The sequence below is a fragment of the Pithys albifrons genome, chromosome 12, assembly GCF_047495875.1.
Source record: "Pithys albifrons albifrons isolate INPA30051 chromosome 12, PitAlb_v1, whole genome shotgun sequence".
NCBI lineage: Eukaryota > Metazoa > Chordata > Aves > Passeriformes > Thamnophilidae > Pithys > Pithys albifrons.
In genome coordinates, this window is record NC_092469.1 from 9214559 (window position 1) to 9317500 (window position 102942).

Sequence of the window (102942 nt, forward strand, 5' to 3'; positions counted from 1 at the left end):
GTCTGTATGCAACAGATTGTTGCATCAGGCATAAAAAATGTTTTTCTTACAAAAATAACTTGTGGTTCAGGTGGAATATGCATTAATGGTTGCTGTTTGTATTTCCTTCCTTCTGTGACCTATTTCCAAACAGGCTTGTTGTTCCTTCTTACCATAAGTAAGGGACTGATAAAGGGTGGGTTGGGGGTTTTCCCCTCTTCACTATAGTGGATCTTGAATCAAGCTCCTTTATGGTTGCCTGGTAATAAGTAACTATGAAAACACTATTCTCAGTTAGAAAAATCAATGGCTAACCCAACAGCAGGTAAAAATCTTTCATATTGTCTTCCTTCAATGCATGTTTCCTTTTCAAAATTTTTCACAGTGCACGGGTGGTATAATTTATAAAATAATGTAATTATTTCTATAAGACCTTTTTCATTTCAAACTGTGTTTTATTAAATCAATGTTATGATATAAACTTGCACATCAAGATAACATCAAAAAGCCATATAATTGCTGAAAACTTCAAGTATGTCTTAGCTGTGATCTGTGACATCCAGTGCATCAGTTCTGTGCAATGTGTAAGCCACAAACTCCAGCTATGAGAGGCAGTTTGAATGCTCCTGGTTTACAGCATTGTTGTAGGAGACAGTAACACCTTCAGGTAGCAGTAACTTACCTGGTATTGCTGAGCTACTGCACCCTAAATCCCACAGAATCCCATTACTCTAAGGGGATAGCTGAGAAAACTGAATTACATTCCCCCAAACCCCACCTTTATGCAATATTAGTAGGGTCAAAAGCCAAGAAGGTGAGAGCAGTACCAGCTCCAAGAAAAAGCAGGCAGTGCCACAGGCTGTCCTGGCACCTCTGGCTGTGCCCACAGGCAGCTCCTGCTCCTTTGCAGCATGGGCAGAGACCACATTGGCCCCCTCACACTGCCCTGGACCTGCTCTCCTACACAAAGTGCTTTATGCTGATACACGTAACGAGTAAGTGCTTCTAAATTCTTCAGAACAAAGTCACCTGATGGTGTGTCAAAAGGAGAACAAACTTCTTGGAGAGTACAGGCAAATAGAGACGCTGGGAATCTGGAAGCTGAAGCATTAATGTGAAAAGGAAGGGATCCAGCTTTTGCAGTTACAGGGAGTGCTGGTAACTTTACTTTCCATGAAGTCTGATTTTAAAAAACCAAACAAACCAAAACAACAGCTAAATCTTCAATGGAATTACTGCACTTTATTGAGTAAAGCAATATTTGAGATTACAATTTGAGAGGATTATTTTTGAAGTAAAAGCAACAGAAAACAATAAGTCGTGAAATAATGCTAGTTCTTTACTTTCTGTATTATCTAGGGTTTTTTCCTCATTATCACACTTGGACATAAAAATCTGTCTACAAAAAACAATAGTCATGAAATCTAATTACTGTATTTGTATATTTGGGAGAGTCTGAATGTTCTGGTGCTACTTACTAAGGGGGAAAAACCCTATAATAAACAATTGTGATGAGCTGGTGCAATACTAAAAGAACATAAGTTAGAACTGATGTTCACTTTTTGGATATCATCATTGTGAAGTTACTTATTTCTTGTTGAGTGTCCTCATCAGAGTCTCAATTTTTGTACACTTTTCCTACCCTTGTGCCTCATCTGGCCTGCACAGCAAATCACAGCTCTCCCGTATCCCAGACTGGCTGCTGGCCTCGCTTGAGATTAAATTTTATGAGCTGGATGGATCAGTCGCAAAGAACAGAGAATCCATTTTTTATACAATCCTGTTGGAGATAGCACAGTTTCTCCTCAGTTCCATAGTCTATCCACATGGAAAAATTTTTTCCTAGCAGTACCAGTACAGGCCAGTATCATGTGGACATGCTAAAGCACTGGACAATCCTCAACTCATGAAATAATCACTGGCCAGCTGATTTCAGTTAATAATGTGTTGCAATGGAATAGTGAAGATGCGGCATGACCACAATTTTAATGTTACTATATCAATAAATTCTTGGATTTTATTGCAAAGAAGAGAAACCTTTGGTGTTGCACATTTGAGGTTACTAATTTGCTTTACTCTAATTACTGCTAAAAGCCTGTTTCTGTTGAATTTAAGGTGTTTTTTTCCACTGATTTCAGTGAAAGCAATTTAAAAAGTTATGTCCTCAGGTAAAAATACCATTTTTACTTCATTGGTTTCAATATATACAGCTATGTTGATTTAACTGGATAGTTTGTCCACACACTTTTAAAATTGCTTTCTAGCAGTTTTTGTTTGTTTGCTTGTTTGTTTTTTAATACATCTATGTTTCCTAGTAGATTCTCTCAGAACTTTCTGTTCTAGAATTGTATTCCAATTTATGTAAGAATGTTTTTCCCTAATAATATACATGCTCCACTTGTTCCTTACTGATTTTTCCAAAGTATTCTTCTTTTTTTTTCCAATATACACTCCTGGCTGCTAATGCAAAGATACTGAAGGTGCAAATTGGAAACAGTTAGCTAAATGGTTTCATCATTTACTGTGAACATAAAATGATCTGTTCTTTTCTGTGTTTTTAAATCAATAACATCTTCCATTTGGTGTCAAACTCCAACTGCAGTGTTGGGAGATCTAACAGGGAAATGGCCTTCCTTTCACTTATTTTCTTTTCTTGTGTAACTTGCCAATTAACAAAAGAAAGAGTGACTCCTCAATAAAGACCATCTAACAGTTTTCTAGGAAGTCACAAATCAGACCTTCTGTCATTGTTGAGAGTAATTCAGTTTCTAAAAGAAAATGTTCCATTTAATACTGATCTACTTGAGGATACAGAAAGATTTAAAACCAAGTCTGTTCTATAGGCTTTAGTGCAGTCCAAATCACACCAACAGGTACAGGTAAAAGGTTCAACCAAATAGCCAGGCACTGATTTTTCAAGACAGTAATTAATTTTCTTGTTTTGAAGAATGAACAGGAGAGGAGATAGAAATGTTTTTCTGAATCTTAATCCGAGAAGTCAAACAGAACCTCCTCACCCAGGCCCTGGAGCTGCAGCCAGTGGGGCTTGAAATGGTAAGTCCTTCAGTTCCTCTAGAAAACTGTATACTCAGTCACATACGTTTTTGGACCTTTCCTAATTTCTTCTATCATTTCACAGTGCTGTGAATTTGCATTGGGCTTGAGGTTTTCTTTGAAGAAATTACAGTTGTAGTATTCAGTGCCACTGACTTTTCATGAAATCTGGAATGCTAGAAAACATGATCATCACTTCAAGTCAGTTAAGAGTCTTGGACTCTTAAAAAAAGAAATAACAAATAGAACAAGAGACCTGAATAGCTTTTCATTTCCCTAAAGAAACATGTATGGCATTTATTCCTTTATTTACTATAAATAAAACAGGAAGTCATTCCCAAACAATTGTGCAATTGATCCAAGGGGCGAAAATTACAAGCCACATAACAAGAGGGAAACTCTTGCCTTCTCTTTAGCCAGACTGATTCAGTAAGAGATTCCTGCATTTAACAGCATAAACCTAATGGTTTTCAGCAATTGATTCTAATATTGTCCTACAAAAGAGGGTGATGGCAATGTAGCAGCTCAAAATAACATCTTACTGCATCCTTCCTAAGCATGTCGTGCCTTGCACGTTGGCATTGTTCTATTATTAGATATCTTTACAGGAAATAGCAAATAATTTACTCAAGTTATTTGTCTCATTCTCTAAATTGATCAGCTGGCTAAGAGAGACTGGAGTGTGTGTGGATGCACACTGGTAAACAGATGCTAAATTGCATCCAAAACAAACAAAAAATATTCTAATAAACACTTCCTACTGTAGTGTTCATTAAAGACAACATTTTATTGCTGGCTTTCTGAATCAGAATCATGAAATTAGTGAAGAAAAACAGAAGTTAAGGTTGTCTTGGTCATTGTTTCTGGATATTTGAGGAACTAGAAAAAGGCAGCATGGTAAAGCATTCTTTCCTAAATGCTGCCTGCTGTGGTGTTGCAGGATATCAAAGGAATATTTAAAAGGAGTGAATATATTAAAAGTCTACCTGCTAATTTTAAAAGTACAACTTAACATCTTGTGCTACTTTATATTATGTCGAACCCACAAAACAATCTATATTAATTTTCAAATTATTCCTAAGGGTTTAAAAGAATATCTTCTGAGCCTATAACTATATTTCTGATTTGCTTTTGTCTCATTTATTTCGTCAGCAGCCTCGAGTCCTCACTGACTCATTTATGGGAGCGACTGAGAATCTGAATATTGAAACATTGTGCCAATTAAATTATTTAGATGTAACTTGCTGGGACCAAGTGCTGTCACCCACTTTACTACTGTGAATAGTACAAATATGCACATACTAAAGGCACATTCAACCCACAATGACTTACAAAGGAAAAAATGTAACTTCCCACATGAGAATTACACTTGAAATTTACTATGTTTTTCTACTTCTTTAAGAAATAGTGATCTTTCTCTGTTTCATAATGTTTCATAGCCCTGGCTACGATGGCCGTTTACATCAAAGCACACATCTGAATTGTACAAACCAGACTTCTGTAATGGTCTATAACTCATTTGTAAATGACATTGCAAGTACATTTGGTATAAACATCCTATCTGCCAATAATTTAAATAGAAAATTGAAAATGTTATTTTATTAGATTTTAATCAGCTAATGTGTTGCACTTTATTTCTACTAAAACTCTAAAATTATTTATGATATATTGTAGTTATCCAGTTCAATCTTCAGAAAGATTAGATTTGTTTCTTTAATGCTTTGGTTTTGTACATTCAGTATGTACATATCATTGTGGAGCTGCTGGACATTTTCCTAAGCAAGAGCTTCAAAATAATAATGCTTGCTTGTCTATGAAGAACACTCACAGAAACACAACCCTAGGGATTGCTGTATTCAAATTCAGACATCATTTCAGATGGAACTTCAATTAAGGGCTACACCTTAACAATATTGGACATTTGCAGCTACTACATATGCATAGGAAATTTATTTTAGATCAGTTTTTCTCACCAGGGACAGAACCTTGCACTTGGGAAGTAGCATTGGCCAGGGCTGCCAGCAGTGCCAGGTGCTCTCCAGTAAGGGGTGGTATCATCTGCCTTGTGGAAACCAGCCCTGGCTGTACTGCAGCTGTGCCTGAGAGAAACAGCAGCAGCAGAAAAAAAGAACAGGGGATGTGCATATGTAACATATACAGAAGCCAGTTAACTGGATATTAATTTCCATATTTTTATTTTTTTCTTTTATATCCATTTTGCTGAAAGTGTTATAATCTGCACAACAGTGTACATACAGCACTTGGAGTGCTTTGGAACTGTTGCCATTAAAAAAACCCCTACAATGTCAGTCGTGTTGAGCCATGCAGGAGTTTTAGATCATAGTATGGGATAGCAAATATTTGTTGTGGGTATACAGAAGTGATGTTAAGCAATCTGTGTACTCGGAAGGTCCACAAAATTTTGATGAAGTGATAAATTGAGTCCATCTGTTCTGAAATGACTCCATTTATGATCTCAGCAAAACAATGTATTTTCCATTTCCTGCAGTTTTTAAATCTTGTTATCTAATCCAAATTTCTATGAAGACAAAGAATTCTTTTTAACAATCATTTTACTGAAAGATCCTTCTCCTCTTTCCTAGGAAACAGTCTGAATAGCCTGTATACTGCTTACATCTGAATGCTCCAGTAATTTCCTAGTGCTTTTCAGATACATGATGTCCAAATCAGGAACGGGAAGACCTAGATATGGTATGTCCTTTGCTCAAGACTGCACATGAAAGTGTCACAGGGAGGGAGCAGAGGAGCAGAGTCCAGCTTGCTTGCCCAGTCCTGTGCCTCAAGTACATAACCACTCCTCCAGCTCTATTCCTTATATATTGTGCCACATTGATGAAACTGGATTTAAATTCCTTTCCAAGATCCCCAGCCCTAACTGCCCAAAACCATCCTAATGACTGGGAAGTCTCAGACAGCAGAGCTTTTCCTATTTGCCCACCAACACTGAAAGGGGATCTTTGAGAGTCACATAAAACTGTGGTGCTTGTGGTGCGTGCACGAACTGCTGCTCCCTCCGGGAGAGACAGTTCAAGCTCATCGCTCAGGCCTGCCGAGTGTGGAAAGCAACAGCTGGCTGGCAGGACAAAAGTAACAACTGTATTTAGTTACTAAGGTCTAATTGCAGTCATGGTACTTCCGTGGATGACTAACACGTGGTTGCAGCTGCAGGTAGCTGGGCACACACCTGCCTGGCATGGGCTGTGTGCAGTCGCTGGTGACTAACAAACAGCTCCCCAGATAAACTTAATCCAAAAATCCATGGAAATCGGCGATTCTTTCTGTTGCCTCTAGTGAGCTTAGCATCGGACTTAACATGTGGAAGAGCCAGGCTTGGTCTGAATTAGTGGCTGTGTGTTCGAGGCTTGATGTGCTGGGGAATCTTTGGCAGCCCAATGAAACTCACACCAACAGTATGAGAGAACTCAAGTCACTGGAGCAGTGGGATGTTTGCCATGGGACGGCGGCAGTGACAGTCGGGTCGGGTCCCTTGTCCCCGGGCACAGCCTGACTGCGGGGAAGTTGGGAGTCCTGCCAGGAGCACCCCAATCGAGGCCAGATTTTAAACAGCTGGCTATAACCCTTCATATTTTTTAGAGTCCAGGGCAGAAACTTGTTTCCACTCCTGTACAGCGCAGATGCTGATGGGGGGACACCCGGACAGCCCCCAGGCTGAGCGGGACGCGGTGCTGCAGAGCCGAGCGGCTCCCCCTGACGGGGCCGGGAGCCCCTCGCCCTCTCAGGCTGGGGCGATCCCTCCCGCAGGTCCCGCCCGCGTCCCTCTTGCAGGAGGCACAGGCAGGAGGGGGCGATGCCGCGGCGCGTCCCGCCCTCGCCGCGCCGGGGAGGCTCCGCGGGCCCCAGAGACACCTCGGGCGGCGGCAGGAGGAGGAGGAAGGGAAGGAGGAGCAGCAGCAGCAACAGGAGCTGCAGCGCCCGGTCCCAGCCCCGACCCGCTGCCTGCTGCTCTTCCGCCGCCGCAGGTGAGAGACCGCCCGGGCGGGGAGATGCCCCGGGAGGGAGAGAGCGCGGGGGTTGCGCTCCGCAGAGCACGAAGTTCAAAGCGTCGAAGGTTTCCCTGTATAAGGTTATTTACCACCTCTTATGACACCACTTGGTGCACTTGGGAACAGCGAACAAATGTTCAGGCCCGTAAACCTTTTCTGCTAAGTTTATCTGGCTTAGAAAAGGCGGATTTGGTAAAGCTGTGAGGCCTGAAAATTGGTGTATGCAATTCTGCCCGCCTCATGAATGGAGAAGTTTGGGTTTGTCTTTTGCTTTGAAAAGCCAAAAGCTGACTGCTCTGGTATGGAGTATTTTGGATCCTTTTAGGTTTGAATTTTTTTAGCACAATGGGGCTTTAAATTGCTGAAGGAGGTATGTAAAGACCAGGAACACTTGCAATATCAGCAGAAGTTTGGTTTGTGTCTTTTTTACTTTTCTACTCTTTGCTGAAGAGGTAAATTCTAATCTTGCTAGGATGTGTTATGGTATTTTTATTACAAGATAACAAAGGGATTTAAGTGCTTCAATACTTACAGCACAGCACTGGGACATTATTGCAAGGATCTTACATTTGCCAGTGGCAGATGAAGGAAATCCTAGAGCAGGGGAATATTGTCACCAACAACCTAGGACCACACTGAAGGCAGAGCCTGAGATTTCTTTCGTGACCAGAGGATGTGGTCAGCACAAGTGCTGAGAACTGGCAGAGGCACTTTGAAAGCATTTTTGGACATGTAAAGTAAATATACAGTGTAATGTTTGAATTTGGTTCAGTGTAGAAGTCTGTTTTTCTCCTGTCAGATGTGTTATATTTTATTTGTACTGCTGAGAGCCTGACACGCTTGGTTGTGGCCCAAGACCATGCTGTGATAAGTGCTGTGCAAATATAAGGAAGGCAGGGGAAATCCGCACAAACCTACCTAAAAACTGTGGTTTGGATCCTGAAGTGTTTGTGATTTATTATAGGAAATAAAGTGTCATGTCTGGGCACTGCAATATGAAAATTTCTTCATAGTGAGAAATAAGATGCAAATGTACCTTTATTAGAGACTTACTGCTTTCTGCTAAGATTCCTGATGGGGGATTGTATCTTTTTTTTTTCTTTTTAATAAATAAAAGAACCTGGAAACTTCTAAAGGAAATCACCTGGAAAAAAAAAAAGGAAAAAATTAATATTTTTGCTTTATGTCTAAAAAGAAAAAGTACCATACAGAAATTCTGTAGCTATTATATATTTTGAGGATTAATAAGAATAATTTTCAATACTATTTTTATGCAAGCAGGATTCTAGGAGAGAAAGAGAAAGTTTCTAGGAGGGCTTAATGCTTGTGTCTATGTCAGAAGTAAATAAATAGTGGAGTATGGTGGTTGTGTGTGTGTGCTGGAGGGGTTTGTTTGTTTGTTTAGTGTCCTGACCTTTCAAGTGTTAAAGTCCTGACCTGGACCAGTTTTTATGGTCCCTTATAGGTGGAAGAAGTATGTGCTGAGGTCTGTGTTAAGACAGTGCACACATGGTATGTTTGTGTCTATAGTGAGCTAAGTACTCTGAAAAAAGTCTTCATTGCAGTGATTGACATTAAAACCAGTATATGGCAAAGTCACTACACCTTGACAGTTTTCCCCTAAATGTGTAAGGGAAGACAGGACTGTGTGAAATACCACTCTGAAAACAGTAAGCCAATACAGATTTCTAATGGCCATTATAGCATGTTATTTGTGCTTCCAGAAGCCATTACTAACAGCAATTAGGGTCATTGGGGGTTCTTGTAAAGCGGCCATTAAACTTCTTAAATTTTTCTTAATGAAGCTAATGTCAATACCATTAAGAGTAAACAAAGAAGAGATTTCATTCCCTAATGTATGTGGGTATTTATGTTCTCCTGGCTTGTGCTAAGTGAAAGAGCAGGTGCTGGTTGAGAGCTGATTAGCTTAAGGTGTAATCCTAGAGGTAATGATCATTGTTTTGTGTTGAGGTGGGTGTTTGTGTAATTGCCAGTTACTCTGATTAAAAAAAGAGAGATAGTATCCCCCATGGAGTTACAATAAAGTCTCTAAATTGAAATCTTGGACTTATGTTTGTGTTATGACTTTGAGTGGGGTTTAACATTACAGAATTTATCAAAATTATTTCTTCTAATTTTAACTTATTATGAAGGCTGTAAGACATGGGGTGAAATACTTCACCCAGCGATTGCTCCCTCAGTCTCAGCGTTCATGTTGAGGCTACATTTTATCTATCTGGAAAAGGATTCCATCTACCTGGATTTGTTCAGTGTTTTAGATTATTAAAATGGAATAGCCAAACTGCACTAAGTATCTGCAGGGCTTCTGTATCCCAAGTGTCATTGGGACTTTTTCTGTATAGAAATAGTCTTTTGTGTAAAACAAAGAATATTTTATAATCCTACAAAATCCACCTGGTACTTGAGGTGTGTAAGAGCAGCTGCTGCAATGGGTGTTGTCCCCCGGTTGGAGTTGTGTGCTGCTGTGCAGGGCCGAGGTGTAAGGTTTGTGCTCGCTGGCACAGAGGGAGCCTTGGCCCCTGCGCTGCCACTCACTGCTTTCTGCTGCTCTTTTGCTCTCTGAGCAACAGCTCTGTTCACAAGTGGTTCCAAAGACGCAGACATGCTGTTACAGTGCAGTTACAGACCCTACTGAAACCAAAAGGGATTTTCAGATGAAAACTGGAGCCTGGTTGAGCCAGAGATGGCTCTTTTCTTCTGTAATTAGAGCCCAGTCAATATTCAAAGAAGTGCAGTCTGTCTAAGGTGCCATTTGAGGAGCTGGCTGGTTCTTTCAAAGGCTGAATGCTGCATAAGTGGGGAGAGACTCTATTACGGTATCATCTGCAAAGTTTACAGATGATTATTTGCTAAGCCGACAGGATGTTACCGTGTGAAATAGTTTGTAACCACTGTGCAGTTAGATCATCTTGTATTACAATAAGGAAGTGCAACTTCTTCCTTGGGTCTTTACTGCAGACTCCATGAAGAGGCTGTCTTGTGTTTGCTGAAAAAACCGAATTTCATCTTTTATATTTTGAAAACAGTAAAGACATTGATCTGGGATTTTTTTCCCTACTCATATTTAAACAACCACAACATTTTCACCTGGAAAAAAGTGCTGTGTTATAAAATTAGGAGTTTTATAACGCTCTTATCTCATAATAAAAATCATTGTCATTGTTATCTCCAGGAACTTGCAAATCACTTTAAATAACTGTTGTTACTTGTCTTCTGGCTCTTACACCATCCTACCTTCTTCAGCCTCTTTGAATAGGATCCAGGCCCTGTCTTGTGGTGCCAAGCAGCAGGATATTCCATATATGCAGACAGAGGGTCTGTCCTTTGGAAGTGTTCTTTGCTTAGCAAGTATAACATACAATAGGATAAATATGCTGTAATGATATTTCCTGCACACCACATGCAGTTTGCTACTGCTGAGTGTTACCTCTTCAGAGTTAGTAAAATTCAGGTGTAAAATGTCAAACAATTTTGTTTGGGTTGAGCAAAACTGAAATAGAACATGGGGCTGCTGATCCTTTTCTAACTAAGGTGTTGCTTTACCTCAGTACCTGAGGTACAACCTGGGTTTGTGTCAAAATGTGTCCCTCAAACCTCTGTTTTGTGTAAGCTGTTTTCAGTAGCATTTTTATAAAAATTAGATAAACCTTCTCCTCTGTAGCACCAGGCTGCTGTTTTGAATTTTACAGCAGTTCAGAGGCTTCATGTCTGTTGGTGCTTTTAAAGAAGAAACAAAATCAAAGCTGGCTCTCATGTGATATGGGGCCACAATACCACTTTTCCTAAGAGCCTCCTTCACAGCTAATGGCCAAAATGTTCCTCTCTTAACAGCTGTTCTGTAATCCTTATTTCAGCATTAAAAGAAGCTTCTGGTCTGTAGCTACAAAGAAGGAACAAACGGGGTGTATTTAACTTCTGTTTCTGGGCATAAACCTAAGTGAATAAACAATGCATTCTAGTTAAAAAGCAGAAATAACAAAGATTACCAAGACTGCAACTGGCATAAGTCAGAGAAAGGTGAGAAGTTTGGATACAGGTGGCTGTTTCTGGCAACTTCTCCCTGCAATGCCCCAGTGCTACACGTGTGCTGTAGTACGTGTGTGCTTGTTTGCTCTGCTCAGGTAGCTTGTGGAGCCTTCTGGTAAAGGTAATTAAGGAGACAATTATCAGGCTCATTCTCCTGTGCCCTGCATCACAGTTTGTTTAAGGGTAGTGACAGGGCTTTGTCCCATCTTCTGTTTTGTGTGATGTGGAAATAAGTACTGTTTGAAATCTGAGTTGTGTTTCAACCTCCAACAAAAAGAATGAGTTTTTCTGAGATGCTCAGTAAGAATAGCAATAAATTCTTATTCTTTTTAAATAATGCTGCTGGTTATAAAGCTACAAGCACAGTCTTGTAATCAATACAAAAATGTTTTAAAGGTCTTTGAAAAGATTTTTAGATATTAAGACTGTACGCTTAGTTTCAAGGAAGGAGAGAACATAATAAGGGTTTTATGGGTAGATAAATGTAGAAATAATTTACCTCTGACTACATAATTTTGGTTTTAGTTTGTTACTTTTTATTCAATGAATTTTTGTTATGACTAATAATTATTAGTTAGCATTTCTGTGAGTTGATCAAAATATTTTAGTAAGAAGCTTTTCATTTGCAATATAGCCTGGGTTTTAGTCATTATTGCCTTAAATACTTAATGTCCAATCTGTGACTCTTTTTGCTTTATTTATTTATGTAAAGATATGCATTCATACTGGAGGTTCTTTTGAAGAACTAGTTGATGATCAAACCACCTAGCAGTGACTAATTCTTACTTAGATACCATTTTCCATCCAAGTAACCAAAATGGTGAGGAAACAAGCATTCCAATAGAATGACAGTGCACATGGAAGGGCTGGGCAAGGAGTGCAACTGGGAAGGAGCTCCAAAGGTGGATTCAGGCAGACTGAGCTCACTGAGGTTTATTCAAACTGAGCTGAAATTAATGGAAATGGGCGATAAAACCCTGATCATTTAAATGCCAGATATTCTTAGCATCTGGCTCCTGTCAACCTGAGCCCATCTGTTATGGTATTTCAGGCGGGACCTGCTTGCTTAAACAAGCTGAGACTTAGTCAGGCTATGGGGAAAAACCAGATTGGGTCAAGTTGAGAGAGAATGTACTTTGTACTGGAGCTTTTCTGTGTGTCTGTGTCTTTTTCTCTGTTATTGCTGCTGAACCTATGTGGAACTGAATCAAAAAAATAAGTTGCAGTAGTAGAACAGAATTTTGGTTTCAATTTCCTCCTTCGAAAGGAAGTTGGGGTTCTGCTATCAAACCTTTCTCACTTCCTGACGCTCTGCCTTTTCTTCTCCTCATCCTTTGCCAGGATTATCAGCCTGCTGCCATGAAGACAACAGTCATTTCAATGCCAAAGAAACAAATATATATTTGTGAGATACACATTTATTGGAATAAACTAAAATAAACTAAGATATGAGAAATGTATGTAGGCATTACTAGTACATATTAATAAGTACCTGGGATTTGAGGTTAAAATATTTTAAAAGTTCTTGTCACAGATAAAGACAATGAATCAATTTTGATACTTGAATTGTGCAAGTTCTTCCTGTCCTGCTTATTCTATGTGTAGTACCTATTCTACTGTATGGAGGCCCTGTGCAGTTTGTTAGACGACAGAAATAAAATAGAGGCAAAGTATACTTCTGTGGATTTATAATTTCTAGGTCCTGGAAACTTTAAATTCCTTTCTGCTCACTAGTTATGTAAAAATGACTAATGATGTCTGCATAAAAAAGATTTTTTTTTTTGCTAGAAATATTCCTATATCCCTTTGATTATGAACACAGGAGTAAATGCAATGAAGGCTGTGATTTTTCTGCTGTAACTAAGTTGGTTCATGGAGAGCTGTCACTAAAAGTGGGCAGCAATGCTTTCTTCCTGCCCCTGTGCTTCTACCCCTCCCTGAAGTCTGCATAGTGCTCATCTGCCCTGCTGCTGGGATGAATCATAGAATAAAATGGGCAAAGAGCCCATTACAAAATTTTTTTGAATAGTATAAGCATTTTTCAAGTATAATATTTTTTTCCTCTGTAGGAACAGAACAACTAGGCTAGAGGAAGTGGCAAGAACTTATTGTTGAACTTTTAAGAGAGACAGGCGGGGACAGTTCTCTCCTCTTTGGCGGTGGCTGTACTGTAAAACTGGGCTCCTGGTTATTCAAGTGGTAAGTTATACTTCTGCAAACATGTTGGAAAAGTGACCTGAACTGTGTTTTGGTTGGAGGTATTGCCAGTTGAATTGTTATCCCAGTTTCAGTATTTTTTAAGAGCGAGCTCTTTTCCTCTGTTTTACTTTTCAGCAGGAAATGAATATAAAAATATTTCACTGTAGTACTTTTTAAAAATCACCTATATTTTTTTGCAAGTTCCTGAGGAGTATCCTGTTTTGAATTTAGTAATTTTTACTTCTTATTTTTAAATAGCAAGTTGTAACAGTCACAAGCTCCCCACTCCCTTTTCCCTCAGGATGCTGTACTTTTAAAATAAGGCAGAAGGTGCTGTGCAGTGCTACAGCAACAGTTGAGTTGACATATATTGTGGTTTGCTTAAGAACATGCAGTATTATTGTATATAAGATAATAACACAAAACTCACGGCTGTTGGAAGGTAGTCAGAGCTTGGAGTTACTCCGAGAAAGTGAGAATTTGATTTGATAACAGTATAAACACCAAGTTTAGCTTTCAAAGAAACAGGAAAAAAGCAGTATAGTTACTTTGTAAAAACAATCTGATGCAGTTTTTGCAATGCCACAGTAGGCAAAATTCCACACAGGTAGTTTTATTTTACCAAGTGAGCTGATGTGTTGATTGCTTGCCTGTTCAGAGCTCTCTTGCAGAGTTGTAGAACATGATTTAGTGACACAGGTTGTCAGTGTGAGCAGAACTGCATGTGGGTGTTAATTGCTTCATGGTGAGGTGCAGACCAATTAATTAACGATGTTAGATAAAGGAGATTAAATTGCACTTCATGAATAGTACATTGGAATAGTAAAGGAGAAAGTTGTGTTTTTCAAAAATCTGTGCAGATTTTTAGGCAAGAAATAAGAGTTGCTCTTTTCTTATATTAGCTGTGTGTTCCATAACCACTTATCAAGCATGTTAATGCAGAGAATTTGGATGTAGTTGTAGCTAAACTGGTTTATCAGAGTAGCATTAAGCACTTGTTTTACAAGTTGCATTAAGTTTTGTCCTACTTTTCCAGACAGTTGTATTTGGAAATACATTCTGCTGTACTTGTTTTGAACTGAGTTCACTGATTGTTAGGCTTTCCTTCGAGTTGTCTCTGCTGCCAATAAAATATGTGTGTATATATAAGGATGCATAAACACCTATTAGTATAAATAAATAAAAATAACTAAAGTGTCCCTTCTGAAGGCAATAGAATCTAAAAGACCTGTGCTTTTTTCTTTTTATCTTTCTGAACGGCTTCTTCATCACATTCTATGTATCAGTATTCCAGCCATCGTTCTTTGGGCTTGAGCATATACAAATAGCTGATTTTTTTAGAAGCACTTGTGAGAAAAGCCCCAAACAACTAAACTTACTACTTGGTGATAAGTCTTAGGAGTGTTGGTTGTTGAAATGTGGGAAATCTGGGAGCTGGAAAGCTGGGAATGAGTTGTTGCAGTTTTTACATTTATAGCATTCTCACTAGAAACCGAGAGGAAGAAAGTGAGGTGGATGGGGAGGAGGAAGGATTTCTTCAACTGTGCACTGTCCTCACAGAAATGGGATAACTACAGATTGCAGGCAGAGGAGACCTAATTATATTGTATAGTATTATGGGAAAAACTTGCCCTGATCCAGAGTCAGGCTTAGGTTACTACCAACGTTGAGATGGGGACTCTGGAGAAGATGTGAGAACAGGGAAGGAAATTTGGTGAGTTTTAAAAGCACTTTTGAAGGCAGCTGCCTAACACATTGGAGACCAAGTTTTCCAGAATTATTGTTTAATTGCTTTGACCTGAACCCTGCTCTCAGAGCAGTGGTCTAGCAGTGGGCAGGGGAAGTGTGCAGGCTTCAAGTGGGGAACAACTCCATCCCTTTTTTCAGCCTCATGGTTGAATTTTCAGTAAGTTCTCTTTTTGTATGGTAGTCAGTAGTGATTTGTGCCTTCTCTGCAAGATACCAGTCAGCTGGACTTGTGTCCACACTGTATGTGAGTGCTTTAAGCATCTTGGGGTTCTGGTTGCTGACTCTCTGCACCCTCTCTCTTAGCCTGCACCTTGGCAACAAATGCCCTGGACATTAAAATCAGTTTTGAGTCTGTTTGAAGTAAACAAACTCCTCTGGAGTCCCAAATGTGAGGAACACAAGACATATAGCTAGTTGGGGGGGGGACTTTTTAAAGCTGCTTTCCACGTCATGCTAGAGATTGCAGGTCAATGCAAAACAAGCCATACAGCGTGCTGTTCCCTGAATCTTCCTTCTTGGAAGTGCTCTTCAGGATTTGCTCAATGCTCTCCAGTGTTCCCACATCCCTGTAATCAACACCTGCAGTGCTGACCTTTCTTTGCTCCATGAGAAGAATCCAAGCAGACTTTGATTCTCTTGCTGTTTCCTCTGCTGCCGAGTGACCCTCTGGTCAGTCACAAACCCTTGGGTGGTCTGTTGCGTGGTTACCACACAATTTGAGTTCAGACCTGAAAAACTGGTTTTTATATGCACTAACCACCTGTTCTGCTGGGGAACAGCCCAGGTAATTGTGGATGGTCTTTATTGGTGTCTTACTCAGCAGAGGAAGCTGAGCACTGCTCCATCCAACCAGCCCTTCCTAACTGTCCCCCCTGTTGAACAAAGGACTGTTACGTTTAAAGACTGTTAGTGATGTCCAGCTGAACTTCAGAATACATATGTAGGCTCCTGTGACAGTCCTAAGGAATTTGTGATTACTGAACAGAGCTGCTTATGACAGCACTGTTTCCTCACCTTCCCCCGCAGTTGCCACACTCGGGCTGTGTATCTTGTAACATAAATATATGTTCTTACATCAGGGGAGCAACTTGGTAGTTATGGCCACACTAGTTTTTAGACAATAACCAGGCAGGTAACAGGTCTGATTTCTAACCTAAGAGGCTGACTGCACAAAATGTTGCCAGGGAGCAAGTTAAAATGGCTTAGTTATTACCTGTGTATAATGTTATCCTGCATAAGGTAAACGTGAGACAGGTAATTCTACTTTGCTTTACAGCAGACTATGAGTTGGTACATTGGCAGTTACTATGGGAAATTTTACATTCTATTAAACCTCATGTTTTAATTGATCTGCTAATAATTTGTTTATGTAACTAGGTAGGTAGTTTTCTTTGCCATGGTAGCCTTTAAAAAAAGTCCTTAAAATCTGGATAATTTGATAATTTGGAAAGATCATTTGTAGAAAACAAACTGCACTGTGTGCCTTTTGATTGGAACTAATACTTGGGTCAGAAGGATCTCAAGGTTTTCCCTAGTTCTAAGCTGCTAAGGGTGATTGCCTGAATTCCTGTAAGATATTCATCATTGTTAATTCTTTTCTATGTTGCTATATAGCTAACAGCATGGGTTATATAGCTATAAAGCTAACAGCAGGTTTTACTCACCTGCCCTTTCTGTTTAAAGAAGCCAAACCTTTTTTTTTTTTTTAATGCAGTAGTAACCTGGGGGTTTGTTGCACCCTCCTTGAAGTATTGCCAAATATAGCTTTTGGTTATGAATTTTTACACAAAATTAAAAAAATAAAAGCATTTCAGAACTGTAAGGTTTCACTTCCCTTATGAGTTTTTGTCTACTTTTGGCCAAAGATGAGTTTTTCTCTGCATCCAAGTGCTAAAAGCTTTGTTTAAACACAGTTTTGTGATTTAGGGTCCACTAAAAATGTCTGCTATCACTAATATTCTGATAAAACACTAACATTTTAAGTCATTCTTATAACTTCCTTCCTGTCTCAATGGAGAGGTCAGAAAACTTTTAAGATCTTTCTTTGGGCCTATGGCTTAAGTTTTTACATATATTTCCCTATAATGAAATATTAACCTCAGATTTCAAATGCACTAAGTGAAGGACTATGTGGCAAAGATTATATGCTGTACTTAGAACATGCCATACAGTTTTGGGTTGGGGCGGTTACCTTGGGTTTGTACTTTGCTTGTTTGTGCAAGAGACTAATTTCTAACCAAGAAGGAGGAGTACTGACACAAACATCTGCTTTTATTGATGAGCTTCCTGGCATTTCTTTTGTTTGACTTGTGCCAGAATGAGAATATGCCTTTTCTTCTTGGGAATGTCTGGAGCTGCAGTCTGAGTTCCTTGATGCGTCATTCACTGATTCATCCCCGTTCCTTAGACTGACCTCCTCCTGATCCTTTCTGTAGGGTCATAAAACAAGGTCAGACTGGGGAAGTCACTCATGCTCCTGGAGGAGGAGCCAAGAGCTGCTCCCTGTCTGCACGGGGGGAGCATCAAACCTCTCACCTGTCTGTGTCGGCCCTGGGGAGGTCACTCACACATGGCTGGGATCAGAATCCCTTGGGAAACCTGTTTTTTATGCTAACTTCTAGGCTTCACCTCAGCCAAAGGAGGAAGCTTTAAGGGAAATTGATAAAATCTGACACCACTTAAAATAATTGATGTATAAATTATCACGTTTGCTGTCATGAATATAATTTTCTGTAAATCTTAATTTTTGTTTATTCTAGGGGACTTGAGTCTTTCCTTGTCCACAGTACAGATTTATTTCAGCTGTGATGATGATAAAATTAACATCTAGTGTTCCCAGTACATGTAAAATCTCTGATATTTGGGATGCTTGATTTACAACTTTGATTTTACTTTATTTTACTTCTTTTGTGTGTCATTCTGTGAAATAAATCAGAATTTCATAAATCAGTGGTTTTGGAGAGTTCAGCGAATGTTGGTTTCTATGTCCATCGTACTTGTCTAATGTCTAAATATAAAAACTTGTTCTTAATGCTTTCTTTATCTGTGCTTGATAGCTACTACTGACCGTGTACAGTATGTTTCCCAGTGGGACAACTTTTTCACCTCACTAATTTTGTTTTTAACATCACTTGAACTTTTGCACATTTCTCACAAATCTTGTGTCTCCCCCACGCACCATTTTTGAACTCCATCTAAGGCTGAGGGTGTGTGAAAGATGTAGAGAGTCTTTTTCTGTCCTTGTCACTGAACACATTCAAGCAGTTGTGTCTTTTTGTAAAAATGCTGTGGAATGACTAGAATGTGTTGAGACCTAACTTTTGGCTGTTTCCTTGTATTTAATTTCAACTTATTTTGTCACCTGTTTTTTTTTTTTGTACTTGCATATGCTTATATTAATATCTACCAAAGAGACAGTGATGAAATTATTGGTATAGTCCAACATAGATGGGCCTGAATACAGTAACTGCTTACAGTCATTTTAAGCAGTGGATTAGAACTTTTTAACAAAAATACATACCAGACATTTTTGCTTACATTTGATTCCTTCCCTTCCTCATTTCTGACTTGTTGTGGTGTTTGTGTGCCTAGGCATAGCATGGTGATAAAGTAGTAAAAGTCTGGGTGTAAACCAGTGTTTTATGATCTAAATAAATGTTACAACATTTTTATGTCTGTGTGTAATATATAGAGTACCTAAAAATGTAGATTTGCTTGTTTTATGCATGGTTAATGTCATTGAAGGGTTGCATATGGCTCATGTTTTTCCTTGCCCTGAAACATTTGGATGTTAGCTTCTGGATAAAGTGGGCTGACTTAGTGAGAGATATGAATACAGGAGTTGTCATATTGTGCAATATATTGTATTTCAGTGGTTTCTACTTAATTTGTTAAAATTTGGCTTTTGAGATACTTTATTTTCAAGCACCATGGTGTTTCATGGTGCAAGTTGGTGAAAGTCAGTTAATTTAAAACCAACAAAAATGAATGAAGTGTTAGTGTGTGGGGTTTGGATTTGTAAATATTTGCAGATTGTGTTACTTTAGAAATACTACACACACGTAAATGTTTGGCTTTTTCTTTTATTTCTCACTGGGAATCCATAAGTCTTTCGAGACTGGTAATCAAATGCAAAAATACTTGGGTCTGAGATTAATCTGTGGAAGGTGTGTAAGATACCAAACATATATTACAAGCTGCAAACTGGTCGCAAAGTGATTGATCTTTTTTCAGTTTGTGTGCTTAACTCCCTTTTGCCTAAAAGTGTGAGCTATGCTTTTCAAATAGTTCTTTTTATCTGCAAACTCCCTTAATTATTCTTCCCGTTTCCTGCCCTTGAATACAGATCCTTGTGGTGCGCATCTTACCATGCAACAGTTGTAAGCTGGAAGAAAAGAGCACTTTTTTTCCTCCATATGAAATTACTGGATTTTTAGGCAGCAAACTTGAAGTGTGATTTCATGGTGAAAGCATAAACTTGGCAGTCAAAAGATGTGAGTAGTGCTCACAGGGTGATTCTAGCAAGTCTGATTTATTTCTGCCTTGTCCTTTCTGTGAAATGTTGATAGAAATAATAGTACATGAGGTTTTATTTACTCATCTTGGAGGCTCCCAGACAAAAGTGGAAAGCGTTCTGGACACTAACTGTAATTTGGCTGCTGGAAGTTGCCCAAAGTACTGGCAGTATGTTCTTGCTTTTACTGAAAAATAAAGTAGCAGTTCTCCTTTCTTTAATAAGTGCAAGTCTGCTTGGATCCTGCTCAGCAGCCTGTTGTGAAAGTCATCACTTCTAATAGCACAGGGCCCCCGGGACCACCGCAGGGCATTGACTGGCTCAGTACTGACTCAGAGCCTAAATCGTTGACACTGCTCATCCAGAAAAATGATGCAATTACGGCTCTCCTCCCTAGCCTGGGAAAGCATCTTGGATCTGCTCATTCACAGCTTCAGTTTTCAGAGATGGGCTGAGCCAGTCTGACTGGGGTGAGTCTTCCCTGCTTGCATATAATTATTATCCCTGTTCTTTACAGTCTTGATTATTTCCTGCAGGTTGTGGACTTTGTATAACTAAACTGTTAGTGGCTTTTGTCGGATGTTAAATAGAGAATTACAGACCACCCTTACTACTTCCTTAGCAAAGGTCTGTTTTCCCCGAGAAGCTGATCTCTCCTGTTGCTGGCTCTTGCCTGGCATCTCGCTGGGCTGTCCCTCATCTCAGGGCACATGTGGGAGCACAGTTCCTTCCCACGACAGCTGCTCAGGTTCAAGAGCACATTCCAGCTGTCACTTCCTTGTCCAGCCTCTGCTCGCAGCCAAATGCTCTCAGCTGTGCCGGCTGTGCTGCCCACAAAGCTGCTGCACAGTCGCTGACCATGTCTGCCTCTTGGGCAAAAAGAAACAAAACCTAGGAGAGACAAATGGTTGTTTTTGGGTTGATCTGACTGCACGTAGATCTAGAAACAATGACATGCACATACTGAAAGAATGGTGTGGTGTGGTGTGGTGACAAGATAGGAGCAGTGGTGGGGAGAAAGGAAAAAGAAAGAGAAACTTGTAGAGCAAATATTACTGCAGAGCCATAGCCCAGACCTGTGGGTTTAGTTCTTTAAAATCAGCAGCAAAACTTTCCTCTCTAGATTTCTCTTTGTTAAACCGATTTAAACTCTATGTGTAGGAAGGATGGTGATTTATGAATAAACATGCATTTGCTGTAGCAGATATTTGTACTTGAACACATTCCTCACTTCACACGTGGGCCCTTTCCCGTTACATCAGGGTTTGCTGCTCGAGCAGGGAGTTGTACTTCAGCAATAAGGAAGTGGTGGTGGTGATGCATGTGTCAGCTTGAACAGGGCCTAAAAAAGTAGTGTTGGTGTTGCAACTACATGAAAGAAATGAAAGGAACTTAATGATTTCATCCACTGTTCTATCCTGCCATTGCTTAGAGATTCTGATTTCATTTGCTGCTGGAAAACTGGTGTTAAATGAAAGATTCCCCCCGTCCCCATTGCTGTAACTGAATTTGCAGCACTGACTGGCTGTGCTGTTTTTGTAACCACCATGTCTGTCAGTGGGAGCTGAAGGATGGACATTCTGCTGTCCTTAATATCATGCATTCTTATTTGATTAGATATTTATTTTTAAAAATATAATGTGATTACACAATAACTTAATTATTATTTTATGGGATATTTAAAACCCAGCATTGTGCTTCCTGCCACAGCTGAGCAGGCATTCTCCTCCAGGAATTATTTCAGTTTCTGGAAGTATGAGAATAAAGTCCAGCAAAATATTTAAGTGCCAACAAAGGTGTTTACTGTAGTGAACTGTTACAGTCCAAAATTATTTGTGTCTTTTAAGCTTGAGACTACTGTATTCCTAAAATGTTTTGTGAGTATTTATTTATTTTGTTGGCATCTTTGGTGGATGGATGTTGGTATTAGGTCGGTTCCTTGGGGAGAGAAAAAGGGGATACCACACGCTTGGAGCCAGCCAGCAGAAAATCCATAGGAAGGCTAAAAGCTAAGAAGATGGATTTGAGTTCCTTGCTTTAATCACAGGAGTTGTCCTTCTCATACAGGCACTTAGGCCTTCAGAAGGTTTGGAGAATTTGTATGTGCAGAGGATGGAAATATGGGATAACAGGTGAGAAATAACTTTGGAATTTATTATGCTTTAGTCACAGAATGTGGTTACTGAAATAATGCTTTTTGCAAAACCCCTGTCGTTGCATGTGCGTTTATAAGACAGTGATAGCCAAGTTCAAATGGAGCAAGAGGTAAGAGGAAGATGGGAAGTGAAGGCAGTTCAGAGAGTTGTAACATGTAACATGCTCCTTCAGGTTGTCGGTTAGGAATTTAAAATCCTTCTTAATTGGAGAAATTGACACACTCTTGACTCTTCTTGTGGTTTTCAATGTAATTTTGATGGTAGTTTGGGAGAGGAAGTAGTGCCAGTTTTATCTAATATTGTTTGCTTTGTTCTGATTTCTTTTTTGTTCCTGAGCATTTATATTGTTTCTACAATAGACCGTATTGGATGATTCTGAGTAAAATAAACTTTAAGCTAGTGATCAGTTCCATTTCTATGTATGTTGAAAAAATTAAGTTACTGATGGGAATACAAAACATATCTCATAACTGCATCAAAAGAAAAAAGTGAAGGAGGCTTTTTTGAAAAAGGAGTGAAAGAAAATCAATGGGTTTTTTTTTAAGCTTCTGTGTAATTTCTCTAGCCACAGTGAATTCTGGATTTTCAGTTTATTCCATATGCTGTTAACTGTCTTAAAACTGGGAAGAATCAAATTGCAAATCTGCTCTGAACAAGTGTTAAGTTTGGGATTTTATACTACAGAAGCAATCTGTCCTTCCATTATGGAGTTTGTTATGTGAAATTTGTGTTTCTTGGAGCTAATTAAGTCTCCCTGAAATTAATCAGGAACTGTTGTCATGTCCTCCTCTTCTGTGTGATCTAATACTCCAAACTTAAAGGAAACATGGAAAATAGTAATAGACAGGGGTGTTACTAAGGATGAAGACCTTTTTTAATACTGTAGGGGTTTTTCTTTCTCCTTTTGACCAGTTTTAACTTGATAAAGTTCAGATAGTTAAAAAAAAAAACCAAACAAAAAGCAAGCAACCCCCAAAACACAGTAAAGCAAATCTGTGCTGCAGGTGCAGCATTGATCCACCAGCTCAATACCATACAAATAACAATTTGGTAGGTGTGAAAGGCAACTGCTGCTGTAGCAGCAAGGTGCAGGGCTCATAATGTAAGTGGTTATATGTTCTTCAGTCAAAATGAAAGTGCCCCACAAGCTGTTGCTAGGGAAATAGGTGCCTGTGGTTAGTGTTGAATGCAGACAGGCGTGTCTGTCTTGCAGATCAAAAAATGGCTCAAAGTACTTTGTGTATCACTTTACTGCCGGAAACTTGCTGGTTATCAGCAGAGTGGTCTTTGTGCCTCTGAGGATCTTCAGTTACATATACAGAGAGAATCTTTCTTTTTTAACTCCCTTCCCTTTACATTTTGATGTGGAGTATTTCTCCCAGGTGTTATCTTTGTTTGTGTATGATAGGAAGGATACTGTCCCCAGGGCCTGATCCTGAGAACAATTCTAGGGGAGCAACACCCTGATCCCTCTGTAACTAAAGCGAATCTTGCATACAACTGTTTATGGGTCTCTGGCAAAATTCTTGTTGCAATAAAATACTTTGCATCCACTGATTTTGTGTCAGATTATTTGGCAGTGTCCCTTGTGTTCTGATTTCCAAAGTGGTCTCTACTGACAGAGCTTTGTGGTGAACAATTAAGTAGATGTTGATATTGTCTCTTCCCAGCACAGCTATTTAACTTGTATCAGGTTTCCCACTTTCCAAATCTTAATTCTGATTTCCTGCTCTGGGCCTCTTTTTGTGTCGTTGTTTCAACACTGCTGTATAACCATTTACTCCTCCTCTTCGTGGTTCCTGCCCCCAGTGAGTGCATGCTGGATTCCAGCAATGAATAGTGAACATCCAGGGCTCCTGCTGGGGCCTGGTACTGTGGTGATGTATGGAACTTCTTTGGCATCTTGTCACATCTAACCAGTTGTTCCCATAATGCATGTGAAGATGACAAAGTAGGAAGAGAGGAAGACAAAGCCAAGAGCTGTTATGTGTGATATGAATTCCCCTACTAGATGTAGCTGGTGCGCTGGGTTCAAGGATGATACCTGACCATGTCTTCTGATCATCTGACTACCTGGAGATACAATTTTCTGTTCTTGACATCCTAGGAATATGCATTTCTGCCCTTTTTGTGCTCCAGCAAGCAAATGTATTGGCAGAATCTCTTCATTTCTATACTAGGAGGAGAGAAGTCTTTACCCAGACTTGCAAGGTGCAGGGAGGTGTTTTGTTGGGCTTTCTTTTAGCTGGTTTCCCTCCCGAATTGTCATGTTTGCTGGTCGGCAATATTTTATGCTGTTTTGAATCATACATTGTTTTACTTCAATTCTCTTCTTAGGCTGCTTTTTTAAATTGCTGATATTTGATGTTGTGTGTAATAAACTTACTTAAGAACTTAGGGCTTTCATTATCCATAATGCTGTGGGATTTAATGAATCATTTTTATCCCGTTTTTAGTAATGTCCTTTGCTGTCACAGAGGCTTTGCTTGAAAAGCATTCGGATCAGTTAACATAAAGATGATGCCTCTCCTCAGGCTTCAGACTTCTCAGACATTTCCATCTATCGTTAAGTATTTCAATCAAGTTACATTCATGCTGCAGTGTGCCACAGTGGAATTAAGTACTTTTTCTTCTATTGATTGCCTGGGTAAAGGTTCATAGTATGCAGAGATGGAGATTGAGTAGCTTTTTTTTCTGTGAACTATGAGGGGAATAAATAAAAGCGTTGTTAATACTTGCAGTGATCCTTGGAGTAAAGGTTCCCTGTCTTGTTGCAGGTTCCTGTGTGTGATACATCAAAAGATTTAGTGTCAAGCATTACACCTGAGTGGGCTGCTCTCACTCTACTGAGCATTACACCTGAGTGGGCTGGACTCACTCTACTGCAGGAATTTCAAAATGACTGTGCAGACCACAGTGGAGTAGAGAAATACAACTTTTGCCAGTGAATCCTGTGGCCTGTAATGGTAAGCAAACATACACTTCTTATCCATAGTCTCTGTAAGATTTAGGTCCACAAAAGCCTGGAGTAGTATGCTGTGACAGCTCAGCATTACAGCCCAGTTAAAAAGTGTTTTCTCAATGGCTACTATCATGGTTGAACACACTGTCCTGTGAATTGGTTGGGTGCTCACCAGTGGTAACCTCCACTAGGCTTTTTGTGCATACTTCACTGTTTTGGAAGGTGATTTTGTGGACTTCATGTGCTCTGAGGCAGTAAAAGCATAGCTTTCTAGGAAAGTGACTTCTGTCATATTCTAAAGATTTGGTTTGTCTATTGTCTTACTACAGGTTTGGATTTAACTAGCTCTGTTTTAATACTAGTTAACAGGATTTAATATCAGCAAATCCAGAGGATAAAATTGCTTAAGGAGAATTTAGTTTAAAAGTGTCTGCTTCATTTTGACTGTGCCAGGTGAGATAGCCATGTTTTCCCTGGTGAGTCAGCACTTTACATGGTGCAGGTTTCCAGTAGCCTGCTGGAGTTGGGAATAGTTTGCCAGGGCTGGCTGTGAGACAAAAAATGGCAAGTTGAAAGATAAGATGAAACAAGAAGATAGTGATTAAATCTATGTTCAGACATTCCTTTATCTTAGTAGATAATCAAAACTTAGCATGGAAAAAAACATCCCATGAGGTATTTTGGTTGTCACTGGAAAGCTCTTGCTGCTTCTGCATGGTTCCCTCTTTGTGTGATCCAAGGCAGCTTAGCCAGGCACTGACTGAATGTGTGGCTCATGTGGCATGGTGTCTGGATCAGTGAAAAATATGTATGCAGCTCCTAACAATTTTTGAGTGTGTGTTGCTATCTAGTGAGGCTGAAAATACAAGATTTCAGAGGTTTGGTTTGCAGTCCATTATCATTCTTTTATTTCAGAATGAGACCTTTCCTAAACCAAATATTACATTTTAAAAAACTGTTAAAAAGAGAATCGTGTGTGTTTGACTGCTATTGTGTAGGGTACAAATGTAGGAACAATGCTTCTACTAGAAATGTCTGTCTCCTTGTCAGTGTTTTTAATATTTAACCTCCAAGGGAGGGAACTTCCTCATTGCAAGCGTTAGTTTTAGGTTTTTTGGCTGTGAAGTGCGGATGTGGTGGTGTAACAAATGTTGTGCAGTTCAGTTAGGGGAACATTAAAATTCCCCTGTAATAAATAGCATATAGAAATAAGACTTCTAAAACATGTACTTGATAAGACTTACTCTTGAAATGCCAGTCATTTAAGGGGTGATTGGATTTAATCTGTCTTCTTGCCTTCATACAAGGGCATTTTATACATTAACAAAAATATTTGTACTGTAATACCACCCTACAGTGCACTTCTCCAGGTTCTGATGCACAATCATGTTCTTTCTGATGCCCATCTCTTGGCCGTGTGCTAAGATTTATTTCCAAACTGAGATTGCCAGTGGGTCTGATTGCTTTGGGAAGAGCTGAGTAAACAGAAATTGAGATTGAAGCAATGATTTTGGCCTTTGGCAGTAGACACAAGTGATGCTGTTTTTGTTATCACGTTTGGCAAAATAGTTTTAAAAGTATACTTAGCTCTGTAAAAATTAGAGACCGGGACAAAAAGAAGTCAAAGAAACCAAAGTTGTTGTTGATGCACTGATTGAGTTTCAGGTGACTGTATGTATTTCTATTCACTTCAGTAATGTGGAAGTATTATAGGTAGGAGAGAGAGGAGTCTCTTTCTCTGTTGTCCTGGTTTTAGCTGGACTTAACCAAAGTAGCAAGTGACTCCTTATCTTACAGGTTTTATCTTCTTCCCTCCCATGGCGTGGCCCTTGTTCTGTGCCATATTATGGCTGCACCTGTTCTGTGCAAATACATTATTTACCCTGGAGGTGGGAAAGACTCATTTCTATGTTGAACTGTAACAATCTCCTTAAATAACTATGTGAGACAGGAAAAAATGAGAGTAATATGTGATGTTTCTTACACTCCTGTTCACAGTGATTTAATTTTTTTTATTATTATTTTTTTACATCTCTTGGCATATGTCAGAGTTAGAAGAGTCCAGTTACATCCTCATACTCCAGCTCTGACATATGAGCAGTCTGTGCTTCTTGACTGCTTTACTGAAATAGAATACCTGAGGAATACTCAAAATACTGCAATATAAATGAGAGAGATTTCATGGTAGGTGTAATTAATTATATTGAGCTAAGAAAATTTGTCATCTGAGCACATTTGTTTGCTATATGTTGTAATTCTGTAACCTAAATGAGATAATGCCTGAAAACATCCCAACTTTACAGTACAAACATGTCTTTCTTGATTATTTTTTTCCCCTCACTGCTAATTTCAATAAAGGCTGAGTGCTACCTAGTGCAATACATTTTTTCCTTAAAAAATAGATCTTCTGAAATTATCAGGCATTTTAATTTCTGTGAAAATCAGGGATATTCTAGTAGAAATTATTGAAGTTTACACACAGAGAGACTCTGTCCCTATTCCTGCCTTAGCTGAGAACTCTATTTTCCCCCATAGCACTCAAATTTAATGTTCTGGTTTTTTTCTGCAGCTTATGTAGCTTAACGTTGTGAGTTTTATTCCTTTAAATAACTGTGCAAGCAGTCTGCTTTTGATACAATTAAACTGAAATTACACAATGAAAAGCTATCCTGGCTTCTGAGGACACTGTGTGCAAAGACATGAATTTTAAATAGGCCACTGAAAACTGAAAGTGTAAGTGGAATATTGACTTTTGTAGTGGTAAATTCAATTTTAAAGAAGCCAAAGTCAGAAAATCTATCTGTAAGATGTGACAGGGGGTCAGAGAGTCAAGAAATAATCACACCCCTTAGATTTTGAATGATGCAAAAGCACAGCTCAATTCCCTTCAGGTGTGATGTATCTCTTTACACCCACCCCAGAGTTTGCCACTTCTGAAAACCAGGATTATAAAAGGACTGCTTCCTCCCCTGCCCCACTGAGCTAGACCCAGCTGTTAATTATAAAGCTTAGTAGATTCATTGATTGAACCATCATGTGTTTTCATAATAAAAACTACCTTAGAACAGTAGTAAATCCTCCCATGTATTTCAGTAGCATCAATCTGGTTATAGGGATTCTTTCTTTTTTTACTAACTTAGTTTGTCAGCTAGTCTAAAATTACCAGTCAGTTTGCTGAGCTGTCTTCTCTAACAATTTCTCTGTCTTACCTGCATCAGTAGTACAGAGATTTCTTTCTGTGACTGTGATCTCTTTTCTCGAAGCACATCCTGTAATAATAGTGGTATTTAAAAATGAGCAACAAATGCTCCCTGCTCCAGTCCCCAGCTTTAGAAGTGGTGTTCTTGATACTCTTTTTCTGAGGCTGTGGACCTGTGAGAGGCGATGAGTCAGATCAACAGCTCATTGCTGCCCTTGCTTTCCTTCTTGTGGTTCACTTTTCCTTTCCAAAGTGTGGAACAGCTCCAGAGCTCATTGATACCTCTGGTGTTGCACACCAGCACCCTGACAGGGGTGTATTGTAGGATAGGCACCTTGAGAAGAAGCAATCTACTGAAATAAAAATGTGAATAAAAAAAGTTCGGTTTCAATACTCTCTTTGCAGTATATTTAGCACTATTGTTGCTGTGGCTCTCAAGGTTCAAGGGCAAAGTTTAGGTGATGTAGTGTTGCTCACTGCTGAGACATGTGGGATTTCTCCTGTGCTATTTTTTTGGTGGTGACATTTTTTTGATTCTTCTCCAAATTACAGATGACTTTTTGTATTCATTGGGCTTTTTTACATTCTGACTGATCATGGGTTGAAATAGCCATGCTCACTTTTTGTAAGAAAATAGTATGTAAATGCAAGGAGGATTTTACTTTGTTGCAGAAGGAGGTCTTCAGAAATTAAATGCCATTAAGGTATGTGAAAACCTTCAAAATGTATATAAGAAAAGGTTCACTTTTGTAAAGAAACTTACCACTCCTAGCAGATCATTAAAAACACACCTGTTCTCCATTGAATATTTTTGTATGAGTAGAAGAAGTTAAGGTGACTGCAGGATAGTGTTTGAAAGCAAAGTCTAAAAGGAAGAAGTGTTGTCTTTAACATGAATGGTATTTCCTGTGGTGTATGTTTGGATTGCTAGAGTTCATTTCCTAGACTGAATTACTTGTGGAGTCCACTAGACTGGAGATTATTTTTGCCTGAGATTCATAATTAATCTACTAATCTCCTTCAATTATTCTACTGGATGTTTATAGATTCCTGATTCCCTTTTAATATCTGCTAATGGGTAATTATGGTCAGTAATCATTCTTGTCATGGAAATTGCTAAAGTAATTTCAGAAACACTGTTGTTATTTGTGTGAAACAAAAGATGGAATGAAAATCAAAACTGTGCTGTCTGGTGCTACAGTAGGTAAAGATGGAAAAACTGGTTCTGTTGCTTTTGTGCAGCAGTTATTGAGAGGAATAAGGCAGTTTATATCATACACTTGGTTCTTGCTGTTCTAATATTTTGGGGTGAGACTGCTGTTTGGTAACCAGACACCTGTAGGTGATCAAGATTTGAGTTCTTGACAAATGAACAACTAAGTGGAAAAATACTTTAAAAATTATCCAGGTGGTTACTGTGGATGTGTTAATTTGTGTCTACATCAGTAGCTTTGAAATTAAAAACAGAACAACTTTCTTGGATTCTCTTTGGAAAGGCATTAACTTGATCAGTAGCTGCTGTGAATAATTCTATCAAGAGAGGGGAAAAGTACAGGATCATTGGCTGTCTGTACATCTTGGGCAACAGGGTGCAGGTTTGCCAGATTCACTCCCCAGCCTGTGACTGAGTTACCACCTGAAAACTGTTCCTGCTCTGCAAATACAGACAATAAAGGAGGGCCATCCCAAGAGCTGTCTTTTTATCAGACTGAGTTTTGTATCAGGTATCACATCATTCTTTCTGCTCACCTTGCATTGCCCTGGGGGAGGAAGGCTGCTCTTTGTGCCTGAGCTCCAGAGAGAAGTCCCTGGGATGAGCAGCTCTCTGCTCTGCTCCCTCGATGCCTTCAGTGTTCTCCCCTTTCTCCCTCCACCGTCTGCCCTCGCACTGCTCCATGCAGAAAACTGCTGGGGAGGAATGTGCTGAAATTACCCCATGTATCAACACCCTTGGGCTGATGTGTGACCTGCAGTACTTTAAAAAGAGAAAATGTAAAAAAAAGGCCCAGTGCAGTGTGTCTGAATGTTGTGGGGGAAAACCGATGGGCCTCTGCTGCTTACTTGAGCAGTAGGTGAAACTTGGAAGACCAAGAAATAATTGGGATGGATGTGTATAGGAAAGCAGCTCCTAGCTTTGGCTCCAAGCAAGCAGTGGGGACTAGGGACCTTTGGAGGCAAGGCAGTTGTCCAGGCAGCAAGAAATGTTGCTGAACTGAAACAAAGATTTGCTGGATAGTGATCATGAACTACTGCTGGTCCAAAGAGCTGAGGCCTTGTGCCAAGACCCTTTAGTTGTTTCCAGGACAAGAACTCAAGCCAAACTTCTAGTTTCAATATAAAGAAGCCTGGAGCTTCACTACGTTTGCCCAGTCAGTATTGTCTCAGAGAAACAACACCTCAGCAGCCAGAAGCTTCAAGGAGCTTATGAAATGTGAGAATTTGATGTGATTCTGTTTCAAATTGCTAAAAAGATTTACTTAGTATTCCTGGCTGTTCAGTGCTTGCTTCTTCTGTGCTGGTTGGAGTATGCCCAGGTAGGGCTGAATGAATCAATGGGAGGCAGAGATTCTGTCTTGCAAATATTTACATTATGTTAGAGGTGATCACAGAATAAAATTTGAGGAGATAACAAAATTATTTTGGTGAGAGTTGCCTATTACAATGGAAAATACAGTGCTGGTGCCCCTTGGAAAGTAGCAACGGACTATAAGATGGGAGGAAGAACACTCTATTTAGTAACTAGCTGTATTATGAAAATATGCCTGCAATGCAAATGTGTATGTGGAAGTCTGTTACCTAGTGATACATTGCATATTGTTTATGATAAGGCCAGAGATGGGAAATGAGGGAAATCGTTGCTGCTTTGGAGGCACAAGGAATTCTCACCATATCAGCTGATTGGCCTCATCTTCCCTGACCTTTCTACATCGTCTCAGCAAAGGGTCTGTGTGATTCATGTTCCCAGGTTAGTTTTCCTTTTGAAGAGATTTGCTTTTTTCTAGCTACTTATGTTTAAAAAAAATGAAAAAGAAAGAACCTTTTATGAATTGTGTAATGACTTGTTAGTGCAGCCTGTGGTATCATGTTTCAGTTCGTTTTCTTTAAAACACTTGGGCTCCATAGGCTCTGCATATGGTCATGCCTGTTCTGCAGCTGCGTCACTTTATTCTGGGTGTACTGAGTAAAAGTGGTAAAATATGGTCTTTGCTCTTTTTGTGATTTATCCAAGTTTGTGATATACTCTGGGCAAGAAGTTTGCAAAAGTTCATGGTTTTTTGGTTTGGTTTGGTTCCCCCCCCCCTCGTCTCACTATTGATATGTCTGGTTTTGGCTGCCTGACCATTAATAATTAGGTAACATGCTAGTGTTTGGCTCTATGTACAGAGGTGAAATCACTCAGTGTGGTTTCTAAAACTTTTTGCTGGTTGTCATGTGAATGCAACATAAATGTGTGTGCAGTTAAGCATTTTGCCTTTTGAAAATAACTGGCGAAGATTTGGCTTAAAAAAATATAGTGGGCTTATTGGGCTTTTTCTCCTCAGAGCACTGGCCTTGGGCACCATGAGGATAGCAGTCAAGGGGCAGAGAAGCTGTGGTCCTGTTACCAAGTTTAATATGACTTTTGAAATTCTGTTTTTTATGCTTCCATCCACCTTATCTGACTGCTTTTTTTTATGGCTCTTGGCATTAGGTGAACTATATTCATGAATCTATTTGAAGAACAGTGGTCATTAGTGATTAAAAATACAGTTCACTCTTTAATGTTCATTGTTAACAGAATACATGTATTGCCTTGGAAACATGATTACTCAAAGTGAGATAAAATATTTGGAACTAGATGTTAAGTGTCTTTTTAAAAATTAATGAATTTTGGCTTGGACAGCTGTATTCTTTTCTCATGTTCTATGCCTTAATTAAAGTGTGAAAGGAATGAAAAAAAGGATTTCTTAATTTTTAAGATGCATGTTTTGTAAAAGTACGCAAAGTATATTGTCATTAAGATTATATATATATACAAACACACATAGAGGCGTGCACAGCTTCAGAAGACTTGTGAGCATTCAGTTACACAGCACACTCGTGGAAAGTGTCATTTGCTTAAAGGAAAAAAACCCCATGTAGTATGAAAATGTACATATGAAAATGTTTCAGTTGCCAGGGGAAGGTGTGGTTGGGGTGGTCAGAGCAGCCATTGGCGAGCGCTGCCCCTGTGGCTGCTGGGCACCACTGCCCACGCACCAGGCTCTTGGGCTCCCCCCCCCCCCAGAACAAACAGCTTTTGCTCACTGGCTAGAGCATGCAGGTAAAAAGTTTGAAGGCATGAACTGTTTTTATTTCCCCCCTTCCCACCTTGGGGAACATTGTGTGTGTTTAACTGAACACTTTAGTGTACTGTCTCTCTGCAGAGTTCATCCCAGGAAGTGGGATTCAACCTTATGGAAAGGAGTTAGAGACTTGCAAAATAATAACTAAGAAATCCCTCATGCTGGAATTTCCTAGAAGTTGATCTGGAGATTCATGCACAGAGAGGATAATGAATTGCCTGTTGTTTTGGGGAGGATAATTCTTGCTTTCAATTGCATTGGAAATCTGAACTTAATGCTCATGAGAAGTAAAACCAGAGAATGTGGGTTACACGGTGTGCCTGAAGATCACAGAGGCAGCAGTGAGAAGAGAAGACTTCTTTTTGAAGCAGTAGCTTCAGCTGTAACTTACTGTGTGCACTGGGAACTGAGAGAAATAGTGACCAACCTGGGAGAAAATGCCAGCTAAAGGTAAATACTTCTTCAATGAAAATGAGGACTGCAGGATATCAGATCCACTCTATGAGAAGTACCGCTACACAAGCCAGCAGCATCCCCTCCTGCTGCTGCTGCTCTTCATTGCAATCATCTTCTGGACTACCCTAATTATCATCTTCTTTGTTACTGATGTGAGTACACTTTTTTTCTTTGTGTTCAATGTTTTCAAAGATGATGAGGAGTCACTGTAAGACATTTTAGGCTAAATAATGTTCTGAGCCACATAGTACCAAAGCTGCATCGCTAAAAGAAATCAAATAATTGTGAATGTGATGCTCTGTGTGTTTTTGAAGGCACAGGAAGGAGACAGCTTTGTCAGGCATATGCACAGTTACTGTAGGGATTGTTTTTTCCTTTTTATATGTTATGAAAAAATAATAAACTATGTTAAATGTTAGCTATGATAATAAGTAGTAAAAGAGCCAAGGAAGGAATAAGAACATAAGTTAAAATGTCCTGCATTTCTCATATATTTTTAGAGTCATCAAATAAATGTAAAATATTATAGCAATTTGTTGTTATGAATTCCTGAGGTGATGGCTTTTTTTAAAGATTTGTTGACACAGAACAGGAGTCTCCCAATACAACATTTGATCTGTTAGCAAGGAGTAGGGACCTTGTGGGCATAGGAGAGATGTGGCTTAAAGAATTTTTTATTGCATAGTGTAATACGATTTTCTGTAAAGAAATTCAGTGTTCTTCAAGCCAATCTGTCGACAGCTGGTAAAAAGGGGAGTTTATTTAAAGTTAGTGTTATAAAAAGGTAGTAAGGTAGCTGTTAAAATCTTTCATAGCCTTCTGACACTGCTTTCCAAACACTGTGCTTCACAATAAAGTGTCTTTAAGTCTCTTTTTAGCAACAACTTTAATCTTGCCACTTGCATTTGTATCCCTTCTAGCTTTTATTTCTTAGGAAAGGAAAGAAGTAGCAATGCTATTTGTAACAAGTCATCTCCTGTAACCCTTGAAAAATTTTTTAGTTAAAACTTTTTTTGAGCAAAGTTTTTAGCAAAGCTTGAAATCCTTAAATACATTTATTTGGGTACATCTACATTACAGATATAGTATAGTTAGAATTTCGCATAAAAACCAAATACCAAACCACTAAAGACTGCTGGATCTTGAGTGGAATGAGTATCTATAATATTATTTATTATATAGTATCTAGATGGATGAATATCAGAAAGTGTTAATGCTGCCACAACTGGTCTGCTTAGGAACCCAGGTTAGCATATTTTAAAGGTATCCAAACTTTTTCCAGGACAGTATAGATGCATTTTTCATTTTTCTAAAGGGGACATTTGGACCATATAACACGTTGTTTTGCTTTTGCAGGAAGCACATTCTCATCCTGCCTTCATTATTGCAGTGTGTGCTGCCCTGGTCATATTTGCAGTCATGTACTTACTGTTATGCATCGAGTCCCTGTTTCGAAGATGGCTAACATTCTTTGGAGTAATGATTTGGATCTGCTTCTTAACTGTAGGATATGTATCTCTTTTTGAAAAAGAAAATGATTATCAGCTGTGGGAACAGGTATGCATGTTCATTCAGGTACTTAAATAGAACTGGTAGTCAGTATATAGGAATGTGTTTTTGTGCTTTATTTTTTTAGAATGTTAAAACGCAGTAATTTTTTTGGTGAAATTTAGGTTCATTTTTCTAAATTTTTTTTACTGATTTATTACAGTAAATCTTAGTTTGTGTTCTTTATTATAGTGAGAACATGGCTCAGCTAAGAAAATTGAATAGCTGCATAAATCTACATGGGAATTAAATCTTTAAGTTTTAAAATAGTTGTATTTTTATTTCAGGTTTTTACTAAATCTTGATTACTATGTATATGGGTCAAAGGAGTATTCGAGAAACATAGGAAGGACTCCAGAGCTGGGCGTGCCTTAGAGAGCACGTTTTTAAGTCAGTGGGAGAGGTGAAGTGAACAATAAGAATTAATGACACATCCTGGCATAGCTGGGTGTGGCTAAAGTTCATTGCTTACTATCTCTGATCAGAAGATGGGTGATTTCATGGTGCCAAAAATATCATAATCTGTAGGAAACTCCTCCTAAGTTCTCATAATGCAAGCAGAAGAATTTTTAATTAAATAAAAATTACTTTTTATCTTGTTTTACTGACTCTTCCCCTTCCCCTCTTTATTTCAATAAAGAAAGATATAAATTACCAGTTAAACAACCAAAATCTGATTTGCACTGTGGCCTGGATCCAGCACTGTGCATTTAGAGTTGCTGTGCAGTATTTTTTAACTTTCAGAAGTAGCTGTTACCTTAGGAAAAAACTCCAAAGTTACTGTACTTAACTACAAATACAAATATGTAATGAAGCAAGATTTGGTTTTGCTGCTTTTGGGGCTGCAAAACAATGTGGTGTTGTCACATGGTAATAATTCATTCATATCGATTTTATGACTAAAATGTAAGGACATCTTAGTCTGGAAAGTAGAAGTGAATAGATTAATTTCAGACTTTCACCTTGTTATGAATCACTAATTAAAGCTACTGTTTAAATGGAGATTTGGCCTTTGCTTGTCCATGCTTATAAAACTTTCACACAGCATTCAGAACATTGTGTGACAGGGCTTGTAAATATGGCAGAAAAAAATGCTTTTAAATAGATTAAACCAAGTAAAGATGAACACGGAAAAATTACTCTTGCCAAATGAAAAGTTTTATTTTCCTGTTTGTTTGTTTGTTGCTGTCCCAATCAAACTATCTATTCTGGCAAAACATTTAAGGGCAGACTGGGCCTTGAGACTTCCTCGAAGGAAGCTCCTGTCTGGAATGGCACAAGTTGAGTTGCTGTGATGAGATGGAGCTCAGCCAGGAAAGCTGCAATATTTTCCTCTGCAGGGTTGTCAGTTTCCATATATGTAAACTAACAATTGTAAAAAATCTATAAATATGGATTTAAATATTATAGGCCTTCCTACTGAATCCTTGAAGTTTAGTGGCCCTTTGTGCGTTTTAAAATCTGTGCAGCTAAAAATGTAGCCAGTGGCAATAAAGGTTATTCTCTTGTGTCAGGACCAGGAAGTATTGGTTGGATTTTTGGTTTTTATCAAACAGAAGGTAAACATACACATATGATTGGGTGATGTTAAAATTAGAATAGTAACTTGGAAAAGGTGAGAAATCCAATTCTATTCAGTATTGCTCTCCTTGCAACACACTGTTCCTGACGTGTGAGTACAAAGTGCATGTGCAGCTGTAATGGATACATTCAGGATAAAGGGTGAGGAGAGCTGGAAAAATGATAGGTGCTATATTATATTTGACAATATTGTCTATGAATCTGTACCAGCCAATTCCCTCAAAACTCTTAAAATTACCACTGTTCTTATGGTTTTAACTGTGCTTTTTGACACATCAATATTTAATTGTTCAGCCTGAAAATAAGCAAGAATCTTGCTACTTTGCTTCTTTTTCTGTAGTGATTTTTTGAGACACACCTAATAATGTGTATGTGTGATATTTTTTTCCCAAGGTGCCATTCTTTCTATTCATAATCTTCACAGTTTACACCATGCTACCCTTCGGAATGAGAGGTGCTGTCACAATTAGCATTCTTTCTGCTCTCTCCCATATTATCGTTCTAAGCACTGTGATAAGCATGACTTCTCAGGAAAATAATGAACCTGATCCATTTCAGGTAAGGAAATATCACTTGGCTAAGTAATTAAATACCATAGTCATATCAACTTTTTGCTACTGGCATAAATATTCTGTTTATAAACAAGTTCCAAACTTCCACATGGATGTTTCAAGTTCATGGATTTGGAGCTTGGGCCCAAAAATCTTGGGCTTTTCATAAAATTGTAAAGTTTTAAATCTATAGTACATTTTTTTTTCTGACTTAAGTGGAAAAAGCAGGATTGTTACATTTTTAAACTAAGTTATTAAAACTATGACTAACTTTGTCCCAGTCATTCTTCCCAATCTCTGCTGTTTCAGGTGGGTCTAAGTAACTTCATCAGGCACTGCCCACAGGGTGGATCAAAAGGGGCCGTTGCTGCCCTGGGGTGTCAGCAGGGCCTGTGAGTGCTGCTGAGTGCTTTCAGGGTTCCCAACACTTATTAATAGGGTGTGTTCAAAGTATCACCCCAGCTCGTTTGATGCAGGTGTGTGCCAGACTTCACACAGCACGCTGATGCACGAGTTTGTAGTTGGGTTTCTCCATAAATCAAACGCTGGGACCTGAAAATAAATGTTAATGATATAACAGAATTTTCTGTTTCATTATTCTACTGTGTAGTCATACAGGAATACCTGTGACTGTGAAAGTTAACTTATATTTTCCAGGTACATTCTGGCTAATTGCAACACTGATTTGTTATGTGACAGGGTAGGAGGAAATGGAAGGCAGTCTGGGATTGATTGTTTTTATGGGACTAGTATGTGTATTAGTGAAGTGTCAATGTCTGCTCTGCAGTAGGTAAATATTTTTCTTCTTGTGCAGCTCCTTGCCAATGCTGTCATTTTCCTTTGTGGTAACTTGATGGGTGCATTTCACAAACGCCAAATGCAGGTTGCTTCGTGGGATTTGTACAGATACACATTAAAGTGCATTCAGGTCCGAATGAAATTGAAGATTGAAAAGAGGCAACAAGTGAGTGAGCTAATTCATGTTATGAATAGCTTGTTTTTATTTCCAAAGTTGGTATAATTTCATGAAGTTGGTGACTAATGCATGTTGAAAGGCTTGGTCCAATTTTTCTGATACCCACATAGTGTAAAAAATAAAAGTTGTGCCATTTGTAACAAAAGAAGGAAGTTAGAGGGAAGAAGCTGTTCTCTGGGACTTGTCTGTATGAAAATCACAGTATTTCATAACAGGAATGTAATTGCCAGTCATTTTAGTTACTTTTTTCCTACTATAAACTGTTCCTGTGACAGGCCCGAGATAACTAAAAGAACACATCCTTAATGCCCTGAAATTGCTTGTAAGGTAATTTCAGCAGTTAGTTTTATGCTTCCCTTGGTCACCTTTTTTTGGTCTGAATTCTAAAGTATTATTTGTTCTTATATTTTGTTGTCTCACAAATTATTTTTCTTTTGCTAGAAGGAGAAAATTGGACTCTAAGGGAGAAAACAATCATATAATATAGTACTTGAGTATAAATATTTCCATGAACTCCATTGGTATTTAAAGAATAAGCAAGAAACATTAATTTCTTACTGAGGAAGGAATGTAATTAGGCACCTTTCCTCTTTTATCCTGGAATAAGTAGGGTTAAGAACAGAGGTCTAGAAGGCTGATGTGTACGTGTTTTCTGCCCTCCAGTTATTAGATAAAAGGAAGGGGCTCTAAAGTGACTGACCTGATGAAATTGAAAAGAAGAAAATGCCACACTGCTAGTGCAGTCTGTTCCTGATGCTAATCTTGTGAGATGAGATGACAAATCTGCATGACAGTCCTGGCAGAATTTCCCCCCACAGCCGCCAGGGAAGCGTCTATCTGATCACCTTACACAGGCTCTCTCATTTCTTGGGCAATGTGGTAACTTCCACAAGTGCTTAGAGTTTTGGCTTTGGGTTTGTTCTTTTTTAATGGCTGCTTGTTTGAAGTGTAAATGCACCTAAGTTTATGGACGGCTTTCTTTTCATCTGTGTTGCAATTTGTAGCGCAATTTCGAGTATCCTTTTTGCCACCTACTTTTTCTCTGTGAAGAAGATAGAACTGAAGTTCAGGGTTCCTCATCGCTTCCTTGAAAACTGTGTAATGTGTCAGCCTCCAGTGGTCCTGTTATATTCACTCGGCATCTACTGACAATTTAAATTGTTCCCCAAGGTTGATTCTCTTTTTACTAAAATGGTGGATGAGGGGAAGGATGTGTTTCTATTTCTGAGGGCAGTCTCAAACCAAACTGCTGTCTGTAGCTTGTGTGGGCCAGTACTTGATGCTCAAGGACTACTTCCCACTGCGATCCCAAGGTATTTCTTTTTGGTGGCAGGCACTTTGGGTGGTGAAATAACCCAGGCTTACTGCTCGGTGGTGAAGTAACCCAGCTTACTGCCCTGTGCACACTGCTGCATAAGGTATTGAGAAAAACGGGACAAAGATTTGGTCCAAAGGGACAGAGTTTTACTCAGTTACACAATGTGTTGACCTTGATGTCGATGTCGTCTGAAAAAGTTCCTGCTTGTAGCTGCTCCATGCAACATCCTCTTCTGTGGTGACTCTGTGTCTGGGATGGTAGAGCCCTTCCTGGGTTAAAGGGTTCTCTTTTTGTCTTCCTCTTCTGCCCAGCAGCTCACCAGGGTCTTCTTTGAAGAACCGGCTTTTAAGTCAAAGCCAGTGTAAAACAGTGCCCCGAATAGCCAACAATGGAAGTGGGTTTTCAGGAATTTGTGTTCTTGCTCAGTTCAAAGGACTTCATTTCAGTGGCATTGCTTCCTGCTTCAATTATGCTGTAGCAGCATGTTATTGACACTTCTGTATCTGGTACTGATTTTGCAGCATTTGAGAATTTACAAGGGTTTTTAATACTGGATAGATTGTTAGTTACAGAATATAAACATTTACAGCAGCTCTATCAGACAATGGCAACATAACACTGAGATTAGTGGTCAAAACAAAATGTAATTTATGCAGAAATTGTAGAACTGAATACTTTTTTTTGTGTGTTTCATGATTACAAAAAGATGTCACACCTAGATCACAAGGAACAAAAGAAAAATATGCAACATCTTTGCATAACTGTAATATCAATAATTTTGAGAACAGAAATGTGTAAGTGTCTTATTATCTGTGTCTTCTGGAAAATCTGACATGAATTACTCGAAAGCTATTTGAATAAAGCCTTTTGTTGGTGGTGGTGGTTGGTTGTTTTTTGATAATGTTTATTTCAGTCAGTAAAATTCTACCATTTCAAATTTACTGTGCTAATAATTTTGCGTAACGATTTTGTCACCCTCTCCTTTTAGGAAAATTTGCTTTTATCCATCCTGCCAGCTCATATCTCTATGGAAATGAAACTGGCAATCATTGAGCGGCTAAAAGAAACTAATGACAATAGGCAAATGCATGACAACAACTTCCACAGTCTGTATGTAAAAAGACACCAAAATGTTAGGTAAGTGGGAATTCTAGAAGTAATCGTATTAATATAAGCTGATGATTCTTAACAGTGCATATGGTCCAGTGAAATTAAAATTTGAGGCAGATTTTCAGGCTGAAGTGAGCTTCTTTGCTGTTATGATGGGAAGATGATGTGACTTGAACTGGTGTGCTATCTTATAAAACAGTGGAGATACTTGAACCCTTTATTTTGCAGTTGTTTTCCAAAGTGAGAGATGCTTTCTATTAAATGTATTTTAATATTTATGCAGACTGTGGAATTGACATATCTTCTTATTTCACTTATCCTGCTTTTACCTTTTGTTCTTGTCTAGCATTCTTTATGCAGATATTGTAGGATTTACTCGCCTTGCCAGTGACTGCTCTCCTAAGGAGCTTGTAGTGATGTTGAATGAACTTTTTGGAAAGTTTGATCAGATTGCAAAGGTAGGTTTACAGTTTGTGCTGCAGGAATAAAGGCCACTATTGCAAAAAGAAGTCTTTCTTTCAGGAGAGGCAGGTGAGTGTTAATGCTTCTGAAATCAAGAAGGCTGCTTTGCCTTTAAAGCCAACTAGCAAAATCACATTAAAACAGAATTTAAAACAGAAATTATTGCATCCCATATGGCTTCAAAAAATTAAATACCAACTCAGATACTGGTTTTAGAAATTCAGCATTGGTAAAGCATTAGTCAAGATCAATCACTGCCTATGAAATCTTCCCATTGTTAAAAGATGTTGGTTTGATTTAATAATTGAACATATCTGGATATTTTGAATGCATATTAGAAAATCAGTGGGTTTGGGAAATTCTAAAAATTCTTTTAAATAGTGGAAAAACTCTAAAATCATGAATATAGTAGAGGAGTGAAATTACTTTAATTAGACCTTCATGGCTGTCATTGAATATTCTTAAATATACCACTGAGTAAAACCTGTCTTAAATTCTAGTTAACCTTTTTGACTAAATGACTTTGCTAATTTTTGCATTTCTGTGAATTCAGTTGCTGTTAAGTCTTCAGGTACTGATAAAAAAAGAGAGTTATGTTAGCTGTATTGCAATTGTACTGCTGCAAAGCAGCTATTAGGACAGAATAAGTCATGTCATCTTAGTTGCCAAATGCCAAATTCCTTTTAATGCCAAAGTAGAAATTGAAGTTAAAGATATTTGGTCAGATTTTTAACTGCTTTTCAGATGCAAAAATAGAAAAGGTTCTAAATTTTGGGTGATACATTTTAGTTTCTCACTGCTGTCTGCATATTGTCCTATTTAAAACATGTCTGGATGTAGTGAGTCAAGGTCTTTTGCAATTCTGTGGTTGAGCTGTGAGAAGATATTCCTGCTTTTTGTGCTATTTTTGTTCTGCCAGGGAGTATTTTGTCATCTTTTCCATAATATGCAAGTGTTGTGGGCTCCAATTTACCTAATAAAAATGGATGGCTAAGCTGGATGGACACTGAGCTGGATACTGATGTCCAACAGCTCTAATCTGGAGCTGATTTTCCCTGCTGATCCATCTAAGCTTGTCACTTGTGGCAACACTCAGAACCTACTGGAATGGCTTAAGATGGTGGAGAATGATGGATGTTCCCTTAAGGCTTTGACTGATGAGGGATATAAGGACAGATAAGTAATTTCATCCCTTAGATGGTAAAATCTATGACAATTTTATTTGCATTGACAGTTTTTCAATTGCACGCAGTTCCAAGAAAAAAGTGAGAAACTAGTAAGATAATTTATTTCAGAAATTCTTGAAGTGGTACTTGTTTCTGTTGCTCTCCAGTGAGCAACGTCCAAACATTCAGATGTGGGGGAAAAAGAAATAAGCTTTGGTACTACAAGGGTTGAACAAAACCTGACTTTGTCAAACCACTGGCTTTGGTGTTGCTAGTCTACTTGCAGTTCATTTCTTCGTGTGAAATATGTTTACTGTAATTTCACAGGAGAATGAATGCATGAGAATAAAAATCCTGGGAGACTGTTACTACTGTGTCTCTGGCCTACCTGTGTCCTTACCAGTTCATGCCAGGAACTGTGTTAAAATGGGACTCGACATGTGTGAAGCAATAAAGTAAGTATTACACAGAAGACTTTTTAATGTATTGGGACTGTGAAGCAAATAAAGTAATTCTTAGCTTTCTTGTCAGCATTCAAATTGTATTTATTACATTCAAATTGTATTTATTAGCTGTAGTTGGATAGTTAAGCATTAGGTTGTGAGTTTGTCTCTTGTCTTTGCATTAAGTGTATGAACCTTAAGACATCTCCAGAAGGAGAGAAGAAGATTCCAAGTGTATCTCCTGCTCTAACACCCTCATCCCTCCACAGGCAGGTGAGAGAAGCCACGGGAGTAGATATCAACATGAGGGTTGGAATTCACTCTGGGAACGTGCTGTGCGGGGTGATCGGCCTGCGGAAGTGGCAGTACGACGTCTGGTCGCATGACGTGTCCTTGGCCAACCGCATGGAATCTGCGGGTGTACCCGGGTGAGGATCTTCCCTGTTGGTGCTGATTCACTCTGTCATGGGCCTGGAATTTGTAACTGTGCCATGGCACAAATCCTCTTAATGGGATGATGACAATAGGACAAATGTGTACTCAGCAGAGCTGTAAAATTTGAATGTTTTCTGATTGTGTTTTCAATGAACTATAAAATTCCACTCTTAAGCAAGTGACTGCTTCTTGACCTTCCCTTCATAGGAGAAAGGTGTGTGTCTTCAGCAGTGCATTTTGTTGGCTTAGTTAATCCATGCTGTGCACAGGGATAATACTGTATTGAGTTTAGCTAAGGAATAGATGTGCTACTTAGGTCAACAAGGCCAAGCTGCTTATTTTTCCACTGTTTCTGTTAGTGTATTGATCAGCCCCACTTGTATCATATTAGCCAAACCCTACAAACAACTCAGAAATGAAAATGCAGCCTGGTGGAGAGTATCCAGGCAAGGAGAGTCTGGAGCTGTTGGTTGTTGCATGTTCTCCCTGTGCAGCCTTTGCCTCGGGCAGAACAGGAAGGGTCCTGGGTGGAAGAGCTGAGGCAAAGCATAATGTAACCTGCCACGTGCTGCTCAGCAGTGCAAGGATTGGGTGCAAGGCTGACACTCTTGCAGTCTTTTTAGGATGCTCATTGAAAAGGACAAATATAATTGTTTTTAAAAAACAGTAGCATTTTGCATTTTCCTAATTAAGGAAAGTATACTTTTTTCTATTTCCTACGTTGAATTCAGGGATTAGAATAAAAAGACTGTTATAAGACTTTCCCTTTTCAAATCCCAAATGAGACCATGACTTTTTGTTTCTTGGTATTCTAAGCAAATTAGTACTTTTTAATTAAATAGCACTTATGTGGGTGTATGTTTAAGCACTGAAGTATAGTTTCGTTTGGAAAGTGATTCTAACCAGTGACATTATAGGGTTTCTTATTTCTGTACCTCAGACAGTTTTTAGGTATATGCTCATAACTTAAAAAATATTTTCTGCCAAGTGATAAGGAGATTTGAATATCAAATTATTTTCTTACACTGATGACCAAAACAAAAAGAAAACTAGTTGGAGCTTGGTTAACAGTTGCAATACCAGCAGGGTTGAGTGTTTTAGTGTGTTTATTAAGCAAAAATACAGAGTTGTAAAGTTTCTTTTGTTTGTAAAGCAAACTACATTATTCTGACAGGAAAACATACTTTCTTAGTCACGTTTAGGACCATTGCCTAATCTTAACAACTTTGATTATTTCCTTATGGTCTTTATGTTTGGATTTGATAAGCTGGTAAAGAATTAAGCTAGTTTAGGTTGTCATGCTGATTCTGAAACATTACACTTAATACTTTCTGTATCTATACCTGTCTTGCACTTGCTTATCTTGTGTTTCAAAACTTGCCAGAGGAAACACCTTCCACTTGTGGAAGACTGAGCCTGACAGGGAGGAAGGGTTCTTATTCACTATGCAAATGTTACGTTATATTTGTTTCCTGCTTTGCAGGAAAATGATATGTCAGTGATTCCCCATTCCAATGGTATCCAGTCCTACTCCTTTGAGAGCAGAAGTTTTATCACTAGGATCCAGTTAGAAGATTTTATTTAAAATAGGAAGTATATGTATTTTGAGTTTCTATAAATGAAGGAAATTTGAAGAAAGGATGCAGGAAATCTTCTAGCTTTATGAATATTTTCTTTCCAGTGGCAGAGTATCCTTGTTCATCTTATTTCTGATTTTAAAAATTATTTGCATTCATAGCAATGTAATACATTACTAAAGCAGAAAGGAGTAGCATAAAGCCAAAATGAAAAATTCATTTATGACCAGTTCTCTCTGATAAGTGTATGCCTGAAAGATCTGCATATGCTATTCTCAGGCCTGTCAGCACAGGGCACTGGGTGCAGCGAGCTGGATGTTGTGTCCCAGCATGGTAAGGGCAGCAGTTTGTGTCCCAGTTTGCCTGAGAGAGGCAGCCTCAGAGAGGGCAGCTTTTGGTTACTGCTCATCCTGCAGTCCAGCAGGCAGTTAGTAACTGCTGAGAAATCATCGGCATGTAATTTGGGAAGAAGGACTGGAAATGTCCTGTGGCAGAGTGTGATTTGAGGAAGAGGGGAAAGGTGGGTAGTGAACAAACATACCACCTTTTGGGATATGTGGAGCAGCACAGAAAACTTGCTGCACTGCTTGGCTAAGTTTTGAGGCTCAGGTAATGCAGACATCACCCAGAATGCCCCAGTCTCTGGAAGAAAATTATGCTTTAGAGTAAACTGTAAAATTTCAGATTTGAAGGTTCACCTTGACTGCAAAACTGCATAACAGTTATGGTAACAACTTTTTTTTTTTTTCGAGACAATTGCCAGGAAACAAATAAAAGCATCCATCCTCTGTATTCCAAAACACTTACCTTTTGGTTTGAAAAGTATTGAGGAATTTTTTATTCTTCCTTGTTGGAATCCACAGCTTCCAACTGTCTTCAGGTCTTGGATAAATTATCTTCATGCAAACCTACATACAGCATTAAGAAGTAAAGGCAGATGGAATTGTGATTTCCTTTGCTCTCTGTAGTTAGGCAGGAGTGCTACACACCGTCAGTTTCCATTCTGGAAATGTTTTATTCCCAGCCCTGAGCTAATGGATTATAGGACTGGCAACTGAGTGTTTAACTCCTCTGTGCCAAAGAAAAGTACGAGATGAACAATGAGAAAGCAGAACATAAGAAATGCTATTTTATGAACACACTCAAATCTCTTGCTGAGAAATTATATGGAAAGATGTTACTTAAAATTTATATGGAAAGACATGATGTGGGATATTGGGTGAAATAATGGTTAAGGGAAAGTGTGAATTGGGAAAAGAACAATACTAGCTGCTCCTCGTAGAAGTGCGTTGGTGGTATTGCGGTGTCACTCTCTTCTCAGATTGTTTCAGTTAGACAAGACACTTCCACTGTCCTCCTCCTAGTTAACAAAAAACCTTTTCCAGCTTTTTTTTTCCACAGACTTTGCAACTGTGTCCTCCCTTTCTCATGCATTTTTAGCACAAGACAGTCCTCACTTTTGTTCTGTTTGTGAGTTTCCCCTGCAGCTCTCACCATCTGAAACAAGCTGCCTGCGAGTCTGTCTGTCTTCTCAGTCATCAGATCTCCTTTGATCACATTTCTTCTTGTTTCTTATGTCTCTGCTTATTTCAGTTTAATTTTATAGTGATACTATCTCATTATGGAAAGTGTTTTTCAGCATGCTTGCTATGAAAAATGTGCGAGGAAGAACTGCAGTAAAGGATTGCAAACATAATTTTAAGTACTGGCAGGATTTTGCAGTTGGCTGCCAAAGCAGGAGATGGCTGAAAAGCAGAAGTGTCAGCAGTGGCCATTGAAATGTAAATGAAATGCTTAATGTGACCTTTCTGTGAGTGTTTGGGTCTTCTGTTCTTTCTCCCCTTCTCAGCCGTGTGCACATCACTGAAGCAACATTAAATCACCTAGGCAAAGCTTATGAAGTAGAAGAAGGGAATGGACATCTGAGGGATCCTTACCTTGAATCCATGAATATCAAAACCTACTTAGTGGTTGATCCAAGGGTATGTGATGTGTGTTTTTAAATATATGTATTTATTCAAATATGTACATACATTTTTAGTGCATAGCTTTCTGTGGTGCATACACCTTTTTCATTCAGGAACAGAGTTAAAACATGGTGTGAGTCAACTGAATAACCTGGATTTGGGAGTTCAGATCTGAAAGCATGTCCTGCTGTTTCATGACAAGCCTTTTAGCTTGTTATGCTGAAACATCTTTATGTGCTGCACTTAGAATAAAAACATATATTTGACTAGGTATTTGTGAGAAGTGTGTCTCTCATAAATCCAGATCAAAGGTGGAATGAAGTAATGAAAGAACACCTGTACTGTGTGGCCAATTGCAGATAAAATATTACCTGTAAAATAGCTCCTGATATCATCTTCCTCACTATCTTAAAAGGAAAGTTCACCTTCTTTTCAGGGTGCAAAGTTAGCAACTGTCAGTTGCTCCTTTAAAGCCTGGTAAATGCAAACACCTGGAGTATTACTCTTTTGAATAGACTTGTGGTTGATGAGTAGAGTATTTCAAATGAAAAAAGGCTGTAAATGACAAACTTCTTCCAGAATAGAGCCACTTTTAATTAGCAAAACCCCAATCTTTGTTGCAGTTTTCAACACTGCAACCCCCTTCTAGATGTACACAGCACACGCTCTCAGAACGAGGGTCTAAGTCAATTAAAATGGTCTCTGTTCACTTGAAGATACCTATGAAATATTAGAGAATAACCAGTCATTGATGTGTTGGTTTATTCTGTAGTTTGAGCTTCCTCGTAGTCCTGCAAGGGTATTGCTGTAACCTCATCTACGCTGCCTGACTCAGCACCTGTGACATAGGGATAAAATCTAATGCAGAGTCTGTAATTTGTGGCATCTCCTCCTAATCACTGTTTTGATACACCCTAGCTCAGGAATTTGCAATCTTTTCCCCATGCTGTTGCGCTGACTGTGAGGAAATTGCCTGTCCATGAGATCCTGCGATCTCTTGCATCATCCGAAATAAACCTGGAAGTTTGAGTGCTGCAGTGTTGCAAGTGAAGGCTTGTAAAGGCAGCTGAAGCAAATCCATTGTGTATACTGTGATTTGCTTTAACTCACATTAATTAAATGAGATAAAGGAATTGAGGTTGGATGACATGTTGCTGATGTGTTTAGAATCCTACTGAATAAAGAGGTTGTATAGTCTTAAACTACTCTGTTTTCTAAATGAGTGTGTTGTTTGCATTTTTTCCCTGTTAGTCCAAACAATGCATATCAAATAATCATCTCCCTAAAACAAGAGTTAATGATGGGCTGAAGATGAGAGCATCTGTTCGGATGACGCGTTATTTAGAGTCCTGGGGAGCAGCCAGGCCCTTTGCCCACCTGAACCACAGAGAAAGTGTGAGCAGTGACACTTCAAGTTCACAGGGAAGGCGAAGAAAGGTGAGGTCTCAAGTAGCAGTTATCAACCTTCAATTGCAAACCTCCTGCTGTCTATGGGGTGAAACTCAAAATCTGACTTGATTTTTGTGGCTGAATGTCTCCTGTTCCTCGTGGTGTTAAATGTGTGCACAGAACTGAGAAGGTATCTGTGCAACACCTCCTGTCAGAACTTAACAATATTCAGACTGCCAGTTTCTAGCATGCTACAATCATAGTAAACCTTCAAAGTAAAACTGTTTGGTTTTCCTATTATTTTTCCGTCTTGGGGTTCTGCCCACTAGACATGGTTTTGGAAACAAGATAATTTACCAGCTTCCAGATGCACTTAACATTTACTTGAAATGTATAGATAATAAATAATCCCTCAACATGCTCTGCCTGCAACTGGATTTTATCAGTAAAGAATTTTTAAGATTAAGAATTCTTAAGATTTTTAGGGTTTTAAAATATAAGGAAACTAATTTTTCCTTCCAGCTGCACTTCCTGAAAACTGGAAGGAGGAAATGTGCATGATTTCAGTTGTGCTCCTGGAGGCACAGCTGCAGTAAACTTTAATTTAGGTACCTATCTAGTCAGGTTTGTGGGAGTGCTTTCCAATCTGCCTCTGCTGATGTTAGTTATTTTGGTGCGTAGAGAAAGGGAAGATCTATTTAATTATTTTCTATCAATTTATTTTTTTATCAGAACACCCTTCTCACTTGTTAGTGCAGAAAACATTGCTGGAAAGGGTTGATTTTTTTAATAAGCTTTTCTATTGCAGAATGATTTTTAAATTTTATATATTTTTTTATTTCTGAATAAAATTGTTTGGGGCAGTTTCTTGACATTTATTTTCAGTATTTGTTTGTTTGCCATTCATTGAGCATGTAACTTATTTTAACTTACCCTTATTTTATTTAGGAAATACCTTTGTGTTCCACTGGGCGCCAGAGATCTTCTGATAGGTTTGTCAAGTGCCTTCTTTACTTTTTAAAAATGTGCTCCTGTGCTGCTCTTGCAGTTCAGTGTGCTCTAAGCATGTGATCTTCTGGCTGATTAATCACTGTGTGTATGGTGCTCCTACGCAGAAAAATTAAGCTCAGTCTTTGGCCTTTAAAAGATTTCTCAGTTCATATTTGCTACAGCTAGCAGACTATAAAAGGAGCTTTCCCCCTCTGTGTCTTACTGGCTCCTCAGTCATTTGGATCCCATTTTGCTCCATGGGCTGCAGTAGGATGGAAGGGAGTTGGGAAGGCAGAGCCTAAAGAGCAGTGGAAAACCAAGGCAGCTCATACACTGTTCCCATGTGTACATCGTACCTGCCTGTGCTACCTCAGCTTTTAGTTTGCTTACTCACAGATACCAGATTTGTTTGTAACATTGTAGCACAAAATAGACCCAGTTTAACATAATGTTATCAGTAAACATATAAATAAGTAAATATATATTTTTCAAGATGTGATTTTGGTTAGTATTATTAATGTATGCCATTGTAGTGGAATAAAGGATTGGCATTATATGTATAAATGCTTACAGTGGTACCTGCAGCACTGAGTTAACTAAGGAGCTGATTTTCACTTGTGAAACGTTCCCTGTTTATCAAAACATTGTATTGAAAAATGCATGTTGTGAGTAACCAGAGAAATGCCTAGTAGAGTGCTCAGGGATGTATTTATTTATCAGTTTGGAGCATTCTTATTTGCTTTTCCCTGGAAGCTTATCCTGCTGGTGTCCCAGGGCAGTGTGCTCTCTACCCATGCATTGTTTCTGAATAGTATTTGTGACACAGACTTCATTTTGTTCTCAGAAATTCGTCTCAGAAGGGAAGGATAGAGGAAGATATTTATGATGAAATGATGTCAACCATTGAGGGCCTCAGTTCAACTAAGTATGAAGTATTTTAGTTTTTCTTCATCTTTTCTGTGAGATTAACCTGCACTCTCAATTTAAGTCTAGATATAAAATATACTTACTGAAGATAGAATGTTACCAGGATTTTTGTCTTATTTTCCTTTAGGTCTTTGTTTTTTACTTAGTTTCTTTTTGGTTATAAGTTGAATATGAGAGTTATTACTGCAGCAGGAACCTGATGGTTTGTCCAGCTGTTCAGTGTGGTGGAGAACTGCAAAATAGCAAAATCATTGCTTTGTTTCTTAGGATTGTCCAAAAGTAATAAGCTGAACTGCAGCATAGGATGGAACAGAAAGTTAATGTCTGTGGTCCCTTGATTAAAATAATAAGTGTCAGGAAATGGAGTGCTGTCCTGAACAAAAACTAGATGTAAAGTCAAAACACAGTTTTGGGCATAGTAATAAAGTTGCTTTAGTGTCTGGTTTGCTGAAGGCAAATGGTCTGTCAGTTGCAGGTGGTGCATTTGGCAGGACATTTGCATTTAAAAGCAGACAAACACAAACAATGATAGTGGGGTTTTTTCTTTTAATTCAAAAGACAGTATTTAAATTCCTAACAAATGTGAAGCATTGCATTTGAGAAGAAAAAAAAAATCTTTTTTTTTAATCTAAATTCTATCAAGGCTGTACCTCAGCTATTCCTCATAGAGGCCTGGTATTATTTAGGGGAAGTTTTTGGAGGCTGTGAGCCATCTCTAACATCTGCTATTATACTTTCCTATTTGTAAACCTTAGGGAAGGTTTGGAGTTACATTTTTCATGCAACTGGCAGATGCTGCTGTGTGAGTGTTCTGGATCTGCCTGTCAGCTACATAAAAACATAACCACTCACGTGTTCCACTGTGAAACATAAAACCCTTGCAGAATGTCAAATGTGTGTGAGAGAGTGTCACTCCCACCCTGTACACTCTGGAGTCTCAACCACAGTGATGCTTTTGCTTTCTGTCCTTGGCCTTCTGTGTGTGTAACACATGTCTCTCTGGATGCAGTCCCTGGTGTGGCAAATCTGATGACTTCTGTGGATTTTCACTGATTTTTGCAGAACCTGGTCTTGAAAAAGAGGTTGGTAAGAGCAAAATAATTCTTTTTAGTCTTTGATTTGCACTTCAGAGCAGCATAAACATATGTTTGAAACTGTTTTCCTTCTGAAACTGGGTTCTGGAGGTGACTGCACATCCAAAGAGGTTTTTGGTGACTAGTGGAAAGTAGATCCCGTGAATCCTTTCAGCTGGTCATTTCTCCTTGGGAATGCAAATTCTGTAGATTAAAGGAGATTGTCTCTAATCTTGCCATAAGGGAGTTAGTGGGAGTGTGGCAATTTTACTATATAAACTACTTCTCTCAAAAATAATGGGATTTAAAGAAGTACAAAAAGAATTTCTCTATCCAGAATGAAAATACTTTGCTTCATTGTAGATATAATGCTGGTATTTGTCAGGTGCAGTGTGCTTTTCCTGTTTGAGTAACTGCTCTTTAATTTACTGTGCTGTGGTGTGCTGTATGTAGTTACTGTTGTGGTGTGTACACACACTAAGTTTACATCTGGGTATGTCCTTTTCTGATAAGGATTTTGACTGTGGGTATCTGAAGTGCTGATTTACATACTTTCTGAATTTTCTTCTGGCCTAGAAATTATTCTTTGGACTGAGATGTTTTTCTTGACAGGTTTTCACGTGCTTTTCTTTTTTCCTCCTTTTCTTTTTTTGTGGTTTTCTTTTGTTCTATTTTAGTTCTAGGTATATTTTTAATAATACAGGATAAACATATATCTATGTGCCATCACAAAAATGTCATAGAATTAAAAAAAAGCCATCCTGGAATGATTCTGAACATTAATTCTACTCTGTGTTTCAGTATCGCACCATTCCTATTCTAAAACTGAAGAGTTACTTTGCATGTGCCAGTTTTGTGTTCTTCTGTATATTTGTGATACAGATGTTTATAATGCCAAAGTAAGTATTGGTGTTTTAATTATTTATACTTCAAACTAACCAATTGCTGTGGTGAAATTCATGTGCATTTAACTTTTTGGAGTTCCTGAGGGTTTATATTTAAGAAACAGAAACCTCTTAAGACTAATTTATCCCTTGATAAAGGAGCGCATTCATGTTGTTGGCATAAGAACCTTGATATCAGTATAAAAATAAAATGGAAATATTTTTTTAATATTTTATTTTCTTAGTACACATAGAGAGCTGGTCAGTTAGAGAAATATTAGGAGCACATTGAGCAGTAAGAAAATGGGATTTGATGGTTGAACTTTGCTCAGTTTGTCTGTAGAGCTACAAGGAGGGAACTCTGAGTTTCTTCTCATACCTCCAAGAAAGCAAGTGCTTGATAATTCTGAAATTTATGGCATCTTTGTTTCTCATGGCTGCTGCAGTGCAGCCATGTGGGTTATGCACAGGGCAGTGTTTTGGGACATCAGAAGAATCTCTTAAAGCAGTGATTGTGCAACAATAACCTGTGTGATGTTATAGTCATCCACTGTTATTAGAAGAAAAATTATATTTAAACTTGCTTTGTTTAATGTTTTCTCTTCTTCTAGAACTGTAAAACTGGGAATTTCCTTTGGAATTGTTGCAGTCATCATTGTGCTTATTTTATTTCTGTGCTTTGCTGAGAAATGTATGGTAAGTTTTGTTTTTTAAAAAAGATGCTAGCTTTCAAAAGTGGATGGATAAAATTCAGGAACTTGGTGTACCTTTTAGGATGATGTATTAAGGTGTTAATTTCAACAGGAGTTACGGGAGCCTTGAACCTCAGGTTACCAGAAGATTCCATGGCCAGAGACAGATATTCATGCCTGAAAATTTGCACTGTAATTCGGAATTATTTGAGTGTCAGAATAGAAGAGTAGAAGGGAGGAGCTGGTGGGGTTTTTTAAATTTATTTTTATGTTTGTCATTAATAGTTATTTTGGTTGTAAATACTGATATTTTCCGTACTGGAAACAGTAGTAAAATCAAAATAAGTTTGCATGCAAAATTAGTTATTATATAATTTATAAACTGTTGTGAATATTACAAACATATGAATAATTTATTGCCAGCAATTTCATAGCTGTTAGACTTCCAATTTCACCATTACATCAAGTAGGACACTTTACATTTGTAGTTCCTTTTTCTTTGCATTATTAAATATATGCAATTACTGTTTAAAAATATATAGTGACAGGCAGCCCATAGTGACATGGAGTTCAACAACACAAAGTAAAAAGGTCCTCTGCAATTCAAGAGGGGAAGGGAGTTTAGAGAGTTCCTTACACTCATCAAATCTATGCCGTACTAAACCAAGGATGAGAGGGGATTCTGAAGTGCTACTGAGAACATGCCACCACCATCACATGTCACCCTCCTACTGTGGTGATGGAGATCTCCCAGGGAAATGGCCATGGAAAGAAATGGTCTCTTACAGAGCCAGGTTCAACCTGTATAAAGGAGAAAGAAAACAAAGATAAAATTGGAATCTGTACAGGGGATAAAAATTGCTGATTCATTTAAAAGTATGCTTAGGTAGGTGTATGGATTTTGTGTATGTATAGTGGGGTTTTATTTGTATATGGATGGATTTTTGCATATATGTCTAAGTAGAGAGAGGTGTGTGTATGTGCATTCATGTATGGTTTCTACAGGTGTAAAAACACACAGAGAAAAAAAATATCCAAGATTGCAGTTGCATCACACTTGAGTTTTATTGCTGGGAGCATCCTTGAATGCTTGCAATCATTCCAAGCATTTGCTTTACTGGATATTTTTCTCTTTAGCAACAGTTGGATGGCAAGAATTGGGACTGTGGATGATTGGTTTTTGATTTAGTCATCTGAAAATGGAGTTCCAGATAAAACATCACAGCTCTGTAACTAAAAAAACACAACATAAATTGTCACTGCACTTTTATTAACTTTCCTCTAGAGGTTTCAGTCAGATCATAATTCTGTATTTTTAAAGCAAAAATTCAGAAAATTTTAGCACCCAACCTCTTTGAAGTAAGGAAGCGTTATCTCTGTTTTCAGTTGGAGAAGGATGTTAGACATTGACTCTGAATGACTAGATTCAAAGCTTTAAATTAGGATTCCAGTGAAGACTCCTGACATTCTCCTGCAGAGAAAAAAGTATTTAGAAATATTTCTTCCCATGTATCAAAGTGGTTTTCATGTTACTGAAACAAATTAATGTTGTTTACAGAAGTGCTGCTCAGATCAGTGGCCTCTCCTGCGCCATCTTTGTGCTGTCTCAGAAAAGGTGGAAACAATGCCTTTACTGAGGCTTCCTTTAGCTTTCATCACTATAGCTGCCTTGCTGATTATAGCCATTTTTAACTTGGTAAGTAATCACAGTATTTTTATGCTGTGAACTTACTGTAATATCCAGAGTTTGGGTAACTTCTTCTGTTCTTATATCAAGTACCAGCTTTTTGCTGCTTTTTCTAATGTCTAATTTGCAACATGAGTTGATTTACACATAATGCATTTAAAATGTAAAATCATGTAAAATCTCTCAATTTCTAGAACTGAAAGTATATGTGATAGACTAGTGTTCTAGTAAACACCACCTTTTCTTGCTTTCCAGATGGCATTTATAATAAGTCTTGATTGTAACCCTCGCCAATGTTAAGGACTGTCTTCCTTTTTTAAACAATGTTAAGGATAGTCTTCTTTTTTTTCTTTAACGTGCCTTTAAATGTTTGGCTGTGGCATGTGGCACTTTAAGCAGTTCACTGTGCTGTTTGCACTGTGGATGAGAGAGGGAAGAATGTATCTTGGCTGTATTTTAAAACCAAAGGTATTGTGGAGAGTTACAGCTGGAGTAAGAAAGAAATGCCATCTGTCTTCTAACTTTAGTTTGAGTATTGTATTTCACTTGTGGTACATTTGAAAAACAACCCTTTAATAACCTCATGCTCAAGACCACTCTGGGTTGTTTTTTTTTTTTGTTTTTTTTTTTTTTTTTTTAATTGGTTTTGATTTAGTTTGGTTTGGGTTTTTTTCAAACAAGCTTTATGTGTTAACAGTTCAGCCTTGCTGATAACTGGCTACTAGAAGTGATGTCCTCCTGATCCCATGTGTTCACTTTGCCATTCCTCTGATTGCCTGGGGAGTTCATTCTGAAAGCAATACTGCAGAAAATGCTTAATTGCCTTTTGTAGGGTGGATTTTCTGCTGGCTCAGGTCCTTGAATTGACTCACAGTGGTGTCATGTGAACACCAGCAGACAGCCCAAAAGAAAACAGGAACAGCAGCTGTGAAGCTGGGTGGGGGTGAGACAAAACCATGTTTGTGCCAGATAACTGTTAGCCATAATGTAAAACTTTACCCTGAATTAGTAAATTTTAGCTTTCTTGCTCCTTGTGTTTGCATATATGTTTAACACAACTCCATGTGATACCATTGTATTTCAACATTTATTCAGTGGCACTGAAAAGGCAACCAGATCAGGACTCTATAATATAGAGAAAAAACTCAGAATCAGTTACTACCTGCTAACAAGTTTGTTATGGTGGTTTTGTTGATGTGTCTTGTTTTTTTTCCCCTTATAAATCAAGACTACTGAAAAGAACAAACCTGCCAACTTTACTGTATCAAATGACCTGTGGGCTACCACCTATGTGAGTAGAGTACTGTCTTAATTTCTAAGATCAAAATGAAATGAGTCTTGGCTGGTGAGAGTAGAATCATAGAATATCCTGAGTTGAAAGAGACCCACAAAGATCATGGATTCCAACTCCTGTAATATAGATGAATGGCAACATTTTGATGTATTTTTTTTTATAAGGATAGATCATATTTGAAAGGTGTTCTCTAGCATTTCTGTCATGGTAAATTCAGCACTTGCTAGTGACAAAAAATTATTTCTGAGGGTTTCCCTTTTTATCTCTTTAATTCCAAAGTAGTATTCTGTTTTGAGATCATCCAAATGTTTGGGATATTTCTTTGTCACCTTGTCACCCCTTAGATGATGGGTATGTTTTTAAATGATGTGTAGCAGGTTGTGTGAGGACCCTTTTTGTTGTGCTCATGATAAGTGCATATAAAATGCATATTACGCTCATCTGGTAATTTTTTTTATTTTTGCATGTCTGTAAATCAGCCTTTTGGAAACACAACTCATTTCTGCATTGAGGAAACTGTAAGTAATGAATATATGTTACTTTGAAAGCCAGATTTTTGAATATTGTGTGTATTTTCTGAGAAGTGGCAAGGTCTGTTGCTGTATAAAAGGCAGCTTTTTTAGGTATCTGACAGCAGAAAACTTCTTCATGAAATCAGTATTATTCAGCTGCTATTGCTGTGCTGAATAAAGTATGGCTTTGCAGTTTTTTGAATTTTCAGACTTAAAAGTAGGTCTAAAACATTAAGGAAAAAGCAGAAGAACAGGATGTTGATGTTTGTGTCTGAAAGATGAGAGCTGTATTTGCAAGTGTCCCAGTAAAGTATTGATAGAGCAAAAGGGTTTAAATGGCTGACAGACCTGTGTTGGTGTTTTCTGCATAGCGGTCTCTTTTTCAGAGGTTTGGCTTCAAGGTGAGTGTTTGTTACCTTTTGGAGGTTGCACTCAGGGCCTTTAGGATGACAGAGTTGGTCTAATTAGTTTTATACAGGCTCTAATTAGGAGTTCTGGCTTCATTCACTTCAGTAGAAACTGTTTAGCCAAGAATCTCACAGTTCTGTGGTAGGTCTGTGCTATTACGGGTGGGAAAACTGCACCTTGTGGTTAAAGAGAAATGATTTCTTGAGGAGCAGCAGAGGAGGTAATTTTGGAGTAGTTTGCAGGCTCAGGAATGCCAGCTCAGCTCTCACACCTGTGCCTGTGGCTGCAGGGACCAGCCCTGTCTTATGTCTTGTGCTTTGTATCACCCGATGCATTCAGGGCTGCCAGCTGTGTCCTGACCTGGGACACCACACCTGAGCTGGCATTCCTCTGGGAAAGTGTTCACTAATTCCATTGGATAACGCCCTAGCTTCATAAAGCTTGTTAGCATCAAAGTTCTTATGAAAGAGTCGTGCCTAAGGTTGGGTAACAGGTCATGGTCTTCACATTTACAGGTGGGGGAGATGGGAATGTGGTATCTGCTCAAGGTTACAATGGGAGAGCACATTCAAAATAGGATTAGAATGCTGGAGTTCTTCATTCAGAGCTGGTTCACTGGACTATGAACCTACTTTAGATTAGTCTTGAACTTAAATTAAATGGACTTCAGAAGATAAATTCTCAACACTTTAGTTTTTTTCTGGGATTGCTTATGGTGTGATGTTTTTTGTTTAAATCCTTTTGTTTGCCCTTAAAAAATTTAAAAAAACCCTAAACTAAATAAAAAGGTATTAAGTTTAGCCTTTTTAGTGCCATTTAAAATTTAGCAAGCAATTGTAATTTCTTCTGTTTAAATTACAGTCACCATGAAATCAGAGCTTGTGCTGTGGTTTGAACATCTCTTAGGCATTAAGTTTGAATAATGCAACTGCTCTTTAAATTCTTCTTTCACAGTATTATGCTTACTGCTGTATATTGGGGTTCATCGCTTGCTCAGTATTTCTTCAAATGAGCTTTGAACTCAAAGTTCTCCTCCTGTCCATTGCTGTGACTGTCTACCTCATCATTTTTAATACTCTGCAGCATAGAAACTTGAGCTTCAATGACAACAGTACCAGGTGCAGTGTAAAGTTTCTTATCATTTAATGTTTCATTAAAGGAGGTGTTAGATTTCTGTACAGTTACTGGAATATTGCAGTATTAAAGTCATGTAAGTCAGACAATGCAAACTTTTCTGTAAAGTTAATGACACGGAAATCATATTAGACAATATCACCTTTTTTTCTTTTTAAACAAAGTGTGTGTTTCCTGAAAAAATCTGTGTCTTCTGAGATCCTTGGAAACCTTTGCTTACTTTAAAGATTAGGGGGTGGAATATTAACCTCATATAAGGCTGATCTTCTGTTAGGCTATGAAGAAAAGCCTTGGTAAAAGTCTGATGCTCAAGCTGTGCTTGTGAGACCTTGGTAGTCAATACCACAGATGGGATCTGTACCAGCCAGCCACTGGCACAAATGAACACTGACATGGTGGTTTATGTCTGAACAGACACCCTCTTCCCTTCCCCTTTCTCCCTACCCTTAATCATATGGAGTTTTTTAAAGGTTACAGATGACTTTGTATTGCTTTCTTGTTTTCAGGCTTTTCATCAAAGAGCCAAGGATAATGATTAATTTGTATCTGGTTCTGTTTTATATAACCCTAGTTTTACTTGCAAAACAGGTATGTATTTAAAATGCAGTCTCTTAGTTCTTTTACTTGCAGCAAGTTTATTTAAATAAAATGCAAAAGTGTTGTTCTATGAAATTGAGCTCTAAATGAGTATAATTTTAATCTTTTTTAATATTCTGGTCTTACTTGTAGATAATGTACTTGTAATTAGTTACAGGTAATGCAAATTTTTTTACTGTGAAAGGATAGGAACATTTTTATAATTTTCAATAGTGTTTGCATCATAGAAGTGAGAACTTCCCAATTCTTCCAATTTGAATCTATCTGTATTTACATGTCAATATTCATTCTAAATCAAGGCTGCAATTCAAGATAAAAGTAATCAGTTGAATATTAAAGTGTCATTTTGGTAAATACATCTGATGGTACCAAATGGCATTCAGTCTTACTGACTGCTTCATATGTTTCTGACCTTTGTTCTCAAAGCACATTGTTTGTAACTATGTGGGTGCAGAAGGCCTTGAATAAACTGTATTGCTACCACACTTTTTGAAAAAGTTGACATATTTTTCTGTGAAAGACTTTATGGAGTTAATTTTTCATATTTGGTCTCTTTGCAGATTGACTATTACTGTCGCCTGGATTGTCTGTGGAAGAATAAGTTTAAAAAAGAACATGAGCAATTTGAAACTATGGAGAATGTTAACAGGCTTTTACTGGAAAATGTACTTCCAGCACATGTTGCTGCATATTTTATTGGTGAAAAACGAAATGAGGTATGTTAAGCCTCCAATATGTGACAGACAGTAAATTGGACTCCTGTGATGTAACATGTGATGTGAACAAGCCCACAGAAAACTTTAATGTTCTGCATTCTTTATCCCTTGTTTGTATCTTGAGACCTTTGTAAACCCAAGAACCTGCTAACCAGATGGCCTCAAAAACCTGCAGACTTTTAGTGGCAGTCCCTGTAATCTGTTTTCAGAATCGGTAGTTTGGCTTCAGGGCACAGTTTTAGTTTGAGAAATATTTAAAAAGGATTTACTGCTTTACAAAGACCATATTTTACCAGGGAGGATACGTCACAGTTTTTGGAGAAGTTAGTTAAGGAACAGATTACAGTATCTCCTTGGCAGCAACCCCAGTGACAAGTTCATTGATAATGAGTTTTTTTAAAAGACATCTCATCTTATTCTGCCAGCATGTCAACAGAATGAATATTGCTGTGTGTCAGAAGGTTTGTGATGTCCAAATAGATGAGAATCTTTAAGATACCTTTAAGGTGTCTCACCTTTCCCTTAGGCAAATCCACTTTGTTATTGTTTCTGATAAAAACGAGATGCCTGCTGTCAAGTGCTGTGATTGACTTCATAGGAAAACTGTAATTTGATTACTGATTAGAAACAATTAGCATGGGTTTGAATACCTGTGGTGGAAGGTGACTGCTGACAATGTGGGGATATATTGTTTTCCTACAGGACTGGTACCATCAATCCTATGACTGTGTCTGTGTCATGTTTGCATCAGTACCAGATTTTAAGGTGTTTTACACGGAATGTGATGTCAATAAAGAAGGCCTCGAATGCTTGCGGCTGTTGAATGAAATCATTGCTGACTTTGATGAGGTAATTAAGCTTCTGTCAAAAATGTACTGGATTACATACTTGCTGCAAAAGTAATGCTTCACTAGATCTCTGAGCATTAGAGGGGGGAAAAACATTTTTATGCTGAACTAATATTCTGACTTCAGCCTTGCAATCTTCAGGGATATATTCCCATCTGGTAGGGATTTTCAAATACATCATCTAATCCATTATCAGTATGGTGTCAAAGTCCAGTATTTAAGGACTATATTTCAGTACTTCAGTGCTTCTATTTCTCCTGTGAGCAGGTAAAGCAAAACTGTGAAACTCATCTTCAGCACTTTATCTAACCCTCATGTGAGTGATAGTATTCCTAGAGATATTTAATGCTTATTGTAGGCAGTGTAAGATTTCTGGGTAAATACTACACTGAAATATGGTATTAAAGTCTCAAGTTTTTATTGTCTTTCCATTTAAACAGCTCTTGTTAAAACCTAAATTTAGTGGTGTTGAAAAAATAAAAACTATTGGAAGCACTTACATGGCAGCAGCTGGTCTCAGTGTTACACCAGGCCAGGAGAACAACCAGGTACGTTGTCTCTGAAATCTGCCTTCAGTATTCTGTGGGTACACAGGGGTGTTTCAAAGTAACAACATGTAATGTGATATGAAAGAGAAAGTAAATCACCAAGAATGACTTCCTGAAATGTGGAAAAAGTTGATAAAAGTCTATTGTCTCCTGCCAAATTCACCATTTATCTTCTAGTTCCATTTTTTTTCAAAAGGAGATGTTAAATTTGTAACCCCAGAATACTTTTTACACCTTTCATCTTTGATTCCAATCACTTAACATCTCTAGATGTGTAACAGAATAGCTCTAATAATAGGGCAGTCTAAGAATGGGAGCTAAAGAAAAGGCCATCAACTGGACAGTAAGCTTTTTTGTGATCCTTGAGAACTGGCACAAAAAGAGAATCCTCAAGTGCCACATTAGGTCTGAAACTGTTTGTTACCCAGAAGAATTAAAACCAATTTCTGTACTTGGGCTCACTTTCACTATAGAAGATTTGTGTATGAAATTAAAATGCATGTAGTCATATACCCAAACCATGTAAAATTAAAGCTGAAGCCTTAAAGGACAGAAATTCATTATAAAATTTAATTATACATGCTTGTTGCCTCATAGCCATTCCAGTTGAATTTAATGTAGTTTTAAAACCCCATTTTGAATGTTTGTTGCACTGTGCAATTCTGTAGTTGCAAGAATGAGTCGTCTCCTCCTTATAAATACATGGCCACTACTAGCACTAGTTTGAAATAGTAGCCTGACACAGCCTTCTGTGTTGTCATTTGATCATCAGTGTATGTTATGACTTGCACAGGATAGGGAAAGACAACATGCTCACATTGGCATTATGGTGGAATATGGAATTGCCTTGATGAGTAAACTGGATGGCATCAACCGACATTCCTTCAACAACTTCCGCCTACGCATTGGTAAGTTCTGTGTGAGGAATGTGAGCTTTGCAGCTCAGCATGGGGAGAGGATGGATCACTCAGGTCAAGGGCTGGGTGCTGTTGAGTCCTTTTTGTGCTGAACCCAGCATCTGGGTTACTGTCAAATTCTGAAGAGCCAATTGCCTGGTCAACTTTTCAAATATGCCAAGCTGCTCCATGGAGGGGCTTTTCTCATCATTGGAGGGAGCAGTAGGAACACTGGATGAGTTGGGAGGAACTGAAAGGTACCCCGTTAATGACTATTGACTAAAGACAGTATTGTCATTATACATATGTTTATTTCTATATAGGAGAAGTAGAAAAGGAAGAATAGTGCTTTGGCATGAATTGTGCCCCAGCACTTCCTTGGACTTCCCATTTTACAAGGAGTGAGTCACTTCACATCTCCTGAGGCTCAGTAGTAATATCTGGAGAACAGTGCTGATACTTATTGCTAGGAATGTGTCACAGAGCTAAGTTTTGTGAAGCTACAGCTGATAAAGAAGCTGGATGTCACATCACTTTCTGCTTTAGTAATGACATCACCTTTTGTTTGTACAGGGATCAATCATGGCCCTGTGATTGCTGGTGTGATCGGTGCCCGCAAACCTCAGTATGACATCTGGGGCAACACTGTTAATGTTGCCAGCCGAATGGAGAGTACAGGGGAACTTGGGAAAATCCAGGTAAACCTATGAGCCTTGGAATGATTTCTAATTAATTGTGGATATTTTTTAATGTGAATAATCAGAAGAATTTCACAGAAGTTTCTAATTCTTTTCACACAAAGGTCACAGAAGAAACAAGCAAAATACTACAGGAGCTGGGATACTCATGTGAATGTAGGGGACTCATTAATGTCAAAGGCAAGGGAGAATTGAGGACTTACTTTGTTTGCACTGAGACAGCCAAATCCCAAGGTATGGGACTGAACTGAGGCTACAATGAAGTTAATCAAGACAGACTTAGAACTGCCTCCCTTCTGTGAAGACTTAGAATTTCCCTCCTTATGTGAAGGACTTTATTCTAAAAACATATATATACTGTTCCTGTCTCTTCTACATCTCAAAATAAGAGATTTTTTTTTAATTAAAGAAGAGATCTGAAAAGTTCCTAGAAGACACACAACCATCAGTCTGAAATAGACTACATTTTCCTGAAATAATTTGAGGACTTACCTGAAACTGCCATGAAGCATTTTCAGTTAGTTCTTTTCCTTACCTGCACTGTGGGAGTCTTAACAGCTCCAGTAACAACTTGTGTGGATGCACTGTAGAACTCATTACCATGTTAAAACATTCCATTGCATCGTTCTTTGACACACACCTGCTTTACAGTATTGTGTTTGTCTGGACATGTGCAGTGATACTCTGGGCACTGCACATCCTGCTTTTAATGCTGAACAGGCTTCACAGCAGAAGACAGCTGAATAATGGGAAGAGGAACGTAAACAAACTCAAGTGGATCATATGACAACTCTGCTGATCCCCTTGGGGGAAAAACCCACACCACACGGTATCGGGTCACTTTCATCATCCACACCTCCTCCACAGCAGCACCTTGTGTTACACAAATGTTTTCATGACCAAGAGCTGTTCAGAAATAACGTTCCTCTAGTTCAGCGTGTTTACATTGTATTACATGTTCTTCTTTGTATTTTTGTGTCTCTGTATTTAGTATTTGCATGTGCATTTTATTCAGTCATGTAAGTCCTAAAATTTTTGACTTTAATTTCAAGAAGTCCATGGAATGGTGAGGAGCGTGGGGCACCTGTGGTTTATCTGGTAGACAGGCTCTGACAGGCCCTGGTGTTGCTGACACTGGCAGGAATTACGTGTGCTATGCTCTTGGCTAAGAAAAAGTAATCTGTTTGGAATTGCTGGGAAACTGAACAACAGAATTACTAAGTATTAGAAACAGTAGCAGATACTGTGTTAACAGAACTGTGTATGAGGTGCGGTTTGTTTGGTTTTTATCTCAAATTTGAGTAGCCACTGGCTGATTTCCACACCTTTTAAAGGCAATGGAGTTTATGAAACAAACTGGTTTTGAAGGTTACAAAAGGATGTATGGAAACAAAACAAATTCATGATGGAAATGTTTCAGCAGAGCCCCAATGCTGGAAGTATGAGTAGAGCACTCATAAGGTCATCATGGAAATTACTTGCTGTAAGTTAGTTTAGTTTGTAAAGCTTTTAAGCTGTTAGTGGCTTTTGCTAATTTCTGTATGGCCATTTTTCTACTTACTGCAATCTATTAATCTGTTTTCTGTTGGTGGAGATAGTATTTTGTAAGGCTAAAACCTTGTGCCCAATTATGTGTATTAAGGATGGATACTCCCCCCCTCCCACCACATACCACAGAGTAGGGTTGGACAGCACAGTGATTAGTGAGTACAACACCTGTTTGGTTAAGCCTTACTCTTCTACAAACAGAGTAGCATTTACTCATATTTCTGGGTTTAGTTCTGACCCATCCTGGACAAGTGTTTAAGAAGCAGTCCTATGCATCACTGCTGCTTTCTAATTACTGTGTAATTTCTTTAGAAGATGAAGTGACTACGTTTCAAGACAGGAACAAATTTAAATATTGTCCAACTGTGGATTAAAAATTGTGCTTGTAGCCTTTGTCAATTTTGTAGGTCAAACTATGTGTGCAGTAGGTCTCCAACAGAAAACAGCACATTAGAAAACCTTAGCCTGAGGTTGTTTAGTTCACACATGGGCTCTGCTGAAGAAGGAAGCATTGTAAGTGGTGTCTTGTTAGTGCAAGTCAGTGTTGTAGTTGAATAAAGTTTCAAACAGCTTTTGCTACTCTTGTATGTTATTTGTAGTTACAGGTGCTCAGCAAGCATTTGTTTTGAGATATTTATTTATTGTTTTATATGGACCATGTGTCAAAGACTCCTTTCAGCAGTCTCTGATGTTGTGTTGGGTAAAGTGACCAGTTGTCTCATCAATCTATTTTGAAAAGTGCATTATGCCTATAAATAGAGCTGGCTCTGAAGTGCTTCAGTTCACAGGACTAGTAGAATGTAGATGTATGTTATCTATGAAAGGAAATTCCCTGTAACAGCATTTTGAAATTACTTTGTTTACATGTTGCCTGTCAGGCTGGAAAGTTTCCTGGGCGTAACTTCAACTCCACCTCATTTGCAGAAGTGGCAGAAGAGCTGCAGCTTTCAAAGGGGAAGGAGTTGGGTTTTGTTGCAGGTTTAAAAGGACTGTTGGATTGGTGTGCTGCGCACGGCCTTCCTGCGGAAGTTAGAAACTGTGTAATGAAAGATGATAGTTCCATCAGAACTGGAGCTATGAGAGCTATATTCAACCACAGAAAAAGTTCAATTTAAGAAGCAAATGTATTTAAGTAATTGTTTTCAGCAGTCCTTCTAAGAGTGAACTGTGAAACTTAACACTGAGGAAAAAATCTTGGTAGAAAAATCTTCCTTACAGCATTACTTTTTTCTTAAATGAAAAAAAATGGCACTGTATCTAATTTGAAGAGCTAATAACATTTGGAATTAGGAATTTGTTTTGAAGAACAAATATTTGTTTTTACAGTGAAATAAAAAAATTCCTGAAATGTGTTTTGTTTTGCAATTATTTTGAAAAAAAGACACATTCCTTTCCTTGTAGCCCTATAGAATAAATGGGATTGTTTTTACTTATAAACTAAAGTCAGTATTTATCTTTTTAAAAAAATGTCAGTAGAAAATGCATAGAGTGACATTCATGTGTTAAAGAGCTGAAGAAAAATTTGAGTGCTTGGCACAGCTGCTCTGCATGTTGTCTTTTTCTTGTAGCATGCAAATGACTTGTATAGTAATGGAAAAATTAATTCCTTGGAATAGTATTTCAGCTACAATTACCTTGAGCTGCAAAAATTCCTGTGGCAACTATTAAGAATTCTTGTGGGACAACTGAAACTACTGGAGAAAAATACAGGTTGACAGTTAAAAGAATTCTCAAAGTTTAGAAACAATTAAGTAAATGTTTCAGCAGCCATTTTTAGAGAGGAGAAAGGAAGGAAGGGCAAGGATGATGTTGGACATGGCTGGGATAAAGGATGGGATTCATGATGCTGTTTTGCCTTTTGGTTACCTCAGTTCATTTCCCTGCCTCTGCACACATCAGTGATGGCTGATCAGATGGAAGTGGAACACTATATGACATTCCTCTTCAAGATTCCACTGGAATCACAGGATAAAAAGAAGCAACATTCAGAAATAAGTAAGGATGCCTGTGGTAAAAGCCTTGTGTAGCACTGTGTGATGGGATAGAGTAAGTGATGAGCACAGGGAAAAGCCTTCTTGGATGAGTCACAGCCTCCACCTGTAACACTGCACCAGTGCTCCAGTTCTCTGTGCAGGAGCTGTGCTGTTGGGCTGCTTTGACAGCATCTTCAGTCAACAGGGAAGTGACTTTTAATGTGAGGAGGCTTCTAAATAGATGCTCCTTTCTGATAAGCAAGCCTAAACTCATTATCCAGTGTCTAATACCTCAAAGTAAGGTGAAGAATTGTCTACCTCAGTGTCTCGAAGTTGACTGTACTACAATCACGAGGATCTTGCTGACAGCAGGTGGGTGCTGCTCATGTGTCTAAGCTTTGCCCTCAGGTTTCTTAAGAGAAGACTGATGTACATTTAAAGTCTCACAAGGCTGACCTTTTGTTAATTCATCACACTACTTCAGTTTTATACAAAAAGTTTATTCTCTTCCTCATGTTCATGAGAGTTGCACAGTAATTTTTAAAAGGGGAAGTTGCATGTTCAGATACTACTGACTCAGGGACAGAGTCTATACATTGCTTTTAGAAACTTTTGGCTGAGTCCCTGCACTGTATATAGGCACATTTTCACTATGCTTTGACTTTTCCAGACACCTGACAATCTAAGAAAACAACCTAAATGCTGGAGAGGCGCTTTATAATACAGAATGAAAAAAGAATAATTTAGTGCATTTATGTAGCAGAAGTAACTCTAATACAAACCCTTCAACTTCAAAAGCCATCAGTTCCAAAATTTAATAACAAAAGTAGTTTAACACACATATACACACACGGTGAACGCACCTGAAGGACATTTACCTGGTTCTTAAACAGAATCAAACAAACAGCTGTAAACTGAACCAAAACTTCAGCCTGTAACTGCACCACACTCGTTTCCAGGGATGGTGATGGTCTTTTTAGGCTCTTCAAAGTCTGAAAGTTCACAACAGAGACCAGGTCACTGAGCACACAGAATGCTCAAGTGAAAGACATGCATACACAGCAAAGCACTCCTCAACTCATTTGCTATTTGTGCAGATAGTCCTTTGTTAGCTGTATGTTCTGCAACAGTCCCAGAAACCCCAGTGTTTTCAGTTGGCTCTGTTACAGAGCCTGTCTGGTGCAGTGCCAAGAAAATACTCAATAATTTTGAAATTGAGCAGTTTCCTTGAAAATATCAGTAAGTTCCTGAAGTAATCCTGCTCTTTCAGTTAAAATGTTATTTAACCAAAACTTTTATAAGCCACAGATTGAGTAAATTTGGTGTATGAATTATGTTTCTTGAAAGGAAATTCTTCCCTGCCTTATCCCAACTCTGGGTACTCTTGTCTATGCATGTGCCACAAGGGGGAGGTCTGGTTCTGATACTGAGACTTTCCACTGACTAGAGACTCCCTAATCCAGCAAAAACAGCCGTTACTTTGGGTTGGATGAGGTGAGCTGAACTCATGCTGTCAACTTAAGAAGCACAACAGCTGGCCAAATTAAGTAAAAGGAGTGCACAGCCAAAAGCCTGGAGAAGGAAGCACAATGTCCTTGTTTTAGCAAGTGAGGAATTTTAACTTTTCTCTTGGAACTTCACAGTAAATGGAAAACTAAAATTGAATGAATTGCCAAGCTTTAAAATTTGGTAATGCTGTCAGATGATAAAGTATCCACATAGTTAAACCAAAGTTCCATATATCCAATAGATTAGTTTTGGACTGAGACCAAAGACAGCAACTTTCCATTTGAAACAAAATTTAAAAAAGGAGAGAAGTGAAAGTTGGAACTGTGCTACTACAAGTTCTACCACAAGCCAGTCTTAATGATTTGCAGATGTGGGTTTTTTTCAGTTGAACAGATGCTACCATATGTTTTTGTATACTCACCCTCTGTCAAATCTACCCAGCTGTCTTCTGTATCAGGTACAGGAACTGAGATTCCCATTGCTTTCCGGATTCCATAGGTACTAACAATGTCACCTGGAGTCACCTGTTGTGCGAGTTCTTTCAGGTTACTGGTTACTCTCTCCGCTAGAAACAGAAGTGCACATATTTACTTGCAAAACAGACACACTCTGCACACAGTCCTGTCTTTCAGGGTTGCCATTAACACAGGCTGTCCAACTGATCTGTGAGACAACCAGCTTTGCTAACGTAATTAAGAACATACAACTGGTATTAACTTGTGCAACACAATGGACCAGTAACTAGATCCATCATAGACTAAAGCCATCCTTGCAATAAGAACTTGGTAATACTTAACCAACCCCTCTTTAAAGACACTTGTAAAACATAGAGTTAGAGATGTTTGGCTATTGCCTGTCCCATGGTTTAGAGGAAGCTCCAATCAGTTCTAGGGGAATTTACTAATAAAAAGGAAATACTTGCAATTACTGTTCAGAACTTTCATCTGGCTTTACACCCCAAAAAAATTAAATTAATCGTCTAGGTTTAACAGGGCACATATTCTGCACTATAGCTCTTGAACTTCTTTCTTTCTTTGAATTGATACACATTGGGACTTGATCAATTCTGCAAGAATCATCAGAAAAAAGTGTATTTACCCAAATGCATTTCTCTGTAAGATGGACCCAGAAGACAAATCATATTAGGGGGTGGTTTTGTACTTAGTCGTTCATTTTGAGCATCCTGCAGTTCTCTAAGCAGCTTTGTTGTTTCATCAAGTTTCCTCTGGAAGATTTCAGCCTCTGTTTAAGAGGAAAAGAAAGTCCTGATTAATAAGAGAGTGTATTTACTTACACTGTGATATAAAATATAGTAAGGGACTGAGAAACAAACTCACCCTCAGAATCAAACTCTTCTATAGGCATACCGAAGTTTGTAACTGCCTTTAGTGCTGTAAGTCTGTCATTATTAGCAGCATCCAACCTGGCCGCAATATCAATTTCCATAATCTGAAAAAAAAAAGGCAGCAAGTAATAATTTAGGTAATACTTAGCTCAGCCTTGAAACAACAAAATTGTTTGAAGTTTGAAGAAAATCAGAACACAAAGTTGAATTTAGTCTACTCTACAAAATGTGAACATACAGAGGGAAAGCTGAAAAGAAACCCTGTGAAAGTTACTGTTCTACAGTTACTCAGTTTACTGTTGTCTTTCATACTCAAATAGAAAATGGCATCTGCCAAAACCACTGGGGACATGCAAAAATGACGTAGTAACTCCAGACCAGCATCCCAATTAAAAACCAATTACAAAATTCCTTCAGCTCACCTAAAGCAGATTTTAGTGAAGATCTGAGGCCAAAATTCAAAAGGAATCTGGGCACTGGCTGCAGAGGAAGGCTTCAGGACAGCAGCCCTTGCCCTAGAACTGCTATCTCTAATTGAGCAAAGTTTGGGTAGAATGATTTGAGAGCTCTATTGTACTGCCTACAGGGGCACAAAGCCAGAATTTCTCAGACTGCTATATTCTGTGTGGCATCTTACATTTATATTACAAGTTCAAGTTAAACCAAACCAGATTAAGATAGAAACAAAACTATAGCTCCCAACAATCACAAACAAAAATATATAAGCATTTTCTTTCAGTTCTCTTGACACAGTTAAGACTTAACTTTTTGGAGAATCTTAGTCTCCTAATGCCTACAAAGGAGCATGTAGTTGTCACAGTGTGTATTTATAGCTTGTCAAAGTCTCAGTGTGGCTGCACCAGCCTTAACAGTTGTAGGCAGTTTTATACCTGTGGGCTTAAACAGGTTGGTTAGAGTAGTTAATTAATACAGAAAAATTTTACCTTTACATCTTTAATTGCATCACTTCTTTCTTGGGGCCCTTCACCTTCCTCCAGTGGCTGAATAGAGAAAGGATTTTTCAAGAAAGCAGTAAAATTAATCTTTTAAGTTCAAAGTAAGATTTTATAAAATGCAGTATTTCTGAAGAAAGGTAAGTAAAAAATGTTGTAATGAGCTTCCTCTGTAAAGCCAGTTACGATGGCGCTATTTTTAGGATCTTTCCTGGGATATTAATATTCACTAAAATATATTTTTACAGCATAGGTTTTATTACTCCTTGCAAAGTTCACATGCGATGTCACATCAGACACTGTTTACTGGAGGTCAGAAGAAAAAGACAGTGGTTATTAAAGACTGAAATGTTTTCTGTTTCTCTACATAACTGTATTTCTCTTAATACTGCTAAGTGGCTGAACCCTGTCAGTCAGTGCCACTACTGGGTACCAGAAAAGAGCTAAACCTGTAATGCTAAGCAAAGGTCTAAACTGGGGCTAAAAGGTGTCCTTTGGTCCATGGACTATTTCTAGTATTAATTTAGGTAATATCTGTCCCATTCATAAAAGGCTACAATCTGTTTATTTCAATGGTTTGCACTGATGTGAAACTCAAAGCAAGACTTTTAGTTAACAGGATGAGATTCTCAACTAAGTCTTGGATTGCCAGTTAAGTTAAAGCTGTCAAATCAGCCACTCTGATTCCAGTCGTTTTTAACACAGACATAACTAAAATACCCTAAGAATTTGAAAAGTAGGTGTTTGGTATTTTTACACAGCAAGTATTTGAGTTTAAAAGCATTGCTCCTATAAAGGGAAAACCTACTTACTAATTCTGCAGAACTATCATGTTCCAAGCAGCCACTGTTCAAACTTTTCACAGAAACAGGAAAGATTGTCAGTGATCACCTTGTTTCTAAACAACTACTTATTGCTATTTTCTTACTAAATGGAGCAGGAACTACCAATAACAGGAACAGGAGAGTAGACAAAGAGCATGGGAACATGTCTCTATCTACAGTACATTGTTAATATTCAGGTGCCACTAATTAACAAGTCAGAATAATCCCTTTCCAGAAAGCGCAGCCACTGGAGAGAAAGATCAATCTTCACTTTCAAATGTTACCAATTAAACAGGAGCCCATCAATAGGATCAGCATCATCCTTCTCTTGCTTTAGAGCTTATGTGCTAAAACCAAAGAGAAATCCACAAAAATCCATTCTTACCATTTCTAGTTCTCTGAGAGCTCTGGAATGTCCTCCTTTAGTTAAAACATCAAGCAAACTATCAGCCAGTAAGAGAGGATAATCTTGGGATTTCATACAAAAATCTTGAATACTGAAAGAATAAAGACAGTTAAGGTAACTACTTTAATATCAAACATTTAGTGCAAAAAAGTTACATAAGATCAAACCAATATGTACAGCATACAAAACCCAAGTAGCACAGGATTTGACCTAAATGGCTTGCTTTAGTTTCATCAGCCATGCCCTCAGTAGTTGAGGAACTCACTCAGAATCTGAAAACTGAAAAACTGGGAAAGCTGTACTGCCTCAGGATGAAAGCAAACTTGCTCAGGCACTCCACATCTACACTGTACTTGAATATTCCTCCCATTTCAGATGAATTTATACATGTAGGCTATTTGTGAAATTCTCATAAAACAAAAGACCTTTGAAGCTTTTATAAACAAGACAAATAAAACCACTAAGAATTAATTATTTTTACTGTAATAAATACTACTAAATTTAAGCAGAATTTAGGGACTACATTGAGAATCACTATGTCTGGACTCAGTTCTCCCACTACCCACTATGACCATAGTAGTTTGGCCTGTATTTGACATTAACAAAGATGTATCTCATTCAATGCAGTAATTAATGTTAATTAATGTTTAAACAAATACAGTTTGTACAAACATTTGTACCACTCAACACTTCTGGCTTTGAACATAAGTCCTTCAGTTACCTGTAAATACATTTAAGCTTTAGACAATGTGTTCCTAGGGATCAGTAGCATCAAAATTCTTCCATCTTGGCTAATTTTACTTCAGAGGCAGGTTCTTTTACTGAAGTATTTGTTTCTTAAGCAAACAAAACCCCTGGATCTACAAAGGCAGCAATGGCATCATTCCACAGCAAAGCCAGCCCATACTGCAGGGATTGCACCCAACTGCTTCTGGACATGGAAGCTGTACTACCATCCTGGCTGTTGGATTACCTGGCAGAGCCTTGATTAGAGTCTTCCCCATATGTTGAATAGATTAAGTCAGAATCTTCTTTGCTTATGTTGGCAAATGTAGAATCGTATGTTGGCGCATAGGAACTAAAGGGTCCATAATTCAAGTATGTCACTAATGAATAACAACAGTATTAATTATTACATGGGATTTGATGCATCAGATAAAAATGAGAAGGGGCTGTAAAACAACTCCCCAAAAGAAATTTTTAGGAATATATTTCTTAAGGCAAAACCAAACTTTCACAGAACACCATCTGTTCACCCTGGAACATCTTTTAGTCATCTCTAAATCAAATAATTTCTATTTGCAAATGTGTTACTAACAACACTGTGTGCCTTAGCACAACATGAACAGTGTGATGCCCGTAACAGGTTCTCAGGCTTTCCCCTGTGCTCTTTCAAAGCTATCAAACCCCTTGTTCTATCTGGTAGAGCTTCTGATCTCAATGTAGATCATTAGTAAATATGCTGCCTCTTTTGTACATGCAAGTTAAGCTGGACTTTGATGTGCTGTTCAGTTGTGTCATAGACACATAAAATCATAGATTGGTTTGGGTTGGAAGGGATCTTACACACCACCTAGTTCCAACCCCCCTGCCATGGGCAGGGATATGTAATAATGCAAAACTCTAGTACCAAATTTGTGTGCTAGTAATGAGATCAACACAGTTTGTTTATATAAGGAAGAGGATTTGTATTTTTTAAAGAAAAATCAGCACTTACCTGGAGTAACCTTGTTTCTTTTATCTTCTTTGAACCCTTGTAACGTATTAACTCCTGATTGAAGCCTTCCTGCTGTCATACCCAACTTCACAGGGCAGTAACCTGGTTCTTCAATGGGATGTATCAAAACACAGAAATAGAGAAGGCATATGATGTCTAAACTCATTCAACAGCCATAGGTAGAAACTCAAAATAGACAGAACATGACTCTGTGTTTTCCTCTCCAAATGCTTCATACTAAAGTCTGTGCGACAAAATGACTTTGGATCCAGACACTTCCTGACCCTGGAAAATCTGTGACCTTTTAGGTGAGCAGACACTGCACTCTGTACATGGAACACACTTAAGGGGACCCCAGGAATTAAATGTGCCAGTCTCTTTTCCAGCAGCAGAACTGTTCCCTTGCAGCTCCCACAAATAGCTGACACAAAACAGAGAAGCAACAACCAGAGGGCTCCCTACAGCTGCTCCTAATGACAGCCACGCCTGAGGCCCACCTACATGATCCCTCAGCTGCAGCTTTTTCAACCCAGATCTTCCTCAGACTGTAAAGAGACATTCAGTTCTTGGTCAGAATTTGCTCATCTGCCCCTGCAAAGAAGCAGACCAGTTAGGTGGAAGTAGCTTGTTACCTGAACTATGCCAACTTACCTCCTGCAGTAAGGTCAACTGGATTAAGAAGGCCCAGGGTTGTTGTACCATCTGGTTTTCTTCTTTCAAATTCACACTGAAATAAAATCAGACTGTTTTAATTCATATAGTATTTGAATTCCTAATCCTTAAACTAATAAAAACATCTAAGTGTCCTATCTGCAGGAATGAGAAAGGAAGATCAGTAACTCAGAAGTGAGTGCTGCTCTATAAATTTTGATTTGCATTAGATAAAACTTTCCTTCTCCTATAATGTTAATAACCTTTGATCAGATAAGTGCCTGTTTCAGAACTATGAGGATTTTGCAGGTTAGATTGGAGATATTTTCCTCAGGTTCCTCCTATTTGTCTTCTTCTCCTCTTTATCAACAATTTCTAAAAATTTAAGCTCAATTTGCTCAGCTGATAAAATTCAGTGTGCATTCAACTGATGTGCTTTTTTTTAACCTTATGATGTTACATGGATGATCAATTCTGTACAATGATGTAAGTTGTAGTAAAAGCATACAAGGAGTTTCAGCTGACCTCAGATGCTAAGGAAGCCTGGTCTGTGAGAAAGTGAAAGGAGCTGCCAAACACAAAGATTTACCTGGCTGTTGGCAAGTCGTCTTGTTAATTTGCCTCCAGATTCTCGAACAATTCGATCAATCTGCTCCTGTTCCCTTTCCAAGCTATTGCTTCGTAATTTGTCTTCAAGCAGGTCTTTGTCCTTCCTGTGAAGAATACCCACACAACTCAGTTAACAGCTTAAACCCAACTGGCTAAATAAGTAGCACAAAAGGATACCATGACAAAATTGCTCTACCCAACTCTGCAAACTGGTTTTGCAGACAAAACAACTAACAATGAAAAAAGGGCCATTTAATATGATGGTGTTTAATACAGCTGGGGAAGGCACACGACAAGAGTTTACATCACCACATGCTTTTTCGTTAATATCTATAAATGTCTCTGTGTAAGGGTCTCTCACAAAACTAAGATTTTTTGGTATATCAGATACTCTCAATTTTATTATCCAGTATCTATCTACCTAAGTATTTAGTGTTTTGAAACCTGGTATTTCTAGATATTAAAGGCTATTTCAGGAAGCACATACTGTAGCTAGAGAGTTACATGTTTCAAATACAACTACCATGCAAATAAACCCAAAGTAACTGAAGTTAGCTTTATAGTTATTTGTGCCAAAATGTTTAAAAGGTGTTTGTCAGCCTTCTCCAAAGTTATACTAGGTCTGTGAAATAGGCACTGAAATACGAAATAACTGAAGGAATGGAGTTGATGAGCAGTACAGAGTTACCTACATGGAAAACTGATGGCATCATAAATGATTCTAAACTTATTTCAGTATATGAGGACACTCATGTAAGTATTGCTCCCTTGATACGAGGATGTTTTAATGTAAAAGCAGTACCGCAAAGGGAGAACCCACATCCACTGGTCCCCTATGGCATCTTGATTTAAAAGGTGTATCCTCTAATCGTTACTCGGACAATACTTCACTTTTTGTGTTCTTTACTGGGTGATTTGAAGGCTTTGGTGTCACCATCCATAGTTTCTCCTCTGTCTTTCCCAGGACCATTTTCATCTTCCCCAATTTGCTGCTGTTCTGTCTTGTCCTTCTGCTTCCTTGTTTTCTGCAGGTCAGCCATGAATTCTATACTTTGTTTCAGGCTCTGAATTCTCTCCTAAAAAAACATCAAAATCTTTCTATTTGCTTCTTTAATAAATCTTTCTGTAACCTACCCATCGATGCTGATTTTATTTCAGTTCCTTCTTTCTTACATTAGCAAATATAAATGCAGTTTAGAAAATTAAATACTAAATGTAAATATTCTTCAATAACTGATCTGGCAGCAGTACTAAAAAATGTACTATTTAAATTACAATATACAAGCCTTTGACAAGTATTAAGCAAGTTTTTATTTCATGAGATCCCTGTAAAAAAGTGAGGAATAAAGAGGGAACAAAAAAAGAAGCAGTACATTTTTTAATATATTGGTTTGTATCTTTTACCTGGCTAAGTATCTTCATCCCTGAGTGCAGCAGTTTTTTTGCAGCTTTGTAATAAATGGTGTCTGGTTTGTTGTAAGTCATTGCATTAGTACACATCAGTTTGAAGTTATCCTGTACAAACATTAATAAATTTGGAATGAAAATTAAAAATTGTATAGTGTACTACACTAATATCCTTGCTGCAAATGCACTGTCTGGAGCAATAGGGAGAAAAGCTTGAAAGAATATTTTTAATGAACGAATTTAAGAAATGTATTAAAAATGTAAACAGAAATAAGTATGCAACTTAGTTCTGAGACTTGAATCTCTCAGCCCAATAAACTTTGAAAGTATTCTTAAGTATTGCTAGTAACTAAATTTCTTAAAATTTTGATGGAAGCCCTCATAGCTACACTTGCCCACTTCCTGACCAATCAGCAGTCATTAAAACAAAAAACCAAAGTGAAGCAACATAAAAAAGAATGAAAAGCTGCTGTTCAAACTATTCCAAAGAATACACCAAAGTTAAAATGTTATGACTCCAGTTACACTGAAAAAATATCTGCTTGTTTGAATTTCATTTCTTGAATAACTGAGTTACAAACTACTTCTATACCTACTGCAGAGCCTCTACAGGTGGCTATGTTTTATCACATTCTCAGCTATTTACAAAGTTAAAATTAAAAACTAAGCAAAACCAGCTGAAACAGGGCCTACTCTTCTCAAAATTTTTGAGATCTAAAGAAGTATGTGTAAGAAAATAAAACCTTTACTATTAACTAACATGTGCCTTACTGTTAGTTACACACAGATTACATCTCTCAGGCCCTCATCTAGCCCGGCAAAGAACTAGAGTATTTCTGCTCAAGAAAAGAGAACAAAACAAGGTCACACATCTTTTAAAAGCTTTAGGGGCTTTCAAAACAGGCCCTTGAATCCACTGGTCACAATACAGCACCGGGCTAAGTGGTCACTGCCAACAGGACTGAGCTCATCGTGCCTTCACTTGTTGATCTTTGTGCTTGGAAAAAGCAACAGGCAAAGGCCATAAATTCACCACTCCTTGTTTTGTGAGAGGCAGTACCTTTAAAAACCAAAAGAGAGCAGTCTGACAGAAATGCTAATATTTTAACTCTTAAGTAAACATCTAAAATGGGAGGCTGAAGGACAAACTGACACATTCCATGAAATCCTGCACAATACCTAAAACCACCAGTATCTTTTTGAGACGTGGATTTATGAACCAGAACAGTTTTCTCTTGTACTTTCAGAACTTACTTGCTCACAAAAATTCAACAAGAAGCAATTCTTCAGGCAGAAGTACTGTTTCTTTTTGGCATCTCCATATTCTCATATAACACTTGAGTTCAAGTCAATTGAGCATAATACATCTCTGTAGTCAATAACAAAATTTAAAGCATTACCTTTAATTCTTCAATGGACTGGTACCCATTGTTCTTGATCTTCTCTTTCATGGTACTAAAATCCATTGGGTTTTTAATGATCATGGAATAGCCAGGGGCAATAAAATCAGTCACAGGAAATGAAAAGAAAGAACTTGGATCCTTTCTGTTAAGAAATGAGAGACAGCATGTTCTTTGTTGTAAGTTGAAACATAAAAAACTGAGTATGGACTTAAATAGAAAGGAAAGAACTAAGCTGAAAAGGAATCAGAAACATAAAGCTAGAAATGACATGTGTCAGCATAATCTTTCACTTTCCAAGTTGAAAAAACCTCATACATAAAACTGTACACCAAAAAAGTGCTACAAATGTATTCGAGAAGTTATTTCTCTATTTTAATAACTACCTGTGTACTCAAGATGTAAAAAATCCAACACTTTTTTTAACATTTTGGATTTTCACAAAGGGGTTTTTATTATATTATAATTATTAAAAAATAAAAGGAATAAATATCCTCAGAATGTACTCTGAAATTACCAGAAGGGAAAGCTTGTTGCTAAATGTTGTGCTATTATATTAATATTCAGGTTGTCTAATATTAGGGGGTTTTTTATATCAACATTTCCAAAGACTTGTGGTGATCTCTGACACACAGTGATGTTTTTGAGTGTTTTTACCAGCATTAAAATCAAGCACAGCTGGTTCATGTTTTCTCCTTAGGATCAGGCTTTGTTGATAAGCTGGCACAAACCTCCATTGCTTCTTATTTGCTTTTCACAGTCTACAGCATGAGATTGGCTCCTACTCACATTGGTGAAACCATTGGCATTTCAGGCCTTTTTCCAGAGAAGAAATTATGGATTTCTACTCCAAATTACCAAGCTGCTAGAGAGCTGTGAAAAGGGTTTTGCTATACATAGGGCAGAAGCAGATAGTGCAGATATTCTGCAGCACCTGTGAGACACCTGCACAGCAGCTCCCAACTGAGAGAAAGGGTTCAAAACCCAAAGTGCACAGAGAGGGAGCCAAAACGAGCATAAGCACTTTTTGATAGTTTATGTTTCTTGAAACTGACACCAAGGTCTTCAAAATTTAAGGTTAAGAGAAAATCTGCTAACAAAGTTTCAGGCTTAATCTGACCAGACAGCTAAAGGGAAAGATCTTTCAATCACCCTTGTACACAAGACCCAGATACTCTAAAGTCAAGAATCACTATCTTAAACCAGAGACTACTTGGAAGAACTGCAAATTTGATTGTTTTAATCAAAAGACATTTGGTTAATAAGACAGTAGGAGAACATGGCTGAAGTTCTGAAGTGCATACTTCCTTTTTATAGTAAATAATGTTAAAATAGAGAACTCAAGGTAAAAAAAGTTTTGGCAAGTTGATTCCAAACACCACATTACTGGAAAACTGTCTTGGTTTTGAAAGTTTTTTAAGAGTACTATAAACTTGAAGCTGGACATGTTTACAAGAAGCCCAAGCTGAGGAGAACTTCCAAGTACACCTTCTTAAACTAGTACTTAAATTCCTAAAATAGCCCTCTTAGCAATATATTTAGCAATAATATTTTCACTCAACTTTTTATAAGCCTCTTCCCTTACTGTATGTTGTTTTCATTTCATAGCTGTAAAGCCTGTCACACATTTACCTTTGCAGCTGCCTCATGAGTTGATTCAGAGCTTCCTGAAGTGGTGTCTGCTCGACCTCTAGACAAAAAACAGGTGGGGGGAAAAATGGTGTGAGACAGAACTGACTATAAGAGGTATTAAACTTCCAAGATATTAGAAATCAACTAAACAAAACTCGTGCAACTTGAGAATTCAATATGAAAGAAAAGAATACAGTGGCAAAGCCCACAATACATACAGGGGATCTACTTTTCTCATTACCCTTACTTGACATTCTGCTCACTCTAACGGGTACCAGACACCACTCTGAAAAAGGATACAGTAACCTAATTCTAAATTTTTGTACAAGATGGAGAAAACCAGAGTTGGCAAAAAATGTCATGTCACTTGCCATAGAAACAAAAAGAACAATAAAACCTGAGTCAGAGAAAACAGGAATTGGCAAAAGAATTTTTTTTACCCTACCTTCCTGCTTTGATAAAGTGCTCGTCAGTGGTTTCTCTGGCGACAATTCCATTCTGATGGGCGTCTGACACTTCATTTCCTGTTCCCCTTCACTGTCTGCATGGTCTCGATCTCGTTTCTTTTTATCCTCCTAGAAAGATTGTTATGGAAATTTAAGAACACCTGCAAACTCAGCATTGTTACTGTACATAATGCTCTCTCGATTTTTCAGAATAACCTCCCAGGGTTTAAAAAATAAGAATAGTCTGCGTATAGAAACCTTGTATTCTTTATGTACTGTCTCCACCTACTGGACACTGACATAATTCAGCCATACAATGCAGTGTATGTACTGAATCAGTTTTTCAAAAAATGTGACAGCTGTCTGGTGTGTATCCCTTAAAAGTGGGATAGGAACAACTCTGCTAGAGAAGTCTCCTAAGATGAGTTTTGAAGGTTACAGAAAAACTAGTAAGAAACAGTCAGGAAATTTGAGATTAGAGGTACTCATAAAGCTTCAAATAAATGTGTTATAATTACTTACCAAGTTAAGTCCCCTGGCAAGGAAATGCTTTTTTTTTTTAGTTTTTAATTATGAACTTGTGAAGTCTTCACGTTTTATATAAATGGATTTATTTAGACATAGATTTTCCCCCCCTTTTCAATTCTCTGTGCTCTTACAATTGCCAATATTTTTAAAAAGATGGGAAATTCCAGATGACTTCACTCATCTTTTTCTAATAAAAATATTTGGAAGAAAGAAAACAGCAAAGTGAATACACTGAGTGTGAATGTATTCTAGTTTAAGAGTACAAGTTACAGTCGTATCTACTCACCTTTTGATGTGAAGCCCTGACAAAGTCAAGAGCTGCTGCATTTTTTTTTTGCTAAAATGCCATAGCACGAACACATACCTTAACTTTTCTTTTTCTTTTCTCCTTTTCTTCCCCAAGAACTTGTTTTTCTCCTTTCTTTCTTTTTTTCCTTTTCCTGTCCTTATGTTTTTCATGTTCAGATTTGTCTTCGTAGAGGGCGGAATCAAGTCCTGTATTTCCAGTGGAGAGTTCAGCAACTTCGCTCCCTCCAACTTTCAGCACCAGTTTCAGTGGCTTTTCCACATACTCTTCAACCAGCAGAGAAACAAACCGTGTGAGTACCGCGGCAAAACACACCCCCGGCCCGAACGACCCCGCTCTGCCTCCTTCCAAAGGCTGTCCCCGCTCCAGGTCTCCCCCCCAGACGCCGCCGCTTCTGCCCCGCGCAGAGCCGAGCCCACCGAGCACCGCCCGCCCCAGCCCGCCAGGGCCGCGCTCCTCCCCCGCGGCCTTACGCCCAACCTCCCAACCGCCACCGGGGGGTGCGGGCCCGCGCTGCCCCGCGGCCTCTGCCCGCCCACCCCCGTAGGGACCCACCCTCGTAGGGGTGTTTGTCCGACTTGTGCTTCTTGTGCTTCTTGCCCATGGCCGCGGCCCGGCGGAGGCCGCGCTGCTCTGGCGGACCCGGCCTGGCCCGCGCGCACCGGCGGGAGGAGGAGGCGCAGCGCCCCCTGGCGGCGCGGAGGTCCGCGCAGGCGCAGTGACGGGCGAGGCAGCGGCAGCGTGGGCGATCCCTGACCCGTAATTCCTGATCTCTGGTTACTGATCCCTGATCTGTGATTGCTGATCCCTGATGCGTGATCTGTGATCCCTGATCTGTGATCCCTGATCTGTGATCCGCGCCTGGGAGCGGCGAGCTCGGTGCGTTTTGCCCCGAGAGCAGCCCCCTCAGCCCTCTGGGCTCCTCGGGCAGCGTTGCCTCTGCAGAGCCCTCACCGCGTCCCACACAGTCGTAGGATCATGAGGGTTGGAAGAGACCTCTAAGGTTATCGATTCCCCACCACCAAACCACCACTTTCACAGTAACCCCTAAACCACAAAACCACATCACCCAGCGTCAGATTCAGGTGCCTCCTAAACCCCTCCAGGAATGGTTACGCCACCGCCTCCCTGGGCAACCTCACCCCAATGCCTGACCCGCTGAACAGTGAAACGTGATTTTCTAATATCTAATCTGACTCTCCCCTGTCTGCGCCTCCCCTCAGCTCCCCGGACCGTCTCCGCTCCTGCAGCCCCAGCGAGGCCCGTTCCGCTGCCCGGAGATGCCGCTCTCTCAGCCCGCGGGGCCGCCCCGTCCCCCCTGTCCCCTCCACGGGTCTCCGGGGCGGTGCAGCGTGTCAGTGGCTTCGGCAGGACTCACAGAGTCACGGCAGCATCAGTGAGGCTGGAAATGGCATCTGAGATCATAGAGTCCAACCCGTGCCCGGTCACCACCATGCCGGCCAGACCCTGCCACGTCCAGTCTTTCCTTAAACACCTCCAGGGACGAGACTCCAGCTGAGTGCTCAGCCTGAGTCCTCCTGTGTTTGCAGTAGCTGGTGCTGCACAGTCTCCCCTGCCGCGCCTGTAAGGGGTGAATGTGACACCAGCAGAAGGGTTGTGTGCACCCGAGGAAGGGTTTGCAGAGGTGCACAGTCCGTACCGATCCAAGGGACGGATCGCTCCTGTTCCCTGGCAAACAGCAGAGATGGTTGTGCCTGTCCTGCACAGGCTGGGATGGACTCAGTCTCACAGTCTGAGTGCCTAAACTTGTGCACCAGTTTTCAAAGCAGATACTTTATAATCAGATTAAAAATCTAAGGAAAAAAATAAGTGTGCTGTCCATTACAGGTTAAAAATAACTTAGAAATTCTGACCTCCTAGAAACAGTGGAGGTTCACACATTTGCCCATTTGCCTTGCCTAGCAGTACTTCCCAAAGCAAGTGAATGGTTTTCACAGCTATATGCAACACTAATTGTATTGACCTTCAAAATTAATAGTGTATTTGCTTCTATTGCTTAAACTGCAGTCACTGCTGTTTCAACAACACTGTGTGGGTATTGTTTTCTGCTAAGACCTCCTCTGTAAGGCATCTTGAAATTTCTCTTCTCTGAAGTTTGGAGTGCAAAAATAAACTGCTTCTATTTCAAAAGAGAAACTTTAATTTATTCCCACACAACAATCCTGTAAGTATTCCTTAAGTGTGTTGTATCATATGTGATGTTTTATAGCAAAACAACAACAAAAAGAAACAGTTGTTAATTAGAAATTTATGCTCTGTGTGGCTGCACATGGATACAAGGTTTATTTTCAGTACTTGAGGAGACTGAGAAAATCTCTTGTCTGTTGTCCATTCAGTCACTGGGAATGTAATCAGATGTGACAGCTTTGTTTTGCATTTTGCTGGTTACATTAACTCTCATTTGGTGTCTTGCTCAGAGAATTGTGTGGGTGGTGCTCTGGAATAAACCACAACTTGATCTTATTCCAGTAGTTTGAAATTCAGCTATAATAGACACAGTTTTTTAAAAAATTCACATCTGGATCCTTTAATACTCTTATTACATATGCAGCGAATGTTCTTAAGCATATTTTAGTGAGAGGTAGAGGGCTTTTGCTTGAGATGTGGCCATATGTAGAAAATACAAGACTAGTAAATATTTAAAGGACATGTTTTATAGAATGAAAAAAGTCACTATATCCTCTGTTCCCACAAGAGGATTGGCAGACTTTCTAATTTTTTTTTCTTTTAAATGTCATATGGCAAGACCATTTGTTCAATTGTTATTCTGAAATTTCTTGACTAATCTTGTCCTAAATTTAATAAAATCTCTGAGAATTATATACAAGCAAGTAATGTAAGATATTGCCATTATTGAGAGCTGCTCTTTCTAGGTGTCTTGTCCAATAACATCATCTGGATCAGAGAAAAGTAATTTTCTTGGTGGTTAGCCCTCACACATATACCTGGAATACACACTAGATTTGCCATCCTTATCTCTAGTTCTGCTTTTCTATTAGAAGATGAGTATTTCTTTCCTCTCCTAACTCCTTGTACTCTGTTTGGGCACAATGTCTAAAATACCATTTGTAAGCCCATGAAGACTTTTATCCCTGTCTGACATTAGAATGGCAAGGTCTCATTCTTGTTGGTTGAATGAGTAGGATTAATAATTTCAATTCATTGTGTATTTTCTGAGGGTCATGTTGCTCATCTTACTGTGTTGAGTTTCTATAGCAACTACCAATTAAGAGTGAGAGACAATGATGTTGCTGTCACTGTTGGCCACTAGGAGTAACAGAGAAAATGTTTCAAAATAGATCATAGAATCATAGAATGGCTGGGATTGGAAGGGACCTTCAAGGCCATTTAGTTCCAAGCCCTCTGTCGTAGGCAGGGACACCCTTCAGGTAGACCAACTTGCTCAGAGTTCCACCCAGCCTGGCCTTGAATGCTCCAAGATGTCCAAGTGTTTTCACATGTACTTTTTCCCATATCTTAAAGAACTTGGATTGAGACCTGTGGAAAGCATAAGATCATATTACTGTGTATTTATTTAACTACACGTCAAATAATGTAATTATTTCAATTGATCATTGTTAAGTTTTGGGGTTTTTGCCCTAAACATTGGGCAAAGAAGGATGCAATAAGCACAGTTATTTGTGGATTTGTCTTTGATCAGTGGGAATGTAACATATAGCCATTATAATTTAATGTGTTAACAGAGATAGAAACTGGGTGAAACCTTGTTGCTTTATTCCCTATTTCAGAAAGAAGAGGTAGATCCTGGTAACAACAGAAAGATGCAGATGCTGTTGCAAAGCACAGGAGATAAGTGTGCCAGTGTCTTCAGAAGAAGGTTTCTATAGAAGCTTGGGATGCTAAACCCAATGGGACTTTTTCATAAGCACCTTTTGTTTGTAGTCTGCGACACTCAGAAACATTGGGATAAACAGATTTTGTGACAGACATTCATTTTAAACCAGTATTTTAGACTTTAACACCTTTCTGAAAATACCCGAACACATATATGTGATGTAAAGATTGTAGTCAATATTTTGATTGTTGTGTTTCAGTTACTCATTGACTGAAAGATGTGATCAATGTGAATGTTTTCATGATTCTGTAAGTATTAAAGGGACATTGTCATTTTCCACATGCATGTCCTGGCAAAATCTAGTGTGACAGATGGAATTTTGTCCCTTAATTTGAATAGACTGTCTCATCATTATGATGCATTTTCTCTTTTTTAATTAGCACTGAAATATTGCATATTGTCTAAGTAATTTACTCATGATAATAGGCAATTATTTGTTTCTACCCCAAGATCCCTTAGTCTCTAATAAACTTGATAATAGGATTGTAACTGAGTCATAATTTTGGATGATTACTGTCCATAGAGCAGTCATATTGATCATGCTGTTACATCTGTATGTGTATATTTGTATAAGTCTGTACTTTGTAAATATATTTCCTGTGACCTTGCCCAAGTCCCCTTTTTTAATAGCTCTCTTTTGAAGCGATTTTATGCACCTGAAGAAATACCTTGTTGCACACCTGTGAACTAAAATAGCAAAACTTTTGCTAGACTTGCATGAAATTTAAACATTTATGACCTTGGTTCTTGGCTGCTATTGCTGCATGTGTTGGGAAAATTAAAGAGGACTCAGCTGGATCCACATAGTTTCCTCAAAAGTGGAGATTGGTGGACAAATGGATTTATCCATCATCCCTGCTTTTCCCAAGTCAAGTAGAGGATTTGGAGCAAAAGAAGGGGGAAACCTGAACAGCGACCAAGTCGGAACTGAAGCCCTGCCTTAGCAGTTGCAGCAGGAAATTCCTTGGAGAGCAGAGATGTTGCCATCTTTTTTCCTGGAGGGTGACTTGTTATAGCTTTGCTTCTTTGGTTCTTCATTTATTCTTCATTCCCTCTCCCTCTTTCTTTCCATTTAGCCAGTACTTCCTAAACAGAAATCACACTTGTACACCTGAGTGAGGATAGTTGAAATCTGCATCCCCTTGTCTTTACTTTCTGTGCTGGTTTAAAGATAAACCAGCAGGAGAAATGGACCCACCACAAGAGAGATTATAAGTCAGAGCTACAACTTAATGATAATATTACAATAAATACACTGACAAAGAGAAATTGCTTTCAACCCACAAAACCAAGCAGTATAACCCAGTGTCCTGGGGCACAAACCCAAAGGGGTTTGTTAGCCCTTGTGCTGAGACCCGCGTGGGTCCCCCAAGTCCAAAGCCAAAAGGAAGTGAAAAACCTGTTGGTGCAGGCGAGGGCTGTAGTCTGGTCAAAAGTGGTGGTCTCCTCCTGTCAAGGTCCTGCTGCTGCTCTGGATCTGACAAGAGGTTCCCAAGGTCTTCAACCCACCACTTATGTACCCTCAGGGAGTACCCAGTCCCTCCCCCAGGGTGGGGACTCACACAATGGGTGATTAACTCTGGGAGTCATGGGGTATTGTTGAACCATTGATGGCCCATTAGCAGCCACGCCTCCCCCAAGACTGAGTGTAAAGGTGCTAATGACTCCCTGGACAGCTGCTGCTAATGGTCCATTGTTCTTGGAAATGAATAGAGGGGGTAGAATACACAGCTTTGATCACCCCCACATAGTGATAACTGGTCCCACTTGCTGAACTAGGACACTTTCTTAATAGTTACATTTGTCTACTTCAAGCTTTCCTTAAGCTGTTTAGGACAGCCCCTATCAGGGAGTGAACTTCCTGGGACAAATGAAGAACAGAAGCTTCCCTCTCATCGCTGTGAGCTTGTGGCCCCATAGCAGGGCAGTGGCTCTACTGTGCAGGTCTAACTCAGGTCTGTGTGACTGCTACATGTAGCCTGGCTAATGTCTTTCTAGTGCTTGAAACAACAAGGTCCAAAGTTTTGCTTGGAATTTGCTATAATCATATTGAAAGAAGTGTTTCCCTTGGGCTTGGAGGGTTATTTAACTCTGAATAAGAGTTTCTCAGCAAGACAGCTTAAGGAATGCATTATTTTAACATAATTTTTTTTCTAGTGCAATCTTGTCTAAAAGGTGAGCTAAATGTTGTCAAAATATGGAGCAGGTTTCCAGATAAAGCCCTGCCAGCTGGTAGCAGCATAAGACTGGGCATTGAAAATGAGGATGGAGAGTGTGAACTCTAGTTTTAACTGATGTGTGCAGCCTAATAGCTTTATTTGAGATGTAACTAGATTAAATTGTAAGCCTGGTCCTGTTGCCCTTGTTCATATGTGTAGTCCTGCTCATTTCAAATTTGTGCAAGCTTTTCTTGTTTGATTAAGATATTACAGGCATGTTCTGAACCTTCTTGATTCACATACTTGGCCAGACTTCAATTGAAGTCCTAAACTGCTTTTTCCCACAGTATTGTAATTACTTTTATCATATTTTAAATTTAATGAAGTATCTAAAAATGCCTGCATTCATACCAGACACATTACAATGCTTCATTAGACGTGTATTATCTAAATAAAGGTGGAAAGAAAGTTTTTCCTGGTAAGTTTTAAGTTGTTGTAAGCAGGAAAAAAAGATGATAAAATTTGTACTTGTATTAAATTTGCACTTGTAAGCTATAATAGGAGGAAGTTTAATACAAGTGTCTAGCTGAATCTCTAAGATGATGCCCCCATTAATTGTTTTAGTATAGGTAGCAATTCAGATTTTAGCTAAATTTTGCTTTGTGTAGTGATGTCTCTAGAGGCACAGTGAACAGAACTGATAAGAGCATTAGTCCACTTGGTGGTGTAATATGCAAAGAAAAAGCAACCTGTAATGTTCGAGTAGATGGGAATGTGTGTAATAGACCACTTTTATTTGCCATTATCTGATTAAGCACAGTACAAGTCCTTACCATGAACAGTTACTTTTTAAAGACCTTTAATTTTAAGTAGGTAGTCAAGTAAGTTTTGTGGGATAAATTCTCAGTTTAGCTCAGCTCTTACTGAAGGAGTTTGAATTCAAGCTGTTAATGGTCTGTTAGTTGTTTCAGAAATCCTGGTAACAGTTCTCTGTGAAAAATCTGTCATTTAAAAATTGAGAGTGCCACATGGAATCTGTCATATCCCCCTGCTATGTGTGACTTCAGTAAAAGCTTTGGTTTTCATCTGCTGGAGTCCGGTGTCCCTCACATTCCCAACAGATGCAGCAGCTTCTCCCCAGGTATTTGTATTTTATCCACATGACTGAGGAACCTGGGAGGAGCTGTGGCATTGCAGTGCTTTGGGAGATAGCCTGAGCTGCATGAGCTGTGTCAAGAAGGGGAAATGGGCACCACCAGTCCCGTGTGCTCTCCTGCAAATGCCTCCAACTGCTGAAGATCCACGTGAAACACATGTACACTTGTGCAGTGAGCATCAGAAGGGAGTATAATGTGTGCAAGATCTGCTTGTTGGGGCCTATTTATATTTCTTCATGCAATAACAAGAATTAAAGGTCCTGCCTTCCTTCACCTTTTAGTTTAAACTTCTTTAAGGCAGGTGTTTGAGCTCAGCAGGATGCCACAGAGTCTGCAGAATAGCATGTGCAGAGACAGAAACATATATTGCATGCACTGGTGTTCTTGTCAAGGAAGAAAAGTGAGGATAAAAGAATCAATATAATGCTGCTCTGCAAACTGTAGCAGAAGTAAACAATTTCTGTGCTAAATGGAGTCCACAAAAGCATGTCAATTTTAGTCAAACTGTTGTTCTGAAGTGGTAATCAGGATTTTCTTTTCCTGGCAACAATAAAAATGAAGTAAAAAAGAGTAAATTTCCATTCCTGTTTGACCGAAACAGTAAACTGACAATTAACTTTCATTTTTGGATTGAGGAAGGGAAAAAAAAATGTTTTGACTGGTATGTGGCTTCAGTTTGATTTGGCTTTTTAGCCTACAATATAGGAAGAAATAAAAAATTAAGAACAACTTCAGCCTGGGCTGTTCAGATTAAACTGAAGATCTTACTTGCCCTTGAAGACTGTACCGAATTTAGATACTAAAAGAAATAGCAGGTACTTGCTAATGTTAAGAACAAGCAACCAAGGTAGTGTCCCAGTGGGTATTAACCTCTTGGGACCTTGGCTTAGGTTGTGCTACGTTTCTCTGTCAATCCAAAATATATAGTTGAAGTGAGAACTTCATGTGTTGATTGGAAGAGCTGTAAGAAGGGGCTTACTCTTTAAATTGGTACAGACCATAGTCCTGTGCTTCAGAAGACAGATAACACCAGTGATGGTTACCTGTTCCTTATCCTGCTTCTTATGGAAAATGACATTCTGGATCATATTCTCCTGGAATACCTTCAGTGCTCCAGAGATTTTTAAATAAACTGGATCAGAAATATTTTTAACTTTCCTATCATGATCCACATGGCAAGTATGTTGTACATACTGTCTCCTGACACTTCCAAGTGGTACTGATGACCAAAGATGTAGAGTGGGTGGGGAGCACACAGTTTTTGCACACTTCTGTAGCTCCTGTGACATGCTCTTCAATTTTGTTCTCTGAGTAAAAGCTCAAAGGAGGGCAACATAAACAGGGTGTATTGTGAAGCCACTTGACCCTTTAGATTGCTGATAATATGTAACCAAAATAGTACTTCAGTATCCAGAGATTAAGGACCTGTTGCAAGCTGTGAACCTCTTAGAAATCACCACTTAGAAATTACTAAGAACTTTTAGTTTGTTTGGTGCCTTTCTTTTATATAAATATATATAATTCTGAACCCACTTGGTAGAATGCAAAGTCTTTAGAAGAGATTGGCTGGGGTCAGAAAGTTGACAGTTGCAGAAAGGAAATGAAATTAAATGAAAACAATGAGAGATTTTTCTGGCTAGGTTGATTTACTAGAGTTCTGCACCAATTTTAGTTCTTCCAAAGTCTTTGAGAATAACTAGCCTGATGTAGAATAAGAGGAGAGATGAATGCAGTCTATGAGGAGGAATATGGCTCCACTGAAGCCTTATTATACTTCTGTTTATTATGCTGCTCTTCTCTTGAGAGGGTTTGCTGAAAAAAAATGTATTAAGTGACAACTATATCATCAACTTTTTATCACCTTTAAAGGAATAAACCCCTCGTTTGTTCAAGGGAGATGGGGAAGAAGTTTAAGGATTTAAGCATGCCACTGTTCAAATGCAGTCTGTTTGGTTAGACCAAAATTCCTTATGTCATTGCTCATTAATGTTGTTGTAGCAAGTGTTTCTGCATGAGTGTCTGAGAAGAACTGGATGTGCTCAATTCAAAATGGCCTTGTCAGGCTGCATGAAGTATTCACTCTGAGAAATATATGGAAATGCATGTTTTATGATTTATTCTGACAGAGTATTCACATTGCTGCTTGAAGTATTTCTGCAGATCTTTTCACAGTAAATGATCAATTAGTGGTTTACTTGTTCTTTCTGTTAGTTTAAAACATGAAAACTACAATATGGCCACTTCTCATAGGACTTTTGTGTATCCTGTGAATTGAAATCAATCAGATCAGTGATCTGTCTGACTCTGTCACCAATAGGTTCTTAGAGAGCTGCCTCTGGTTGCAGTACCTTCCTTGTCCCCCCTCTGGTAGAAGGTCAACTGAATTATAGCCTTCTGTAGTCGAGAACAGAGCAAGAATCAGAATCTGAGCCTGGTATTGGAATGGACTGTTTATGTAGGTTTTTGTAAACCCTTCTTCCTTTCTGCAGTCTTCTTGTCTCCAAAGGAGACTACTAATTCTAAAAATTGGTTATCCGAACAGATATAAAATTTACGGAGAGTTGCATTAGGCAACTTAAATGTGTGGTGTCCTGGTCAGGTCCTAATGTTGAACATTTATGTTTCTGAAGGACTTTGTCTTGCATGCTGAGGATGGAATGATGCACTAGTATTTAAACTTCTAAGCTCATGTTTTGTTTTTTTCACCATGCCTTATGGCAGGTGGTTCCACAGGCTGATTGGACAAGAAGGTGTTTTCTTTTTTAGTAGTGTTTTACATTTTCTGCCCATTTCATTCACATGTTCTCATTTTTCTTGGAAAATTGAATCAGGTTATTTAACTCAATAGCAAGCTAGCCGGTGGTTTTGCCCTAACCCCATAGTATTTTGAGTCATATAGCTTCTTGCCATCAATATTTTTGGGTCTGTTTCTTTAGCTTTTAAAGGGGCAGTTTTTCATCTTTGTTGTTGCAGATTATAAGTTGAAAATGTGCATTCCAGAGAGTAAATTCACAGAAAATTGAAGTATGCACTTGTTTTAAGGTAATATTATTATTCTAGTGGATAAAACCTAACTTATTACATTTTGAATGCTTGGGGTTTTTTTTTCTCTTAAAGACCTCCTTAGGGGAATATCTGAATGTTGGAGGTATTTCTAATTGGAAATCTTCGTCTCAAGCCACTCAAATACTGTTGTTCATAGGAAGCCGTTCAGGAAGAAGTTCTAACCATACCTTAGATGGCACTTTCAGAATCCTTGCTGGAGCAGCAATAGTGCTCAAAATGTTTTGTTCTGAGAATCTATAAGAGGGTGTTGCAAATGTTTTTCCTCTTTTCATAGAACCTGTTTCTCATTTTGCAAGTGGATAGTGCATAAAAAGGGCAATGCAACTTCAGAAAAATAATTTAATAGTTTTGCTTTAATTGGAGGCATAAATATAAGAGTCACACTGAAACCTTATATTTATTGTTGCCTACCAGAATTTGTGCTTTATAGTAGAGAGCAACACTTCACAGTTGAGTTTCACTGGAGATGAAGTGATAATCTCTGGCTGTAAGTTGTAAATTGCTTTGGGATAAAAGGTACTGCATAAATGTAAATTGTTACCTTATTAAATGCAAGTGTAGCATAACAGGGTTTTCAGATTACTAATGAGTATTTCTTTGCAAGTCTGATCACTTTTTAAAAAATAAAATAGCACTAGGTTCATTTAATCATCCCTAAAAGGTTCTTATCTAGCACATTGTAATATTTATTTTTATTGCTATAAACTAACAATATTTAGAAGAATTGCGTGATAAAAGAAGATAAAATTTACAGTGTTTTTCTTAGGCTTAATGTTTTGATTGCCAATCAGATTGCTTACTTTTTTGTTTAAATTTTTATGATAATAATAAAACACTTTTTTTTCAGTCTTGTTGTTGTTTTTAACAACATGCAGAAGCCAAAATGCCATAAAATCTCTTCTGGATGTGCAAAATGATTAAAGATGTGAACACCAAAAATAGTGTGAATGAGAAGACTGGGGGAAGTACTGATGAGTACCATTTTAAGATATTTCTGTATAATTTGTATTCTGTATAATTTGTATTCAATTCGTTCCCCCCGTTTATGTGTTTGGCTTTGACAAACATGAAGGAACAAAAATCAGTAAGACTGTCATTTAAATGAGAGTTTTTATCAGTTAGGCTGCAAGATCATCAAATTCTTATCAGTCTAATTGTGGTTGTTAGAAAGTTCTAGCATCTCAGTTCTACCTGACTCAATTTTACTCTCATGTGAGCAACCATAAGAGTAAAAATATATGTTTAGATAGCAGTGACTGAAACTTGACAGGCAATATGTTTAAAATTATTTTGTTTCACAGACTTAGTTTATTCAGGGAAGAGATGGAGGAAAATAGCAAGATTTGAAGCAGAAATTGCTAATCATGTCCTTGTACATGGAGCAAATGGGGAAAACCCCCTCACAGATAATTGGAAATTGTGGAGTTCTGTTAGCAATTGTGAGAAAAACATTGAGAAAAGCTTGATGAGGAAGGATAAGACAAAGTAGAAAAAGTTCCATAAGGCTAAAGTAATGATGCAAGACATATTTCCACAACGTGTAAAAGCTAATTTTTGTTGGACACTGAACTTTTTTTAGCAAGTTCAGCATGGACCAGCTTTGGGCTGAACTACACTTTGTCCATAGCATGTACTTACATATGTTTAAGAATAAGAAATGACATATAAATGATGAGAGATTTATGCATGTGCATTTTAGCAATTTATTATCACTCTCACAGCATTTTCACATCAGGCAAACACTGTCATTCTGTGTTTTGGTATGATTCATTATTATTCTGACATAATTTGTGATGTAAAACATGGTGAGGGAATAAGGCTAGTACAGCATGATGAAAACTGAAACATTTTCCAGAGGTGTATTGCTAAGCCAGCCTCATGGTCAGAAAGGAACACAAATCAGTAAGTTTTTATTTTGAGTGAGTACATATAAATGAAAAAAGTTGAAGGGTTATTAAGTATCTATAAAGATCTCTACCTAAAGGTAGTGTTTTTGTCCCGTATTGGTACATCTAACTGAGCAGCAATGGAGACAGAAACGATGTGGGCACTATTAACCTATAGTCTCTGCAGAATTTTTTGTTGGTCTGTGTTGCAGTCACAACTTTGGTTTGATGTGTCACCATAGTAACAGTAGGAGCCACTCTACCTAAGATTTACAAAAGCTTCTGTTGTAGCAGCTTTCTGTCTTGTCCCCTGATGATCAACTACAAACTGCCAGGCTGCTTTGGGGGTAAGCAGTGATGGAGCACAGGCAAAACTAATCATAGTTAATTTAGGTCCTCTGCCCCCAGCTCAAGATAGCAGTTAAACCTGACTTTAAGAGTCAGGGTCCAGAATTAAAAAATGGAATTGCACATGCAGTGTTGCTGTTATTTTCCTGTGGTAGGAGGAGAAAGGAGGATGTGTGATTTTGTTGTGCAGTTTTGGAGATTTCTTGCATGGAATTCTCAATGATTTCTATATACTAGAATATTTAACGGTATTTTCTACATACTGCTTAGGTGTTTTAATTTGTATTTTTATATACTATGCAATAAAAGTGAATGTAGTGTTTATGCAGTAGTCCCTTAAGATATTTAATATTTAATTAGTTCCATATTTAATTGGTTTTGCCAAGGAGGGGTGGAATAATGAGTTATGGTCAGAGCTAAGGCACAGAGGCCCAGCATGGACAGGGAGCCAAGGCAGGACAGAGCATCTCTAATTGGTTGGCTTAAGCACACATTATATCCTGGGGCTGCAGGTCTGCTGAGAAAAAACTATTGAAGGACAAGTATACTCTGACCTCAGATCTCACCTAGGCCTTTAGTTACACTGATTTTTTACTCCCTCTGATCTCGCAAACTCTATTTTATAACTAATACTACACCATGTTTCGTCTTTGTTATTTTTGTTTTCTTTCATCTCTTGCTGAGTGTATTAATTTATTTTAGATTGTTGCACAGTACATGATCTTGAAAGACATATAACACTAAATATAAACAGACAGTAACACTGTTCTGTGAAATGATACTATCTGCTAAAAACTGAAGGGGGTGAAGTAGCATTATTCTAGTGGATTTTAAATTGTTTTCTGATTTTACTACAGTTTTCCACTTAGGCAAATACAGAAATAATACAGAAAAAAATGCTAGATAAATTAATCACCATTTCCTGGATTATCCTGGTCCTTGGATATATAAAGATTATGTATGGCTCTGGGCTGCGTGAACTAACATGCAAATGTTCTACAGCTACTTGTTGATGCCTGAGTCAACAGGGCCTGAACACCTTCCTACCTGCCTGGAGGTGTCATGGTGTATTTCACTGATGTGATTAAAATAATCCTTATTTTGTGAAAAAAGTGTAACTCATAAAGTGAGTCTGAGCATTTATTAAGCTACCATGAAGCAAACAGCTTTCTCAAAAGGGTGACAATATTTATTTACCTTATGGCTCTCGTGGTCCTGTCAATATGGCTGTGGTGCTGTAGCATTTCACTAAAGTGCAGCACTTTCTTAGCACAGTGACATATCTAGCAGACTTCCCAGGCTATTTCAGGCTGTCATCAGAACCTTATCATTCTACCAAGGGTGCTTATTTATGCACCTCACAAACTGATTAAAAAACCAAAGTAGTTGTTTTTCTAGAGTAAATTTGGGATTGAAATCCAGATGACAGCACCAGTACTTTCACCTGCTTTAGTCAGGTGAATAATTTTAAACTTGAATGTGCTTCAAGTACATTTCATTTTATAGTGAGGGATTTGCATGGGCTATTTTTGTGAATTCTTTGGCAGTTATTCACTGAAAAATGTCTCTCTGCCTTGTTCTGTAGACCTGCTAGATACCTGGAGCTTTTACATTTGTAACCAAAGACTGGGAAGTTGGGATGTAAGGGTGTAAGCATGAGGACTTCTTTTAGCCAACAGACAGCCAAATAAACCTTTTTAGTTAGAGTGTGAAAGACACTGTAATTAGATTGCAACCCTCTTTGTATTAGATTGTAACATGCATTGACCATAGGCTTTCTATTATTTTCCTTATACCAGAAAGCTTGTTCTGTGAGTGTGAAATTCAAGGCACTTTGCAGTCAAGATGAACTTCTGTTTTTATCATACCATCATCTTGGCTACCACATAACAGAACCAAGGTAATGTTTTACAAAGGTTAAAAATACATGAATTTTCATTATAGGCCTGATATTTGGGAATTTCACAGCCCACGCCAACATGCTCCAGAGATTGGAAGTTGATAAAAATATTTGCTTACCGGCAAAAGAGAACAAAACAGTCAGGACCATTGTTTCTTTTCAGGATGCTGTAGTTCATAAAGAGTTAAATGCTTCTGTTTTTTGGAAGAGTTTAGCTTAGACCACAAGGGGAAAGAGACTATTCTACTCTTTTACAGCTAACTGTTAGCACAACTCCTGGAATATTTTAGTCAAAATTCAATCAAAACTCAATTTTGTTTTAGAAATCAAGTTACTTTAGGATTACTTCAGTGCAAACAACAGAAGAATATGAGCTCTCGGTTGGCTTTCATTATAAATAATTCTGATTTTTGTTCCATAGCCTTCTTCTGCCACTGAGTGATGCAAAGCTTCAGATCCTGAAAGTTCACAAGAAATAAGATGAACATGTATTTGGATCAGCTGTGAAAATATGCTGTTGAGTGGCACCTGTGCAATCAGTAAGTTAACAGAGCAGAATTGAGCTTATTGTTTCCTTCACAAGGAAGACCAAACCTGAGGTGCTGCAGCCACACTTCTGAATGATTTGTACTGTTCACTGCCACATCCATCTGCATAAATATGCTTCCTTGCAGAATTTAGATGAATAGAAATGCCTCTTCTTTGGCGTTATTAATGTCATTTATTTTTAATAGAGGGGAAAATTGAAATAAGTTCTTTATGTGGAGTCTGTTGAGGAAAGGAATCTGGGGAAAAAAACTTAAAAGTTAATTTTTTTTAATCTTGAAATCTTGTGCTTACTAAGTGTTTAAAAATTTCTGGCAGTCCTGTTAGTAAAAATAATTATTCACAGCCTTCTGGGTGTTGTGGATCTTTTCATTTTATATGTTCAAAAGAAAGGGGGATTCTTCCAAATCCTCAAATGTACAAAAGTACATTAATTTCATTTTCATCACATTTCTTCATTGCATTAGATTTGCATGGAATTTTAACCCAGAGATGTATCAGTAGTGTGGGAAGACAAGCTTTTTCCCCCTCACGCCCTTTTTTTTTTCTTCCAGGAGGGCATTTTGGGTCATTTTAGATGAAAGAAACTTCAGTTCATGCTGTTATGTTCATTTCCTGGTTCAGTTTTGAGTCCTCCTCTGGAGGACACACGAAAGGGAAAAATGTTGGCAACTGTATTGGACCTCTGGGTCGTTATGTTCCTTTTTAATTTTAGCACATGTTCTAGTTAATACTCTTGAATAACATCAGCGTTCCTTCTCAGGTTAGTCCTACATCTGTTTGTGTGGAAGGATATTTATGAATGGTGTCTGCTTTTGTGGAATTCTGCTGGTCAGTGTAACTGGAAGTGATGGTGTTTGACCAGTGGAATGTGGCTCCCCAAGAATACAAAAGACTCAATTTATGTAAATGCAAGATAACACTGCAGTTTACGAGAACATTTCCAGGCACTCCAAACATTGCATGATGCAGATGTTATAAGGATGCCCACCAAACAAGGATTTTTATGATAAGGCCATTTTTTGGGGCTCAGTGTAATATAAAGGCACAAGAGGGAAGGTTGGGCGGTATTTGCAGGAGAGGGAGTTCTGGTTAGTTCTACTGATAGTGAGAAGCCCCTAAAATATCTGAATTACTTGAATCAATGTATTATATCTTTTGTATAAAAGAGTTTTCCTGAAGCAAAATGCTAAAGTGACCTATTGGTGTGAATTCTGCATTACATCTGCTGCAGGTGCAATGGCAAATCACGTTATTCTTTTTTAAAAAATCATCTGAATACTTTAGAACATGTAGATTGTTGACCATTTACAGGGTGCTTAGGGAGAGCATATTCTAAAACAGAGATGTAGAAATTTCTGGTGTCCATAGCAAATTTGGTCATATTCTTCCCTATTTATTGTTAGCCAAATGAAGAATTATGTTTCACTGTTCTTTACTAATCATACAACCGCTTGCTGTATGTTTTTGATGGGTCTGTTTCTCTGGGAATGACTCGTACAATGAGTATTCTTGATGACAACTGGAACTTCATAAATGCAGACTATTAATAGCCGAAGAGCTTTATTACTTGTTTAGAGTTTTACAGATTGTTTCTGCTAAGAAAAGAAGTTTTCATGTGGAAAGACACATAAAAGCAGTTCCTTATTCACAGACAATACCTATGGTACTGCTTATCTGAAACAGGATCAAATGACAGCAAATAATTTCTTGGCTTATAGTTCCCAGTCCTTTGTTTCAGAAAGTGCACTTGCTCTCTTACTTTCTTCCAGGGATGTATTACCATGTCTTTCTTCCCGTGCCCTTGACTTTCCAGCTGTCTACTTTTTTTTGCCTCTGGCTGCTTCAAGTTGTCTTTATATAGCTGGATGTGACTGCCAAAAATCTTCAGGTTCATTTTAGCATTCAAACGTGAAGGAAAACCTCAGTCCATCTGGCCCAACTCCTAGAACTTTAGGGCTGCAGAAACCCATTTGGGAGTTGTTGGCTGCCTTGCTCAGCTGTTACCATAAAAAAGTGGCCACGATGCTGCTCTCATAAAGGCACGTGGCTACTGTACCTGCCAGCCTGCAGACAAGTCAGAAGACCACCAGTGTGTCAAACCCCCTCCAGAAGAGCTGCCTGATCTTCAGTATAACAACATTTTAGCCATTAGACCACGAAAGAGCTCAAACACAGGCCTGTTTCATCCACCAAAGCACCTTGAGAAGATGACTAGGAGGCTCTTTTGTACAGCTTGGAATGTCAGGATTGTGCTGTCTCCTTTTTGACTCATTTTATTTGAGCATGTTATTCAGCATTTAGATCAACATTGGTTCTCCAGCAATGCTGAGATTTGGATATAAATACAAGAATATATGACGATTTCAAATTTGATAATATGGGAACTACTGCTTCTAAGTGGAACTGAAGCTCCATATTTCATCATCTTAGCTCACAGTCAGAGGGTCATTTGCTTAAGAGTGGGGAGAACATACTTTGTGGCTATCTATCCTTATTGATCACACAGAACTAAACACTGCTGCTATCATGTAGAATTCACAATTTCCTATACTTTGTGATTATCGGACCAATATTAGCAGCCTGTTGGATTTCATTCTCATTTGACTACTCTTAGATCCTTTTTTATGGATTTTGGTAGCCTTAGACCTATTTTTTTGTTGCGGTTAACATTAGAGTGTAACTCATTCAAAGGTTGTCTGTCTGATGTGTGCTCTGGGAGCTTCTTTGTTGCTCTGTAAGTCACAGGTTCATTGTGAAATGTATAGCTGCCAGTAGAAAGATAGTCCTTATCCAAAATATCCTGCTTTGTAAGTACAAACCAGAATGGAGCTACAACTTTTTATATTTTTATGATGTTATGGCTCAGATTATTTTCCTGTATGTTTACTTAATCATATTTTCAGTGATTCAAAATGTGATTTACATCAGCTCCCATTAGAAATCTAAACTTCTAAAAGTTAAACACTTTCATTTGTCCAAGATTTGTACCTGTGTGATCTATCATGTGCCTGGGTTAAAAATAAATGGAACACATAGAGTATGTGGAAAGTGTAGAGCTGCATGGGGTTGCTGTTGTCTTTATGTGCAGTTAGGTTTCTGCAGTTTCAGAAACCACTTGTTCACTGTGACTGTCACTGTACTGAATGGATCCAGTATTTCTGAGGAGCACCAAAGACGTTCAGTTTGTGCTTAAACAGCTCAAAGAGTTCAGAGCAATGGAACAGGAGCTTGTTGAAGTAGACCAGGGCTGAGCTGTAATTCTGATGATGTTACAATGCTTACTAGCCAATGACTGGATGTCTCCTTTCTTAGATGATTCTGGGAGAACCAAATTGTGCCAGTGTTTTATTGACATTGCTTATATTTTAGAATGACGTATGTCAGCCTTTTTTAGATGTGATTCCTCTGAGGTAATGTGAACCTTTATTCTAATTATTTACTTATTTTGTGATTTCTGTTGATATTTTGTCTCTTTCCCCAGTGCTAATTAATGATGCTTTTATCATAGATATTATACAGTGCACACTGAAGCAGTCACTGAAAGATTACTTCATGTAGCAAAGAAAAGAATGAACATCTAGTGAGAGATGAATATATAATGATAGGAGAGTGTTGCAATTCAGATAAACATCATGGATAATTTAACTTAGATAAGAAGTAAATATTATGCTGTAGAAAGTACTCATTTATATATTTGCTATCATATAAGTCAGTATAAAATGCTAACTTTAAAAAGAGTAATTTTGACTAAATAAGTGAAAAGTATGTGTATAGTTGGTAATTGCTATTCTCATCATAGCAGCAAAGTTAAAATATGTAGTATTACTTTGGGGATGCTGTTTTGGATGAAAGAATGCTGTGTTTCATGGCTAGTGGAAAGTATGATTAATGCTGTAGAAATGAAGGATTTTTGATGTTTTTTATGTGTTGAGTTACTGCCATACCACAATAAAGACTTAGTCCTGGGTTGTAAATGAGCTTGAGCCCTACAGTTCCTTGTATGAGATCTTTAAAGGTCATGTCCCTTTTAGAAGTTTTATTTCTAAAAGTAATGGAGAAGAAATAGCTTCCTATTTCAAATTTTTCTAGCAGAGGCAAATGCTGGATGTAAATGCTGTTGGGTTCCTTGGCAGTTCTGTTTTTGCTGATGCAATTTGTCCTGGGTACTTCCCTGTTTTCTTCCCCGTGTCCATCCTGTTTAGTTGCTGGTTTACAATGGCTGTCCCAGCTAGTTAAAAGCAGATGACTGTGAACAGCTGATGTGAGGATATGACAAATGAAGTTGCAGTTTAAAGCAGTGGTCTTTTATGAAGTGATCTGCTACTGCCTGGGTTTCTTCCCTTTTGGGCGGATGGTGGTGGAGTCGCTGAATGACATGAACCTTCTATTCAAAGGAAGAGTCACTCTTTGAGCTGGTTTGTACAGGAAAGCTTCCAGTGCAACAAGGTTCTGATGAGATCAGAATGAGGCATTGCAGACATTAAAGATTTGCAATCCAAAAGCACAAGATAGAAAATGAAAAATCACAACCCTGTCATGATCAGAAAAGAAATGAAAGAAGGAGTTAAATTTGAGGGGTTTCTGAGAAAAAGCAAGAACAGGAATGAGGTCAAGATTGGAAGACTGGTAGAGCATGACTTTGGAATGGAAGCAAGACCATACTTTTTAACTACCTGGGATGAGGTGGTGCACGAAGTAGACTTGTTCATTCCTTATTATTAGTAATTTTCCTCTGAAAAGTTGCTGTGAATAACTATGCATTTGTCAAGTACAGAATTTGTTTGGAGAGATTACTCTGATATTTTGTAGTGATATCTTCCCATTTTTACCAAATTAAAACAAAAATCACATTTAATTCATACGTTGAAAATTATGTGGGTAACAATTGAAGAGAAACATTTCTTGAAAGATGCAAGACATTCAGGACACCTGATGAGAACAGTGGTGTGTAGCAATCTTTTCTTTTCCTATGAAAGATGTTGGAAATCTTCACTGCAGTGAAGTAGTTCAAAGTCACAGTTTATAAAGCTATTGTTTGCAATGCAAATGTGGAAACCAACCTTGTCAGTTTTCACTCATGTTCTGCTCTGCAGCGTAGAATCCAGGAGAGCTTTGGATACCCATAGCTAACATTGTAATGGTGTATGGCTTTACCACAGTGTGAATTCCTTTTAATGTCAGTTTCTCTATGGGGGATTAGCCACCACAGATGTCACAGATCCTGGGAATATCTTCCATGATAAAAAAAGGAGACCTGGCATCTCAACTGTCATTTAATAATCTACAGACTCGTTAATTTATGTTTTATGATATTTGATACCTACAGATACAACAAACCTGTTCTTCAAGTGCTTGCTGGTTTGATTGTAAAATGTGTATTAATTTATGTTCTTGTAGAACAGTTAGATTTTAAAATACTCTGTTGCCTGTGCTTTGAATTTTTTATCGTACCAGTGGATAAATCAAGATTGCTGATTTTCCCACTATATACATCCTAAAGCAAGCCACTTTCACTAATAGCCCCTCCCCTCCTTTTCTCTCTTCACCCTGTGTAATGTTAGTCTAAAATTCTGGTTAAGGTCAAAACAAGTTTATGCCAGTTAAAAACAGCCATATGGAAAGTTCCAGCCCTGAGCCCCATAAGCTATGAGGGAGGAATTTATAGCCTCGCAATGCTCCCAGTGCTTCTCTTTAATTAACTACTCGAAGCATCCTAAAATTCTCAACAGCAATCTGCCTGACAACAGGGAACCCTCTAGGTCTGTATATAGTAGTAATCGCTCTGCCCAACAGTGTCCTATATAGATGATATCAGGTGTTCTGTGACCTCCCAGCAAACTGTTACACCTCTTTGTTCTGCACTGAAGTTGTGAAAAATAAGTTGGTTCAATTGTTTTGCTGTTATTTAAAGAAAGCATATTCTACCTTTCTTTTTCCTAATTTAACTTGTAGAATCATGTTTGTTTCTTTGTTTTTAAGAAATAGGCCAAAAGACAGAATTCCATGATGCTTTTAGACATGTAATCACATGTATTTCTCTTTTACAAGCTGTTCTTTTCTATGGAGTTTTCATTTGCTTGCTTCAAAAGCAGGACACATAGCTGTCCTCTGGAGGAAGAGAGACAAGTGTGTCAGTAATTAATCCTTTTGAAAAGGAGGTACTTTAGATCTATGATTTGGCTTTCTTTATATCTATTTTTATTGGATATTAAATGTATGATTCTTACTATGATTCAGTTCCTCACCAATCATTACTTGCAAACTTTATCAGTATTTATATCTTTTCTTTGTCACTGCTGAAAACATGAAAAAACAAGGAGCACAGATTCATCTCATCTTAATAATGATTCAGATTTTAGTTGACATGTGCTTGCCTGATTTTTTTCTAATTATTCATTGGAATTAAGAGCAGTTATCCATCAAAGATCTCACAGCAATTGAAGTGCTTTATGTCTGTACCTCCCACCTTCATCAACCAAGCTTATAATTTCATAAAAGAAAGAGACTAAGTAAATCTAACGTAACCTTTATGATTTCTTCCAAGCCGCCTTGTGATCAGGAGGCATTATTGCCCTGTAAGCATCTAGGAATATTCCTCCTTCAATTTTTAGAATTCTGCTAAAAGCTCTTTTGTAATAACTACAAATATAGTGACTAACAAGCAGAGACTTTGGTGTAGTGTGGATATGTCCAAACTGACTGGGCTGGAACATTAATTCCATCACAGAACTTAAGGGAAGTTGTAGCACCTGTTGAGGTTTAGGTAAATATTTTCATGCATAACTTGTACTGTGCTTTGTGCTGGTAGATTACCTGCTTCCAAACTAACCGGTTTAAAGCAACGTTGAACAAGTTTGCAGAGATGGCATTAAAAATGTGTCTGAAGGGTGTAAGGTTTTGGGGACAGGTTACAAAAAGCTACAGAAAATTAAAGTGCCTTAATTATTGAAATCCTATTGTATGGTTGCTGCAGTGGTAATAAAACAATGACATATTTACTTCTGTGAAATAATGTTACTGGTTTTGGTTCCAAGTTTCAATATCTCACTATCAGGGTTGATACATTTGAATAAATCCATTCACTATTATGAAAAAGATTCCTGGAAATAATATGGCCTTTGGAAGATTTAGGTATGTTGCCTTTCATTTCATTGGGCAAGAAAATGGTTTTTCTTCAAAGAAAAAGGTAAAAAGCAATGTCTGAGTTACAATTCATGTTACTTTAAAATTTCTGTTGTGTTAGCTTGTATTTCATTCCTTTTGAAGATAAATTCCCAGTCATCACCTTATTGCTTCTTTTACCTCTGTCCTGACCCTGTCATTACACTGTTGAACCTGCTGCTGATAGCTGTTTTGACACTGGCCAAAATGGATCAGTCTCTCAGAGGAGGATAAAATCAGGGAATAATTGACCATCTCAAGTTGGAAGTATCATCAAGTCCAACTCCCTGCTCCTCTCAGGACTACCTTAATATGCATGAGAGAATTTCTGAAGCTACAAAGGCAGTTAGACATCTGACTGAAAATCAGTATTAACTGAATACTTCACTCCCTTTCTACCTTTGAAAATCTCACTGTATAATAATATTTCCCTCTGGAGCTGTCTGAATAAGAATGATAACAGATGTCTGTGTATTGTGATTGCTTACCCAAGACATTGCTGTGTAAATCTAGTAAGTGAGGATCAAGATACCTTGTGATATGCTGTACCATGTCGAAACAGTGGCTAAATCTTTTCACTGAAGTGGTGATTAGGAAATTTATATTTAATCCAAATAGTCCCCAAGTACCACTACAAAGAAGTAAGACTTAATTGCATTGTTGTTTGTGACATATATTGTATGAAGTACAAGTTAGAATAACATGCATTGTATAAAGATTTTCAGTATCAGGTTTATTAATTGAGAGTTGAAAAATTCTGGTCTATTAACATGCTAAATACATTTCTGCTGAACTTCTATGTATTTTGACTTAGAAGTGACTCTAACAAGGGTGACATTAATAGAGGGACTATTTAGCTGGTTTTCAAACTTCCAACTATATACAACCACTATTCTGCTTACTTTAACAAAGAAGTAAGACAGGTTCACTGAAGTAAAATGTAGTGTCTAAGGAAACTGGAAATGCTGGAAAACTGGTTATATGATCAGAAATTTGGTAAACTGACCATGTGTCCCACTCCTAGTAACTCACAATAAAACACTTATACCTGTGAATGCCTATATTGCATAGGAAAGTGAGATTGAGCCACATCAATGCATCAAAATTGTGATGCCTTTGTAGCCCAGATATGTATACTCAAGTTAGCTTTAATCTTCAGTAGCAGCAGAGGAAAGGATGTAGTCTATAGGGCTCCAGCAAGGAGTAGCAGCCAAAGTAAGTGTCCATTAAATGGATTATATCTCATTTTGTATCCTCAATATATTGATGCCATGTGACTTTACTAATTTTTTTTTAATTGGGCCCATTAGATTAAGTCTAGCAAAAGCCAGTCCAATTCTGCTGTCATTTCTACTGTGCATGCCTGCCCTTTGCTTCAAATCAGTGCAGTTCTTGTGAAAATGTTATTTCAGGCCTGTCAGATGAGAGACACATGCTTTGGTGTGACCATATGATTGTGGGTGACATATTTATGGCTCAAACCTGACAACAGCTAAGTTTGAGCTCACAAAATCAGGAAAAATAAACTGTATTTGAATCATGTGACTCATGACAAAGTATGAAAAATAGAGGGAAAGGCACCCATACCTTGTTCATAAGGTCCCTGAACTGGATTGCTGCAGGCTGGCAGTTTAATAGACTGAATAATCTCTGTATGATTACTCTGCCCTTTTGCTGTTCTCTATGCACCTGCTATGGACTGTTCCCAGTGACCACATGGACTGTAGCTCGAGCTATTACAACTCTTCCCTTATTATTGCATGCATCAGTGCTTTGGTGGCTCTGTGCCATACTGCTACAACCATGTAGTCTACCTAGCTTAGACCTCTTTTTGTCTTAAACTGAGCATGCCAATTGGATAGAAATTGGGTAGGATTTTGGGCCTGAGGGTTAGTGTTGTTGAAACAATCACAGATGTTTTGTTACAAAGTGCCATGTAAGAGCAATCTACTTTCTTGTAATTTAGTGTTCAGAGCTGACACAGAGGTTGTGGAAAAAAAATCATAAAGGTGAGGATTTAACACCTGGCATTTTCACTAACTTCACAGTTTTTTGTTTCTAGAGGACAATTAGATAAGCTCACCCAGTGTCTCCAATGATGTGCAGTACAGTGCTGAAGCCTGGGTGCCATGAATGGTGTTCTGCTACTCAAGAGCATCTTTGTGAAATGGGCCCTGTGCAGTGGGTTACCAAAGCAGCTGCTCTGTGTGAGTGCTCTGTGCCTCCCTGCCAAGCCAACAGCTGTGAGCAATGCAGAGAACTCTGAACAAGGCAGCATTTACTGCCTGGGTCTGGTATCTCTGCTTTAGACTGGGCTAGCACTCAGGGTGAAAACCCCACTGATTAAGAGAAGAGAAGAATGATTTCTTCTTGAGACCTGTATTTCTCTGTCTTGAAATATGAGAATTCTTCAGTATATTTTTCACAAGTAGGCAACTGTTACTTAATACTTTAATACTGTTACTGTACAATGTCTATCCTTCCTCCCCTGGC

The 102942-nt window shown here is 38.4% G+C and overlaps 2 protein-coding genes across 9 annotated transcripts; one reads left to right on the plus strand and one right to left on the minus strand.

Annotated features, from left to right (window-relative positions):
* Positions 1 to 6922: 6922 nt before the first annotated feature.
* Positions 6923 to 63991, plus strand: ADCY7 (adenylate cyclase 7). 8 transcript variants are annotated; one of them, XM_071567813.1, is made up of 30 exons: positions 6923 to 7034; positions 13175 to 13304; positions 24500 to 24688; positions 30712 to 30848; positions 32290 to 32816; positions 34021 to 34221; positions 36187 to 36351; positions 37159 to 37308; positions 39627 to 39775; positions 40095 to 40206; positions 41704 to 41831; positions 42089 to 42247; positions 45681 to 45813; positions 47050 to 47235; positions 48136 to 48179; positions 49022 to 49102; positions 50114 to 50186; positions 50979 to 51076; positions 51673 to 51757; positions 53312 to 53449; positions 54669 to 54731; positions 55214 to 55252; positions 56609 to 56772; positions 57295 to 57376; positions 57946 to 58101; positions 58804 to 58950; positions 59390 to 59497; positions 60291 to 60405; positions 60967 to 61091; positions 61196 to 63991. In XM_071567813.1, exons 5-30 carry the CDS (start codon positions 32646 to 32648, stop codon positions 61340 to 61342), a joined length of 3219 nt encoding a protein of 1072 aa, XP_071423914.1. In that variant the 5' UTR covers positions 6923 to 7034; positions 13175 to 13304; positions 24500 to 24688; positions 30712 to 30848; positions 32290 to 32645; the 3' UTR covers positions 61343 to 63991. The 8 variants fall into 8 exon arrangements, with proteins under 8 accessions (XP_071423914.1, XP_071423911.1, XP_071423919.1 ...); XM_071567810.1 differs by lacking the exon at positions 30712 to 30848; XM_071567818.1 differs by lacking the exons at positions 30712 to 30848; positions 53312 to 53449.
* Positions 63992 to 65091: 1100 nt separating this feature from the next.
* On the minus strand, positions 65092 to 79034 carry BRD7 (bromodomain containing 7). The gene is made up of 17 exons (XM_071567647.1): positions 78902 to 79034; positions 78404 to 78612; positions 77511 to 77640; positions 77066 to 77123; positions 75434 to 75578; positions 74031 to 74141; positions 73518 to 73702; positions 72607 to 72730; positions 72018 to 72093; positions 71367 to 71474; positions 70623 to 70755; positions 69629 to 69740; positions 68411 to 68467; positions 67459 to 67570; positions 67220 to 67363; positions 66543 to 66686; positions 65092 to 65604 (listed from the first exon to the last, which is right to left on the minus strand). Exons 1-17 carry the CDS (start codon positions 78948 to 78950, stop codon positions 65540 to 65542), a joined length of 1962 nt encoding a protein of 653 aa, XP_071423748.1. The 5' UTR covers positions 78951 to 79034; the 3' UTR covers positions 65092 to 65539.
* Positions 79035 to 102942: the final 23908 nt, after the last annotated feature.

Coding starts and splice junctions, on each gene's coding strand:
- BRD7 (XM_071567647.1), bottom strand. CDS start 78,950: ATGGGCAAGAAGCACAAGAAGCACAAGTCGGACAAACACCCCTACGAG. Junction 69,741..70,622: donor TCTAATCAAGGCTCTGCCAG/GTAATCCAACAG, acceptor TTATTCTTTCAG/TATTCAAGATTTTTGTATGA. Junction 67,571..68,410: donor ATGCAATTAAAGATGTAAAG/GTAAAATTTTTC, acceptor TTTTTTTTTCAG/ATTATGGAAATTGATATTGC.
- ADCY7 (XM_071567813.1), top strand. CDS start 32,646: ATGCCAGCTAAAGGTAAATACTTCTTCAATGAAAATGAGGACTGCAGG. Junction 51,758..53,311: donor GCTTTGCTGAGAAATGTATG/GTAAGTTTTGTT, acceptor TGTTGTTTACAG/AAGTGCTGCTCAGATCAGTG. Junction 55,253..56,608: donor ATTTCTGCATTGAGGAAACT/GTAAGTAATGAA, acceptor CTTCTTTCACAG/TATTATGCTTACTGCTGTAT.